Genomic DNA, 116,741 nt, shown 5'->3' on the forward strand with positions numbered 1-116,741 from the left:
GACGGCCCGCATCAGATCTAGCCCCGGGTCAATAGTGTTAGATACCGGTCAACCGAGGTGTTTTTGCAAAATAGCCCTTATGCTTTTCCAGATTCAACCCGCACTCCATCTCAGTTCAAAAATAATCGCGTTTAGGTCCTTTTTCTTTTGTTTAGACCCCTGTAGTTTTCCAAAATAGAACCCGCCGTCCTTTGTCCCTCGGTTTTGCGTTCTAACCCCTTTGTCTAGGGTTTAATTTTGATCTAGCCCCTGGATTCTTTGTTTTAGGTCCTTTTAGATCCAAATCCTTCGCAGATAAGCCCCTGGAACCCTGTTTTAGCCCTAATTTCTCCGTTTTAACTCCGATTCCATCGATTCTTGCGCTCACATGATCCTTATGACTAATACAAAGATTTTAAAACATTATTTTGTTCTGTTTATATTAATTGGTGTACTGTTTCTTATTATTTGCACTTGTTTGCTTGTATGTGCTTGTGTACGACGTTAGACGGTGCGCAGTTCGAGGATCCGCAGGGTCAAGACTTTGAAGAATTTACTGAGCAGCAGCAATTTGCTAACGAAGGCAAGTGGTCCTTGATCATGTTTCAGCCCTATATAATATCACAATTACATCTTTACTTTATATGCATGCATGTGTCTAGAATTTGATGGAACCCAAGTGAAGGATATGCCTAGTTTCAATTTATCTTCCTTGATTAAACCTGGGTGTTTACATTTATGTTGTAGCTACGCTTATTGCTTCTGCATAGATTTAGGCTGGATAGCTCGGATATCAATGATGATGTTTTACCTTTTTCCAGAATGCTGTTTGGTGATAATTAAGAATATTGAATCAATTGGAACATGGAGAACCACCTAGGAAAATAGTACAACCGCAATTACTATACGGCTCTGGTCTTGGCTAATTAATTAGAAACCTTAGCTTGTGATGATCTTACCGAAAGGGCAAGAGGGGTTGCATTGACGGGTATAGCTCGGTCCTTTTGAGGCACATGGCTATGTGGTCCTTGGCTAAGGTATTTCCTCATTAGGGAGGGTTATGACCGCTTTGACTTGAAACCTTAGCGGATTGTCATAAGTTAGGGAATCTTTGTAAAGGCCTCGTAGTGAATCCCTGCCACTCACCTCGGAAGTGTTCAAGGGCCTTGCAAACCCGGGCATCAAGGGAAACACGAGTTGTGGGTAAAGTGTACAACATCTGCAGAGTAAAAACTGATATATCAGTCGTGCTCACGGTTAAGAGCGGCTTGGACCCTCACATGATAAATGAACTTAAAGATGATTTAAGTTGTCGTTTTTTATGTGCTTCTGTTGTTGTTTATTTAATTCTGTCTTTTATATAAGGGTTGGTATAAACTTAAATCTAGTTAATGCTTGCTAAATAAAACTTGACTAACTAAAATGCTTATCGCAGTCAAACCATGTCAGCTTATCCTTGATTTTGGCCTTGCATGTCATATAATTTACCCCACTTGCTGAGTATCAACCATAAGTGTACTCACGCTTGCTTTATTTAAAACCAGTGCTGCTCAGAACAAGATATTTGTCCGGAGTTTCCTGAAGATATTGGAGAATTCTAGGCGTATGTCTCCCAGTCAACTGCCTGTGAAGTTGAAGTCCGTTGCTATTTATCGATGTTTATTTATTCGTTTAAGATTAAGACTGTCGGTCATGTATTAAAGTATTATTATACTCCTTTTCGTTAATGCATTGTTTCAGATATTCGCTCGTGACGTCTACTGTATGTGCGGAACTTGATCCTGACGCACATATGGGATGCATTCGGTTACCTTTCCTAAACCGGACGTGACAATGTACAATTCAGTCACTGTTCGGAGGTCGTTGTTGGGTAGAAAGGGTAACGGTTGGTGCCTGATTCGATGGACCGGAAGGGCTGGCTTTTTGGAGAAGAACAATCAGAAGATCCGTGGCCGTGGCGTGGTTGACCTAGATGATGCCTCGGCAGCGTCAAGTTCCGGTCAGGGGACTAGAAGGACAGAACACTACCGTTTGCACAATCAAACGTAAATAACTAAGACAATAAAAACGACAAACTATATGCATGGTATAAGATAAATTTAATAGAAACCATCATATCCGGTAGCAAGCATATCATCAACGTATTAACATAGGTCGTGGCAAGCACATTATCAATATATTAACTATATGCATTTATTTGATATTTTAATCTGAATATTGCTGAAAGAAACTCGTTCAACTCGTTCAAGTTGCAGGCAGAGGGAGCAAGCATCTTGCAATAGCTGCTTGTCCAGAACAGAGGCAGGTTCAGTTCGTAATGCTTGGCAAACCCACTGCCTGGTGCCCATCACTACAACGAACATAGGATATAGGACCAAACACATCACACTTGACGATGCCTTTCTGAGAGATCCGTACTCTGCCCAAGAATTCCAAGAACAAAATTGAATCAGGATTCATTGGCCAAGCTAATCGATGATATATCCATATCTAAGTATAACAAACTTCGAGCGCTACACCTTGCCGGCACCAATCGTTGGAGGAGATGCAAAACCGGCGAGAGAGACGACAGCATTCAACGACCACCTTGCAGGTGCAACGCGCGAGGGTGGCAAGGCTAGCCGGGGGCGGCAACCGGAGCCGAGAAAGCATAGCACTCCACGAGCGAGCAAGCTGCTTGCAGAGTCCGTAAGCGGGGCGCGAGGGAATCCGGAGGCGACGGCCCGGCGGGTCGATTTTGCGGAGGGTGGAAGCCGGACGCACGGCGGCGGCGCTAGCGGACGTCGCCGGCGGCAGCAAGAGCTTGCCGCGGTTGCCGTGGATCACTGACCGCTCGCTCCGCCTATGCCCCGCGGCCCGCCGGCTCGCTCTGCCTCCGTGCCCGCAGCTTGTACCCGCTCGTGCGCCCGTGCCGGTTGCTCTCCTCGCCTCCGCCTATGCCGGTTGCCGCTGCACGCTGCCGCCAGCGCCGCCTCGCACCACGCCGAGGCTTAGCTCCGCCCGCCGCCCGTCCACCCGCGCTGAAAGCCGCCCGCGACGCGGTCGACTGTGCCGAGCTCCGGTCCTGTCCCCGCGAAGACCTTGCCTGTGCTGAGCTCCACCCAGCACGAGAGCATCATGCACGTGCTCTGCTGCAGCACCGGGCAAACTTCTGTGCCGAGGCCGAGGCTGAGTTCCGTTCCACCCCGTGGCTCGCCGGTGGCGGCGGCCGAGGTCCGCCCCCAGCTGCTCAGCCACCCCGCGCCGCCCCTGACCCAAGCTCCGCGCGGGCGGAGGGAGCTCGCCGTGCCAGCCACGTCGCACTGCCCCTGCCAGGCCGCCGCGCACAGGCTCGGCGTCTCCCCTACCCCGGCCTCCGCGGAGGGTGGAGGGGAGCTCGCCATGCCAGGCCGTGTTCTGCCGCCCTTGCCCCGGCCTCTGCGCGGGCGGAGGGCGGAGGGAGCTCGCCATGCGTGGCCGCGCCGCTGCTCCTCCTTGGTCGTCACGCCCGGCCGCCCCGCGCCGCTCCTCCGCCAAGCTCGCGCCGCCCGCCCCGCCACGCGCCGCTGCTCCTCCAAAGTCGTCGCGCCCGGCCGCCCCGCGCCGCTCCTCCACCCAAGTTCGCGCCGTCGGCCCGTAAGGGCGGAGCTCGTTGCCGCCCGCCCCACGCTGCTCGGCCACCCCGCGCCTCCCTTGCCCCAGGCTCCGCGCGGAGGGAGCTCATCGCGCCAGCCGCGTGGCACCGCCCCTGCTCAGGCCACCGCGTAGGCTCGGCGTCACCCCTGGTGGAGGGGAGCTCGCCATGCCCGGCCGCGTCGCGCCGCCCCTGCCCTGACCTCCACGTGGGCTGAGGGCGGAGGGAGCTCATCGTGCCTGGCCACGCCGCTGCTCCTCCGAGCTCGTCGCGCCCAGCCGCCCCGCGCTGCTCCTTCGCCCAAGCTCGCCGCGCCCTAGCACCGGGGGCCCGCCGTCGCCTCGGGCCGCAACCGGATCTACGAGAGAGAGTGCCAGAGGGGCGGGTCAAGGGGAGGGGAGGTGGCAGCGGGGAGGGAGAGAGAGGGCGGCAGGGAGGAGGGTTAGGGTTCGGGGTGTGGGGGGTGGGGGGTGACCGGTTGGGTGGTGGGAGGATGTGTTTGGAAAATCACCTCGGGTTGGTTTATGTAAAAACGACGGCACAATCGTTTTCTCTTCTTCACGTCGAAATAACTTTTAGTACGAGGGTCTATTTATAAAATATGTACACATGATTACTGTACGATTTGGGTGTGTTGGGCTGGGATATGATTTTTATGAAATTGGGTGCAAAACATCCGGAGCCGACACCACGCGTCCACTTTTTTTACGTGGAACGCGGGCGTGCGAGCAAACGCCAGCAGCTTTTCTTCAAGCTGATGGTGGAGCATGCAGCGAGTACGAACTCGTCGGGAGAGGTTGAAATTCCGGTCCGGTCGATTGGCCCAATGCTTGCAGCTTGCGCCGAAGGGAGCCTGGCCCCGAATCCGGTTCGGATACCTGCCTGCTTTGTTCGATCTCTGTTGGGCCTGAAACATCACGCGGGCTCCTTTCATGTGAAAAGCAGTGGACCGGCGCAGTGCCGAGAATGAGCCCACCAGGCTCCCACACCGACAACTTTCAAACTCCGCCGCCAATCGGCCGGCCCTCTTCGACAAGGCCGCGTGAAAGCGGATGCATCCGTGCCAGGCCGAATCTCCAGCCCAACTAACGGCCCGCTAGCCAAACCGGCCACGCGACGCTCGGCCCAAGACGCCAGGCCAAATTTCTGGCCCAAGGCGGGCGCGCACTGCGTCGAAGCCGGACGCCGGCACGGCCCCGCTCGGCTCGGCCTGCGCGCACGAAGAGTCCGAGGAACTACTACGAACGCGCGCCGACGGCTCAGCCCGCCGGCGTGCATGCCGAGCTGGTGCTGGTGCGGCGCAGCACGTTCTGTTTGCGCCAGTCAGCACGGTCCCGCCTCGGCTTGTCGCATGCCCGCGTCCCGTGGTAGCGCAGGGGGCGTCAGAATAAAGTTGTGCTTGCTGCCTGCCTGCCTGCCTGCCTGCCTCCCCTCCGGCCGGCTGCTTCAGAGAGCGGTGTACGTGCACTCCTACCCTGCTGCTTCTGACAAGCGACAACCAAACACATCTCGCATACTAGTACTACTGTACCATGGCCACCAAAGACAGTTTCAGAACGGAAAAAAAAGGTGTATCCGTAAGCATTATTTGGTTGATTTTGATCCCCAACTTCCACGTCTCCAGTTCATCCCTCGTCAATTTCTTGCACTTCCACGACCAAAAGCCCTCGCAATTTCTGCCCCCCAAAGTTGCACCGATCACACAGGTGCAGGAAACTTGCATGATTGCAATAATTCCGGCCGCACGGCACGGCGGAGACCGGCCACGAACGCCGGCCGGGTTGCTTTACTGTGTCGGCACCTGCCCCTGCTCCGTGCCACCGCCGACATTCAAAGTCCCACCAAAAGAATTGCAGCGAGGATTTAATTTTCGCGTCGCCGACCAGCGAGATGCGCCACTAAAACGAAAGAATTCCGCGGCTCGAGCTCGATCCCTAGCAGGGCGGCAGGCTCGGCGGCGCCTCGGCCCTGGGCGGCGGCGCGGCGGTGATCGTGACCATGGAGGCCGCGCCCACCGCGGCGGGGACCGTCGTCCTGGCCCCGTGCTCGGTGCGCCCGAGCCGGCCCCGCGCCGCCGCGGCGGCGGCGGCCGCGGCCGCGCTCCGCATCCGGCCCTTGCCGAGGTGGTGCTCGCAGAGCGAGTACCCCACCAGCGTCGGCTGGCTGCACCGCCACCCGCGCCCGTTCACGCGGCTGCACCGCGAACCCTCCAGCAGCACCGCCGGGCCTCGCCGCTTCTTCGCCCCGCCGCCGCCGTTGCTGCCGGACACGGCCACCGCCGGCACCAGCGCTAGCTGCAGCGCGCCGTTGCTCGCCGCGCGCTCCTCCGCCTTCGCCTTCGCCTCCGGCTCGGCCTTACCACCGACGCCGCCGGCGCGCGCCACGCCGTCCTTCTGCTCCGTGCTGCGATGGCCATTACTCACCGCGCCGAATCTGCAAGTGCAAGACATACCAGTCGTACAAACATTCCAGCAAGACCGACTTTTTTTCAAAAAAGAAAATAACTGAAGCGATGCAATGTGCAATGTGCATCGGCTCTGGACGTGCACCGAGCCGCTAGGGGCCAAGCGTGACCACGCGCGGATACAACCAAGCCGCTAGGCTGGCTGGTGATCGACAAGTAGCACTCCAAAGTGGCAGCGCAAGGCAGGCAAGCAAGCGACCAAGACGTGCGCATGGGCGACGGAAACAGAATCGTGCGTGGAGCCATGGACGGATCGCGGATGGGAGGACGTGCCTACAGGGACAGGGGTGCCTTGGGGGGGTGGCGCGCTAAAATAATTGGATCCGTGTCTGGTGTCCCTCGTGGCCTCCCTCATGGCTCAAGCTGGCATTGCATATTTGCATCGCCCACTATGAACCAGTGGATAGAACACTAGAGCAGAGAAGATAAAAAAGGAAAAGAACCTAGAATGCTTTCCCTTTTCTTTTAGTTTTAGGTGGTAGTAGATAGTATATATGTATCTATTGTGCAGTCAAAATTGCAAAGGTGCTAGTGGCAGTATCTTTCTTTTGCAGTTGTTTAATCCGTACCTCCTGTGACCACCATCACCAGCTCCAACTCCATGCTGCTGTGCGCCACCCATGCTCCTGCCGCCGCGATCCGCCACCACATTGTCGTCGTCCTGCGCAGCCGAGAGCCACAAAGACGCAACGGATTCAGCTAGATCTGGCCACCTCCTCCGCGAGTGCAACTTGCGCAAGAACCGGAGCTGCAGAGACAACCAAGAGACGCGACGCACCTGCGGCAATGCCAGGCGCCTGGCGACCCCGGATTTGTGCCCGAGATCCGCGCCCGCATGCAGCAGCTTCGCCTCGCGATCCTCGCCGCCGCCGGCCGCCCCGAGCCACCCCCGGCTCCTCGCCGCGCTCCGCTGCGGCGTCTGCGGCGCGGTGGTGGACGTGGTCGGATCTGAGCCCAGCTGCAGGGCGGGCTGTGGGCGCCTCCTGATCCTCATGGATGAGAGAGAGATGGGAGCAGAGAGAGAGAGAGAGAGAGAGAGAGAGAGAGAAGGGAGGGTGGCAATGGTCGGAGACGGGAGATTTGGGGAGGGTGCAAATTAAAGAGGGAGGGCTTTTGGTTCCGGCTTGCCTTTTCATGCCTGCGTGTATTCGTGGGGATGCAGTAAGTGTAGAATAGTGGTAGATGGTGCAGTTTTTTCCAGCACAGCCCGCTGTCTTGGCTTGGCCGGGCATGCACATGCTCTCACCTGCGCCGGAGGGCGTCGCCTGGCCGTCGGATCCGGGATCCGGCGGCCACCGCTCGCCGCCGGCCGATCCGCGAGGCCGTCACTGGCGTAAGAAATCGCGCGACGCCATGTGCGCCTGGACCTCTGGCGGTGTAGTGTGGGGATGTGAAAAGCTATCGAAATGTTTTGGTTTTAGTATGGCAGAAAGTACAGGCGTGCTGGTAGAGGAGCACGTCCAGGCAGTGAGACAAAAAAGCGCGAAATCGAGATCCCACCCACACGATCAAACATTACTGGCCAAATCACGATTCCTTTTAAAACCGTTTCTTTGATCAAATCCTCCATCTCTCTCTGATCTTGCTTGGTCGATCTTGTTTTTGAGACTCGTTGTGGATCTCGAAAGAAAGGGTCGAACAGTCAGATCGAGGTGGGGGCGCGGCGAGCGATTAGTCAGACGGAGCAGTGGCGAGAACTGGGGAGCGAGCAGGGGGCGGAAAGCGAAGAGAGCTTGGTTGGGGGCGCTGCCTGTCAGGGGGAGCATGTGTGGCCGACGCATCCACGTCCAGCTTTTGGGCAGCATGGGGGGGCAGGAGGAAGAAGACAGTGAGAACGAATCATCTGCGGGCGGGCGCAGAACAGTTGGCAGCCCATATATAGACGGCGCCTCGTGGGCGTTTCCATGCCCGTGCAGATGATGCTCGGGATCGGGCCAGCGTAACTGGATGCGGTTTTGGTAAGCCATTGATGTGATTCTGGTCTCGCGGAACGGTGGCGAGACAGTCGAGAACAGGGAAGTGCTACGTTTACAGATCGAGGGAGGAGAACGATGCAGACACGGCAAAAAAAATTGCAGCTTTGGTGATTGGGGATCGCAGATTCGTGTCTCCAGCGTGAACGGATCTGCCAGGCGAGGAAGAACGGAAGAGGACGGATGGGCGAAAGGGAGGAACTGTACGAGAGGGCCTCTCATGGGCTGAAAGGATATGCTTGCGCCGATGATTGCGGGCTCTTTGGCCCATGGGCTATGAACTGTACACGGCGGCGGCTTCAATACTGTGGCGTTGCGAAAAGAATTCTACAGTACCTCCTCACAAGCAATGCCGTTGATTTTGTTTGCCGAGGGATGCTGGTGAAGTACCACTGCTCAGGTTAGGCATCAACAGAGCCGGTAAATGCGGCCACCTTGTTCGAATTTCGAATTTACCGACGCGCCGCAAAAGGATTCAGCAAAAACGGCGTGAAGATCACTCACAGTAGGGTTTAAATAGAGGCTGCTGAGCTATCAATTGGCACACGAGATGACGAGAATGAGGCTTATGAGTAGGAGTAAATTAGTTCCTTCGCCCCAACAAAAGTTCGGCTTAGTTTCTTAGCTTCTTTTCGATTAAACTTGCTTATTGGCCTAAAAACGAATTTTGTTTTGGTTCTTAGCCTTTCCGTTAGTTTGATAAGCTAACGGTGTTAAAAGCAATACAAAATAACTCTTTTACCCCTAGTGCCAAAGAAACACTACAACAGCGTACAGTAAAGTCATACAAGAATTTTAGCCTGCCTATTATCATTAATGAAAAAATTGGTTATAATTTTTCTACCAAAATAAGTTATAATTTTTTCTTAACGATAATAGGCAGCCTAAAAATGTTTGTATAACTTTATTGTTCGCTGCTGTAGTGTTTCATTTGGTGCTAAGGGTAAAAGAGTCATTTTATGTTGGTTTTAACATCAAACTAACGGAAGGGTTAAGAACCAAAATAAAATTCGTTTTAGGCCAAATAAGCAAGTTCAATTGAAAAGGGAGAAAAAAATTAAATTTATTTGTAGACCAAATAAGCAAGTTCAATCGAAAAGGGATAAAAAAAACTAAACCGAACTTTTGTTACAGCCAAGGAACTAATTTACTCTATGCGTAACGGCACCACGGAACTATCTCCTGCTTCAACACAGATGAGCACCATGATGTTATCTGCGGAAAGCAGAAAAAACACCTTGCAAAAGTTTTTTTTCCTGACTAATGCGAGCAGGCCATAAACGACTGAGAGTTGACACATCTCTGTAAACATGTTTCAACCCACAAAGGCCGTGATCATTTTTTTCCTTGACTTTGCAGACGAACTGCACTAGTGCAAAATGCCGACAGACTCGGCAGCAAGTGCAGACCAGAATTTCTCAGCGAAAGGGAAGAAATACAGACCACAAGCTAGCCTCGTAAGGTCAAGCAGTTAGGCACATTAACAGCTTCCCCTAAGTGCCTAACCATTTGCGTCGTGAATGGCACTCCTTCGACCTTTCAATATGCATCGTGAATGGCATGCAGGACATGTATAACTGCTCATGTAGGTACTTCCTAGTACATTGTTCACTAGGACAGAAATGCTGGCAATGGAGGGCGGTCTGTACATTTAAAGACCCCAGCACAAATATTTCATCATCCGTACATGGGGCATTAAAGCCTACCATTTTCCAACAGTTAGATCTTCATCTGAAATAGACAGGTAGGTACTACATCTTCCCAATCCCAGATTCATTCCTTGAAATGAATTTCAAATGGAAAAAAATATTTAAAGTCTATACTGTGAAGCAACCTTAGACACAAAAAGAACATGCAGGGAATCACAGAAGACACAGGAGCATCTATATCATCACATCTATACTATTTTCTTATTTCTGATTATAGCTAGATATGAACTTTACAATATCACGTCCCATAAGCCTCTACTGAAGAATCTGTGTTGTTATTGAGAGGTAACACTAACTGGACACAGTTTACTCTCTATATGGATTTAGAAAAAACCCAAGGTCTCGTGTTGACCTTAATTTGATGATTTGATCACCGTGTTGACTATTATCCTAGACAACAACAGATCATATACAAGCACCCAGCAAAAACCCTACTTGCCTTTATTGTTGGCGCATTTGATGCTGTCTGATCAAAAGTTGAGCATAAAGCAGCTCATTCCAGGAATCTGGTACTCCAGGTAGGCACCAGTGGCTGCAGTCCTGATATCTCTCGGGCGATCTCCTCTCCTCGTCGGTCAGGTTCTGCTTGCGGTAAATGGACGGGTGGGCATCCTTTCTGTAGTCAGTCATTCTAGTTATGTTCAAGTAGACAACTGGAGTTTTCATCTCGTGGATCACATCCTCCAAAATGCTCATCTTTGGTGGGTAAGTTGAAAGGTACTGCTCATTTGTTATCGGTTCACTCTCCTTGTCGCAGCTTCCACCTGAATTCCATTGGCCGCCACTGCATAGTGGAGATGCAAGGAAATAAATTTGTTCAGATGACACAAATCAAATATGGCATGTGGTAATTTGCAATAGAAAAGGCAATCCACACCTAAAATGAGATGCTGAGTAGCCTCTGAATAGCACAGTGGTTTTTTTGGGGTTAACATTGGCATCAATCCACTTGGACCAGGTGAGAAGAGCTTTATGAAAGGCATCCACGACATTAAGCTCACTATACACGTGGTTGCCTTCTTGATAGTAGTCCTTCCTGTGACACGTTCAATCTGTCATTAGTGTTTAAGCGAGAATGAAATGGGAATGTTTGTTCAACCAAAGAGCAGTTAAGGTGAGATACCCCAGAGCAGTTTTCTCATGTGTCCACCAATGGCCAGTATTGAAGATTAGAAAGTCCGCATCCTTGTACTTCGGAGACGATTGCTCAACCAGATCTAGCCTGAGAGTTTCCTTTTTCTTTCCATCGCTGACTTGCATCTCCCATTCCCGGACTAGGAATGGGGAGCGGAAGAACTCCACGCTGCAGTTGTAATCCTGAATGACATGAATGGAAAAGGCAATTAGGCAACGATACTAATTAGTTAAATGAACAGACACGTGTGCAGTATAGAATCTGAACTTCAAAGAATATATACCGTGAACAGGAAGGAGTATGAGCCTTCGGTCTTAAATTCACGCCTGCCAGATGCCTCAAAAACCTTCCTCTTGTCTTTGACAGAATTCCTCAAAATACACACAAGGGATTCCCACATGTTCCTATTGAGTGAGTCACCGACGAAAACAAGTCTTTTTCCTCTCAGCCTCTCCAACATGTCTGTCGGGTTCAATCTGATATAACAAGAACATAATTGGGCACATTACACACCAAGCTTGAAACCAAATCACTAAAATTATTGCATTGTTGTAATGACCTTATCCTCACCTTGGAATACTGCATCCACTGGGTTGCCAACGGAGCTTCTGGTAAGCTAGATCTCGCCGACCATTGAGATAGCAGTCAAAGGGCTCATCAATGTGAGGACATGATCCCTCAGGGTAGAGAGGGTAGGAGTCATCCCTAACCCAATGCCCATGGAACATATCACAACTGGCCACCTGCTTGAACCAATCAACTTTCTTGTTTCCACTAGAACCATCATCCTGAGTAGCATCTCCCTTCTGCTTATTTACTGTACCACTGCTTCCACCAGAAGCAACTCCACTGCTTGTCTGTTCCTGATTCCTAACAGCTGGAGATGCTACAACCGTGTTGTTCTTCCTGGGAGATCCAACTTCTTTCTCCCCTGCCAATGCCAGACTGCCCGTTTGATTACTAGTTGGAACAGCACTCACACTTGTACCATTACGCTCACCTCCGCCATTGCTCTTCGCCGAAGTAGAACTTCCAGCTGATTTATGGTTTGCATCACCACTTCCACTCCCTGGCTGAGCATCTGAACTATTATTTGAACTAGCCTTCATATCTGTGCTCATTGCCGGACTGGAGCTTCCGGTTGATTTACTGCTTGCATCTCCATTTCCACTCCCTTGCTGAGCATCGGAACTATTATTCGAACCAGCATTTCTATCTGTGCTCTTCGCCAGACTAGAATTTCCAGTTGATTTATGGCTTGAATCTTCATTTCCACTCCCTGGCTGAGCATCTGAACTTTTACTCAGATCAGCCTTCTTTTCTGTGCCACTTCCAGAAAAACCACTTTTCCCGGCTCCAGCAGCAACTTGTGCGTCGGCCTTCAACGAGCTGCTATTTCCAGAAGCAGAACCACTGGTTGGAACGCCACTTCCATTTCCAGCCTGATTATTAGAAGATCCAGTGCTCAAATCAATCTTCTGCGAGCTGCTACTCCCAGCAGAATTATTGCTGGGAACAGAATCTCCAACTTTGGCCTCGGCTCTCACAGTGCTGCCTTGTCCGGCAGCAGCGTTGCTCGGGGCTCCGCTTCCACTTCCCGACTGCTTGTCAGTCTCCGCCACGGCTCCGTCTCCGGCGGCACTACTGGCTGGGGATCCACTGCCGCCTCCCGCCCTACTACTGGAAACGCCTCCGCCGTTTCCATTATTCCGATCCACCGCGCCGTTCGGCGCACCGCCACTCGACGCAGAATTATTCGTCGGAGCTCCGCCTCCGCCCTTGCCGCTGATGGTGGTTCCGGCCAAATCGCTGGCCGGAGGCACACTCCCACGGCCGGCATTGCCGATCGGAGCACCAGCGCCACTTCCCAACTGCTTACCAGACCCAGGCGCGGCAGAGCTGTTGCTTCCCGCGGCACTCCCCACTGGTCCACCGCTCACCTTGCCCCCGCCGCCGCCCGATCCGCCTGCCGGGGCGCGCAGAGGGCCCGGCGAGTGGGCGGGCGCGTCGGCGGGCAGGATGGACGAGAAGAAGCTTGAAATCTGCGAGCGGTACGGCGCCGTGGACGCGTACACGCCGCCGAACCACGAGGCGCCTCCCGCCGCCTCGCCGGCGCCGGCGCCGCCCGCGGAGGAGGGCGCGGCGAGGGCGACGTAGGCGGTGAGCGCGGCGAAGGCGGCCGCGAACCCGTACAGGATGAGCCTGGCGCGGCGCCGCGAGCCGCGGCCGCCGAGCGGGCTGAGGGGCCCCGCGTCCGCGCACACCAGGCCGCCGCTCTGCTTCCACAGGCTCTTCATGCCGCCGGGCCGCGGCGGCGCCGGGCTACGGCGCGCCGCGCTCCGGGAGATGTGGAGCGCGGCAAGTGGACGGAGGGGGGCGGAGTCGACGGACTGGCGAGCGAGAGTGGCCGCGGCGCTGGTGGCGGTGGGGGAGGAGGGGGAGAGGGCGAGTGGTTTGGGAAGCTTTGGGGGGCGTTGGTGGGTGGTGGCTATAGTAATTTCGGGGAGCCAGAAAATAACAGACTCGTTAGAGATCTGTTTAGATTTTGTTTAGAGGGGTCATGGAAGGTCAAAAGAGAAACTGCAAGATTGCAGTGGTCAAAATAGGTAAGCAAGCGGTGCAACTTCACGAAGAAATATTTCCCGCATTACCTGCAACTTTTATGGGCGACTTTCCATATTGACTATTCTTTTTATCATGTGTGCTTACCGGTTTCTACAAAGCAAAGATGATGTTTAGTTAAAAAAACATAGATGATGAATTCCTGTAATTATTCATATATTTCACGTACTCTCCATTTACTCCTACTTCCCAAACCACTCTGGCCTAGCATGTGAATTTAGAGGGTGTTTGAATCCAAGGGTTAAGATTTAACCCTGTCACATTGTATGTTTCGGTGCTAATTAGAAAGGCTAAATATAATCTAATTATAAAAGTAATTGCGGAAGTCTAGGACTAATTCGCGAGTCGAATCTATTAAACCTAATCAATCTATAATTAGCATATGTTTACTGTAGCATTACATGGGCTAATCATAGGATTAGTCCCGCGAATTACTCTAACGATTATGCAATTAGTTTTGTTATTAGTCTACGTTTAATACTTCTAATTAGCAACTAAAACAGTTTAGCCCTGCCGAATCCAAACAATCTATGTATTTGTTTTGTATTTGTTGCGAGAGTTGCACTGTAAGACAATATGCCGACAAATTTAGAGATAAAGCTAGGCCTTGGGACTTACATAGGTGTCAACACGTTGCAGGGCCGGGTACAGTGGTATAGACAGCTGATGTCTGTTTTATGCGTCCGTGTTATGTGTAGTCAATGTAATAAGGTAAATAACAGAAGTCATTTCTACAAATGGGTAAAAAATATCGTCAGCAGAACTTCCTCTCACGCATGCTTCTAGACCGGATGTTGATTCAGATAAATCCTATGCCGCATGGGCGACAAGAACGGTCCCTAGCTGTGCGTGGCCATGCGGGCGTGGTCAAGGAGCCCAAGATAGTGCAAATTCAAAACCTTCCTATGCACACCCAAACTGGAGTCTCGTCGAGCATGCCGTGGATAGGCGTCGAGGCAGAAGCATGCAGCTAAAATTTCACCTATTGTGGTCGAAATAAAATGGTGCCTATCTTTATGATATACTAAGAGCTAAATCAAAATATATATATATAAACTCTCAAAATTCAAAAAGATAAAATCAGATGAAGAAGGGTCGGAGCAGGCGTTGCTGTACCGAGGGCGGGCACCCCCGGACGCAGCAACTATAAAAAGCCGCGCCTCAGAGAGCGGGCCCACGCCGCTGCTATCCTCGCCGGGCCTCGATGGCTTGATGATCTGGCTGCGCGGCTCGCGACGCGCGTGCCCGTGTTCGCGGCCGTGTGGATTTCCGGGAGGCGCCGACAGGTGGGCCCGCCAGACGGGACGAGCGGAGTGGGCGGCGCGGAATCCTTGCCACGTGATTTGCCATTGGTAGGAATAGGAATGTAGGATGACGGTGGCGAGGGACGCGTGGCGGCGCCCTAATTATGGCGATGGTGCCGCCCTAGCAGTAACTGAATTGAGAATAGGGACGGGGAAATTGAGGGCCTGTTTAGTTCAGCATCTGTAAAGAAAAAAAATTTTGTAAAGAAATTTTACTAATTTGAAGTACTAAATGAAGTCTATTTACAAAACTTTTTGCATGGATGGATTGTAAATCACGAGACGAATCTAATGATGCTAATTAATCCATGATTAAGCAATAATTAGCGGATGGTTACTGTAGCATCACTGTTGCAAATTATGGATTAAGTAGGCTCATTAGATTCGTCTCGCGATTTACAGCCCATCCATGCAAAAATTTTTGTAAATAGGCTTCATTTAGTACTTTAAATTAGCAAGATTCCTTTAAAAATTTTGCGTTTACGGTTTTTTTGCGTTTACGAGATGGGAACTAAACAGGGCCTGAATAAGATCGCTGGCGAGACATCATAATGTCACATTAGTGTGTCTCCCTTTTGGTTTGAGAGATTTTATTGTTTAATCCCCAGGTTAAACTATTGCCCCGGTAAAACATGTAGCATCGAAAGGGTTCGAATAGTATACAAATTACGAAAATGCAAGTTCACATTTTTCAAACCGTCTCGATTTTGTAGCTACGAACAATGATACTTTTTTTCTGCAAGCATGCAAACAAGACTACTACCTCCCTTACAAAACAATGCATATGAGGAGCTTGCACTTTTAGCTCTCCTACGTTTTTGCGAAAGAAATTAGCTCTCCTACGTTTTTTCGAAAGAAAAAGAGCTTACCCTCTCAGCTTCCAAGTCCTGCTTAACATAACTGCAAGTAGTTGTACAATACTCTGCAGATTTTTTTTTTTGTTTTACCTCCTCCTACACACTGCTACTATTAAACAAAAAGAATAAAAAAAGGAAAATCACGATGACTACTGTGGTACGGTGGAGGATGGATCTTGCATTGCCTCGTCTTGACATGAGTGTCAGTTGACAAACAATATGCACACCAGCTAGTGCGCCTCTGCTTGCCGTGTCCGTACATGTGGTTACGTTGGGGCACAGGGCCAGGGAAAATGGGCGTCGGTACACTGGCGTTTGGACTTTAGGCGACCCGGTCCAGAAGCGTACGGGCTGCTCTGCATCGGAAAGCGGGAAAAACTACGTTATCTGCTGTACGAGCAGTGCAGGCCCAGCTGGGCCAGAACGGAACGGGACGGGGTTGCGAGCTGAGACGCCGATGCAGGGTCAAACCGTCCACCTGGCCTGGTGTGGGCGGAGCATAGGGATTCGGATCTAATGGAACCCAATAGTAACAATCTAGCGGTGCATGCCACATAAAATACTATTACTAGAGCTAGCTAGCGTTCTTTTGCGGCTCCATCACATGCGCCCCGAACCCGGCCATGCATGGCCATCGATCGCCGTCCGGCCGGGGGACCGACCATGCATGTAGCATGCTGATGATGCTATCGCAAAAGGCTCCGATCTGTGTGGCCTGATGGTGTTTCCGGTGTGGGGTTGCTTTCAGGGATTCGATCGTAGCTTGCCGATACCTCCATTCTTAACTGCTGGCCAGATGCCCCGGTCCGTTGTCGTGCCGTCTCCCTTTGGTTAGCTTACATTTTTTTCCCCGATCCACTGGCGGGTCTCTTTTACCAGCTTCATGATCAAAGCACCAGTTTTCCTCATTTTGCTATTTGTTTACTGCTTACCGGATCGTTGGTCTTAATCAAGTGAGCATTCCGAGAAGAAAGCCTGGTCAGACAGTCATTAGTACGAGAAGTAGAGCACTAGGTGGAGATCCATGGAGTGCGGTCGAAGCAAGGCAAGGGCGTGGCGCTTTAATCCTGGCTTTGCGAGCATGGCCGTCCGGTGCTTGAATCGTGTAAAGGTAAAAAGGGAGGGGGGAAAGCATGCATGGTGTGGCTTGCTAGTGCTTGTTGCTAATGCCATCCAGGCGGCGCGTGACGTGGCTGGGGCGGCAAAAGCATAGTAATATGGGTACCGGTAGTAAAGTAAAGACACGAAGATGTATGGCCTACGGGCTCATGTGATCGTGTAGCCGAGTGGCATCAAGCTGGGAATGGGATCGGCGGATCGATGCATGCATGTGGCTTCAACGTACACGCACAATGGTCAATGTCCGGGTCCGTAATGTGAAAAGGAGGTCGTACGAATTTCACGGCCGCCGCATGGTGCATTGGTGCGGCAGGTCGCGGAGCATTTTCAGGATGGATTGCCATGTCCGGTACTGAAAACTATACACTGCCTTGATTCTGGGATCACGGTTCAATCCGGACGCAGATGACATCGGCAACATGGACACTGCTCGATATTGATATTTGTCCATGGATACTGCTCCATTCTATTTTTGTCAATAAACGCTATATATTTGCTATAAGATACTACATGTATTATAATATTTATTTTATTTAAAAAGAAGTAAGAGAATTAAAAGAAAGACCAAAATATCCTTGACATCTTATTCTATCCATCCGATCCCTCCCTCACCCTCTCCCGCCTATTCCCCGGCCACGTCTGTTCCCAGCTCCATCGTTCTCCACCAACGATAGACTGGAGGCGCTGCCGACCACCATCTGCAGCCCAGGTAGCGGCGCCGCCGGCCCCAAACCACACCAAAGTCGACCCTGCTCGTTTAGCCCCGCCTCATTTCCACACTAATCAGTGCCGCGCTCCACCCCCAGCCCACGAATCATGCACCGTCGACCCCCTGAACCGGCGTCCTTATTACTCCCCGACGTCGACGCCGCCGCGACATGTTATATTGTGCCTTGTGCTGGCTCTAAACATGTATGGTTCTGCTCCTGCTGGGTATCATTGGTCATTTTACATGTTGTCTCTCTCCTCTAAACCAGAAAATTATTATTTTAATGGATATGATTTCTTGTAGCGAATATCCAAACTTGAAGAGTGTCTAGTAGCAAATATAAGATTGAGCAGTGTCCAGCACTAAAAACCAACAATGAAGAGTGTCGAGCTGCAAAATTACCCATATAGCAAGCAAGCATCATAGTAGATCGTACAGCACACCACTGCTGGGGGACCGACAGCCTGACCCGGTGGCTGCTTCATCAGCAGAAGCAAAGCGAGCAGCCACCAAAGTGTGTGCGGGGGCCCAGGCCGTTAAGCGGCAGCCCGTCCCCGAGACGGGAAGCACGGGCCCGCGCCAGACGCGGCAATGAACAGGGCCCGGTGCGCGGCAGGCCGGCAGGGTGCCGGCCGGGGCCACGCCGCGCCGACCCAGGAGCGGCGCGGCACGTCGGCGTACTGGCCGGCTGCCGGCGACGTCCCGGCGGCAGTCGCCGGCGCGACCCGGCGTGCTGGGCTAAACTGCTCCGTCGGCACGCACGGCGGCAGGCCGCCGTCGGTGGACGTGCATTGCGCGTCGGTCGGACAGACAAGTAGCCGAGCTGGGCGGTCGGGTTTTCCATCGGTGATCGGGTGGGGGATGGGATCGAAAGCGACGGTTAAAGGCCCGGCTTGTCCTGTCGACACGAACGCTGGTGTGGTTTGGGTAGTGCGATGTTGACCTCTGGTATGGCGGCCATGTTCTCCCCTCTGGTGGTCACTACGGGGGACCATGGACGATTCCATCTCCTTTTGGCCATGGGAGCACAAGGGTATGCCGCCCATGTCCTCGATGGGTTGGGCCTGCGCCGTAGCAGCTCCAGGTGTGGTGCCAGTGCTCCATACGCCAACAACTAGCCAAATGTGGGGGCGGTGGGACGAATAGGCACACGACACCATAAGCTGTTTCGATGTAACTACAAGTTCGTAGTGGTACTTGTAGCAAACGTTTTCTCCTGTCTTGTTGTGCATGGCTGCCGGAAAGACGATTGCCTGAACTTTTCAGTTGGTTAGATTTCTTACAGTGGGACTGAGTCTTTGACTACCATGGATACTTGTATTTTTGATTAATTTGTTATTTTTAATGGAAGGTGCCATGTTGTACTACATACTGATGGGTCAGCCAGCCGTTGTATACGATGATGGAGTGGGCCGTAACCGGGCTTTCGAGGCTACTTCCAAACTGTCTGCGCAAATAGAAAGAGCCCACCCACTTGATCTCATTTGGGCAAGTAACCTCTTATTTGGAAACCGGCCCACTGCTACGCTTTGTCAAATGCAAACAAACAGCTAGCGATCGTGCACATCCGCTACCGAATTAGTATCTGGTGAAACAATCATCAATGGGGCCAGAGAAAAACAGAGAACCATTCAGAAAAGTGACCCAGACTCCGAAATTCCAAGTCAAGCTCAATGCGCAAACGAATAAGAACAGAGCTCAATACAGAAACTATCTGTACATACATAGAACCGTACACGAGTACACGTCACACCTCAAATACTACCATTTACATATAATAATAAATGAAAATTTTGGTGTGGGTAGTTCCTAGTACTAGTTAGGCTTAGGAATTAGGATCGGTCGATCACTATGTTTGTTTAATCCAGGTGCCGCCGAGAACCATGCATCGAGCCGAAGGATCACTTCAGCCAGCTGGCACGCTCGTCAGCCCCCGGATGATCCAGCGGCGAAGGCGACGGCGCGCCGGCGCTGCCGTCCTCCGGGACGCCGACGGGGACGTCGGAGAACGCGGCCAGCACGCGGCGGACGCTCATGCTCCGCATGGGCCGGAAGCTGAGCGACCTGCTCGGCGTCCTCCCCGGCGCGAAGACGTCCGACGACCTGCGCAGGATCACGTAGACCAGCGCGAACACGGCCACCTTGGCCAGCGCGTCGCCGAGCTCCGGCGAGACGGCGAACGGCGTCGCCTCCACGTTGCCCATTGCTGCTAACGGTCGATCACCCTGCTCGATCGCTGCGCTGTGATAGGTCACTCGCTATCGATCGACGGCTTCAAATGAGAAAGATGGATAATGATAAGCTCTCTGTGATCTGTGCAGCTAAGCTAGCTTGTGATCGAAGAGATAGACAACGGAGTATGTGTGCGAATTGGTTTGGCTTCTTCAGTTCTTGGATGGGTTGGTTTATATGGGCAACGCCAGCTCGATGAGGCCGCCTGTGCAAGGCTTGTACGCAAGCGATGGTGTGCGCTGGGGTCTCATCAGATCGATACGTGTTGTCCGGCTCGATTCGGTGTCTGTCTCTCGTGCTTGTGGGCGAAGGAAGGAGGCGCAAGCCTGCACGTTTTGTTTCCACTAACGAAACTTTTATTAGAATGCACCATCAGGGTACTCAACTTTGTCTGTCTCGGACCTTGGAACCTTTTCAGATCCAGCGTTGAACAGTGTCTTTGGAGGTTGGCACGTTTGGAAATTAAAGCAGGGTTCAGTTAGGTCACTGTTGTTAAGCTGAGTGCCTGCGTTGTTTGGAAGAATGGTGGACGATGACGACGACACCAGCTTAGGAGAGATGAATGAAGGATGCACGTTCAAGTTTCTGTAAGAAGAAGCACAAGATGATCGAAGCAATCCCTGACTCCATTTGAGCAAGCTCGATCAAGCTTATCCAGATCCGAGCTGATTAGAGTGTGAGGTCACGTAGCAGTTTGCTTGTGATTCAGAGTAGAGACACACACAGAGATGTGCAGTGCTGATCCAGTCCTGATCGATCTGGTTAGCCGCCAACCTAGCAGCAAGGATTATAGCGCGATCCATTCTCGTGGCGTGTTCTGCCGGGCCTAGGCGGCCCGAAACCAACAGGAGGACACAGCGTCAGGGCAACGTGAGCTCACGTGGCGGCCGGATTCTCCGGACGCGGTTCCAGGGAGCTAAGCTGGCTCTTGCAAGCCAAGCAAGTGCTCAGTGGTTTTTGCAGCGTCAGCGTCCGAGCCCATGCTTGCCTCGCAAGCCCCTTCGGCCATGCCTTGCTTGCTTGTTCACGCACGGGACTGGCGCCAGGGCCAGCACTGCGTTCCGCTCACTTGTCGTGGTGAGTAACCGCCGGGAGATACCAGAAATGTGAATGTGTGATGTCGTCGAGTCGTGTCACTTTATGCAATGCTAGTTTGCCGGTTTTCTGTCCACTCCTGGGAAAACAAAGGCATGTAGCTAGCTTTGTTTTCGCAAATGGAGCTGACATGTGGGCAAATCATACGGACTACCGTAGGTTGTTTTGGATTTTCTTAGTTGTTGCTATGCATCTAGACTGTCTAGGTGCATAGCATGTACTATTTCAAAATGATTAACATTTTAAAATGGAAGGAGCATATGGTTGGCATGAGCTTCTTAAGACGACATACAACACGCTGAGCTGCCGTACCAGCTCGTGGCATACGGGGAGTTGGGAAAGATGGCTGCCTACAGTGTTTCAACTTCTTAAATGTAACTGTATGAAGCCTTACAGCCGTCGCTTTGGCCGAGTGGTTAAGGCGTGTGCCTGCTAAGTACATGGGGTTTCCCCGCGAGAGTTCGAATCTCTCAGGCGACGTTACCTTTTGTTTCTTTTTTTTTCAATTTTTTATCCTATTTCAGCTCCTCTAATCGAGCTATCACATAAAAATATTTTCAGACTGAATTCGGAATGGTCTTTGACTATTGGAAGGGTAAATATACAGCAATACAACATACACCGTAGCAAATAATCAAGCTATCACATAAAAATATTTTGTCGGGCTGAATTCGGAATGGTCTTTGACTATACAGCAATACAACATACACCATAGCAACATGTTTGCTGATCGTCGAAAGAAGAGGAAGAACTAATATGGCTGGGAATTCCGTGATGCAGGGGCTAGAGGCTAGAGTAGCTCCTGCGTCACGTGAATTTAACCAGGCCGGACGCTAGGCTAGCTCCCACTCTAAAGAGCTAACCATCCAAGCTGGCCCCCGCTCCCTGGAATTCTGTGATGTAGAAAGACAATTTTCCCTTTTGTTTTTGAATCGGAAGCTCCCCAGTTTTCTGTACTCCGTTCGGATCTACTTGAAAGCTGTTCGATCGTCTGAAATCTCTGACCCGATGTGGAAGTCCGACGGATTTAATTGAAAGCAGGCGTGCTATTAGCTAAGAATGAGCAGGTGAGGCATCTGATAAATGCTGTCACTACTACTTTAGATGCACCCAATAGAAAACCAACCAATCTCAAATTGCCGGGCTTCAGTTTACTATGGGCACTCTTTTCTGCAATGACATGGTGACCGGGACAGGCGTTGTGTCTTTTTTTTCTCTTTCAAGGCCCTTGATAAAGAAACAAAAATAAATGAAGTTTCCAATCCCACCTGAAACTGATTGTTTTATTCCGAAGAAAATGGGAAAACAGATACTATTCTGACAAGACCGGATAATTACTAGTTTTGATAACTACTTATACAACATTTATACACACAGGAACAAGGCTATATGAAGGGAGCAAATACAGAGGCTCTTGTAAAGAATAAGAATAATTATACAACACAGGCTCACTAGATGAGCAATGCTAAGTGACATTTCTTTTTTGCCAGACTGTAGTCTTCCTATACGAGTTACAATTTTTAGCCATTTTCTAAACTGTTATAGGTTACAACAAACCGAGGCTGGCGTTTTATTTGTTCACAAGGTTGCACCTCGCAGCTTAGCTCTCAACTCTGCGTTCTCACTCTGTAATCGCTCAACCTCAGCCTTAAGCGCTGCGTTGCTATTCCGTAAGCTTTCAATTTCCCCTTCAAGTGTATTATTTTCTCCCTGAAAAAAGACAGCCCAGAAGAAAAATGCCATAGTAAGAGAACTTGTTAGGTTGGCATTGGCAAATTCTATTATAGTTTAGCCAGGTTGCTTCCTGCTGATGTATGGCTCTTACGTTCTCCTGTTGTTCAGTGACAGGTAAAGATGGGAATTGGCCAGTGTATGGTGCGCCAAGCAAGACCTCCCTAATGACTTCATGTGCCGCCAAGCTATCAATGCCCATGTTCTCGTAACTCCAAAATGCACCCAGTGTTCCCAAGAACCCTTCATGACATAGAAATGTCGTCTGGACTTCACCTTTGGACCTGGAAGCAAAGAGGTAAGGAACTAGACTAAGTGGACATGTAGCAAACACAGTCATGGTGCTGGATAGCAAATTTCAGTAAGTATAATAATATTCGTCACATCTCCCTAGAGATGAAAACGGTTGGAAATGATTGGAAGCAATATCGTTTATACGGAAATGATTCCTGGTTGATCGCAAATTTCCATATTTGTAAAGTAACTATTTAGTGGCGAGTTCAATACGATGCAGAAAAAATTTGGGAAAAGTCCACTTTACAACCTCCAATTATCACAAAAGTCTGATTTTCAACTCAACTACAAAATCGAACAGCAAGGGCCATCCAGTTTAAATTTAAAAATCATAATAGTTTATTTTAAATTAGAAAATATGAAACTAGTACCTTTTTTACTAAAAGATGGAACCTACCTACCTATTGGTACTCTACATGTCAGTTATTTGGAACTACTTTGTTCCTTCCTAGTGTTTTTTTTGCTTGTACTCACATCTATTATTTTTGAATAAATCAGATTCAAATAACTCAAAATAGAACACTTACAAATAGGTAATATCTTTAGAAAAAAATTGGTTCAAGTTTCATATTTTTATTATTTAATATGAATTAGTTTAGATTTTCTTTTTAGATTTGGACTAGAAACTTTTAGTTTTCAAAAAAATGAAAAAACACCTTTCATACCACTCAAAAGGACTATATCTGTCTGGTTTTGACAGTTGGATGGTCTTTGGTATCTGATTTTGTAGCTCGTGGTTCAAAACCAGACTATCGTGCTAGTTGGAAGGTGGAAATTGGAGTTTTCCAAAAAATATAGAAAATCCAAATTTTATAGGAAGACGCGTGTTCATACCTCAAGTATTGCAAAAGTGTGACATTCATCCCTTATGTTTCACTCGGTGCAAATTAATCCCTTAACTAAACAAGTGCACTAATCATCCCCACCTCAATCTAACAACGATTTAGGACATGTAATCATCTAACTAACTATTGCTTACCCATGTCATGTGCTAAGTGGAAAACATAAATGTCACTAAATTTTTTTAGGAAAATCTCTAAATTTGCTATCCTATAAAATTCAAGCTTCATGTCAAATCCTGTAGAATTGAAGGTGGGAGTGGTCTGCCATCTTGCACGACCCAAGAAGGCTACACCCTCTTATGGTGCAAATGGGAAAGATGAATGACATCAGCATGATGATGATGAATAGCACGACCTGAGTGACTCCCATCCTCTTCCTTCTGATGCCATCATGGCCGCCATCGACAAGCTGGCAAGGGTTAGGTACGGGTAACAAAGGGGAAGGGGAATTTTTCTATGAGAAAATAAACAAAACCGATTCACACCGAACTATTATAGCGATTGGTTCGACTCAACGTGGCAATGATCAATCATGTGATTCATGGCCTAAACCGCTCTTAATGGCACTAGACATTGTTAAGACGAGGTGGGGATAACTAGTGCATTGATTTCGTTAGTTAATGGATTGATTTGCACCAATTGAAATGTAAGGGATGAATGTCGCACTTTTGCAATACTTAAGGGATAAAAAGCAAATTGTTTCCAATTTTGCATACAATAAGCGGTTTCCTTTTAATGGCGGCTCACTACAACTGTTGTCACAGCGATTAGCCTCGCTTGGTGGTGGTCAGCTCTGTGCGGCAACGGTAGCCCGCGTGTGTTGCAGACGTGGGTTGTAGGGGCTCTCAAGTCAAGGCTGTGCTTGGCTTTATGCTACTGCTGACAATGGTGACACTTTCGGGAGCATGTACCTCCTTGGAGGTATCGTTGTGTGATCCCCCACCCAACGGTTTTCTTTGGTTAAAAAACCTTTCGTTGGCGGCGTCGACAGAGTTGTTCCCTCCTTGGAGGCTTTGCAGAGGAGACCCACACCTCTATTTCTTTTCTCTCTTTTTTTTACGACGGTACCAGAATCTGCGGTGGTGGTTTGGTTGGCGGCTACTGGTTTTGTTCTGGTTGTGGTGGTGATTGGTGGTGATCCACGGAGGTAGGCGACAACTTGGCAGGAGGCAGTCTATGTAGACCGGCACGGAGGCAAGTCAGGCAACTACTCATGTATGCCTCTGACTAGCTTTGCTTTGGATGAGATAGCCAGCTGAAGGCGTCTCCTTGCGGTCATTGTCATGGTGGCGCAACAATGGTAGCACCAGGTTCTTCGTCGGAGTTGTGGCATGTGTTTTGTTTGAGGTCTCCAACTAGCCTTGTTTGTTGTTGTGTGGTCGTTTTTGTTGTGTGGTGGTGGCATTGTTGTGTGTTGTAATTGTGGTCTTTTTTTTTTCTTTTCCACCTTCTCTATTAATACATAGACCGGCAGTTAACCTGCCAGATTCTCTTAAAAAGGATTGGAAATACTCGTAAAGTATCACTTCTATGGAAACGAGCCCCGGTAAACGGGATTTTTCTTTCCACTTTCATCCCTACTATATCACAATTAAAATTCTTACCAATATTTTAGGGATCGAGAGATCTTGTCCATAGTCTTTTCATGACCACAGACGTAAGCACCTCTGAAGAAAATTCTCTTTAGGCCTGAAAGATTAGCCACAAAGTAGGCTATCTAAAAGAGAGGGGAAAATAAGGTCAGAATAACTAATGGATGATAACTAGTAACCACATATCTGGAGAGAAGAATACCTGTCCAATATTATAAGTGAAAGAATTCAATAGAGCAGCAGCAAGATCCTCTATTTTGTAATCTGATAGTTTGCTTGAGTTCACTTTTCCAAAGCTAGCCGCAGTAGTGGATGCTGGAAGACCAATCTGACAAAGAGAAACAAGAACTAATGGACACACTGATAATTATTCATTACAATTTGTCACATTAGGCTAACAAATCAAAAGCATTGCAACACCAATTCTGCATACATATATTTTTGAACTTACAAGGTTAATTGAATATTACACATAATGGTTCAAGAATTCTAAGCTAATGTGCGCTAGTTTCATTGCTTCCATGATAAGTGCACCAAATACCTAAAACTGATCTTATATAAAGGAAGCATTTATTAAACATCCATCTTTTAAATAATGACAGTGGTATCTCCCTATACGTATATAAATGTGAATCGGAAGCCTTTGATATTTACTGTGGCCTGATGGATAGAAAGTGTTGTAGTTTAACTAAGATCATGATGGCTGTTTTGTGCACTTTCTGCAATGTGCAACTTCGTATGTATTTTTCTTATTTTCTTTTCCTGCTACAGAACAGAATAGACTACTTCCCAGGTCATTATTCAGCAGAGGCAGTGTGATATTCGTAAAAAAGAAGATCTTAGAACCAATAACCATAAGACAGCTGTCGCACATAAAAGGCCTCTTTTTCAGAGGATATCATAAGTACCTTTGGATAACCTTCTTCCCCATATATGTCTCCAACAGTCAAATCAACGGACAAATTATTGCCCCTCTGGCTCAACTCCAAGAATTCTTCATAACTAAAAGGAAAAGATTAATTATGTAACCAAAAGAAAATCTCATACCAGTATTTGGATAGTACCTTGAACAGCCAGTCAAAAGCCTGGCAAGACCAAGAATAGTACCGCCACCTAGATGGGATCCTATAATTCTTTCAAACTTCCCCTTACCAATTACCTGTTCATAAAATTATGTTGCTGTGAACAAGATATTTTAAAACATGTTGCTGATAACAGCTGACTGTTGAAGAATATGATTAATGGACAGAGAAGCAGTTTCGGTGTACCTCTATCATGCTGACACCTGATCCGATATTAACAAGAAGGTAAGGAAATATATTGCTATCGTTCTCTTCATCTGATAATATTCCATCAACAGGTGCTGCTGACTCGTGATGAGGCTCCTATGTCAATAAAAAGGCAGAGCAGCGAAAATACCACATTTAGCTTGGCAATTATAAATCCTTGTATGTAGAACCTACATTGAACATGCTTCTCTAATCACTAGCCACCTATGTTGCATACTGAAAAGGTTCATAAAAACATATAGATCAGACTGGTCAAGGTCAGCCTGGAATCATGGTTTACTTAAGCATGCATGCAACTTGTAATGCTGGTTACTGAATAAAAGCATTTACCTTATACATAAAGCAAGAGAGTAAAACTTCATGTGAATAGGGCAACAATGATAATATGAGCCGGGTATCCTTGTTGAAACTCACCTTCTCTTTTGATTCCTCGAGGGTAAGATTTTCACCACTGAGATCTCCATAACTCATCAGGGCACCAAGCGCTCCCAAATACCCCTCATGTCTCAAGAATACTGCTTGCATTTGACTCTGTGACCTGATCCATGCATATGTTTAGATTCTTGCCAGCCTAGACTAACAGAAATCCTACCCAAACTAGTTCTGAACGTAGAATCTTCATAATGATAAAGCTAGAGAATTCAGAGTCAGACACTGAAATATAGCATACAGTTCCCCCCTTTTTTCGAATAACAAATGTATGGACAGAGTAATTAATTGCATACGAAATGCTTACCAGAAATCAATTGCAAAAGAAATGTTTTCCATTGTGCTTTTATGCCCACGTATATATGATCCACCAAAGAAGACCCTTCGGAGGCCCAGGAGTGATGCAACTAGGAAAGCAATCTGAAGGACACGTACTGAGAGTTGAGAACAATAATAAATATAACAGAAATAGATGAAAACCAAGATTGAGCAGTCTCTGACAGTGCTCCTATCTTGTTGGAGCTCATTTCACAAAGTACTTCATATGTAAATCTTCCTATCGAGCCATTTCACCTAATAGAAATAAGTCAGCAAACTTCCATTCCCTCACACTAAACTTTAGAAAAAGGTGTTTTCATACCATAATTTTCTTAAAAACAAGTGAATATCTAGATTGTTTCCTTCAATAAAAGAAATCTTGGGTGTCACAGATGCAAATAGCTATGAAGTAGCTGGCAGAATTTATTCATTTTTTCTCAATATTTTCATTTAAGAGTAAGAATTTAATTTCATAAGAAGCAGACAGGAAAAGAAAAGGAACTTGCCTGTGCAATGTTGTAGGTAAAGGCGCTCAACAATGTGGATGCAAGGTCTTCAGGCTTATAATCTGTCAGCCTTTTTTTGGAAGTAATAACTTTCCCAAAGCTAGAAGCAAGAGTTGACGTTGAAAGTCCTTGCTGGCACATATAAGAAATAAATCAATCAACCATTCATGAGGACTGATGCACAACAATGATAAGAGAAAGGATAGATAAGTTCGAACACAACAAAAGATCTCTTAAGGAATAAAAGATGATGACAGGAATTTCACAGCAACTAAGAAAGAAATATGCTAGAAACAGGCTTCCCTCAAATTGAAGTTATTTTGATTATGATTAAAGAACCATTAGATATCATTAGGGGAACTTATGTAGACTTAAGAAAACTACTATAAAAAGATTCACATTAACTCCCACATCCAGGTTTACATAAACTCAAGATAAAATTCCTAATAAAGCTAGCAAAAGTCCTCTTAATACGTGAGATATCCCAAATATTAACACATGAACTGCAATATATTAGTTCTCGAAGATACACATGCCAACCAATCTAGTCATCAGAAACATAGATGTATGTATGTAACCAATCATATGCTAAGCAGTTATAGTGTCACGTGGATTCAGCAATGCTAGACAAATGAGTCTATCCAAGGAACATATATCTGTATTCTGTACTTCTGTAGGTTGTTATGGAAACCTATGTAAGATTTGTCAAAAAGAATCATAAGTAATGATGCTTTCAATATTCACCCAGCAAAAAAAGGAAAGAAAAATAAGTAGGAAGAACCTACACTCCTACATACTAGAGCAGTAGTGGCCCCACCAAAAGCTAAATCAGAAGAACAAAATGCATATCAGAAATTAAAAACAAATCGTGACAGCATCATAGAAGAGAAATGATATGCTCTTAATCAAAATACAGCAACAGAAGGGGTGAAGACAAACCTTCTGGCAGACAAGCTCTCCGCATATATCCTTGACAATTAGATCAAGAACAAAGTTGTCCCCTTTCTGGCTTAATTGCAAGAATTCGTCATAACTAAGAGAATTGTAACAGGTTAGTAGGAGGAAACAGTAAACAAGTCATTGCATGATGCAGAAAAAGGTTGATATTACCTCTTACAGCCTGTTAAAAGTTTCGCTAAACCAAACATGGTACCACCACCGATGTGTGTCCCAGTTACCCTTTCAAACTTTCTATTTCCAGTGACCTACATTATGCTTAATAACATATTGTCATATGAGTTACATTGCAATGCGCTTCCAAAAAAGTATCTCTGCGAAGAATTACAACCTTCAGTATGCTAACTCCTGAGCCAATGTTGACAAGTAGGTAAGGAAATAAGTTGTTTGGAGAAACATCTACTGGATTCCTCTGTCCATTCATGTGTGTGAAGGCTGCACCAGGGATATTCTGCAAGATGCATAAGTTAAAGGAAAAATGTGTTATGCATCAAAATAAATAATGTGTGGCTAATGAGCTGACTATGTAATTTTCTCAAGACTGTGATGGAGCCACATAAAATAGTGAGTAAAAGTTAAAAATAAAACTTAACTATAAGGAGACACGCAAGAATATTTGTCAGTGAAATAAGATATGACAAATGCAGCTAATGAGCTAAGGACTGACCTGCAACAAAAAGTTTGCTCCAGAAACAACGCTATCCATTTCATCAAGCTTGTCCAAACAAACACCAAGTTTCTCCCGAAAATCATCAGAAAATTTATATGCTCCACCGCCTGTAGCCTGTGCATGGTATCTATCATATACTTTTTCTCAATTCTTTGGAAAATAAAGCACAAAAGCATGTCATGCAACAATCTTCTGTTCTGAATGACCGATACTTGTAACACCAGACATCAGATTTTGACCAGGATAGTTCCAGTAACTACATGTACATATATGATATCATATTAGGGAGCCAGGTAAAAGCTCTGTTTTCAAAGTTCAAGGAAAAGTTGTACTCTGTTTCTCAGAGGACAATATGCCAAAATATTATTTCCATAACTCTATATGAATTACCAATAACAGTGACAGTGGAGAACAATTATTCAAGAATAACTTGAATAAAATATAAACAAGACTATAAATCTACTTAGACCATGTTGATAATTTTTACATGCCATCTCAAGAAGGAATAACGATTTCAGTGAATTTTGTCAGCAGCATCTCCACTGGCATAATGAACGCAACAGAAGCGAATGGAAACATTAAACACAGGGAATTTTGCTGATAGTTTGTTTTGTGTACGGATAGAGGTAACCATTTTCACTGAATGACCTTGCGAATAAATACAAGAATTGCCAACTGCCGAAACGGACTTCCTTTGCATTGATATCTCTATCATTTTGCTATATAAATACATTAGGACAAGAAAAAGTTACCTTCAGCGGCACGTTTTCTTTGCCTGACCTTGTCCCTGACATACAAAAAATACAATTTAATACACAATAAAACAGCACCTCACGACATAACCAAACGGGTAGGTTGAATTTAACATGCGAGTAAGAACAATATCGTGCTCCAGGTCAGCATAGGAAATTACTGGACCAACCTATCCAAAATCCAGAGTAGTTGTCAATTTAGATGCCACTCAAAAAGGGAAACAAAAGTAGGTACGCTGAGAGTTCGTCCTACACTACAATGGAAATTTCTAAATGCGGCAAGGAATATCCCAGCTCCTGACCAGCTCGTGGCCACCATCAAGCCTATAAGCTGTCCTACTAATTTCTCCCAACCAACAAGCCACCGAATCCTACAGTGGCTACATACTGAGACTCGCGCGATCTCAAAATCCAAGGATGAGCGCCTACCGTTGCAGCCGAGTAGCTCCTTTGCCCGGATGAAGTCGAAGCACTCCTGCAGCCGTCGCCTCTCGAACTTGGCGAACCGCAGCTCCGCGCCGGAGCCGCCTCCCTCGCAGCTGGCCGTGTACACCAGCTTGATCAGAGTCCCTGCGACCACAAGGAGCCCGCCGCACGCCGGCACCCATCAGCACCCAGCGAAATTCAGAAGGATACGAGAGCAAAATCGAGAGACAGTGGAGCCCGGAGGAACGTACCGCCGATGTCGAGGGCGACGAGCGGGGACGCGGCAGGCTGGCGCGGGAGAAAGATGGGCGGGTTGCGGCCCTCGAGGTCCCCGCGGATCTCGGCGCCCGAGAGGTCGACGCCGCGGCAATCCATCGCCTCGCCCATGCCCGCCGGGCCGCCGTCACAGATCGCCGCGCGGGTCCCGGGATCGCGGCGCCCGCATTCGCCTCGCTCGCCTCCGCCACCCTCGTCGCCGCCGCCTCGGTTGGACTGACTCCCGCGGCTGCTGTGCTGCCGGCGGTCGGGACTCTCCCTCGCTGCTGGCTGGCTGGCTGTCTCGGTCGCGTTGCGTGGTGGCGTGGCGCGGGCGGAGTCGTGCTCAGGCAGCGGGTACAAGTGTGCACGCGCGATCTCTTTCGCTCGCTCGCGCCGCGCGGCGGCAGTGGTGGACTGGTGGTGGCCTGGTGGGGGGAGTGGGGGCGGGTTGGAATTATTTGGGTGGGGTTTGGTGCGGGTGGTGGTGAACTGGTTCACCGGTTCGGAGGCCAGGAGTAGAACGGAAGCGGAATGATCCGGGTCGCGTGCGACTGGGATCCGGCGGCGGCCGCGCCAGGCTGGGCCTGCCTCGTTCCGGCTTCGGCCTCTCGCCGTCGCCGTGTCTGTGGTGGTCTGCTTGAAGAGCCGTTCCCTTCTTAACATGTCCACCGGCTAGTCGTGGTTCATAAATGGTGGGGTCAGGCACGCCGTACCCATGTTGAATTCTCTTCGGAGTTCAGTCAGCCGTCAACGAACCAAGCATGGCGGCCATGTTTGGATTAGGCCGGCGAGTCATTGCTTACGCAAACGAGCTGAGAGAGATCTGCTGAGATTTTTCTCTCCGTTTTCTTCTGCTGGCAGCGAGGTTGACAGCGATCTTGGCGCAGCTGATCCCCTTGGTCGGCTCAGCATACGGATCACGCCCGCCCGGGTAGCCGATCCGGTTACAAACTTGCAACTTCTGCCGCCCAACCTCCCCAGTCGCTTCTGCCGTTTCCGAGCACGACGAAAATTGGGTACCCGGTGCTCCGACTTCCGACCAACCAATAACAAGCAACAACCCGCGCATTAAGCAGGAAGAGTGAAGGGGGGCCGACCAGCCCAGAGCTGTCTCGCTGATGACTGCCCGAGCGGTCGCGGTCCAAGCACACATGGCGGGATCCGTCTCACGATATCGATGGCCAGACATTTCTCGTGCGACGTACGCGCAGGTGGGCGGAATCACGCGGCTGCCATGGTGGTCAAGCGTCGGCCGCTCCCGTCCCCGGAGTCGCTGGCTTGACTAGTCGTCGGGATCGCGCGCCTGGCTGCGGAGTGCGGGCTCGCACGTCGCACCTTGCGGAGCAGAGCTGTCTCCGTGTGCGCCCACGTCCCTCGCCGCCACACGGGTGCGATTAGGCCCTCCACAATGTGAGTGAAGCTTAAAACTGTTCAGGCCAGCCACCTCAGAGAAATTAGTATCGATCTTGTTTATCACAATTTGAGCAACAGTTTACAGGGATCCATATAGAAAATAAAATAAGAAAGCTGAAAGCGACTCATCTCATCTTCCTCTCTCAGGTGCACACCAGTTTCTCTTTTCTTCCATCCAATCTCTCCTTTCCTCTCAATATTTTATCAACAGACACCGGAGCCAGAACGTATTCACCGCTCATTTTTTTCAAGTTTAGGCATCTCTTAGGCATCACGAGCTGCAATGTTGGAAGTGGTGCCCAAACACTCTCTATCCTTTACTAGCTTCACCCAAGGTCAACATTGTGGAGGGCCTTAGGCATCACTTGAGGTGATTGTCGGCGCCAAGAGAATAGAGTCCCAGCACAAATGATTAGCGGAGACGCTCGCTCGCCACACAAGGGTTGGGCCACAGGGTAGGCCAGCCTGACTCTTAGGTCCCGGGAGCCCGAAGAAACCCGGAGATACTACTACAAAAGACCCCAGGATGCTGGGTCATAGGGTAGGCCCGCTTGACTCTCAGATTCCGGGAGCCCAAGAACCCTGGGATGCTACTACGAAAGAATCTCGGGGAATGGGAAGCTACCTTCGCTCCAAAGGAAGCGCTCTGACAGCCGGCAGGGCAGGCAACACTAAATAGCCCCTTGCATGCTTGTTGCAGGTGGATAGCCTGCATACATGCATGCACCAAGATAGGATAAGACAAGACTAAGGAGAACTCCTCGCTGGAGTACATGCATGCATAAACCGTATGAAAGTGTGTGTCCAGATACATGCATATGTACCCATTAAAAAGGAGACCTATGCATGAAGGGCGCATCAGCTATAGAGGCAACACATCATTGGTTCTAGTGTACAGCACGTTATACGGATCACTCTTGGATTATAAAAGAGTAGATGTGGCAGAACTGCTGAATTAACTCGATTTAAGTGCACTAACCATCATCCTTAAAGATGAACCTGCCACTATGCACTTCAAATGAATTAATCCGACAGTCTGTCGGGTAGATCCCGATGCAACCACTTAGTATTTCGATCGAAACAAAACATAAGCATAACTCGCACGAAGGCAAGTCCAGAGATTACAACATTCCACAGATTTTATATTCACAAGTCGGACATCAATTATTACAGGTTGAAATCACCACTCAAGTACTTTTAAGTTCAACATAAAACTTCATTCAGAGTTTAATAGCAGCAGAAAGAAAAATACGATTATCTAGTGTCGATTTGGATACCACGATGAAACCCATACGTGGCATCACTTGGTAGAGTCATTGCTAGCGGGGGATGGATCTCACTCCACTGTCCAACCAGTCAGCAAAGTATTCGGCCAAGCCAAACCAGCTACCATATCTCTAAAAGATATACCTAAAAATATTGCCACAAGTAAGGCTGAGTATATTAATACTCAGCAAGCCTTACCCGACAAGTGGTACGTAAATACCGACTACTAAGCATGCATGACTCTAAGGTTCTAGAGTTTTCTTTTTGCTGAAAAGCAACAAAGAGTAAGTCCGTAATTTCATATTTTAGCTTTCAATATTCTAGTTCATTTAACCAGTCTAGGTGATCATCTATCTCTAATCAAACATGGTGAAAAAATATTTAATTATCCAACAAGTTTCATCATAGCCATAGTTCCTCTTGTTACTCTATGTGGTACAAGTATTAAGCAGTCCTAATTATTGCGAGTAACGGACGATTCGAATCGAATTTCTTAACCTTGCAAGGGAAATCTAAACACACGTCACGTGGTTACTCACAGAGTCGCACGTGCAACTTTTTCCCTTTATTCCCGTTTCATGGATCAGGGCCACCGTCCTCGAGTACAAGCGATCCATGAACCACGGACGACGCCGGGCCGTGGCCGCTCTTGCACTCACCATTGGGCCCATGGGAACAGTGTCAAGATGGTGGAATCTGTCCACACACCGGTTCAATCAGGCACTTAAGCTTACCGATTACCATATCCTCGGCATGTGGTCAGTACTTTCAAATGCTTAACCACCGCTACCACAGGTTATGGCCTTAGCATTTTACACTACTCAGACGGGGCCTCAACCATGAGTACTTTACCACAGCCCCATCCGTCGATCTTATAGTTGCAGTATGCGGTAAAGTATTTAACTCCTATAATTCTCGCGAGTGGCAGGAAACCACTTAACTTTTACCGTACCTATTAGCAAAGCAACTACTCAATTTCCTATTCCAGTAGTCATTACATTGGTGCTTAGGATCATGCAGTTAGGGTTTCAATCAACTCCTATGAACTTAAATGCATATGTAAAAAGGAACAACAGTTGCATAAATTAAATACTGGGATCATGCATCAGTGCTTGCCTACTTGTGTAACACTAGTCGGGGCTTCCTCCGAACGTTGATCCGGGTCTTCAGCAACTGCTGTTAGATTAACTTGAGCTTCGTGCTGTCACTCTCGGACTCGGGCACCAGATTAGAGATCCCGTCGGTGAGAGTAGTCGAATCTATATGAATGCACATGTATGAGTGGTTTTACTGGTACAAGATTGCATTATAAAGTAGTCCAAACTTAAGTTAAGTAGTTGAGGACTTTATTTTCTTTTCCCTAGACAGTCGTTTGTCGAGTACTTATCTAGATTAACTGATTTCATTAAGTGAGTGAGTGGTTTTGCATGCCGTGAACACAGTAAGCATTAGTTAACCAAAACTATTCGTAGGGGTAGTTTCTGGGTTGCAGAACTACTCGTGGAGGTAATTTCTGGGTTAAGATTTTTTGTAAAACTACTCGTTACTTTAGAACAAAGTCACAGTAATAGTTTCAGCTATTTTTATACAGCAGGTTAACATGAAAAGTTCATTACACGGCTACTGCTAGGATCAAGATCTACTTGCATAGAACAACCATGCATGAACTAATGCTCAACTTTTTACTGAACAAACCTACTCGTACGAGTAGGTTACTGCATATTTTTGTAGATTTTCCTAAGCAAAAACCAGAGGTCAATATTTTAGTTTAAAAGGGATCTAGCCTATAACAAAAGTACTCGAAACATCTAGTTGTGCTTGGATTCAAAGCTTGAACTTTTATGAAAGACTTTACTCGTAGCGCTGAAGCTACCAACCAAAATTCATGAGCAGTTCTTTCTTGAAACTCTTGGAACAATTAGAAGATATTTAAACTTGATTTAAATCCATATCTAAAATTATGTGGAAACAGTCCAAGATGCTTTTACAAAGTTATAGATCTTAACTTAAAGATTTCAGAACATCTTAACTTGTATTTTTAGGATTTCTCTGTGAGTTGTTTTGCATTCTCAAAGTTAATAGATTGGTTTTTAAAGTTCTTATTCCTGGTTTACAGATGAGCCCCTGACATTTTTCAGAAACCTTCTCGGAAAGATTGAAATCGAAGCAAAAAGGTCCTTTGCACAGGAGAACGGCTACTGCAAGCCAAAATCCGGCGACTAGGGTTGCCGGTGGTGAGAGGTGAAGGCGGGAGAGGCAAGAGGGGAACAAACTGCACCTATTTGAGGCCTTAGGTGAGGAAGGGGTGGACCGAGGCGGCTTGCCGACGGTGGCATAGAGCCGACGGCGGGTACGGATGGTGGGGGCGACGGTCCGGTGAGGAAGATGGCATGGGGAACGGCTGTGTAGCCTCGGGTTGAGGCGGAGAAGGTGGTGGAAAGGTTGGTTTGGACAATGTTGGGGCGAAGTGGTGTGTCCACGTGCAGGTGGTGACTCGCCAGAGTTGGAGGTTGGGGGCGACGAGCTTACGGGCCTCTGGTGGGGCTTTTATAGATGCGAGGGGAGGGAATGGCGGCCTAGGCTTGAGCCGCAGGGGAAGGCGAGACCAGGGGCAAAATCAGAAGCGCAGCCGCCTTGCTGGAGCCGGCGGGGGCTCGCCGTAGCGCCAGTAGCACCTGCGGCAAGAGAAAAATCACAACGTGGAGGCTTCCTGAGGGGGTAGCGCGAGATTTTGTGGGTCCATGGAAGATTTCCGATGCGCTGACAGGCCCACTTGGCCGGGCGGCCTCAGCTGCGCTGTGGAGCGCTAGCCAGCTGGCCTGCCGGCAACGGGACAGGGCAGGGGAGGAGAGAGAGAAGGGAGAAGATGATGGGACTGATGTGCAGAAAATAAAAATAGCGGGGGCTTGGGTGAAAAAGGGCTAAAATTCAATCTTTCCAAGATCAAATCAAAAATATTTGAATATCATTTTTTTCAACTTTTCAAGGAAAATATTTTCTCTTTTATGACTTTGTCCATTTGAGCAATGCATAAAAAGTTATTTCAAACTTCCAAAAACAAGTATTTAAATGGCACCATGTGAATTTTTGCACTGTTAGCCTTTGAGTTCAACTAGACTTTTGTTGTTCTTGTTAAGACAGATTTGCCATTAAATTTTCTAGATTAGTTGTGATCAACTTTGAAAGTTACAGGAATTTGTTTGCAAGAGTTCAAAGATTTATGCATAAAATACACAAACACAAATTCATTTGCTTGAAAGGTAGATTTGATAGGTTGTTTCGTACTTCTCTTGCTCTTCTCTTGCTCTTTTGTGACTGATTTCATGGTTTGGATCTTTGCTTAGTCTTCTGGACACATAGGGTGTCACGGTGGACCCGGGGCGGTGAAGGGGGCTTCTGGCTCCAAAAAGATTCCAGAGCCTGTGAACTCTCTAGTTCATGCACACCCATAAAATATACAGAAATGCAGAACGTAGGACTTTTATCCTCCGGGAGGCCCGAACCTGGGTAAAAATTCCTCTGTGCTCACCATACATGCTGCCCAAGAGAATTAGCACGTTCATGGCTGAATCTCTAAACGGGGGTTCCACGAATCCCCGCTCGCGGTTCTCACTCACCGTCGGTGCTGGTTTGGCCAACCATCACCTGAAGCGCGATTAATTTTTCCCTCGAATGGGATAGCGTTTTGAGTCATATTTCAAGCCCATTAGTACTTAAATAACAAATGCATGCATGTAGGTGGAGATAAATTGATGACATCACCCACGTACAAGGGGAGTTCATAAAAAAATCAATAAATCTTAAATCGTGCATTCAAATTAATTCTGATTGCACCATTATCTTTTTTTATGACAAGAGCTTCAAAACAAGACCACATTTGCCTATGTTTGCATGATATTTTCTAGAAATATTTTTTAATACTAAATAATTACTTTCGGCTACCGGTAACAAACATTTTAACAACACATTTTAACAACACGAATAAATAATTACTTTTTACGAAAAAATTTAAATATGATGAACAAATAATAATGTTATGAACAAAATATTAAATATCGTAAACATTTGATTGTACAGGGCAAATAATGGAAAATGAATATCGCAAACAAATAAGTCAGCATCATCGAATAATTTAGTCTACAACGGGAAAATAATTTGGCATTATAAACAAATTAGTTGCAAGAAGATACATAATTTTACATGAAGAACTATAGGCATATACCGTACCAACTGACTTAGTATGGAAAACAAATCAGTGTGCTCTTTTCACCACGGCACACACATGTAGAGCATACATACGATATATAATTATTCTATAAGAGTGATCAAACGTATTCACACATTAATAAATTAAATCAAAATAAGATATTTTGAGACAAGTATTCCAAATAAAAAAATTCAGATAAAATTAAAATTATATTTTGGAATAATAATTATACTTTATTTATGTATGGATATGGAAAATTATAAGGGAAAAAGGTATAAAACTAGAAGGAAACAAAATATAATATAAAAATTAAAATATCTACATCGTCATGAAAATGACAAAAGAAAGAATACAAAATGAATATTGAAAAAAAGAACAACAAAATTACGAGGGCTCAAAAAGAAAGGAAAATGAAAGAAGAATGAAGTCTATCAACAGACTGAGTCAACAAAACTAAATAAAAAAGATAAAAAACTTTAACTAATTAAAAAATAGTGAAATAAAAAATAAAATAATAAAATATTTCACGGTAATTCATCTAAAGAAAATATTTCATGACAAACAAGGTAATATACAATGATAAAATAAAAGAAAGGAAAAGAAAAAAACAAAAGGAAGAGAAAAGGTAACATAAAGAAAAAGAAAGGAAAAGAGAAAGAAAAGAAAACACCCGTGAACAAGTTAGTATAATTTATAAAAATAAATATATTACTTCACATACTAACTGATCAGCCTAGAATGCGAACGGATTAGTATAAATTATAAAAAAAGATTATTTTAAGAATGAATATCTACATGAGATTTAGAATGAGAAAGGGAAGAAATAGAAATAGAAATAAATAATATACATCAAAGGATTATAAGAAAAAGTTGGGAGAAAAATAGAAAAAGGGAAAAAGGTTGAAGACAGAATAGAAAAAATAAGAATATTAAATAAAAAGTTAAATATAAAGAAGAACAAAATTCTTTCCTATTTACCTTCTGCCATGCATGCAGGGTCCATCATGTGTTGTGTTTGCACGTGCATCTTAAAAAATAAACCGCAGATCATGCATGCATGGAGGGACCCATCATGTGTTACGCATGTGTGCTCACCTCTTTTCTCACATCTGCATGTAAGTTGGTGGATTATCTATATCCTCTCTCGTGGACAAGAATGCTATTGAACCAATTTATTACGGTGGTCTAGCAGGAATCCTCTTCAGATGATGGCAATCGAACTTGTAGCACACGCGATGTACAGCCTGCGCGCGCAGACGGCAGGAGAATATATCTTCTTCCCTCTTTCGTCTTTTTTTTTTCTTTTGTGTTAGTTGGTTTGGGCTTCCGTATGCGTATTTGCTGTGTGGGCTTCTTTCCCTCCCGTCATGTTGGCTGATGTGGGTTAATCTATGCGGCCTATTTAGCGGGCCTTTTTCCTCCTCTTTGTCGCAGAGGAGGAGGATCGCCTAGCTTCTCCGGTCCCGGGCCCAGCCCAAATTCCCCTCGCGCACTGGCCCGCTAGCTAGCCCATCACGACCCGCTAGCGCTCTCGTGGAATCTGGCATGCATGATGCCATGATTTTGCGAAGCACATGCACGTACACGTACGTGCACCGAATATTCGGGATTCATGCGGAGGCATCATGTGAATCTTTGGTGAGGGAGCCGAGGCCCACACAGATGATTAGCGCGGAAAGCCACTTTAATTCCCACCTTGGCTATCTATACGCGCCCATCAACAAGTAGAGCCGAAAGAGAGGAGGGAGGCAGCAAGTGCGGCACAATGTCCAATTTCAAGAAAAGCCAATGAGATTCTTCTTCCTCTCTTTCTCGGTATCCTTTGGCAATGCAGGTACGCCTCTCCGATGTTTGGTTTGTCAAATACCAAGTGGCCCTTTCTTGAAAAAAAGGTGAGATTGGTACTAATTTATTTTTTTCAAGTAATGCTAGGCAGAGGCGTTCAACATTTCGGACGCACGCCAACGTGTCTATCCTCTGCTCCACCTCCACATCTCTCTCCCCTCACCTATGAGCTTTACCACCACCCATACCCACCTCCCTAAGTTCCTGCCCGCCTGCCTGTACTCCCGCGCGTTCCCGGCGCTCGAGCGGCTTCAACCTCTCCGCCTGCGCCTCGCTCGCCGTGGCAGTCACCGTCGCAGGAGGGGCCTCGCGGGGCGCCGCCAAATCTGCCGCCTCCGGTGAGCTACTCTTCAATTCTTGACGGCTACATCTTTCCCTCATCCTTCTTGACCGATTTGAGCCCTTACCCCTCCGTTTCGCCACCTTGCATGCCCTCCCCAGCGATGAGCTCCGCCTGCCACCGTCACCATCCGTGGAATGTCCTCATCGCCGAGTCTCCCCACACCTGCGACCCCCTGTGAGCCTCACCGCGTCCCCGTGCAGGGCGCAGCCCGCACCCCTGCCGTTCCGCCACCCCTCGCCGCCGGCGAGGCCACGGCCGCCCCTGCGCGCCACACTGTGTGCGGGCTGGCCACACCCCGCATTGCAGCCGTAGGGCGCCGAGCTGAGATGTTGCAAAGATTCTTTTTGGGATGTTGCAAGAAATGATTTATGCCGTCGCAACGGATGATCGGTTTTTATTCGATGTTTTCAATTTGTAATTTCTGATGTTGCAACATATAATTTTAGATGTCCCAAAAGGTAAGCGTGAATGTTGCAAATATTGTTTCTACATGTTACCATTTTAAGCGGATGTTGCACAAGATATGATGTACATGTTGCAGTGGAAATTTTATATCTTGAAATTAGATGTCATAGTCAATTTTACGTATGATTTCGTATGTTGCAAGAAGTGATGTCCGATGTTACCTTAGGGAATACTTAATGTTGCAACATAGCGTCCAAATTTCCCATCGGATGTCCGGGCGCTACCAACGCTGAACTTTTTTTGAAAAGTTAGTATTTTTTGGAAAAGTTAGTAATAAAAAAGTTGACTGCTCTTAAGATGACTGAATATAATCCTGGTTGTTTTTAGAGATTTGAGAATGAAACTTCTTCATTGATATCATTTCTGCTATCTAGCTTGTATTCAAAACAAAGTTCTAGCTAGGCTAACTGCAACTGCAACCGGTATAGCCAAAGGCTCTAGCTAGCTATACCTGTAGATTTTAGCAGTAGGAAAAGGATAACGTGCGTAGAAGCTTCCGATCCAATATGAGGCGATACAACGAAGATTCTACATACTCCTATGTCTCTTACGATGCGGAGATTCTAGATAGTGCCTGCAAAGCAAGGGATTTTGATCTACAACATTCTCAGTCCTAGACCTGTCGCTTTATTTTTTTTTCTCCTACTGATGATGATCACGTCTGGCTCATATATTAAGGTTGGCAACATCTGCCATACTTCTTTGTTTTATTCTTTCACCAAACTTACTAAGAATCTGTCTGAAGGAGTTAGAGTTGAGTGTTAAATTTTAGCACATATTAACACTCATACACATGTTAAAATTTTAAAATTTTGGTTAAAATTTAGCTCACCTCATTAGCACTCCAGTTTGGATACTGTTAAAATTTAGCACTTTCATCCATTAACATTTGGATCGAAACAGGATCTAAGCAGTGTGATAAAGTGCAGCATCATGTAGCCACAAACCTAACACGCCCACAACTAATCATTCTATGAACGTGGAGTATATGCGTTTCACTATTCACATAGGGACAGGGTGAGCCGGCGAGGCACAAATCACCATGATCACAACAAATATTAATGCTAGGCATGGGAGCCACAATATACGTATCTCATTGGGTATGTAACATGTTCATGTTTATGCTTACAATCGATTCTGCATGGACAAGTTTATCATAACTAAACTTTAATAACATCACAACAACTTAGAGATCAGCATCATACTTAATGGGAAATGGTAGTACAAAAGGACGACTATAAATAATGAAACTGACGGACCATTATTATAATAAAATATAAAATGGAAGGCATTGCCATGTGGACCGAGGCTGCTGCTACCTGTTCCTGTTCCAAGGCATGTTTTAAAGTTTGGCCCTCACGTTTCCGAGCATGGCTCAAGATCAAAATTCATGTTTTAAGAATCAAGATAATTTCATTTTATAATTGCTGCGTTACACGTTGATCATAATGTTGCAATACAAGTCTCAACTTACAACTAAGTAATAAATTTATTGAAGAAAAGAAGAAAAAAAGGTTGAATACTCCATTAAGTTGCAGGATTTACATGGCGTATAAAGTCTCCTACTTTTGTGACTCGTCTAGCCCCTTTTGTGAATAATAAAAGTTCATTGGATCATGTCTTTGGATAATATTTTTTTAGTCTGCTACTTATTTTTAAACAACCTCTGCATGAAAACTATGTATATACGTATTTTGGGAGAGGCCAGAAGGCAGATTAGCCATCTACCACCTTAGAAAAGTGGTGTAAGGATGAGAGGTTTGAACCTCTGCCCGGTCCACCCACACTCTACTAGGCGATCAACTAGACCACCGTCCAATTCTCAATAAGTATATATTATAACATGTACTTCAATATTGTAGTTTATTATATTTCTCATGGTGGAAATTTAAATTCCTTATTAGAATGCCGCATCTCGATGTTGTCCTAAATCATCCACATACGTCTAATGTTTATACACAGTACATGGTGGCTTGATCTTACCATTCTAAAAATAAACATGCACAGTAATCTCGTGCTACCATAATAACAGCGTAGAGATAAAATGTAAACTCATCTTGTACTACCAGCCGGATCCCCTTCACAACCCGTAGCAAGCTTTCACTGGCCAAACAGAGGAAACCACCTCTCCTGGAACGACGAATGGTGCGAGACCAAGAAGAGCACGAGCACCAGCGCCACCGCCACGCCCCACGGCGACGAACCCGCGCCGCCGCCGCCGTACCCGTACTGCGGCCTGGGGTCCCCCGCCGCCACCATCTCCGCGAGGACGCACATGATGCCGCCCCCTCCTCCGCCGCCGCCAACCCCGCGTTCGCCGCCGGCCGCCACCCAGAGCTGCACGGCGACGATGAGCAGCAGCGGGGAGAGGATGAGGAGGCGCCGGAGCCGGTCGAGCAGGCTCCCCACTGCCGACTCGCACCATCCGTACAGCGTGGTGGCCGCGATGAGGGAGACCGTCGCGAGGAGGATGAAGGCGTACACCGACGGCTGCGCGCCGCCGCCTCGCAGTCGCTGCTGCTGCAGGTAGTTGAAGTAGTACGGCGCCGGCTGGTAGTACGGTGAGTAGTAGCCGCCGCCGCTCGCCATGTTCACGCAAGAACTGGCTGATTATTGTTGATCCCAGCAAGAAAAGAAAAAAAAAACTCGCTTCTTTTCTGAATCCAAACTAGCCTTGCTTTTGCGTTCATGGAAACGAAAGGTCTCATGTCCATCTATATATAGGCGCTCGGCGGAATGAGTCTCGAGATGGGCCACGGGCTTTGCTTGTGAGTTGGGAGGAGGGTGATTCCCTTCACAGCGACCTGAGACGTGCCACCAATGGTGGCCAGACACGTGGCGCCGACCAAGCGGCCGGCGATGAGGGGAGGATCGGTAGAGAGAGCGGCGAGGAGCATGGCTCGCAACGCTGGCATCTTGGAGGCTTGTGTCACCTGTCAAGTGCCATGGGCCCATGGACATGCAAGCTTTAGGCGATGGCAAAGCCGGGTGGATCTTCGTCACCCCATCCAACTTTCTTCCGATATGATTGATTGATTGATCCATGATCCGAGCACTTTTGGCGCATCACTGTAGCTCGCTAATTGCCATCCATGATACCATTGCACATGCCTGCACCCCTTTTCGTAGCGTACGGGTCAATGAATACCGGGTCCTTCCCGCCGCCGATCGTTAGGCTCCTACAGTGCGGCGCGTACCTGAAACAAGCAGCAGCGGACATGTAACGTGGCTAGCTTAATCGTCAGGAGCTAGCTGGTATCCCTACTAGCTGGTGTGGTTTTCTTTCTGCCCTTGTCCTCTCGCCTTGCTTTTCACTGGGCCGCCGATTAATTGAGCACCAGTGCGGCAGTGTGCCAGTGTGCCGGTGTCAAGTGTCATCGTGTTTGGAAAACGGAGCCAGCCGGCCGACTTGCGATCCCCAGGCAGGAGGCCACTGGGCCACAGAACTCTTCCTCTTCCCCAGTCACGCCTCGTCCAGGTCAACCACAGGGCATTGCGAATCAAAGCCAAGCGAAAGCTTTTCGCGGCGCCGCGCAGATCCCTATTTGTCCAGGCGCGCTTGTATACGTGCTGGGTGCTGACGCCCGGCTCTGTACTTCCACGAGTTCGTCCGTGGACGGTGCCATGCGGTCCCTGCACGTATGGAGAAATCTGGGTCATGTAACCGGAGGAGCGTCGTAGGCCATTGATCGTACCCTCCCTTTTTTTAAGCTTGGGCACACCCACACCACCACAGAAAATTCCGTATCGGCCTAACCTACAGAAACGGAGAAGAGATTGCGTCCTGACCATTGAAATATTCAGAAATCAGATCGTGTACGCATCGTTGCCATTGAAGCGGAGCTGAATGTGACATCACAATATCACAAAAAGGTCAAAGGCACTGAAGCCTGGTCATTGTGTACAGCACAGTGCAAAAGAAGCCAAGAGGAAAGAGGCGAATAGAAAGAAGGGCGAGATGAGCACGCAGGCAACTGATTGTTTCTGTCACTGTACTCATACATTCAAATGTCTTAGTCTCAAAAATACAGAGTGATTTCACCAAGACATTTGCTTTGTAGGCAAGCAGATCAAGGGCAGCATTACCAGGCTTTCATTTGTTTAAACGGGACAAACTACAAGTTGAGCTGCTGAAACCTGAAAGCCCTGAACAAACCAGACATGCATCATGGCAGTTCTGAGAACATAGGCAAAAACCTGATCGCTACATACTTGTATATAACACATACTGACCCCAACGGTCCAACCTAGCTAATTACACGTTTACAACCAATACACACGGATTCACACTGGGGCAAACCCCCACACAAGGAAAGTGCAATGCCGAAGCTCAGCCGATTTCCAGGGTCATGATCATGATCCGTTGAGTTTGGCATCCATATCATCTTGGTCAACTCCCCGACCCTTCTTCAGTTCCGCGACTAGAACCCACATGTTTGCAAGCTCTCCTTCCAGAATGGCTTCCTTCTGCTTGGACTCCTCAATTTTCTTCTGGAGTTCTGCCTCTCTTTGGTCCTTCTCCATAAGAATGACCTCCAGAGCTTGCTCCCTTTCATAGCTGGCATGAACATCTCTTCTGCTAGCTGGCTCATGCCGTTTAGTATAGGTATCCCTTCTACCAACCTTTTGACCATTGCTCACTCGCCGTTGCGTTGAATTTCTTGCTGATGCCAACTCACTTGCAAGCCTTTCATTGTGGTTCATGAGTTTGGTGACCTCTCCTGAAAGTGCTTTCAGTTCGATGCCTGCAGCTGAGGCCAGGCCTTTTGCATACATGCTTTCCTCTAGAAGCTTCTGATTGCGGGCCTCTAGTTGAGCTTTGGCTTCAGTGAGCCCTCGCAATCTTCGCTTCAGTTCATCAATCTCCAACTGAAGAGAGAATAAATAAATTAGAGCACTTTTTTTGTTACCCAATCAGTTGAAAGACCAAAATAAGTGATATAATTTAATAAAGCAGTCATTGGGTGTGTATCATAAATGAATAGTTGGAACATCAAAATCTGCTTGGCAAATTTGTCATTTGGCAAGACTAACCAGTAGTTATGTTTCTTCAAAACTGCACGAAGGTACCACTATTATTCTTATTGGCAGACACAATAGACAAACTTGAACAAAAGCATATTACAGTATATAAGTCTCACGACACTGCATTATTATTCAATTTAGAATGTAATGCAGAGTTCCAACATTCACACCTCTGTAAATGCAGAATGCCACTTTTGATGCCCCTATTTTCTTTTTGTCTCGAATACGCAAAAGAGCTGCGCACCATTTAATTAAAGAAAGAAGAAAATAGTTACAAACTAGTTCACACACACATTCCTGTTGGAGTATTATTGAGCCCATGTGTATAGGGCCCATAGAGACCCATGTACATATATAACCTCTCTACCCTGTTTAGGGTTTGGTACGGGAAAATAATCTTCTTCATGGTATCAGCCTAGGCCTCTCTCTCCTGCCCGCCGCCGGCGCAGGGGCCGCGGCAGCAGCCTCCTGCAGCCCTGGGCCCCCTGCAGCCCGACGCCGCCGCGGCCGGGGCTGCTGCTGGCGCGGGCGCCGGGGCTGCGGGACCCCAGCCGCGCGCCGCCATCGATCCGGCCGTCCTGCGGGCCGCTGCGCAGCTGCTGCAGGCCGCGGGCGCCGATCCGGCCACCCTGCAGGCCGTAGTGCAGCTGCTGCCGGCCGCAGGCGCCGATCCCGCCGCCGCCGCTGTGGCCGGTGTCGCACGGTCTGGCCTCGGGATGGCGCCCGAGGATGCGCCGCTCTCCGCCGCCGCCTTCCGTGGACAGCAGGCCGACGCCGCTCTCGCTGCGGCCCTCCTCGCCGCCAAGTCGGAGGCTTCGGTGACCCAGGAGCGGGTCCGTGTGGCTGCCCTCGCCTGGGAACGCGAGCGCGCCACGGCCGACGCCCTCGCTCTCCGGGTCGCCGAGGCGGAGCGCTTCCTCCGCATCTCCTCCGGCCAGCCCGTCGACCCTGAGCCCGGCACCTCCTCCTCCTTCCAGGCCCCGCCCGCTGGATCTGGAGCCCGGTACAACCCGACCGACCCCATGGTCGCCCAGCTCCACCTCCAGGCCGCCGGCGTCCAGAACATCAGGGCCCTGGTCTCTGTCCTCCTTGACCCCGCGTCCTCCTCCTACAGCCGCTGGCGGGACCAGGTCCTCCTCACCCTCCGCCGCTACGCCCTCGACGACCACGTCCTCGTCGACTCGCCGATCGAGGCGCGGGACGTGGCGTGGCTGCGTCTCGACAGCGTCGCCATGTCCTGGATCTTCGGGACCATCTCCCTAGATCTTCAGGACCTCGTCAGGACCCACGGCAGCACTGCGCGGCAGGCTTGGGTGGCGCTCGAGGGGCAGTTCCTCGGCAACGCCGAGTACCGCGCCCTCCAGCTCGACGCCACTTTCTGCACCTTCGTCCAGGGGGACCTCTCCGTCAGTGAGTACTGCCGGCGGATGAAGAGCATGGCTGATGCTCTTCACGACCTCGGGGATCCGGTGTCCGATCGGGTCTTGGTGCTCAATGTCCTACGGGGCCTGAGCAGCACCTACGACCACCTGAAGTGCTGGATCGCCCGCCAGAGGCCCTTTCCCACCTTCCTGCAGGTCCGGGACGACCTCGCCCTTGAGGAGATCACCAGGGATCTCGCGCCCGGATCCTCCTCGCCCAACCCCGCCGCGCTCGTTGCTACTCCACCGGCCTCCTCCGCTGCTCCTTCCACCTCCCTCCTTGGTGCTGCTCCCGCCGGGTAGACCGGAGGGCGGGGGGGGGGGGGGGGGGCGGCTGTGGACGTCGCCGGCGCCGGGGTGGTGGTGGTGGCACTGGTGGCCCTATTCCTGGGGGTACCGGTACCCGTGGCCCTGCTCCTGGGGGTACCAGTACCGGTGGGGGCCGTCGGGGCACGCCGACCCCGGCTCCCGCTTCTGCCCCTGCCCCTGGAGGTACGCCCTGGCCATCCTTCAGCAACCCATGGTCAGGGCGCATCTCGATGTGGCCGTTCCAGGGTCCGGCAGGGGGGCTTCGTCCTCAGCTCCAGCCGGCGGCCATGTTCACGGGTGCTGCTCCCCTCTTCGCACCGTCCTGGACCCCGCCCGCTCAGCCTAGCCAGCAGCGGACCTGGCCTGGGGGGTGGGACCAGGCCGCTCTAGCGCAGTCCTTTAGCACCATGGGACTGACACCGCCGGCCAGCACCGAGTGGGTCGCCGACTCGGGTGCCTCGTTCCAAACCAATCCTGATGCCGGTATCCTCTCTTCTGTCCGACCCCCACACCCCTCTTGTCCTTCTTCTATCATGGTTGGTGATGGGTCTTGCCTTCCTGTCACCACCGTGGGTTCTGCCCCTCGTCTTCCTAATGTTCTTGTTGCTCCTCGAATGGTTCACAACCTTCTTTCCATTTGCCAGTTTACTGCTGACAACTCCTGTTCTATCGAATTTGACTCCTCTGGTCTTACTGTGAAGGATTCGGCTTCCCGGCGTCCACTTCTTCGATGTGACAGTCCGGGGCCCCTTTACACCCTTCGGCTTCCTGCTTCTGCTGCCTCGCCTTTGGCTTCTTTGTCTGCTGCTTTTGCCGTGACACCTTCTTCCACCACCTGGCACCGCCGGCTTGGTCACCCCGGCCGCGACGTTTTGGCTCAGCTCAGCCGTAGTACCGATGCTCCTTGTACTAAGGCTCCTGCTGAGCACCTCTGTCATGCGTGCCAGTTAGGTCGTCATGTTAGACTTACATTTTCTTCTTCTTCTTCGCATGCTGCGCATGCTTTTGATCTGATTCACTGTGACCTGTGGACATCTCCTGTACTTAGCATGTCTGGTTATAAATATTATCTTATCATTGTTGATGATTTTTCTCATTACTCTTGGACTTTTCCTCTGCGCGCCAAGTCTGAGACCTTCCCCACCCTCATCCACTTCTTTGCCTGGGTGTCCACTCAGTTCGGCCTCACTGTTAAGGCCGTCCGGGCGGGAGTTCGATAACTCCACCTCCCGGTCCTTCTTCCTGTCTCGGGGTGTACAGCTGCGTATGTCTTGTCCGTACACCTCTCCTCAGAACAGCAAGGCTGAGCGGATGATTCGCACTACGAACGACGTCGTGCGCACCCTTCTGATCCAGGCCTCTCTACCCCCGCGCTTCTGGGCTGAGAGCCTCCACACCGCCACCTACCTGCTCAACCGTCTCCCGTCCACTGCTTCACCTGCTCCCACTCCACACCACGCTCTCTTCGGTACCCCTCCTCGCTACGACCACCTTCGGGTCTTCAGGTGCGCGTGTTACCCTAACACTTCCGCCACCGCTTCTCACAAGCTGGCGCCCCGCTCGACTCGTTGTGTGTTCCTCGGGTACTCCCCTGACCACAAGGGGTACCGATGCCTTGACCTCACCTCTCGCCGTGTTCTGATCTCCCGACACGTCGTCTTTGACGAGTCGGATTTCCCCTACTCTATCTCCTCTACACCTTCTCCCGACCCCGAGCTGGAGACTCTGTTTCCGACTGACCTGGTGGTTCAGCCACCGTTACCTGTCTGTCCTTTTCCTGCAGGTTTCCCCGGCACGCCGGCACCGTTTCCGGTGATCCCTGCGGCGCCGAGCGCGGCCCCGGTGCCCGCGGTCGCGCCACGCGCGGTCCCCGGACCTCCGGTCGTGCCGCGCGCAGACCCGGTGTCTCCCGTTGCGCCACGCGCGGCCCCGGTGCCTTCACATGCACCTGCGCGGTACGCCCAGCCGGTGCAAGTGTACCGGCGTCGCTCGGCGCCGACCCCGACACCACAATGGTACGCTGAGCCGGTGCAGGTGTACCGGCGTCGTTCAGCGCCGACACTGGCGCCGCCTCCTGCTCCGGAGGCTCCTGCGACGCCGCCGCCAGAGCCGCCGCCGCCGCCGCCGCCACCTCCTCCGGCCCCCTCTCGAGCCGAGCCGGAGGTATACCACCCACCTGTCATCCATCGGGATCCTCGGCATATCCATCCCATGGTGACTCGGCGGATGGCGTCTCAGGCCGCGACTCTCTCCGCCACCGAGGGAGAGCCGCGGGTCTCTCCAGTACCCTCCTCTGTCCGCGACGCCTTGGCGGATCCTCATTGGCGTCGCGCGATGGAAGAGGAGTACGCGGCTCTTCTTGCCAACCAGACGTGGGACCTCGTGCCGCGTCCGTCTGGTTGCAATGTGGTGACTGGCAAGTGGATCTGGACGCATAAGCGTCGGGCTGATGGCACACTGGAGCTCTACAAGGCTCGCTGGGTTCTCCGGGGGTTCACTCAGCGGCCTGGTGTGGACTATGAAGAGACCTTCAGCCCAGTCGTGAAGCCTGCTACGGTGCGCACAGTCCACTCGCTTGCGCTCTCGCGCTCTTGGCCTGTGCACCAACTGGACGTGAAGAATGCGTTTCTTCACGGCACTCTGTTAGAGACTGTCTAGTGCTCTCAGCCAGCAGGATTTGTGGATTCGAGTCGTCCGGATATGGTTTGCCGGCTCAACAAGTCTCTCTATGGGCTGAAGCAGGCTCCTCGGGCTTGGTACTCTCGGTTCGCCACGTTCTTACTGACATTGGGGTTCACCGAGGCCAAGTCTGACACGTCTCTCTTCGTCTACCGCCGTGGGGATGAGACTTCCTATCTGCTGCTCTACGTTGGTGACATTGTGCTCACAGCCTCTAGTCAGCAGTTGCTTCAAAGCGTCATCTCCTCTCTGCAGCAGGAATTTGCTATGAAGGATCTCGGTCAGCTCCACCACTTCTTGGGCGTCACTGTTGAGCCTCGCCCGTCTGGTCTTCTCATGCACCAGCGGCAGTACGCACTCGATATCCTGGAGCGGGCTGGGATGACTGATTGCAAGCCCTGCTCCACTCCTGTCGACACTCAGGCGAAGCTATCCGCTGATCTGGGTGATCCGATGGCTGATCCTACTACCTACCGGAGTCTGGCTGGTGCTTTGCAGTACCTCACCTTCACCAGGCCGGACCTCACCTACGCTGTCCAGCAGGTCTGTCTCCATATGCATGATCCCCGGGAGTCACACCTTGCTACGCTGAAGCGTCTCCTCCGCTACATCCGTGGCACTATGGACCTCGGCCTGGTACTTCACCGCTCGTCCTCTGTTGAGCTGGTGGTCTACACCGACGCTGATTGGGCTGGCTGCCCGGACACTCGTCGCTCCACTTCCGGCTACGCCGTCTTCCTGGGCGGCAACCTGGTCTCCTGGTCGTCCAAGCGGCAGCCGGTTGTCTCTCGCTCCAGTGCCGAGGCGGAGTACCGGGCTGTCGCTAACGGCGTAGTGGAGGCGTCCTGGCTACGACAGCTCTTGGCGGAGCTCCACAGCCCGCTCGCCAAGAGCACGCTCGACTACTGCGACAACGTCAGCGCCATGTATCTCTCCACCAACCCCGTCCAGCATCAGCGGACAAAGCACGTGGAGATCGACCTACACTTCGTGCGCGACAGAGTCGCAATCGGCGATGTTCGGGTCCTCCATGTCCCGACTACCTCCCAGTTTGCTGACATCTTCACCAAGGGACTGCCCTCCTCGACCTTCTCGGAGTTTCGATCCAACCTCAACGTAGCCGGTGGCTAGTTGTGGCTGCGGGGGGTTATTTGCCCTTTGTACTCTCTTCTTGTCCAGTCTTGAACACCGCTGCGCCGGTTGTTCAGACTGCGGGGGGGTGTTGGAGTATATTGAGCCCATGTGTATAGGGCCCATAGAGGCCCATGTACATATATAACCTCTCTACCCTATTTAGGGTTTGGTATGGGAAAATAATCTTCTTCAATTCCTCACAACAGATACACCACAAACAAATTAAACATGCGACCAAGGAGAGACTACTGAATTAACCCAAGACAAACAGCTTGAGCTATTTGCCCCAGCTGTAAACCACAGAGCAGACTCATCTGCTATTGGAAGCACCGTTTCTCACTATTAGCCAAGAGAAATATTGATTACAGTACTGCTAATTGGCACTTTAACAGCACTGAATTATGAGGCAGGGTAAGATTATATGAGCAGCATCTTAGATAATACTGATCATAAGATGCAGTACAATTCCCATTATGTGCCAAATACCTGGCTACAGCCTTCTAATAGCAACACATACAAATTGTGCAAGTTACATGTCAAAACTCAAAAGATTAGTCCTCCCATTTCTGACCAATATAGATTCTTCAAATCTAGCACAACAAAACACAATAATTTTGAATTACAATGCAGAGAAAAGGCAAACCTGTGCTTTTTGACACAATTCATCAGAGACATCTAAAGATGCTGGATCCAGTTTGTGAACTTGAGATCCAATTTGAACGATGATGTCTGTGTTCGGCTGAAATATGATGCTTTCTGACAATAGATCATTAGCCTCAAGAGCTTGGGAAAGCTGTTCTTGTAAGTGAGCAACTGTTTCTTGTAATTTCTGGCATTCGCTTCCCTGATAACAAGACAATTTGGAACTGGCATAAGATTGTGCTCTTTGTTTGACTTACGATCAAATCGTTACCTTTTGCTGTAGCTGGTCTTGCAGTATTCTGTTATCTGCTGTCTTCACCTGTAACAAATAAAAAAAAGGAGCATTTGCAAATATGTGCATATGAAAAATGATACACGAACAATGCAAAAGCAATATATTTGCAGGGTATCTATCCTCAGTTCGCCACTTGAGGATCAAGGATCCTAGGGACCCTAGGGAACTTATTAACCATGATGCTACACTTAAAGGAGAAATTAATACCCCTCTGGTAGTTGTGTGAGGATGAGAATGTCCCTCTCCTCTCCACTATAATAGTGCTTCAAAGGAAAGATTCAGGGGCACTGGTTCTATACTTATACTATGCACTCTGATTGCTTTGCATCCACTTCCAGATTCACCCCGAAAAATGGTGTACCACTATCTATTATTGTAGGGAAAATCCATTATATTAACTTCTCTATGTGTTATTACACTCTGGTCCCCGACTCATGCAAATGGAAAAGTTTATCCTTGAAAATACAGTATTTTGTCCCTGTTCCACTTTCCTAATTAATACAAGTGCAAACATATATGAGAAAATGCATACTCTTTGGAGAATTTATGTACCTCAAGTTCAAATGCTTTCTCATTGAGCTGCTCCAGTAGCTCAGCGTGAGACTGCAAAATTGTTGCAGCAGTTTAATAATATGTATCAATTCAGACAACTGAGTAGTTTAAAACTAATTGACTGCTGATAGTATACCAGTGGATGTTCTAACTGGTCAAGCTTCCCCTTAATCTGCCTTTCTACATTTTCTATCTGCTGCTGCTTGCCCTTAATCTCTTCATTGACTTTCTTCATTTCCATCTTCAAATATATATACAGTTTAGTTTTTCGACAACAATAAAACGTACAACAACATACTGAAAGTGAAGAAAGGGAAATTACCTCGATATGTTCATTCATTGTGCTTCTTCCAGCTTCCTCCATGAGGTGCTTTAAAAAACTTTTATGGAGTGCAACCTCCCCTGACAAGATCTTCAACTGCTCTCTCAATAGATTAACATGATCTGTTCTTTTTCTGCTGACCTATCACCATGACAAGTATCAGATGCTGTGATCACAATTTGTTTAGTGTATCTAATCAACAAACTAACAAGACACCGAGCTGTATCCACTAATTGACCAAGATCTAGCATACTCTATAGGATTGTTTATAGGCTTTCAAGAATATTTTTTTTAGTTGTTGACACATGGTATGGTTTTCATTAGATGAACAAATATCGCATGAGGAAATTTTCAGCAGCTATCTACTCACGCGCATACTTTTATATTGACACATATCTACTGAAAATACATTCTAAAAGCAACTCAAATTTTCATTTGGGTTACTTAACGTGTTACATTAACCACTTTAGTAGATTCAGTGCATCGAATGTAGTAAATTTTTTAGCACCATTGACTTACTCACATTGTTAACTTTCCTGAATATTTATGTATCTTGCATTAGTTTTGATCAAATGTGTAGTCGAATAAACATAGAAAAGATGTGCTCATATCTTGTTGTACCAAAGAAGCTTCTTCTCCGCAAAGGCCATCAGAATGAAACTCTTCATGGTCAACACTCAGTAGGACAGCTGACACATTCTCAGGAAGCAGAGAATTAGACTTCCCTTGTTCCGTTTGAAAATTAAGTCCGTTCCCTAAGGGTGTCGAAGGGGCAGTGAGTGCTTTCCTCAGGCTTGATTGGTCACCATCTGAGCTTGTCAGAGCAGCAGAACCACCGTCATGTTTCTAGTCACAGTTCAGCATGTAAAGGTCAGTAAGAAGCTGAGTTTTATGCACAACAAAAGAATGAAACCTGCTCACTTTTTCTATTCTGCTCTATATCTAACACACTTCAGAAATTTGTGTTCTTTAAAATGATCTTTGTTAGCAACAGATGGTGTCATATATACAGCCATGACAATATGGCACATTGGCTACTAGATGAAAGACTACATTTCGTATTTAAACATCATCGCTATACTGAAAATTGCCAATGCAGTAGATTACACAGTGTCTGATTTGTATACCCGAAGTTTGAACCAATTAAGAAACCCTTTGCGATTCTTCTTCTCCCATTTGGAAGAAACTTCAAGTGTTTCATCAAATCCTTCCATAGAAACAAATAAATCATTGCTTTCACAATTCAATACAATATCTTGGCTTCTATGTGGGAGACATGCCAGCTGCAGTTTTAGCAGATAAAATTAGTGCACTGAAACTGATGAAAATACAATATTGTTGTAATAAAATGCAATTTGACACAGATATAAAAGTTCATAGAGTTATCTCAACAGTCAGACCTCCTGTTCACCAAAAGAATGTCTTCTCCTTGGGATAGGATGTTGGAACAATCTAGGATTCTGAGTTGCTTTTGTGGAAACCAGGATTAGCTTCGTTAGACGTTGTATCCTCGCAAGCAAAGCAGCTTTAGCAGCTTCTTCTTGTTCCAGTCTAGACTGGAGTTTGACATTGCCATCTTCTAGCTTTTCAAGTGATGAAGAATGCTCATTAGGAACTTAGGATCCGGGCGATGGAGTGAACATGCAGCCAACATGCAGCATCAGGTAATAATACCAAAGGAAAAAAATGAACCTAGATATTGCTAACAGATATGGCCATACCACGTCCAGGAACTATAGATAAATTGAAATCCAACAGAATGTGAAAATGCAATGCATTCAAAACCTACCACCTTCTGTTTCCAGAGAATGTCACTATCTTCACTGGCATCTTTCAAAGGAGTGCCAGAAAGTATGCCCCTCTTCAGTTGGTCAAGCTCTTCCTTCAATTGGCGAATTTCATTTTGGTACTTTTTTATTAAAGATTTCTCATCCATAATCTACAAACCACAATTGCAATTTGCAAGTCTCGAAGAATTAGTCAAAGGCACAAAATAATATTTATATTATAGGGTAATAAGTCGCAAAAAGAGTATGCTAAACAAATATGCAGATACACCTTGTTTTGCGATGCCTGAATCTCAATGTGTTTTGCACGGTGGGCAAATTTTAATGTGTTATGAGTCTCTTCTGAATTGCTTGATGTTGGAGTAACAGTGCATATTAGCTGCACAAAAAGATGTCAATTTGAAAAGGTTTTAGATAACTTATTCTAAGTAATAGCCTGAGAAACAACATACAGAAACACGTCCTTGGCCACTTAAGGATGACTGTAGCAACCGTGTCAATTTGGAATCTCGAAATGGAACGTGAGTAGCTTTTCCATCAGTCAGTTTTGATATAACCTGAAATATGCTAGTAACTTATTTTATCCATATGTCTGACTAACTTCTTGGAAATAGACAAAAACAAAAAGGCCTGAGCCAGCTCAGTGGCCTACCGTTCCAAGAGTTAGCAAACTTTTATTGATATAAGATCCTTCCTTCCGGCGTACTCCCGTAGTTTCAGCCCTTGAACTCTCAGAACCTGCCAGATCGATGAGGTTCTGCAAATGAGAAAGAAAACTAAGAAACCGATGTATTTTGGCTATGTGAACACACTGAAAGTGCAGATGAAACAATATATGATGCCAAGTGTAAATGGAATGCAAAAGTGTCATATATCTAGAGTAAACATAGTGGTAAGGGACAGGAACAGATTGAGATAAAAATGCATAGCGTAAAAAGAAATGAATATGTGTGATATATGATATATCTGGATCATTTATAGTGGCAAGACAGAGGAATGGACGAGAAGAAACTTTTTTAAAAAAGAAAGGAAATAAGAAGATGATCCCACCAGCTGTGAGAACGTGACTGCCTCCCCTTCACTAAATTCGCCACAGGGGCTGCTCTCTATCGTCTGCGTGAAACAGTAAACTGAACAATGATGGAGATGCATTTACAATGTGAAATGCAGCCATGCAAATACTTTGTTCCAAAAGATTCAACAAGACGCTGAATTCTATGCACGAATTGTGATGTAACATGACACTTCATTACCAGTGTGAAAATTGTATGGCTTCTGCTGCTTAGCAGATTGAAATTAGTGGACCCAACATGTCTGTGCTCTGAAAATTGAACAAACACAATAAACTCGAAGTACATATAGCAAGTGGTCTTAACATAATGTTAAAAGGTGTAGCAACCAGCTATGAAGTATCACGTACTAAAAAGTAGACATAAACCAAACTATATTCTTAGAAATGCAAATCAATCTGTCATGTATCATTTTGACATTCTCTTTTTTCTTCCAGGTGAAGGGTGCTGTTAGCAACAATAGTCATCCTTATGGCTCAGCAAGATAGCAACCAAGAAAGAGGTCATGGAATCCAATCATGGACAATCCACAAATGAATCTGATAGTCAGGATATTAAAATAAACAAACAACTAAAACATTTAGAAAAATAACCTTCGCCAGCTGCAATAAGGGACAAGGCATGTGCAGGAGACAACACCACTTCTTCTTTTATGCCCTCAACAAATGTCCCCTGAGATAATATATGTAAGTTACAAACAATGCATCGTATCATCAAAACCATTATATGTCATAGTCATGTTATGCAATTGGCACTTTGGCAGTGTTATGCATTAGCTGCCATGTAATCAATTTGAGATTCTTTTCAAATTCATCACCCGTGGCTATCTTCTGATTCGAAAAACCCTCGCTTGATAAGACTATTACATGTATGGACTTGAGTTACTTATGGAAATATTTCGAACCTGAAGATCCTCCCTAATCCGCAAGTTCTGCCGTGAAGGATTTAGAAGATCATTGACAACCTATGATAAATGTGCTTCTCAATCAATACAATATAAAGAAAGCAAAAGAATAATATGTAATTTAGTTGATAAGTTAATGAACCATTGATACAGTAGTCAGAGTTCAATTAAATTGAATCACATTCATAGATAAATTCCACCTGCCTATCATAAATATGCAACTCCTAACATTTGTGCAAAAACATCAGCAAACAAGGTAGGCACAAACTGACAGGTCGATGATTGAAAATAGAAGGGCAAAATTGTAAATTTTCCATAACCACATTCAGACATTCTGCTACTACGTTATGTTACTAACTGTCAAAAAATGTTACTACAAATTACTTGAAGTAGTTATGCTTCTATTCCATGCTAGTACAACTGAGACACCTATATCGTTTTGATTAACAAAGAAATATTTCTACCAACCATTTTTCACTTGGTAATGGTAATTCGTTTTTAAGGTTACAAAAGCGAGCAAGTAGACAAACAAAAACAGCATTAACTCTGCTGTTTTACTAATAAATTATTTTGGAAAGTAAACTTTGATTGGGCTTGGTACCATAAAAACAATCAAAGGGTAGGGACATGAAAGCCCCACTACAATTTCACTAAGATGATCAAAGTAATAAGCATATTGGGGATGGCAAACCTCATTATAGATTTCCAAGTATGATACACGGAGTAGAAACTCTCGGTTTGGAGTCTGCAAGGAAAATAATTGGGTAGAGATGCAAGTGAATAACCCATCAATCATGCAAAACCAAAAACTTGATTGAAGTTGTTGATGCCAAACAATACCTCTTGTATTATATTAAATGCATCTTTAACAGCCAAAGGTATGATCCCGGGTGATCTTTGATCTCCCTGCTCATAAAATAAGTGTGTATTAAGAAAATATTTTCAACCATATACACACTATAGTTAATTCAAAGTTCGCTAAGAGAAATGCTATCGATACAAATGATATGCTTCAAAGAAAAGATGATAGCTATCTTGTTTCAGGAAAGGGTCATCAAGCAGAAGCAGAAAACTATACAGGAGCAGTGAGCTATGATGTTCCAAACAAAAGAAAAGGCCAAAAAAGGTACCAGATCTATATGTGAAATCGAGGCAGAACATTAGATTGCGCCCATGTAAAGTCCACAAAAACAGCGACTTAAAAAAAGTTTGAAATCGTATATATGTTACTCCACTGTTTTTGCATGGTATCGGGAGGTATACATACATTCTTCAAAGCACAGCACTACAACCATTAACTCTACAGAAGTAAAACCATGTAACAATACAAAATTATTGCAATAAGTTTTCCCACATGCATTGTATGTGTCTTCCCACTGCTTGTAACTCCATATGTGAATATTGTACCTGTGACAGTGAAATGAAGTAAAAATTATCAAAAAAAATCATGAACAATAATGAAACAAGGATGTCATGACATCATAAATTCACAATCACAAGCTTATTTCAATCAATGGGCTTTCACATAGGTTGGCAAATTCTGCACAGATTCTGCAAGATATTCAAAAAAATTTAAAAGCAATCGAACAAATAATAAACTGCAATTTACTCGAAAGTTTCCCAGAAAACATCAATGATCCTCATAAGCATAATAGACTGTAAAAGGGAAAAATATAAGAATAAGAGAACAGAACCTCAATTACCATTTATTCCATCCATGGCACCACGAACAACATGCAGAGCTGCGGCATCATATACATGACGTGTTGTTGTAGTTGGTCTGAAAACTCGATCTGATAAGAATTTCATGTTAGTCTCTGATGAAGAAACTTTAACTGAAGAAAGTAGCATGCCTTCTTATTGCATCTGCGTGTGATATCTACTGTCTTCGAAGCTGAAACTATCAATTTTAGTATCATAGCCATCCAACTTAATACACTCCTGAACCATTTATGCTGAAAACCACAGCTAGTTGCCTGCTTGACTAGTAGTTACCATTCTCTCCCTCAAGCAATTCATTCACATATCACATCTCCCACTGGTGAAATTCACAAATCGCTCAAGTCATTCTACTAGCAGTGTAGCATCTTGCCACACAAACGCGCGGATGCGCGCGCGCGGGCGCGGGGGGGGGGGGGGGGAGTGGGGGGGGGGGCAAAAACAAAAAAACTACTATTCCACTTCAAAATATTTTTTTTTGGAAGATCCGGCTAACCAACATATATATTAATAAGAAGGAAGCAAGTACATCAAACCAGTCTCATGCTTTAGCAAGGATTGCCAAGCCAGACAACAATAAGCTATTACTCGCAATAGGGTGAGCAACCAAGCAAAACTTCAAAAAATATGGATAATTAGTTAATTACTCAGCAGGGGGGAGATCAACTAGAAAACTAAGACTGCCAGACTGGTGTCTCCTGCCGCGGTAGACTAACAATAATGCTGCAATAATCAAATGTGATGGACCCACCCCCTCCAAAAACCCCGAACAGGATCAGCCACATACCGTACGCGTACGCGATGCCGTGATTCTGCTCACTCCGCACAATGGTGTCGCCATCCGCGTACCAAGCGATCTCTTCCCCCAGCCGAACCTCCCGCGGGCTTCAACGCACACACAAGGGGAAAAAAACACCACCAAAATCAGTCCGCATTGCCCAAGGCCAAAACCCAGACGATTAACGGAAAAGTTGCAGCCACATGGGGCGCAGCAGGGGACCCAACCTGAGCGGCCGGAAGCGGACGGTGACGGTGACGCTCTCCTTGGCCTCGGTGGCGTCGAGCATCGAGGCCGCGGGCGCGCCGAGCGGGGCCTCCCCCGCACGCCGCGGCGAGGACGATGTCATTGTCGGCGAGTCCTTCCCCACCGGCTCCGCCGCTGGAGAAGCATTCCAGTGCTGCGACGCCATAACGAGCCGCCAGCGAGCGGAGACCTAGCGGCGCGTGGGGGAGCTCGCCGTTGGCGCGGGCACGGGCCGCATTTGGGTGCGTGGGAACCGCAGGCGCCGCGCGCGTGCGGGTCGGTTCGGTTGGGCTCTCTCCTTTCACTTGGCTTTGAAGCGATCCGGGGGAAGCAGGGGTCCTCCGGGAGCGGGTGAAAAGCGCCTTTGTTTCGAGAAGGGCATCCCCTTTCCGTTAAAAAAAAATTCAGGCTTGCTAGAGCCTCGGACGTCCCAGACATCAGACGCTTCCTTCCAACATCGAAATAAAATATCTGAAATATTTTAATAAAAAAATAGTTCAATATAAACATCGTATTCCGAGGAAAAAAATTCTCGCCGCTACATTGAACGCATGCTCATGCAACCTTCCCTAAACATCCAAAAATATCTACTACAACACCATTAGATACCCATTGCAATATCATGATATACCTATTACAATATGGTTACCCGCTGCTCCCCTGCCACAGCCTTTACTCTTCCCCTGCAATCTCCCGGAGCTGCCCGCTATGACCGCCGCCCAAAGCTCCTCCGACAGCCTGCACGACTCGCCCCTAGAGGGGGAGTGGCAACTGGGCCCGGAGAAGGCGCGGGGGAGCGAAGGCCCGGCCCCCACCGCATGCGCCTCCGCCTGCTGCCCACCGCTCGGAGCTGCCCACCATGTTGCTGCCTGGAGCTCCTCCGGCGGCCAGCGCGGAGGAAGGCGTGGAGAGCGGCAGCCGACGCGGCTCACCCTCGCTGCAGGGGGAGTGTGGTCGGCACGAGGCCGCGCCCGGCGGCCAGAGCAGCTCCTCTCGGCGCTTCAACCTGCACGGGAGAGAGATATAGAGAGATTGCTCATCGGGGGCCGGTTTGGACGGTGGTTAAGATGTCCGACGGATCGGACACCCTATCCCTGGTATTATTGAAAAAAAATTAACCAACTTTCCGGGCATGTTTTTTTCCGGCGGTGCCATGGTGTTAAGACCGGTAGCAGCGGGATGTATATGAACGTGCAACTAGTGGTCGTATCATCGCACGCATCCGCCGGAGATAATATTATTTCAGAATAAAATAAAATATTTTAGAATAAAATAAAAGGCAGAAATTGTAGGCAAAATAAATTGTTCCAAAATACTTTTATCTTGTTTTGGAACATTTTTTTATCCTGGAACATTGTTATCTCTAGCGGATATGTGCGATGATACAACGGTTAGTCGCACGTGCTATGAATAGACGCTTCCGGAGCAGCGGGTGGATCGTCTGCGAAAATATTAGGAGTCACATGTGTGACTGGAAATCAAACCATCGCACAAGGCGGAATATTTTTTTTATATTGTTGGAATAATTGTTCCAACATCAACAAAATTATTCCGTGTTAAAAAATATTCAAATATAATCTTGTTTTGAAGAATTCATCGAAAAAATATAGTGATACAGTCGGATTTTAATTTAAACATGTAATTTTGAGAAATATAACTATACGATATCTTAACTGTGACTTCTGATAACCTCCATCGGATATCGTCGGCGGGGACGAAACTACCGTCGATGCAGAACAACCGATTGCGATCCTGCACCGGGCCGACAAGTATTCTGGGCTGATTGGGGGCAGGCATCGGGGTCATCATCAGTGTTGTAGACTCTGTATATTTTCTTATTATCAAACTTGCTTCCTATGTTTGAATCCGTACTATGGTAATCGATGGTTAAGATAAGCTGGAAACCTAAGAGAAATAAATTATACCTCAACCCTCAATCTAACTATAAATATATTTTATTTTTTTATAAAAGCTGAATTCTTCTATTCGAAATGTTAAATCAGACTTCGCTGCTTATCAAATCATGTATCAAGTGTGGAGAACCTTGGTGAGGTGGGGAAGCAAGCTATAAATAAATAATCTAGCCCCCGTACAATGTTGAATTAGCCTATTAGAAGTATCGACACAGGACTCACAAAATTGTTGAATCAAGTGCAAAAGAATATTGAATGGCGTCTTGCAGGGAGCCAGGGAGATCGATGGGCTGCAATGGTTGTGGTAGATAGGTCTAGCGGGATTTTAAGTTCTAACGCTTAGCCAGCCTATGGAAACTACATAGGAGCCCCTTATTTTGCTTGCAACACGAGGTTGCTACCACTGTGTTTCCCCGCACAGTCGTTTAGTCTGTTTACTAGAAAAATCCCTCTTGGATGAGGATGCCACTTGGATTGGAAGGCCCATCATGCGGCCCTAATTCCATCCAAACACCTGACGATAGCAACCTCATCCAACAACTTACCAACCTCGGGTGCAAATCTACACCATCCAAGAGCCGAGGCGATAGACTACTCGTGTTTGAGTCCTAAATTCAACAAGGGTGCTTGATTTTTCTGGATTTATTTTGTTAATCGATAGGAGCAACACGCCCTGCCCCATTTCTTTCATTGAAAAAAATAGAGCCAAAGGTTTAAGCAGTTTTATAGCTCAGAATGGTAAACAAGCAGCTTAACACTGATGGACTGAGCAGCGCCTACAGAAGCTGAAACAGCACCAGCTAGCTCAGGCAGATTGAGCATAGAACGATGAAGGGTAATCAAGTTTAGAAACTTAAAAAGAAACCGATTCAACAACTTTTTCTGAGCAGACATCCCCGATGGATCATAGCTTCTCCGATACCTTGAACTTCTTCGGTCGCCGAGCGCCAAGGGGTCTTGAGGCGACCCTCCCAAAACTGCACCATGGGGCGATGTCCTCCACCAAAGATGTTGGGAGCATTGGCATCCACTCCTTCATAATGATCCACACCCTTCCAAGAACGAGCTTGATATTTAACCATCTCTATCCATGGAAAACAAAATCAAACCAGCTGATTTTTCTGGATTTATTTTAAAAATTAATATGATTATTCTTTCAATAGCGTGCATGTGGTGATTTTATTAATGTTAAGATTGACATGCCAGCAATATTTTCTACTCCGTCATTCCAACCACTAATCGCAAACATTTGAGTGCATGCTACTCTTCCTCCGTCTTGAAACAATAATAACTATGACCGGCCGGGTTCAATGGAAACGTTTCGTCGGATGGAATGGCATGATCATCCACCATACATGGGCCCGCCCGTGAGCGTGGTAATTATTGGACCTCTTTCCGTGAGCACGAGGCGTAGGTGCCGCCGACAGGAATTAGGAAATTAGTTTTAGTCGTAATCAAAGGACCAGATGGGTGACCTCACAAAAGTTCAGATCATATAGGGTTGTTTGGATCTTAGTCCCGTCATATCGGATATTTGATACTAATTAGAATTATTAAATATAGATTAATTATAAAATCAATTGCATAAATAGAGACTAATTCGCGCGACGAATCCATTACGCCTAATTAGTCCATAATTTGGCAATATTATGCTAAGTAAACATGTGTTAATGATGGATTAATTAGGCTTAAGATTTATCTCGTGAACTAGTCTTTATTTATGCGATTAGTTTTATAGTAGCTCATGTTTAGTCCGCCTAATTGGCATTCAAACATGCGATGTGATCCAGATTAAAAATTAAAAATTAATCTCGGATCCAAACAGCCCCAATATCAATGCAATGCAAGTAGAGGAGAGGAATGCAGGAATAATAATATAATGTTACTACTGTACTGTGTAGAGGTCAGAGTGGCCTAATAATACAGGTGAGAAAGAATAAGCAGTGTCTTTGGGCCAGGCTTTTCTCTCATTGGGTAATATATAACCGATGGAAAGGAAGTGTGGGCTCATGTAGAGCCCAAGGCTCCATTTTGCTACACAGGCCTCGATGGGCTCTGGCTCTGAGCTGCTGAATCAGTGACATGTGGCAACAAGGCCGCACAACGAGCATCTCAGTCTACCAGAGAAAGAAGCAGTGAGAGCGCGCGCGCTGTGCTGCTGTCGTCGTCATCAGCCCACGCGCGCTCGTACCGCCGGCCGGCCGACCGGCAGCGCCCACCGCGGCCGTGCGTCGCTGCAGCCTGCAGCTAGCTATAGCTAGCTCCGCCACGCCGCACCTCCCGTCCCACATGGAGCTATCCGATCCACGAAGAGCGGCGGCGGAGCCACACAAACATATACGCATCCACGGCGCTGCGTCCGCCCGGCCCGTGTGGCCCGCCGGCGACCATGCACACGCACGCGTAGCATCCACGGCAATGCGGCATGTGCTGCCAGCCGTGCACCGCGCCTCGTACATACGTGCACGCACGCACGGGCAGGAAGGACCTGACTGCTGCGTGTCGTGTACCGCAGTCCGCAGGCCTATGGGGCGAGGGACGTGTGTCCGTATGGTACCTAGCGCATAGCTAGAGACGGTACACGCTGCGACCATGCCCAGCGCATCGCAGGCATGCACGTACGCATGCGTGCCATCGGTGTCGATCGTGCGCGTGCATGCACGTACGGCAGCGCTGTCGTCGTTGCCCCGGCCCCAGCAAAGCTTGGATGGGAATGGAGTATGGACGGACCTCAAAGCAGGGCCTTGGGAGTGTCCGGCAGTTTCGAAGCTGGCTAGCTGCATCTATCTCAAAACTGTGAAAAATGGTGAAGTCGCGACTCGTAAGCAGGAGGTGGATACACAAGGGTCGATGGAGACCGGGCCCACATAGCAGTGGCTCGAGTCCCTCCGCACTAACCACAAGTAAAAGAATATTCATCCTACATGATTGCACATCTCTATGTGTGTATGTACGTGGTACGGCATGCCTAGCTAGCTGTAGCTGGGCAGCGAGCGCACACGCTCACGTGCTGCACGACGATGTACTGAATCATGTACGCGCGCGCGAGGAGGCAGGCAGACAGACTGCGCGTCTTCGTCGTCCGATGCCGCCGTGTCGGCACTGTTGCCTGTTGGGCTCCGACTAGCTCACGTGTCCTACGACGGCAGATTGGCACATTGCCACTAATTTCCTGGTTTCACCTCCAGCAAATCAAACGGTCCATAGTGCTGACAAAATCGGTTCACAGTCGGGGTTCGGACAGAGTTATGCAAGTAGTCATAATTTCGCCCAATTATTTGAATCGGACAACATCAAAGTCTGCAAAGCCGATCAACTATCGTACTATGTTAACATTGGGTCTGCCGGGGTTTTCTTCTTTTTTTTTTTTTAGCTTCGACTGGTGTAACCGATCTTGGCGTGAGCCTAGCGGTTCCGCGTTGTACTAACTCTATTTCTTTCGTCTTACTCCAATGATAGGTAACTCTCCTGCGTATTAGAGAAAAAAACATTGGTATCAGCATTTTTTAAGACCTGGCAAATCTAGCCCAAACAAGTGTTCACCTACACGGGCTACATGCCGTGTACACGGCGTGTAAACGTTACTCGATGGGTAGACGTGCAGTTTAGGCTATAAAACAGTATATTACTCGATGGGTAGACGTGCAGTTTAGGCTATATTACACGTTACATGGAATTACACGGGTTACACGGTGTGTACACGGGCTAAACGGGCTACATGGCACGGAAAAAAACGTTCTAAACGGGTGAGTAGCGTACTGTTTAGGACAGAGAAGGCATTGCCTAAAGGTCTTGTTTAAAAGTTCAATTTTAATTCACGCTAAAGTGAATGCAAAACACTCCAATAGTCATTCTCACTTCAAATTATTTTTTAACTTGTCATTATTATTGTTAGTTTTAAGCATGTATACATGTTACTATACTTATATTTGTCAATATAGTACAAAACGTGTAATCCATGTAATACCGTGTACACGGTGTGTACACGATCTACACGCTACATAGATCTGCACCGACCGTTTAGCGTTTACCGTCTACACTACCGGAAACCAGCACTTTGCCGAGTGCCAAACTCTTTGCCGAGTGTAAAATATCGGGCACTCGGCAAAGAGACTGTTTGCCGAGTGCCGCACTCGGCAAATACAAACACACGGTGAATTCATCCTTTACCGAGTGTCGGACACTCGGCAAAGGAAAACACTCGGCAAAGAACATTTTGCCGAGTGCCGTGCACTCGGCAAAGGATGACACTCGGCAAACAGGCGCCAGGAAGTAACGGTAGGTCACGCCGTGATTGTTTGCCGAGTGTCTGGTCCAAGACACTCGGCAAAGAGATCCTGTGCCGAGTGCCCCTGCTAGACACTCGGCAAAATATACAAATTTTTTTTCTTTAATTTCTCTAAAATTTTTTCTATTGTCTTCCTATAGTCTCCTGAGCAAGATATGTAATTTAGGTTCTTTTATCCAAGTGTTTGCTATATTTCGATAATTTATTTCATTGTAGTGAATTTTTCGAATAATTCAAATTTGAACTGCGTGGTCATTTTAATAGTGGGAAAAATGTATGAAAAATTATTATTCATGTTAATGAGCATGCTTTGAGACCTTAATGAAGAAAGGACCATAAATGTCAAACCTACTATTCATAAAACATGGCGACTAAATAATGTTCAAGTCGTGTTTAAATTGTATAAAAGATAAATTTGGTCGGAAAATTATGAAACTTGTCGAGATGTCATCTTATCATGTGAGGACATTGTGATAAAATTTGTATAAGATTTCGTGAAAGTTTGACATCTACGATGCTTAAAACTTAATCGGATATCACATGAAATCATATATCTCTTTGAAGAACTTTCAATTTATAAGCATTGTATATTTTAACTTCCACGAAACCTCGTCATATTTTTATCATAGCTTTCCCATATGATTTCATTACATCTCGACAAATTTCATAATTTTCCAACCATAATTGCTTTTTATACATTTTTAAAATAACTGGATATGAAGTTCGTCGTCATGTTTTATGGACAACAAGTTTGGAATTTCTGATTTTTTTCTCGATAAGATCTCAACGCATCCTTCAATAACGTGAATATAATTTTTTCATTCATTATTTTCCTTTTTTCGAGTGACTTGTAGCTCAATTTTCAATAAATACAAAAATTAAATGAATTCGGAAAAGGGAAATGAAAAAAGTGACCTCTTTGCCGAGTGCAAGAAGGGCGGCACTCGGCAAAGAGGTGACTTTGCCGAGTGCCGCCGATCTGGCACTCGGCAAAGTTATTCAATATATATATTTAATAGCTTTGCCGAGTGCCGCCGATCTGGCACTCGGCAAAGCTTTTCAGTATAGCCCCCCCCGCCCGCTCCCTCGCTCGCTCCCACCCTAGCTAGCAGCACTTAGGCAAATTCGCTCACAGTACCCCTGCTCCGCGCGCCCGCCGCCCCCGGCCCCGCCCGCCGCCGCCCCCGGCCCCGCGCGCCGCCGCCCCGCGCCCGCGCCCGCCCCGGCCCCGCCGCCGCCCCCGCCCCGCGCCCGCCCCCGGCCCCGCGCGCCCCCGCCCCGCGCCCGCCCCCGGCCCCGCGCGCCCCGCCGCCGTCTGCGCGCCCGCCCCCGGCCGCGCCGCCGCCCCCGGCCCCGCCGCCGGCCGCGCCGCCGGCCGCCCCCGGCCCCGCGCGCCCCCGCCCCGCCGCCGCCCCCGGCCCGCCCCGCGCCCCCGCGCGCCCCCTCCGCCGACCCCGCCGCCGGCCGTTCCCCCGGCCCGCCCCCGCCCCCGCCCCCGGCCCCGCCCCACGCCCCCGCCGCCGCCCCCGGCCCCGCCCCGCGCCCCCGCCGCCGACCACGCCGCGGCCGTGCCCCGCGCGCCCCTGCGCGCCCCTGGCCCCGCCCCCGCCGCGGGCCGTTCCCCCGGCCCGCCCCCGCCCCCGCCACCGGCCCCGCCCCTGCGCGCCCCTGGCCCCGCGGCCGCCCCCGGCCCCGCGCGCCCCCGGTTCTATCCAGTTCTTGGGATTTTGTTAATTGGTTCAGCACCATTTCTGCAGTACTTATTACCCCAGCATCAGTTGATATTAGAGAAGGTTGACCAAAGTTTGCTAGTGTATAGTTTTTTTTACAGCTGTTGCATGACCACTGGTCAAAAGATAGCTAGAATTGGAGAAGAGAATTCATCCATCACCACAACTAGAGCTAGTATGTCGGTCAATCACACAACTTTCATCAGCTATACTTGAACTTCTAAGTTCTGGATAATTAAATCGCTGTTGGTATTAATTATTTCTTTAATTAGAACATTGTTATAATATTGTTTCCCCTTTTTTTACGTTCGAATGCTTATTTGAACATGCATGTCTACTGATTTTTAGGTGTATCGGCCCGCGCGCCCTCGGCCCCGCCCCGCTCCCCCGCGCCCCGCGCGCCCTCGGCCCCGCCCCGCTCCCCCGGCCGCCGCAGGTACTTGCGAAATGTTTGCTATGGTTTGTTTGTATTGAAGTAGAGACAGGTACCATTTTGGACCATTAAATATATTAACATAGCGTAGAAACCTAGGAGATCGCAATGTTTGTAACTTTAGTTCCTTAGTCATCTTTTAGGCTAAAGAGTGTGAATGCATTGTCATGTGAAATTGATATTACTTTCCAATGCATATGTTAGACGATGGAGGACCGTGACTGGATGTACACTGGCCACTTAAGTCGGGGTCAAGTCACCGATGAGTGGATCAACAAGACCGAGTCCTTCTTGGAACGGGTGTTTGGCGAAGCTGCTAAAGGAGCGAGTAGAATGTTCTGTCCATGCAGCAAATGTGCAAATAGGAAACGACAAACGAAGAAGGTCATGGGGGAACATCTTTGTTTGAATGGATTTACGGCAGGCTATACCCAGTGGGTCTTCCACGGTGAAGCCGATCGTATGAGAGAGGAGGTGGTGAGGCAACGTGTCGAGGAATATGATGCCGATGCCGGGGTAGCGGAAATGTTACATGACTACCACGAGGCACAATTTGTTGAAGGACATACAGAGGAGGAGCCAGAGGCAACTGCAAAGGTCTTCTACGACATGTTTGCCGCGGCACAGAAACCCCTTCATGGACAGACGAAGGTTTCTCAATTGGATGCCATTGGACGCATAATGGCGTTAAAGTCGCAGTATAGCCTGAGCCGAGACGCCTTCGATGGTATGTTGACAGTTATTGGCAGCCTACTTCCGGAGGGTCACATTCTTCCAAAGAGCATGTACGAGGCACAGAAAATTCTTCGTGCACTCAAGATGCCGTATGAGCAGATACATGCTTGTCCGAAGGGGTGTGTCTTGTTTAGGAAAGAACACGCAGAATCAAAGTATTGTCCAAGGTGTGGATCCTCTAGGTTCATGGAGGTAGACTCTGGTGATGGGCAGAAGAGGCAGCTTGACATCCCCGTGACAATCCTACGTCATCTTCCGTTCATACCGAGGATCCAGCGGTTATACATGACAGAGGAATATGCAAAACAGATGACATGGCACAAAAATGGAAAACGATACAATCGTGATAAGATGGTACATGCGTCCGATGGTGAAGCATGGACCCACTTTGATAGCATTCATCATGAGAAAGCCAGAGAGTCTCGTAATGTACGTGTTGCGCTGGCAACAGATGGGTTCAATCCTTATGGAATGATGGCTGCAACATACACATGTTGGCCAGTATTCGTTATCCCCCTCAATCTCCCTCCAGGCATATGCTTTCAACGACAGAACATATTATTGTCGTTGATTATTCCTGGACACCCGGGGAATAACATGGGTGTGTTCATGGAGCCTCTAATTGATGAATTGCTCCGTGCTTGGGAGGAAGGAGTATGGACATATGACCGGGCTACAAAGACAAACTTCAAAATGCATGTCTGGTACCAATACTCCCTTCATGACCTTTTGGCGTATGGGATATTCAGCGCTTGGTGTGTTCACGGGAAGTATCCATGCCCAGTATGCAAGGAAGGTCTTAGGTTCATTTGGTTGCAGAAGGGTGGCAAGTATTCGGCGTTTGATAAACATCGGCAATTCCTCCCTCTTGATCATGCATTCAGACGAGACATCAAAAACTTTATGAAAGGTGTCGTAGTGACAGACCTTGCACCTCCTATGAAGACTAGTGCCGCAGTTCGTCAGCAGATAGATGGCCTCGTGCTGAATCCAGAAGGTGGCTTTGTGGGATATAGCCAGCAACATATGTGGACTCATAAGTCAGGCTTGACTCGGCTCCCCTATTATGATGATCTTCTCCTTCCACACAATATTGATGTGATGCACACTGAAAAGAATGTCGCTGAGGCACTTTGGGCAACAATCATGGACATTCCCGGTAAGACAAAGGACAATGTTAAGGCTAGAGTGGATTTAGCAATGTTATGCGATAGACCGAACCTAGAGATGAAGCCTCCTGGTCGCGGAAAGACATGGAGAAGGCCTAAGGCCGATTTCGTATTGAGCAAGCCCCAAAGGAGGGAAGTACTAGAATGGATAAAGAGGTTGATGTTCCCTGATAGGTATGCAGCTAATCTGAGTAGGGGGGTCAACTTATCTACTATGCGAGTCTTAGGGATGAAGAGTCATGACTACCACATATGGATTGAGCGGCTTCTTCCGGCGATGGTTCGAGGATATGTCCCGGAGCGTGTCTGGCTAGTGCTTGCAGAGTTGAGCTATTTCTTCCGCCAGCTTTGTGCCAAGGAGTTATCTCGGACCGTGGTGGCAGACTTGGAGAAAGTTGCACCGGTGTTGCTCTGTAAGTTGGAGAAGATCTTTCCACCCGGCTTCTTCAATCCGATGGAGCATATGATATTGCACCTCCCGTATGAGGCACGAATGGGGGGGCCTGTTCAGGGTCGTTGGTGCTATCCAATCGAGAGGTCTCTAAAGGTTCTTCGGAAGAAATGTGGAAATAAATGTAAAATCGAGGCCTCCATTGCAGAGGCATACATTCTGGAGGAGGTGTCGAACTTCACAACAACATACTATGGTGACAACCTCCCTAGTGTGCACAATCCACCCCCTCGTTACAATGCTAGTGAAAATGACTCGAACCTCAGCCTTTTCCTAGGGCAACTCGGAAGTGCAAGTGGTTCGACCACCAAGACATTGACACATCAAGAGTGGCGCCAGATAATGCTATATGTGTTGACCAACCTTGACGAGGTGGTGCCGTACATGAAGCAATTTATTCATGAATTCTGGCATCGATCAAGGGAACCTACCCAACAGGAATGTGATACCCTTTTTAGCCAGGGTGCTGGAAATGGAGCGCCCGATTTCATTCATTGGTTCAAACAGCAGGTAACCGTGCAATCTAGCTTGTACTTAGTTTGTCATTTGAAGTTGGTCCCATATACGAGGCATACAATGATCAAATGTGCTTGAACATGCAGGGCCATACGATGAATGCTGAGTTGAGACAGGTAGCCGATGGCTTTGCCCTTAGAGTCAGGTCATATTCTGTTTATGACGTGAATGGATATCGTTTTTGTACAGCAAGCTACGAGGCAAGTCGACCTAATCGAAAGACCACAAATACTGGAGTTTTTACTCCTGGCCTTGATGGGATCGAGTATTATGGAAGAATTGAAGAAATATACGAACTCAGTTTTTATGGTTGCAAACCTCTTAATCCTGTCATATTCAAATGTCATTGGTTTGATCCTGAAGTAACGAGACGGACATATTCTAATCTTGGACTAGTGGAAATTCGACAGGATTCCGTCTTCCCTGGAGACGATGTGTATATTGTGGCCCAACAGGCTAGACAAGTTTATTATCTCCCATATGCGTGCCAAACCAAAGAGCATCTTAAGGGTTGGTATATTGTGCACAAGGTATCACCGCACGGTAAAGTACCTGTTCCAAACGATGAAGACTACAATTTAGACCCAAACACATATGACGGAGAATTCTTTCAAGAAGAGGGGCTAGAAGGGCGATTTGAGATAGACTTAACCGAAGCGGACAGAATGGATGTTGAAACGGTTGTTGATGAGGAGGAGGATGAGGTCCAAAATGTGAAAGAACTACAAATGCTAGAACGATTATATTTAGGCAATGCCAATGATGACGTTGATCCTTCGGACACTGTTGATTATGATTTGATTGATAGTGATGATGAGACTTATGATCCAGCTAATCCCGATTATGAAGATTATTTTTAATCAATGTAATACTATATTATTATGCATTTATGTTTAATTTATTTTGCATCTCTTTCTAAGTACTTCTTGTTTATATGTACTAATTACTTTACTCTTCTTAATTGCAGGTGACTGAACAAAGATGGTAGGCAGTGGGTTGAGGACCGTTAGGTCGCTTTACCAGAGGGCTAGGTCAGCTACATCTGGGCCGTCTGAGAGGAGGAGGGGGAGGAGGGGGACGCCGCAGGTGCCCCCACAGGAGGCGGAGGAGGAGGAGGCGCAGGTGGGGCAGCAAGACGCTACGGAGGAGGAGGGGCATGTGCAGGAGGAGGAGGAGGAGGAGGTGCAGGAGGAGGACGAGGCGCAGCAGACCGCCTCTGTTTCTGGTGCCTCTGGTTCGTCGAGCGTCTACTTGCGAGGTAAGAATCTTTATATGTTTTCATTGCTTCTTTATGTTATACGTTCATAATCAAAGTTGAAACTAACAATTTTTCTTAGTCACATGTACAGGTCCCGCCAGTCTCCCTAGACGACCGATACCTCGTGAGAGGCGCCCGTTGATTCGACCCGAAGGGGAAAAGTAAGTAACTTTTCATATTTTCATTTCTTCTTCTTGTTATATGTTCAAATTCAAATTTGAAACTATTAAGAGGTCTTAATCATTTGTGCAGGTCCTGGACGATTGTGCAGAGTGCAGGTGCTGCTCACAAACGTTCCGTCAATGGCATCCTCGGTCTTCTGTGCAGGGAATACTTCCCTGGCCTGGTTGAGTACGGTGGAGTGATGGAGCCGGCCTATACGTTCGACCACTACGCCGCCGCCCCTGATGCTGAAGATCGGGATGGCAGGGTATTCAACAACAAGGCGGAGCGGGTGAAACAAGAGCTGTGGGTAAGTGCTAAATACATTGCATTCATTTCACATTCTTAAAAAAATGAATGGTATACATCGTGTTTCCATGTTTCCATGCAGGATTTCTTCAGATGTGAGCATGGATTTGAGGACAAAGCTGATGTGGTGGCCACCAAAGTATGTAAGAAGCGAGTCGTGGATATGCACTATGAGGCGCGTATCCAGGCCATTATTAGTTTTCACGGCAACGTTCTTGGGCAGAGGGTCACCAAAACGGAAGCAAGAACCATGTCTTTGACTGAGGAGCAGTATTTGCAGGTAAATAAAGAAAATTAATATGCATTCTGGTTTACATTAAGCAGGCTTAATTTCATCTTCGAATATTTCAAATACTTGATGCCCTGTAGACGACTCCTTATTGGTGCCTCGGGCATCAAGAGTGCTGGCGACAGATGGTGCAGAAGTGGTGCTCCGACGAGTGGGAGGAGTCACACAACGCTTGTCGGGAGCGACGTTTGTTGATGCCAGGTGCAACACACCATCAAGGCAGTCGCAGCCTCAGCGGATACGCAGAAGCATGGGTACGCGAATGAATTTGTTTAATGTAAACACTCAATTATGCATGATTTTTAATCGTCTTGCTTGTTTTGTTGCAGTCGTCGTCACATGGTGGTCAGCCTTGCGGCCTCTTGAAGGCATATGCTATGTCCCATAAGGGCAAGGCGACGTCTGACGTCGACTACAATCCGGAGGACGGGCCCGAGGCATACAGCAACCCCATGGTCCATACCCGCCTCAATGCGTACACAACAATGGCAAGGGAGGTCCATGGTCCAGAGTTTGATCCGGCCACCGAGGACCTTGACGGAGAAGTCGTCATGAGGGTTGGAGGAGGTAAGAATCATGGGCGGTATTGGATTGCCGACGGCGCAATCGACTCGTCCTCTACTCCTACTCTATCTCAGATTAGAGCAAGGAGCACGAGTGCGAGCCCAGGCATACGACCTCGGCAAGACACTTCACAGTACCGCATACAGGCACTCCAGGTCATTTCTTATTCGTCGCTCACTGATTATTGTATACTATTTTTTTGTATTATCATAACATTGGAGTGAAAATTTTGTAGGCCGAATTAGAAGAAGAGAGGAGGCTACGTCTGGAGAACGAGCATAGGATGAGGGATATGTTTGCCTACATGCAGACTCTTGGTGCCGCAGCGGGTGTAGCTCCACCACCTTCGTTGTTCGCTACACCACCTCGACCTCCTGCGGAGTTTTCTACTCCTGTGAGTATGGATAAGTTTTAGCCATGTCTGACCTTTACTTATTTTGTCTCATACATGTGATCGCTTCTTCTCTTTGCAGAATCAATCGGCGGCCTCAAATGACCCTCATGTTTCTCCAACTACGCCGGTATGGAGGTCGCCGGATTGGAGGTCTTGATCATGATTCTTACCACTTATCCTGTTTCGATAGACTTTTTATGTTTTTGGACATCTGTGGACTATATCGTGAGACATGCATATTTATGATCTGTAATAATAGTACGTGTGTTAACTTTGGGATATGTATGTGAATCAATTGTGTTTGTAGTATATATGTGATATTTGTGATATAGATGTGATATTGGTGTTCTTTGTGATGATATAATGTTTTCTGATATATATGTATATGTGTGGATGAAATCGAAAAAACAGATTAAAATGGGAAATCTGAAGAATCTTTGCCGAGTGCAAACACTCGGCAAAGAGTGAAGAATCTTTGCCGCGTGTAAACACTCGGCAAAGAGTGAAGATTCTTTGCCGAGAGCTTAAATCAGACACTCGGCAAAGGAGGTCGCTTTGCCGAGTGCCTTGAATCAAACACACGGCAAAGCGAGGTCTCTTTGCCGAGTGCCGTGAATCTGACACTCGGCAAAGGTGGTCTCTTTGCCGAGTGCCGTGAGTCTGACACTCGGCAAAGCGACCTCCTTTGCCGAGTGTCAGGTACGCGACACTCGGCAAATCGACCTCCTTTGCCGAGTGTCAAAAGCTCGGCACTCGGCAAACCAGCCGTTATATGCCTGTTCCGTCACGGCGCTTAAACTTTGCCGAGCGCGGCGCTTTGCACTCGGCAAAGACTTTGCCGAGTGCCCGACGAAATGCACTCGGCAAAGAACCCTTTGCCGACATTCTCTCTTCCGTGTGCCCTTTGCCGAGTGCAACACTCGGCAAAGTCTTTGCCGAGTGTTTTTTGAGTTTTGCCGAGTGTTTTTTGCACTCGGCAAAGTCACCGTTTCCCGTAGTGCTAGGTGAACATTGGCCCAAACATGCCGGAGTTTAACCCACCCATATCTGCTATAGAGCCAGACTTTGTCAAAGGCTCAAAAAATTTCGGACCAGCTCTGAGTTATTTATTTTATTATTTAATAGATAAATATTCGGAAGCCCTAACTCAGTCTGAAAAATTGGCTTAAGGTTGTCTATGGAACGGGACTGGGCACGAATTTTAGGCCCGAATTCAGCCGGGTCTTTTTTCAGCCCTACACAAAAAAATGTTCAAGTCTCATGTGCATAGTGCATTCTTGGCGTGGATCTCCATTACTAAAAAAAAGGATGTTATAGCGTGTTTAGGAATTTTGCCGCCTTTCGCTATGCATGTCTAGACCGGCATTCCGTTGATAATCTTTACATATATACCGGCCGGGGGAAAACATGGATATACTCACATGGATTTTCTTTAGGTTCTGTCCGGCTTCTGATTCAACTTTTCATAGAAAAGAACTGCAAATGATGCCAAATTAATTACATGATCTGCGGTGGATTTGTAAATATACGGAAGCTGATATTGGGAACTAATTAATTAATTAATAAGAAACTACTGCTTCCTGCAGGCTAAGGATCAATGTTAAACTTTTCATCAGCAAATTTTTAACGCTGCTCGTGCGGGTATGAAATATATTTTGGGAAAAAAACTTGATTTTTATGAACTTTGACTAGAATAAAATGAACTAAATTTGTTCAAAAAATGTTCAGGATGCAAAAAACGTATACATAGTTTGTTTGAGGCAGCCGCTATGACCGAACAGTAACAGTGTTCCCAGGATACAGCTTTATTCTATCTCTGAAAAATCAAAAGAACCAAAGGAAAAAAGAAGAAGATAATGCATAGTTAATGATAGTTCAAACGTAATTATCACAATTCAACGACATGCATGCTTACCTTAAACTAAAGAGAAGTACAGATCATCCGACAGTGCTAATGAAAGTCTCTCTCGCAATTTAGCAGAAGAAACATACGTAAAACCTCTCTCAAAACAAACAAAAAGAAGAAGAGAAGAAAGAGAAGAAATTGGAAGCAACCTAAACAAAAGCAGCAGCTTAGGACGATTACAAACAGAGGTCCAAGCTTAAGATGCCATCCTTGTGTCCCAACTCAGGTCTCCCTATCATCTCCGGCGACTGGCCGGACAAACACGTCGGCGGCAACGCTGGCAGTGACGTCACCACGCTCATCGCCACCTTGTCGCCCTTGCCAGCCATCTCCGCGTACGTCGCGAGCTCCCCCTCGGGCCGGCCGGCCGCGCAAAAAGGGCCACTCCCAGCCGGCGACGGCCTCCACATCCCCGGCGCCACGGGCATGCCGCCGTACACGGGAGGCCGCGGCACGGGTGGTGCCACGCCGCCGCCATACAAACCTGGCACGGCGCCAGCCCACACGGCGGCCGGGTAGTGCGCCGCCGGCAGCGCGGTGTGGCCAGCGCCGTAGCCGAAGAGGCCGTAGAGGTGCGCCCCCGGCAGGTAGGCGCCGCAGTGCGCGGCGAGGGAGGCCTCGAGGTGCGCCCTCCGCGCGTGCTGCCGCTCCCGCTTGTGCGCGTTCTGGTGCCCGCCCAGCGCCTGCGACGTCGGGAAGTTGCGGCAGCAGTAGTGGCACTCGAACTTCCTCTCCCCGGCCGCCGCCGCCGCCTCGCCGCCCTCGCCCGCGACGACCCCGTCGTCTTCCTTGCGCAGCAGCAGCTGGCCCGCCTGCTGGTCGTTGGAGAAGTCCCGGCCGAAGAGGCGGATGGTGGCGTCCCTTCCGGCCATCGTCGGTGCTGCATGCCCGGCGCCGCGGAGGAGCGGCAGCTGCGCGAATGAGTCGACGCTGTGCACGTCATGCGGCGCGGCCATGACGACGACGCCGGTGGCAGTACAGTGGGCCCCTGTCGCCTGTGCGCGGTGAGCAAGTGAGCAGCAGAGTGTGGAGGAAGATGGGGTGAGTGCCGGTGTGGTTTTAAGGCGAGGGATGAGACGGCCGGCCGGCCGGCATTCGCATTGCAATGAGAGGAGGGGGACCGAAGTACAGTACGTGACAGCAGCCGAGTCGTTGATTAAAAGCTAACCATCCCGTCAGCGAAGGCAGCCGCGTGTACCGCACTGCCGACCTGTGCAAATGCCCGTGCCGAGGTCACTGTCAGGCCTACGGGCGATCACTGCTACTTGGGGTCGCTAACGACTACATAAAAATGCTGATGTCTTATCTAAACGTTGCTTTAAAATGTCTAAGTTTCCGTATCGAGAATTCCATCACAAAAGAAAAGGATATTTGAGAATTCCCTCACAAAAGAAAAGGGTATTTGAGAATTCATTAAACATTCGCATAAAACGGACAATGGAAAAACATTATGTGAAACTGTACTCTCTCTATTTTTAAATATATGACATTTAGGAAAAGCTAATTAGTTCACTTTTTAATTAGTTAGCTTGTCTTAAAATTATATATTTAAAAACGGATGCTGTTTTAAATTTGAATGATATTTTGGTGCCCAAACATTTGTTAGAGGCTTCAGAAAACAAACGTTAAAAACGAAAATGAAGCTACTGCGAGGTAGATGAGGCTGGCCATTTTAGAACCTCAACCTCTGGGATGACCCTTTATGTCACAGATTTAACTGTTGATTAATTAACTAGGGCAAACATGCATGCATGTCTTGAACTGTTGGTTCAAGTATACAGAGCTAAGCCTATTTAGATATGTAGGCTTGACACTGTGGTATTAAGAAACTATAGTTTTAGAAATTGGTGATGATGCTCAAAACTAGGGTTTAGAGGGTGTTTGAAAGCAATTGTCCAAAAGTACTAAAGTTTAGCACTAGTCCATCCAAATAGAAGTGCTAATGGAGTAGGCTAAACTTTAGCCAGACTCAAAAACTTTAGTAAGAATATGAGTATTAATAGGTATTAAAATTTAGTATTTAATTTTAACTCATTCAAACCAACCCTCAGACAAAAAGGATTGGCCTGTTGAGAGTTTCTAAAGGACTACAATTTTTGCAATTCTACGCATGATTTTCAAAACTATAGGGTTTGTACCATCCAAATAGCACCATAGCTTTTCAGAACCAAAGTATATCTCACGATACTATGGTATTTTTCAAAAACTCGAAACATGTTTTGCATCCAAACAAGACATAAGACATAAAGCTGCATTTGTGTTGCTTTTTTGCTGGCTCTGTATGTTGATAGAGGAGCAGGTATCAATAGCGGCGACATGAAGCCATGAAGTAGTTGATGTGAAAGTGGCATGCATGCATGCTGCGGCTCATGGATATCTCGTCTCGCTGCCTGTTTGTCCCTCTGCGCGCTGCCATGCTGGGTTCTTGACAGGAACCAGACTGGGCTTGCATTGTTTTCAGGGCATGGCGTGAGACTGACTGACTACACGGCAGGTGGTCCTCCGACTCCGATCATGTCCTGGGGATGGCTGGGGCGACGTGCCTGGGGATTGAGATGGTTTCATTGCTTGTTTGCTTGCTGCTATACGTGTTAGCATTACAGTAGCTTGCCCCATGATGCCATGATTTCTAGCTGAGCAGCCACTTTCGTACGTGCTCGTAGACCGAAGGATGCATGGCTGTCAAAGGTCTCGCCTTTACGACACTGCTCTGACGATCTCTGAACTCTGCTTGTTCCCTTTTGTCGCCCCTGTCTTTGATCAGTGTTCATCATTCTTGGTGCTGCGTCCGATGGATAAATAAGCTAGCTTTCTGTGGGATCTACTACGTGAATGCATGCTCGCTTGAATCGTCTCTCTCGCTTTTGCTGCATGCTCCAAGGCCCTCAATGATTTTTCCCAAACTTTCATGCAGTGGTACTGACATCCGCTGCATCCTGCAAAGCTCCCAGAGGAATACATTTGGTCTGCAGCGGCAACCAGCATCAGACCGGCCGGAAGGACGGACACGACGGTTTCATTTGGTCTGCAGCGGCTGGCTGGCCTGCATTGTCGTCAAAGCTAGCTAGCTAAGCATCGCTTAGGCCAGTACGAGCTCGCCCATTACTCGCAACCGCGTGACCTAGCTAGAGTTTTACTCATCGTACGTGTACTACTACTCTTCGATCGCTGGAATAGAATTGAAGACCATTATCCTGAGAGAAATGATCACACGACGCCAGTACGCCATGGTAAGGGCTGGAGGTGATTCAGGTACTCCAGACTCGCAGCCAGCCCTAGCTAGCTACTCCCTGTTCCCATCTTTCTGCGACAGTCATCCTGACTCCCGATCGAGTGAGCTAGAAGCTCGTGCGTGCCTGCTAGGTGCTAGCTGGAACGCCGGACGGTACTCGGAGTACGCGTGCGAGTAGCGGCGACGTGATCATTTGCGCCGCCGTGCGACTTGCATTGTGATCGTCTGATCGATCGCAGCCGTCGCGGCCGGTACATCGCCGCCGTTCTCGGGCGGAATAAGCTGGCCTGTTACAGGAGAGATCCAGAGACACAGGAGCACCGGCCGGCCGGCACGTTCTTCTTCCCGGGATACGGCGGGAGAACGGCCGGCATCGCGCGGCCGCCGCTCGACGAACGCACCCGTCGCGTCATGGAAACGAACTGCCTGGGAGTGGGATCGATCGGTGGCGTGCGCGCTCTTCTCCCCTTCCTTCTCCCCGATCCATCTCGGGCCTCGGTCTCGGCGAAGGCAGGGTATGGGCGTACATGCGCTCGAAGTTCGGTGGCTGATGATGATGATGATGGGTGGGTCACGCGCGTGTTGATACTGCCTACGGGCCAACCGGGTTCACTTTCGGGTTTAATTTTCATCCAATAACCCAGATTCAGAAACTGTTTGCATATATGGAACCAATTTGTAACAGCACAAAATTATTAAAACACAACATGAAGCATGCGTGTGCATCATCTTTGATGGTTGCCTAAAATTTTTGGCATTCCTGCACTTCCAAATATATGTCCAAATTTAGACATGAAGATGAGACGAACATGATGATCTCTAGACGATGCAACGAAGACTTGACTCTCTGGTCCAACGGATGCCCCTCCCTCTCTGATAGGATGAAGTTAGTAGCTTGGAGTAGTTTCTTCCCAGTTTAGTACAGTATAGGATAGGCAGATCGTCCTGTTTCTTCAAAAAAATCTTTGATTGATATGGTTGCATTTAGCATAATTTTGAGGTACCTCAGAAATAGTAAAAGGCGCCTAACTCCCTTTAGAACAATTATATCAACTACTCCATGCCGATGCGTCCGCCAATGTTCGGAATTCCGCGTGTGACTGCCCGTCAAGGCATCACAGAAGGCCCACCGGCGATCTGGAGCAACTCTGCCGCCGCCGCCATGCCGCGGGGTTAGGGTTCTGGGGTTAGGGTACCAAGGTTGCCGGGGCCCTGGTCACCTGGACCTATAGAGGTCCGCCAGGGGCTGTCGGACCGACGGTGGGTCGGTCGAGACGGCAGCGAGAAGGGGCAGCGAGGGTGCCGCCTACCGGGGCGGTGGAAGATGGCGGCCGAGAAGGGCTGGTGGCAGGGGAGGTTGCCCGGAGTTGGAGAAGAAGGAGCTTGCGCGGTGGCGGCGGAGGGTGGTGGTGGAGGCGCCGGCACGGTGCCGGAGCCGGCGGTGGGGGAGCTCGGCCGGTGTTGAGGATAAGGATCGGGGTTAGCGTCGGCGGCGATAGAGGGCAGCGGCAGAGGCTCTAGGATGGCGCTGGAGCTGGCCGGCGGTGGTGGAGGCGGGGAGCGACGCCAGCCCATATACGGCTCACGGTGGTGGAGATGGGGGAGTCTTCTGCGAGGCTTCCCCTCCCCATCGCACATGCGACTGGGAATAGCCCCTGATGCGTCCCCTTCAATGTTAGACCTTTGGAGTCAGTCTTTTAGACGCCGTTAGCGTTTGCTGTCGCTTGGGACCATGACAGAATGGACTCTGCTGCAGTTCAGGGTATCGTGTTCATGACTTCCTTCTTTCCTTTAGCGTGTACGTGTGCTTCGTTGCCCAACAGATGATGGGCGCCGCCGTGGTAATCAGCAGCCATACAGAATCCTAGGCTTCCCCGCACCAGCTAATCTAGTTTAATTACCGACGATGGACCGGGCTTGGTACTAGAAGAAGCATCTAACGGCCGCTGACTAACATCTCTCGTCTATAAACTTCATCGGTACCTAAGCACACGTTCATGAGAAAGGTACACAAATAAATAAAACAAGCATCCATGTGCATGCCTACAGGATTATTGGTGTGGTTTTATCGATGCAGCAACTACTACGTACGTTTGGTGACTTATTTATCAGTGATAATTTTATTGATTCAAACTTATCACGGTACACTATGTAAGGATTATACATTATCTTTATTGTTTTTGAAGCCTTGTCACGTTTCTTTGTCACGTTACACCATGTTAGGCCTGTTTTAGATCTAATAGTCATATTTTTTTAATGAACTGAGCGTAACTTAGTTGGTAAAATCTCTTGTGGTGCTATCTGCCCACCCGGGTTCGTGTCCCCGACTCGGCACAGATGCTCGCATTTTTCTGAATTTATTTCAGAATTTAACCAGAGCTATTCTTTCAGTGGTTGACGACATGCCCGACGACATCGAGGCTCATGTGGTGATTTCGTCAATCTCGAGGATCTGCCGCTCAGTCTTTCGAAAATGCTCATAGAGGTACGGTTACGTGCATGTATTCATAGTATGAGTGTGCATGCGTGTTTGCGAGCGTCTGCGTTTGTATTGTGTTTTTTAAAAAAATCATATTTTTAAAAATAGAAACATAATAAATATAAAAATTATATTCACCTATTACTTCCTAGGAGGTAATATGTTACTAAATAAATGTTCACAATTATTCTAGCAAATTTCAAATTTATTTCCTATGCTATATGTGGTACTCAGACGGTTATCACTCGCCTCTAAATAAGACCGCTCAAAGCAGCGAAAGGGCATGTAGTCTGGTGGTTACAGGAGCCTCGGTATTATCTTAGGTCCTAGGTTCGACTAACCGTGGGAGCGAATTTTCTAGAATTTAACGGCGTTATGCTTTCAGTGGTAGGCGATATTCTCGTCGACAGCGAGACACCAGTGGTTGCATAGGTGTATTCAGGGGGTGAATGTATACGTTGTGAGTGCCTCGCATTATATAATCTAGATTATACAAACCAGTTCAGATTATAATCTAAGATTATATAATCGAAGTCGTCTCACCTTTCGTATTATATTCTCGCGCAGTGGAGTTCGAGACGCGCGTACACATTACGTATACCGCCTGGCGTGTCGTGCGGGGTGATGGCACGGCACACGTACTGTACGTACGTGTACCTCGCCATTGGATCAATACCGCGACACGGAAGATTGGTGGTATATGGGCATGGCACACGCACTCTCCGACCGAACCCAGTGCGGTACCAGCTGGCTCAGTAGTGCGTGTCGATCGTGGGTCGCAACTTGCAAAGAGGGCCCTCGAAGAGATCCTTGGCACACAGGATCCATGCGTACGTGTACGGCGTACCTCACCCTGCACGCCCTCGCGTAGCGCGTGCACCCACGTTCTGCCCGCGCGTACACGTACGCCCTGCACGCGGGGCTTAGGTCCATGCATGTTGTTGTCGTCGTCGTCGATCCATGTTGATCCAGAGATGAGCATTACTGGAGCCAGAAATTAGACCATCGTTGCTGGTTTACGTGGCGCCTTTTACGCGTACACGCACAGGTCGCACGTGCGTGTATACGTGCTTATTGTAGTACTCCAAGGCAGGGATGTTTGGAAGGCGCACGCAGAGGGCGAGCATAAGTTGTTGGTGCAAAACAAAATCCTCACAGCTGATAAATTAGTAAAAAGGAATTGACCGTGTGATCCGGTCTGCAGACTTTGTGATCAAGAACAAGAAACAGCTGTGCACCTCTGCCTGGAGTGCGTCTCTGCGCGCGAAGTTTGGACGCTGATGAAAGATTGGTCTGCAGGTTTAATACAGGTGCCAGAACCAGGTTTGGAGATTGAAGAATGGTGAAGAGCTTCCCTTTCGCATTTGCCTAAAGCTGAACGCAGGAATGCAGCTGCATGGCTCGTGTACACGGCTTGGAACATTTAGAAGGGAAGGAATCGAAGGATTTTTGAAGGGAGCTCATTGCCGACCACACAAGTCTTCGTGTTCATCAAGGTAGAGATTGGCCTGAGGCAAGCAGCCTTGAGAGTACCGAGTGTACTGTAGTTTCTTATGTTAAGCTGTGATCTCTACTGTTTCTTGTGTGTGAGCCCTTTTGTTTTATGCAATGTCTAGTTTGCTTGTACGAACATTTGCTTCTCCTCCTTATATGATGTGGCAGTGCTTCTGCCGTGCTCTTCAAATTTCTTTGTTTTTGACTATTGAAGGATCGGATCGGAGGTGAGGATGTGTACCCTCTCGCACGTGCGCTCGATCCGTCTTCACCGCCGGCATCTTGATGGTGGGCCATAACCTACGCCGCCGAATACGCATATATACGGAGAACAAGACGCGGTTACGTAGTACGCACGCACGTCGAGCGGTTGGTTGATCGAGGAATTCAGTGCAAAGAGGAATTCATACTGTCGAGTAGTACTCCAAAACGGAACGGCCGAGGAAGCCGCCGGCGGGCGGCGCCGGTTCCGCTCTGGAAAATCGAACCCAACCGTCAGTCAACCGCGCCGATCGGGGGAACCCACCGCCTCGCGCAGTCGCGCGCGCACGGGGCCCATAAAACGCGACACGCGTCGGGCGAGCCAGTATTCTGTTAGACCCTGTAGGCCCCACAGCCGCCGGAGCAAATGGACGGCGGCGACGCGGCCTCGGACGACGGCGGCGACGATCTCGCGATCGGAGAAGAAGCTGGAGGGGCGACCACGCCGCCGCCGATGCCGCCTCCTCCGGTGATGGCGGTGGTCCTCGCGATCAGAACCAGGAGGCGGCGGCCGGGGCCCCCGCGCGCGCCGCGACCGAGGCGGCGGCGCGCGGTGGTGACGGGCGCCACCGGGTCGGGCCACGGCGCGCGGCGGACCAAGGAGTTCATGCAGTGGCGGGAGTGGTACCTGCGCGAGAAGAGGCGGGAGAGGGAGGAGGCGGCGCGGTGGTTCCACGTCGGGATCCCGCCGGCGTAGCTTCAGCCATTCGCCCGGGGAGTCGACCTTGCTTTGGAGACCTTGTTTGATCAAGAAATTAGGGTTTGGTCTGATTTTGTTATACCCAAATTGAAATGGAAAGTCTAAATTCGTCTGTAGCCAAAGTCTGGATAAACTCTAATATAATTTGTCCTTTTCATTTCTCCACCTATGCGTGGAGTTTTAAGTTGAAATTTTATAACATCATAACACATGTTAGAAAAATACATCATAATTTTTTATCATTACTTTGAGAGGTTAGACTATTTAATAATAAATTAATCATTGGAGTTCAAAATTATATGAAAAATAAAGATGAAAAAATTATAACAAATTTTTTTCATATGCATTGTGATGTCCCTGCAAATTTGAAATTAAAATTCAACTTGTGTATGAAAAAATAAAAAATCAAATTGTGTTACGGGTAAAATGAACTAAATGGCATAGCTTAGAGAGTAAATTGAATCAAATTATAGTTTAGAAGGTTATTCAAACTTTAGCTATACTTAAAGGGAGTAAATTGAACTTTTTTCCAATTGAAATAGTCGATCAGCCACCGTTTAACTAGCCATTTGCAATTATGTGCACTGTACTCATTAGCGGTATCCATAGATGGTTCATTCATGAATGCTTCATGGTTTCATAGTAACTCACAGGTCATGTTCTTCAGTGCAAATAATGTACCCCTTACAATTCACCGCGTGTTCTTACTAGTTCACCTCACTTCTCTGCATATAATGTTAAATTCAAATCACAATGTTACCCAAGACAAAGCTGTATGCAATTTGACCAACATAATTTAGTTTTAACGTGGGTGGGATGATAAGCAAAGCTATATCACTCTCTCCTTACGATTCTCTGAAACACTGAACACAGAAAAACTAGTACTGTACTTAACACGGCAACAGCTGCAGTAATCGTTCTTAACTACTTATATACCATGTACATGGCACCAATAGAGCAAACAGACTGCCAAGAATTCATCTAGATTTCTCGTCAGATTCTGAAAAATGGGCGCTTTCGATTTGGCGGGTGATCTGTGAAACTGCATAGTGAGAGCCGCTTGATGCCGCGTAGTAAGACGTCACAGTGAGCTGAGCAAACCTTGGAAGTGCATATGCTGCAACAAGTAACAGATCATTAGATACTAGGTACTAGGCACTATCAACATTTCCAAGTTAAAAATGTGAATGCGGGGGTTAAAAAGAGAGGTCTACTCAGTGAATAATTTTGTCAAACCACACGTAAGCAATGTGTTAGTTTTAACTAAAGAAAAGAAGATATGAAGCCAGGATTTGCTAGTTGGATTTGGCATGTCTGATGTGTTTGCCATAGGAGTACAAGACATTGAAGGGAACGCAGCCTGGGACAGTTAGGTTCCAGTTCCATCCCTTGAGGTCATCAGACTGGCTAACATGATACATATCCATACTTTGATTAGCTCTATGAAATCTAAATCAACAAAAAAAATTTGTAATTTTCATTGCTCCCATTTGTTCAAGGTAGCTAATCTAGTTGTGTTTGACATGCTAGCAAACGTTGGCATCGCACCTGACAATGTGGCTATAATTTCAGAATAGCAAATCTTGTTCTATTGGACAACCAGTTGAGGGATCTAGAAAGAACTACTAACTTTGCATTATTTATTATAAAGCATATAGAAAAAAGGAAGATGAAGAGGCTCAAGTCATGTTTTGACAGGAACAAATTGACCTCGTCTAATCCAACCGTTGAGACATAATTCCTTTCTATCGCATATATAATTTCTGTTTCTATACCCCTGTAGCCAATACACATTCACTTTTTTCATATTTTCGTGCATAGCGCTCCAGTCTATACATATGAAGCATTTGTTAATAATCAGATTAGAAAAGGTCAAGTGACTTGTGTGAACAATTCCCTAGTGCTTAAAATATTTTCCAGAAACAAATATAAATTGGAGACTTACCACCAAATACAGCACTGGCACCTGAGAACAGCAGCAGTGGTGGTATCTGCAGAAAAGTAGCAACTTCCAAAGTGAACAAATCGTAACATTTTCCCCCACTTCTATAGCCAAGCAAATCACAAAATCTATTTGCGATTGCCACTGAAATATAGGACAACAAATGCCCAAAACAAGTTGCAAGTATATGATCACATGCCACAATATCACTAATCCTATAGCCAAACTGGAATTTATGTTAAGAAGGTTGGCTACCTAAAGCGGACCGTGTAGTCATGCAGTAATGCCTGGTTCAAGGGCCCCAATCCAAAGTTTCAATCGACAAAACTATGTAGGTAATCAAAGATCTGACTTGGACTATTTCTTTTCCTTTCGGCAATACTGTTTTTCAATAATCCACAAAGCCATATTCATATCTTTAAATGCAGTAGCATACAAGTTTGGACTTTGGAGTTCAGTTGAGCTTGATGTCTATGTGTGTCTAGCAACATAATATTAGTTTTCTACTTTCCTTTGGATCATGTCACACCCGGTTTTAAGGATCCTAGCATGCATATAGTTATGCATTTGGTTTTGTCCTTAAAACTGGGTAGAGCCATAGAACATGTAAAGTGTACTCGATTACTCATACATGTACATCAGTAAATAAATATAAAGACTTACCCCAACAAGCAACTGCAGCCACTTCGGCCCCTTCACATGCTTCTGGACAAAAGGGATCCCTGTTCCAAAGGAAGCAACAAAAATATCTCAATTTTTGAGCACCGGGCTGCCTACTGATTCAACCCCAGAATCAAACAAGGGACTGGGCGATACCTGTGTTAAACCCGTGCACAGCGCTGAGCAATGCGCCGGCACCAGAACCAGCCTACAATAACAGCACAAACAGGACAACCAAAATCGCACAAGTTAGCAACGGTTCCCCCAAGCAATAACACCTAAAGGCCACACGGATCTAATCAGCAGCATCGAAAGAGCGAGGAAGGATCCCGTGGTTACCACGGCGGTGGCGTCGTGCAGGACGGAGGTGATGGCCCAGTCCCCCTCTCCCTGCGCCGCGGAACAGAAGAACGGGATCAGATGGAACACCACGAAGGAAGAGCGGGGAGGAATCGGGGAGGCGGAGAGACGCACGGCGGTGGGGTTGAGGAGGGAGAGGCATCGCGGGCAGCGGGGCGAGCCGAGGCCGGGGTTGATGGTGGGGTCGCGGTGGAGGTGCGCGCCGCTGCGGAGCTTCTCCTCGTACACCTCCCGCGTTCCCATGGCGGGGGAGGGGGTTGCGCCGCCGCCGAAGCCGCCGCTGCTCGGGGAGTCAGGGCCTGGGGGGCGTGAGGCGCCCGTCGATGACTCGCGCTGGGGTGACCCGGTGGTGGTCTTGGACCCCGAGACGGTCCACGGGCTGGGCCGATGTGCTTATGGCGGTTGTCGGGTTACATACTAGGCAAATCCTTAAAAAAAGAAAATATGTTCCCAGTTATATTTTTTATAATAGTTGCTGTAGCAAACCATCAAAATCCAATCACCAACAAAATTCAATCACCAAATATAGGGTAGAGGGATAAATCCTCTTTATTTAAGATGGAGGGAGGTGTGTTTTGATAATTAACAAAAAAATTTAGGTACTGGGGATTGGATTGGTAATCTGCTGAAACACCTCTAATCATCAAAACATCAATTTTTGGTACTGGAAAGAGGGATGAGTAATCTGTTGAAGATGCTCTACTATAATAATAAATCATACTCCCTCGGTTCCAATCGATTCCAAAATATATCTAGGTACACAGCAAACACTATAATCTAAAAAAAACAAGCTATTTTAGCTTCTATAGACATTAATTATATTTAAATACATAGCAAACACTGTAAACGAGCTGCATTTTGAAATGGAGGGAGTAATACAAAACTATGAGAAATTTCTTATAAGTATAACTATCTTTAATTTCAAGATAATTTAAATAAAAAAACCAGAACTTGACTTTTTTTCACACAGCATAACTAAAGGTTAAAGCTGGAACATACACTGGACATGACGAGATAAACCAGCTGTAGAAACTATTATGCCCGTATTGCGCAGCCTTGTTTGGTCAATATCGATCGCCTTCTAACTCTTGTTTCTTCAACTAACAGTGCACATGATTCAGGTATCTGAAAGAAGACCAATATTGTTCGATTTGACACAGATTCGCATCATTAGGTTGTTTGTAAAATCTTTAATGTAAGTCATTCCAGATGCTTCTCCAAAAAAGCGTAGAACAGTGTACAACCTAAGGTATATCAACATCACACATTGTAGACCACTTCCTAGCACATCCTAACACCACGCAACTCCAGAGAGGGGTTTGAACTTCGAAGGGCCATCAGAAACCCACGCAGAACAGCAAACAAGTGATGACTACAGTGCTCAGTTGACAAACAAGAACTTGACAAATTGAGGAATGTGATTTCCTCGCTCCCCTCGTATACTGAATGAATGTCCCCCTAAATAGGATGCATGCGACATGCATCAAACAACAAACAAATGAACAGTGTTGAATAATATTAGTACATCAAAGTCGACCTCCACATCCACAATCCACACCGCCCAGGGAAACTGACTCGGTGTAGTTACAGTCAACTATACAGACTAAAAAGCCGCACAAGTAACAATATTCAATTGTCAGCAGTTTCAAGAATAAATAAATATATCACCACAAGCAATTAAATGGTAGATCGTAGTTTCAAAAGAAGCCAACCGAGTTATCACATTGCCTGATGATTCATGACGTGGAAGGCCTCAACTACAAAGAACCCCATCAGGTTATCACATTGCACTTAGTAGCACTTCCCACCCAATGTGTAAATAATTTAGATTAGGACACGACAGAACAAAATGGAAAGCACTCAACCTTGGTGCTCGTGCGAGAACTTGCCCAATGTTTAACTCAAATCTACATCATACCAGTTCAGATGGGATACTGAATTCACCTGGGGGAAGGAAAAGCTAACAAAAACCTTGTTATAGCTTAAATAGATCAGAAAGAGCTGCACTAAAAACAAAGGTGCTTCCTGTTAAAAGGAGCCTACTCTTGTTACATAAAGGCTCTTGTGACCCCCCTAATTACAGATAATTAAGAAACCTTCAAAAGCTGGGTCTCCAATTCATATGACCGATCTGTGGTTGCTGGTAAGCCCCTACTTGGGGGCCAGGAGCCGCTACCCCAACACCAACATTGGGGCCAATTGCTGATGGCACCTGTTGATGCACCATGGGGTGCGGACTTACAATAGAGGGAGGTTGCTGGGGATGGTACATGCCTGGGAACTGAGCATGAGAAGATTGGGCCGTAGCATTGAAAGATGCATTCGCTGGATTTGGCACAAAAGCACCAGGTGTTGCTTGTCCTGATATGTTGTAGTATGGAGGAACCTGCATAGTTGGAATCTCTCTAGCAGTCTGAATCCAGATGTCAGATGTCTCAACCTGTGGAAGATACACAAATTAGTAAAAAGGAAGTTGCTGACAAGAAACACAGAAAGCCCCACCTTAAATATACCAAAATAAAAAGTGAGCCTAAAGCTATTATCATTATCATAGTTTCTTGTTAGGGATTGAATGCTACCTCTCCATCTGATTTACATTTACAAGGAAACAGATGGGATCCTAGCTAAAGTACACAACCCAATAATAAACAAAGGCAACAGTCCTCTTAATGCGCTACAATACTATAGCAAAATCAAAAAAGATATCGAAAAATTGTGAATTGTACCTGGGGAGTTGAGGCATAAATGTTGTTGTCTTTGTACTTCATCCTATTGACATCATCAACACCAACTGCAGCACCAATAACACCAGGAGAACCAATTGTAAAACCAGCTGGATGAGTGTAGTTTCCATATCCAGAAGGGTTACCAGCTGGGACAGGTTTATACTGTGAAACCCCATACTTCATGCCTCCTGCAGTTAAATGTGAACCTCCACCCGGCATCTGAAGATAATTATTCCCATTTGATGGGTAAGGGACATTTGGAGAGTAGTTTGGCATAGGCACAGGATAAACTGGAGAATATAGTTGTCGGTATGGCATAAAATTTGGAAAATGTTGCACATGCATTTGAGGGTACATCTGTGCTGCAGCTTGTTGCTGAGACATATGTTGCTGCTGTGAAGAGATTGTAAAAGGGCTGTTGCTCACAATCTGAGGATTTAGTGCCTGCAAATGTCATAATTTAATCATGAGATCTACTAGACCTAATATTTCACAGAAGATGTTGCAAAATTATCTTTTTCCTTGAACTGCGATATTATGTTTTTATTCAGATCAACAATGAACACAAGATCACTTTATGATAACAAAAAAGGACAAAATGTGGCACCAGTCCAAACGTCATTGTCATCTTTCAGCCTGAGATAGAAGTATAGAACAGTAGAACACTAAAACCAAGACTACGAGGTGAAAAATAATCCGCCAATAGAATGTCAAAAAGAAAACAAGTAATACAAAAAGGGACTATAGGAGAGAAATGGTGAAAAACAGTGCTACCTCAGAAGTGGAAGGAAGTACTTGTGAGTGAACATTAGAATCTGGCATCCTGAACACTTGCACAGCATTATCTGCTTCCGGATTTTCTGAAGGGTACCCCTGATGAGAGTGAAATTGTAAGCACTGCAGTAACACATTTCATCCAAATCACTCTAGTAAAAAACGATTGTTGATTTGGGATAAGCAGTCAATCTCTGTAATATTTCTCCACCAATATATATTTCGAATTATTCAAATTGAATTTAATGTCGGTTTCAGAAAGTACTTCACAATATTATAACATCAATATTTATACACATTAAAATAGGAATTAGTATTTTAAGTTGCATAAAAAATGCAAACTACATCCAGAAAAAATAACATTTTTAATGTGCAAAGAGTATGAATTTTCAAGGAGAACAATGAGCAATTGAATTTCAATAGCACATATACCTGAGAAGAGGAAGCTAATACTTGCTGATGTACATTAGGTTCCACCAGTCCATATAACTGTGCCTCATTATTTGAATGCATATTAGGATCTTCATGACTATATGTCTGCATGACCAGTTCTACATGTCATTCAAGAAACCAAGAAACTCTCTGAAAAAAAAATTAGCTTTTCTATCTAATAAATAACCTAATAACAAATAAAATGCCAAACGGAAAAAAAGGCTTCAACCATGTCAAGCATTGACAAAATATGCATTGTCAAGGTATTATGCAAATTCCTCGTTAACTTACAGAAAAAGCAGTCAAAGTTGTGGTGATTTGGGTACTTTCTCCATCTGCTGCACCAATTGGAGTGTCGCTCTGAACTAAGCCCAGACCATCATCATTCTCTACTTGTCCACTTATTCTGTCACTATCCTCGGATGGTGGTAAGGAAATCTCAGCCGTTGATGTGGAGAGGTGCTGTGAAGATCTAGCTTGCCCATCCACATCATCATGTCCAGCATGCAAACTATCATCTTCGCTAACCTGTTGAACTGGTTCTTGTACACTACATATAAGAAAAGGATTATCAGAGAATGCCATATTGTCTAAATTACCCACAGCCCACATCAAAGTGGGTGTGCAAACCGTTCAGAAATGGCATGCTTGAATTATTAAAGGAAAAAACAAGTGAAAATATCATTAGGATCTGTTAAATATTATCACCCAAAAAGTCATAAATGTAATCTAAAAACCAAAATGGCTATGTCAATAAAACTGCAGGACCGAACCATTCACCGTGTAAAAGAATAGATGATGTTAGCAAATTGTATATTAACTACAGATGTGACGTTAAACTACAGAATCTTATTGAATATAAATAAAGTACTTTAAAATGTAGAAAAACTATCATGAACTGCATAATCTAATTTAGTATTTTCAATAACTAAGAACTTCCAAGAGATCAGCTTCATACAGCAATATTGATTAGTTCTGGCATAATAACTGATAAAAAAATTGGAAAAGGTTCACCTAACTGTTCTGATGGTTCAGAGTCTGGAGAGGTTGAGGTCGGTACTTGTTCCGAATCAAAACCAGATGTGAAACTGCCAAACCTTAACTTTGTCTGCTCATATTCCGGCACACGAAGATGTTCCGGGATGATAACATGCTCTACCTCGTGCAAGTTAGATTGTGAAAGTTTATCAGACAAGCCGTTTACAACTGATGCATTAGCATTTTCAGTAATGCTAGCTGAAGGAGAAACAGCATCAGCTACACTGGTATCTGCATCAGTAGTGGGTGACTTCTTTGTCGATTTTGGCTTCCACTCCTTAATAGGCTGAACAGCTGCAGAGACAGAATTTATAATTTCATCAGATTATTTGACATACAGCATGGCTAGAGAAAACTTAAGAAATTAAACAACAAGTGGCAAGGTCCAACTGTTCAATTTGGCAATTTTCTGGCAACATGGAACATTTTCAGAAAGAGTACCTTAAATTAAAAACCAATTCAAGTAGATCTACACACAAAAGCGAAAGTAACTAGTACAGTAATAATGAATTTTTACGTGACAGCCAAATATTTACATGAAACATACAAAAAACTGCAGTATATGAAGTTCACAGTAGCACAAAGTACCCAGTAATAAACTGAACTAAACCAGTTAAAGAAATTATTGTATGTAAAAAATATGTAGTACGTTTGTTTTTAAACATATAAGACAAAGCTCATCACTAATCCAAGTACTCCCTCCATTCCAAAATGTAGGTCGTTTTGACTTTACCAGGTTCATGACTTTTGCTATGTACCTAGATGTACGTTATATCTAGGTGCATAGCAAATACAATGAATCTAGAAAAGCCAAAACAACCTACATCCTACATTTTGGAACGGAAGGAGTATTTTTTTCACAAAATCCTTACAGTTGCTGACCAAATTACAGCATAACCATCTATGAAGAATTTTACCTTTTTGGTTACTAGTAGGACCCTGGTGATACCTGTTAATGTTTTGGGCAACAAAAGATCTACCAGTAGGCCTTCCACGAAACATGGTGTCAGGTCTCTGGTTTTGATGAATGTTTCTAGACATAAACGCTGAGTGTCGCCCAGATGTCCCAACTGAAGAAAAATTCCCCCTCTGATTATTAGCATAAGAACTGCCCAGTGCATGCATCTGAGAGCCCAAATGGCCAGCAGGTTGCCTAGTGGAATTGATAACACCAACTTGGCGTCGAGCAGATCCAACAGGTCCACCAGCATTCCTGACATTGGATGGCACATGGGCTGGGTCAGAACCTGGAAAGTGCTGCTCGTTCTGAGAGTTCTTCAAATATGGCTTTGCATGCTTCTGCGTAGCACCCTGAGCATCCCTCTTCCCATGAAGTGTGTCAGAGTGGAAGTTGTGCTTAACATTTTGATGTGTAATCTGGCCATCTGAGGTTGTAGCAGGTGAACGGTTTCGACCAGACTGAACAACACTGAACATAGACATCCACAAGGAAAGTATTAATTTGATTACAAAATGTGCATATGCAAAATAGCTGACATAAAAATCTGAAGGAAGAGGGCAGTTTTTATTTTTCTATTTTGGTCGGCTCTGGAATCTAGTAACATAAATCGCAAAAATAACTGTAGACAAGATGTAAAACTAATGGATATGCAAAATACACCTTCAGACGAAGCAGCTACCTGTCAGCTTGTTCCATTTACCTCAAGATATGTATCCCCACCTTTTCACAAGATGTGTTCAAGTACCATAGGGCACAGAACAAAGAATCATCAAACCTAAATCACTATTTCATTTTCACAGCATTAAATTACGGTTGATAGTGGAGGTGATGCGATATCTACAATTGATTTTCTTTAATAGCTGACAATCGATTAGAAACAACCTTTAGCTATAGGGAAATATAGTGAAATGGAGAAGTTGACGACTCATCATACAACTTAGCCTGAACTACACGAAATGGTGACAAGATTGTTTGGCAAACAGATGAGCACGACAAAAATTAACAGCAGCAACAGAAATTTTCCAAACAATAATACCTCCTATCAGACATTTGTACATTTGGTGAACCTTTGTTTCCTAGTTCTGGTCTGTTTTCCACTGCACCATGTTGAACTCTGTTGTCCCTCACAACCCGAAATTCCCTACTAGGGCCTGCATCAAGCAATGAGTTACAATTCAGGTGTGAGGCCGCAATCATGCAAGGTAAAAGTGAAAAACGCTTCCAATATGAGGGCAACAGACGACAGAGCATATTGCAATCTGAAAAATCGGAACATAATACTTCACAATAAACCTGCACACTTTACACGCAGAACCAAATGGAAAATTAACCCATTTCAAGAACTAAATAATATTCAAGTTGTTCTAATGAAATTATTCTAGAGGTCTATTTTATCTACGATAAACACCAGTCAGAAAGAGAGCTCGCAAGATTATATTTTTAAAAAAATGGTCATTTTGCTAATTCTAGCTCACAACAGCCAACAAAATTTGTTATTTGTCCACTTAAAAGGCTGAAATCCAATATCACTAAATCTAAAGTGTTATTTGAGAGAGACATTACGAAATCCAGTTCTATGGAGAGGGACTGAGAAAATAAGCGCACATCATATAAGGCATAATGAAAATAATCAAATAGTTTTACAAGATCGTACAATGGAATAACACAAAAAGGTGTTACAGCAAGCCAAAGATTGAGAGGAGAACAACCTTAAACATTTTAAAAGCCAACGACAACTACATAAGGCTTAAGTTGTGTAGAAGTTCACTTATGCTACCTGACATCTGACCCTGATTAGGAGCTCTTCTTTCATTCTCAATCCTTTGTGCATGCGGCTTCATCCATTGTGGGTTCTGCTCAACCTGTGCAGTACTATCAGCAAAGCTCTTCTGACCAGAACTCTAACAAAGCGAGAGAGAAAATTCAGCATAAGAGAATGTAAAAGTAACTATTTATTATTTACGCAGTGGATTTAAACAGATGCTTTGATAAGAATTGATGACCACCCAGGTAATGCCTCATATAACACACTTCAACGGCAATATAAAGAAGCAACAAAGGGCATCTTCATTCAATTCATAGAGAACTAATTAATAATTGTGTATCTGTGAAAATAATTCATAGCCAGTGTTGAAAGCTTGCACATAAGGTGGGATCTGGGAAGTGAATTTCTAGGCCATTCAGGACCTGGATAATAGCTCTACCACTGCACCAGGCCCACCTTCACAGTTCTAATACAGTACTCGTACCAAATACTAAAAAATTTAGATCACTATATGAATATTGCACGATGTACATGATTAACAAGCGGCTAGCACCTCTTTGTCGAATGACTAATTTGGCCGCACGACCACAAACACTTTAGGAGCGCCTCAGGTTAACTTCCCTAGCGATCATAACCATAATTTTGGTGCGCCTAACTTCCCTAGGGAGCTAGTATTTATACCTAAGTTGTTGAAGGTCAGTTCCACTATAGTCAAGAGTACAATAACTCTCTAGGTTTAGTATTCATCATCTGTAAGCTACAAACCAGTTAACAAGGAAAAACGAAAAAGTGCACAAAAGAACAAATGGGCTGTTGTTGTATGCATATCTTGCAGAGAAACAACGTATATATATCATATTGCATCTAGTGTTTCCTAGGGCAGGTTTTCTTTTGTTGGCACTATTGAGTGCCGGCGTGTACACAATTTAAGGGCATAGAACCCCCCCCCCCCCCAAGTGTGCCCTTTTGCTTTAGACTGTTTGAAAATTTGTTTACCAAAACATGATGACAAACCTAACGTTATGACAAAAACACATATCTTTTACGCTACAAACAAAAAAAGTGTAATCCAAAAGGTAAACAACTTTATTATTTAAACCTTTGGTTTGCCATTGCATTGAAAAATTACCAAAACTGCTAAAGTGTACCTCTTTCTTCTTGTCCCTTTTTCTTTTCACTTCGTGGAATGGATCTGCAAGTGCAAACAGAAGAAGACTTACTTCCACAAAGACAGTATGAGAAGAATTACTATCACAGAGGCAATTGATTACATATAATGGTATCTATCATCCATCAACTAAATTGATAAATATGGAGGATGCCACATGTTTGTAATATGTGCCAACAATAGACACTCCACAAATCAGCATCACACAAAAACATCAAAGCTACCTCTTAAAAACAATTAATGGAGAACATCAATATCTAATTCTTCTTAAGTGGGTACACAAACACCAAAAACAATAGTACCCACTGCCTGACAAATTTACCTTAGTAACATAAAAGCCAAAAATACAAGTAGTGAACAACTAAAACTAACTATTTGACGCTGCATAAAGGCCATTGGCACATCGACATCCTTGACTAATCAAGATCACAGGCTACAACAAGACCCTCGCGGTTACTAATATTAATATTCAATAAAACGCTGACCAACCCTGCGAATGTCACATTAATCACCTCAGATCGAGTGTGAATCACCTGCAGAGCCTCCCCAAATCGCTACAGCTCGAAAACCCTAGGCCGTACAACGCAACCCCACGCACCCCGAAGACCACGCGTGCAGCGGCAGAGCCGACCCAATGCGGTTCGGCGCACGCCCCCAAAACCCTAGCTCCCGGTGCGACACGAGATCGACCGAGGCGACCCAGATCGGGGGGTAACAGGGCAGAGAGAGAGAGAGAGGGGAAGACCTTGGTTGAGCAGCTTCTGCGCCGTCTCGTTGGGGTCCATATTGGACTCGCGGAGGGTGTCCAAGATGTCGGCGTCGGAGTGGCCTCCGACGACCTCCTTGATCGACTGGATGGTGGACTGGATCGCCGTCGTGGTGGTGGGCGAGCGCGCCGCCCCCGCCCTGTCGGAGGCCCCGCGCGCCCCGCCGCCGCCGCCAGCCATGCCCGCCGCGAGAGGGGAGATCGCCCGAACGCACGCTAGGACGGGGGAGCGGGTGGTGGTGGAGGCGCTCGCGATCGCCGCCGGAATCGCATCAAACGACGCGAGGCCCTGGGTTTTGGTTGGAGTGGTTAGGGCCGGCTGGGCTCGGTGGGTGCTTTGGTTTTCCAAGGGAGGGGAAGGAGGAAAAAAAATAGATGGAAATTGAAAAGGTTGCGCGACTTGCGAGGGCCGAGGAGGGTGGTGGCCGCTGTGCACGAGTTTTACGGCCGGCGCGGCGAGTGAATGCGGTAGAGGTGTTCAAATGACGGGTATGCCCCTGCATGGGAGAGCGGCGAGCGTGGGGTTTCCGCCTTTGGATTGGGGAGAGGGGTGGGGGCGTCATTTTGAGCGGCGGCAGGGTAGGAGAGCGCACGGATTTACAGTCTTGTTTGCACTTCATCCCGGTTGAATCCGTGGGCCGGGCCTGCATTCGTTCCAATTGTGACTTGGGCTTTCCGTCGGCATCGCGCCTTGCTGGACCGAAAGGAACAAAAGATTTTTTTTCTTTAGCTTTTCGGCTTTGCTTGTTCCTTTTGTTTTCAGAAATATTCTATCCGTTTAAATTTGAAGAGTTTGGACACCCCTTGTTGTTGCAATTCAAACATGCAAAGGTACGGCACGTTTCGGATTTAGCGGATTATGTATTGACTGCAATATTATTTATTGTTCCTGTCTTTATGCTGGGCCAACAAATAATCATGCTGGTCTGCTGGAGCATGGCACGTCTGTCAATTACTCCCCAAGAAGGGGAGTTGGACACTTCGAGTGCGATAGAAAACAACCACATCAAAATTCAGATATGTTTTAGGCATCGGAGATTTTTTTTCTTTTTTGTCCAACATGTGAAAGTTGTCAACGGTCGTACATGTCAGTGTTACACCAGTGACTAGGCAGGCATCTTGCAGCACAGCTCAGAACACGGTGTCACTGATCAGAGCGTCTTCGCCGTCCACTCCCCGGGCGCCGTCGCTTGCAGACTCTCCCCGCCCCTGCACATCCACCAATCGGTGCAGGTCTCCTCTGCTCTGCATCCCCAACGGGAGCTTCGCCCTGCACATGTTCTTCCTTGATCAGACCGCAAACGCACGGGCACAGTAGGAACCAAATTTGAAGTGTGAAAGGGTGAACTTTTTTAGTCCGGATCTTATCAGATGTTGGATACCAAATAGATGAATTAAACATAAGCTAACTATAAACCTAATTATATAAGTTGGTGCTAATTCATGAGATGAATCTATTAAGTCTAATTAATCAATCATTAGTACATGTTTACAATAGACATGGTCAAATTATGGACTAATTAGATTTAATGGATTCGTCTCGCGAATTAGCCTCTATTTATCCAATTGGTTTTATAATTAAACTATATTTAATATTTCTAATTGGTGTCAAACATCCGATGTCCCGTGGAACCAAAGAGGCTCTAAATCTTAGATAAGTAAAGTGTCAGAAGAGAGTTTATGCGCTATGATTATTTTACCAGTAGTAGTACCTGATTGTCAACAGCCCTGATGGAGTGAAAGGATACCGGCGAAAACAAGGTCAGTCAGATAAATACATGGAGAGATGGATGTTCTAATCCCAACTTAAACAAAAGTACAGTTGAAACTGCGTATTACTATTTCTGAATTCTGATGGCATCTTGGCACAGAGAGCAGAACTGAAGAGCGAAGGCTGGAAAGGGGGCTGTGCAACCTGGATTTCTGCATGAGGTCCCACACGAGCTCCCCAGTGCTGATGTTGAATGCAGAAGGATAGCATATCAGGTGCGCACCTGGTTTGGCAAGTCACAGGAAGAGAGGCAGACACCTGTTGAGCCGTTCATGGAAATTTGGGAGGATCTAGCGCTGCATGAAACCGATGTAGCAGATCCTGCTGAAACGGCGAGGCGTACCTCTTGATCTGTACAGCATTGCTAGTTCTGAGGACATGATATCATGACATATCCCTATGCCAATCCGTCCAACATCTGTAACGCATTGTCACGAGTTTTCACAAAAGTTGAAGCAGAAAGAAGTTTGTGCACTGTTCTTTTCTTTGAGGGAGGAAGGGAGGGAGAGAGGTGCACTGTACATGTACTTCTCCACAGAATCTTAAAGAACATCGCAGTAGGAGGCTATTTTCAGACATGATGTTGGCCCGTTCGATTACCGAGAGCTAAAGATTAGCCATATCATATAAAAAAAATCTTGTCATTTAGAAATATTAAATAAAATCTGTTTACAAATTTTTTTCATAGATGGAAAACTTTTTCATAGATAGATGCTAATTTGCGAGATAAATTTAATGAGGCTAATTAATCCATGATTTGCTACAGTGATGTTACAGTAACCGTCTACTAAACATAGATTAACATACCTCATTAGATTTGTCCACTAGTTAGATTAATATACCTCATTAGACTCTACAATTAGTTTTGTAATTAGACTTTATTTAATGCTCTAAATGATAAAATTATTTTTTATGTAACATGGCTAAACTTAACACCAACAAAGATGATACTTTTTCTAATAACATAGCTTATAAGCAATTAGCAGTTAACACACACCTGTGTCAACTTCTGTAGGTTCCTGTCCACCTGTGAATGTATCAGACTCCTTCCGCTTGGATGTCTCTTGGGATGTCAATCTCAAACAGATGCAGCTGACATCCAACTTTTCCAGCATTGGTCACACGGATCAATCCAATTACTACGCAAATTCCACATCAAATATGTGGATGCAAAGAACAGACTGTCCGGCCACTCACTTTTCGATGCTTGGACAATATCTGTCCATCTGGTCCGATGACACAGCAGGTGTTGAACACGTTCCCAGACGCCTTCTCGATCCGCCTACAATGGTGATGTTTCTGGCAGCAGCCATCTCCGACAGCAGCGCAGCTGAGCAGGATCTTGTTTAGTTTTGGAGGGTTAAATTTTAGTCATGTTATATTAAAAATATTTTATCATTTGTAAATATTAACCAAAATCTAATTATAAAACTAATTGCATAACCTCTGAGCTAATTCACGAGATGAATCTAATGAGGTATATTATTATAGCACCACTGTTACAAATTATAGATTAATTAGACTCATTAAATACGTCTCGCGAATTAGCACACATATATGGGAAAAAAATTAATATATTTTATTTAATACTCTAAATGATAAAATTCTGTGTGATATGTCGGGCTAAAGTTTAGCCAACCGAACCAAACGGAGCCTGAGTAGGGGCACCTCCGTATTTCCTCAAACAAAGGCACAAAGCAGAGCAACAATGTCAAAAGAAGCAATGCGTATAACTTTCTATGTTCAGTCAGTAGTTAACAGTTTACTTATTTTTGAGGCGGTAAACACAGTCAGTAATGACGAGTGCGTTCAAAAAAAAAGAAAACAAAGAAAGTGAGGGCACGACTTGCCGGCATGACGATGAGCATGGCGCCGCGGCGTCCGCGGCGGCCTCGATGCGGGAGCGCGCACGGGCGATGTTCTCTTCCTTGTCCGGTGAGACCAACAGCTGGCACAGCGCGACCTTGTACTGGAGATGCGAGGCAACAGATCGTGATTTTTGAACAAAAAGAAACCTGAACAACTAAAATAAGTGAACCTGAATTTGCAGCTACTAAAATAAGTGAAGCTGAATTTGCAGCTACCATGATTCCATGAAATGTCATGCGCGAATTGGGGTTTAAGAACTGAGATCCATATGCTATATACCTTGTGCGCGTTGGCTTTGGGAGGACGGGCGGCCGCGGCGAGACCGAGGTTTGAGACATGGTGAGTTATAATGTATGCATATTTATCCCTATAACATCAATTCTATAAAAACATGTACATAAATTCTATCCCTGTGAGCTTCTTCGAAGATTGAGACGGCAAACCGTCGAGATTGATGAAGTCACCATAGGTACCTTGCTGTCGATAGGAATATCATCTTCCACTGACAGCACAACACTATTAAGTCCTAGAAAATTCGTTCTCACTAGGAGATGAACCCAAGATCTAAGGTGCTTCGGAGATTCTTATAACCACTGGACTATAGACCCTTTCGTGGATCATGGTGAGTTGGTGGCTTCAGTTGGGAGGCAGGGGAATTAGGGATCAGAAGAGGGATGAAAGGAAGGCTGGGGCTGTTAGACCAGCTGTGCAACACCTGCTGATGGGCGATATCATGTTACTTCTTGATTGCATTTTGTTATTTGTACCTGGTAGCATCTGATCTGAATATACATCTAATAAACAGTTACAAAAAAGAACTTGACACACATCTATTATATTAATAAGGGAGTGTTATAACAAGTCACCAAGTCCGCCGAGAGGGTTTAGAAATTTCCACCGTCGGATTTTATAAAGATCTAACTGTCTATAGGCATTTTATCAGCGTCTTTCTATATTTCTTATCCTCTCTCTACTTACCACCACGTTCGTCGAGAGAGTCTAGAAATTTTCACGTTAATCTAAAAAAGAGAAAAATTTGCACCGTCGAATTTTATGAAGATCTAACTGTCTATATTAATCTGAAGAGTCCACGCCAAATACGAATTATAAATATAGCTAGATTAGGAATCAAAAGTAGCTAATTCATCAGCGTGACATAGACTGTCTTTCAATATTTCTTCTCTCTCTATCCCTCCAACGAAGATGTGTATGCTACGGAGTAGATATATGAGATGAGAACTGAGTTTGCTTATTTTTAGGCCTGAACGGAATCCAACTGCTGCTAGATATATAAGATGATCTCCATGCAGGCCTACGAAACACAAAAGATATCCGGCATATTAAAAAAGTTTTGATCAGCTTGCACACTGCTAGGCCATCTTTTGTGCGCTCAAAGCTCCATGCAGGATACAGTGGCGGCTCCATTTGCAAAGGCAAGACTGGCAGGCTGGATGGATTCTGGAATAAACTCTAGCTACTACGGTGATAAGCATGGAGCACGAGCTAAACTGTGACTTATATTATTATTATACATAAATATACTCCGTACTACAATATTTAATTAGCCAATTAAGAAATATTAGGCTTTAGGTTAACTATTAGATGTCCATTATTGAAGTTCATTGATTGTGTTCTGTCCAATAAATTAATAAGTGATTGTTGAAAAAAATCACCACATTCTCTAAGAGAGTTTAGAAATTTCCATAGTAATCTAAAAGAAAGAAGAATTTATACATCAGATTTTATAAAGATCTAACGGCCTACGTTAACCTGAAAAGTTCACACTAAATACGAATTATAAATATAGCTAAATTAGGAATCTAAAAGGAAAAATAGATGCAAAAGGCTTATGTTGTCCCTATGTTGTCATTATACATAAATATACTTCATACTACAATATCTAATTAGCCAATTAGAAAATATTAGGATTTAGACTAACTATTGGTGGTCCATTGAAATTCTTTTATTATGTTCCATCCAACAAAATTTATACCTGGATACGACAGAAGAGAAGAACAAACGTCACCTACACCTGATGGCCTGGACATGAGAGGAGATTGCTGTCGTGGGAGCCTCCCGATATTGATACTGAATGGATCAAAATCAATTCTGATCATGAAGAATAAGCACAAAATATGGTGAAAAATATAGTGATTTTTCGTTCTAGATCATCATGAGTAGACGAAACAATTTCTAATAGAATAAATGTACGCACATTTCTTCAAGTAATTAAATCTAAATGTTAACGCAAAAAATGCTAGCTACCCGCGCAATTTGCGCGGGCCGCCTTTCTAGTTTTATACGAGTCTCAAAAAGCGAGAACTAAAGATACTACCAAGATTTGCTGTAACAAACTCACATTACTCGATAGACACTTGCCTTTAAATATACCTCTATATGACATCAACGGTTATCATTGTTCGTGTAAACCTTTTTTAAAAAAACTATTGTTCGTGTAAATTTATACGCTTCCATTGTAATAGTAGTATAACTGTGGGCAACAAAATACGCTGTTTGACCCGAGAGAGTCGGAGGATCATCGGCTCTTAAATTGTCGCGCCAAGATCTACTGCTGGGGAAAAAAAGTTCGAGGAAACACAGTAGTGACGCTGACGGGGATCCTCTACTGTGAAACAACGGAGCCACGAACAACACCTCGAATGGCTAAGGTCCAGGTGCGGCGTGCCGCTCTGCCGGCCGCTGCTCGGCGCCTCGGCTCCGTTCACCCACCGCTGTCGCTCCGCTGACACGCACCGTCGTCCAACGGAGCAGCGGTCGGCCACCTCCCACGAATGCGCGTGGCCCATCATCACAATTCACATCGCCCACCACCGTCAGGCAGCGCGCGCCCCGGGGGAGCTCCGGCGCCCTCGAGGAAGGAAGCGGCGGACACGGCGTGGTGTCCTGCCACCCTGCACCGGCCGTCCGCTAGCTCGGAGTCGGAGGCGGCGAGGCCGCGAGGGCATCGTGCGCGTGCCGCAGGCGGCCTGCGATCCGCGCGTGCTGCCACTGTCCCACGCACGCGCCCCAGGGTTTTTTAGCTGGGAGGGACGGGAGCCATCGTCCAGTCAGGTAGCATGACGGCCGTCGTTTAGCCCGCGGAGGATTACGGGGGGACAGCCGCCAGTGATAGCGCTAGTATTCTAGCGTAATCACTTCCCACTTGGATTTTACTCTATACCGTTGTAGTACACCTGCGGCTGTTGCTCGATCTCATCGGTCCGAAAGTGTGATCGGAGGCTTCAGAGTATCATTCCCTATCTACGCTCTGTTCTTCGAGGTGGCTCTGGTGCCCTTTCAGCCTCTCAGCCACATGTACCTGGACGTGTCATACGATACAATACGTGCTCCATTCTAATATCCAAATCTATCTATGCACGCCCGCCCCCGTGCTAGTCGAATCATTGGTGCGAATTTGCTCAGTAAAGGCAGCATGATGGCCATCATTTACAGCCTTACAGGTCTCGCTTGCATATGTAATCGCTTCCACTGTACTAATCATAGTTAGCTCGTATTGTCCTCTTTTCTATAAATTTACTTAGATTTCAAATACTTAGATATTTCAGGATGGAAGTAGCATCATGTTGCCGATCACAAGAGGTGCAAATTGGAGTCCATAGAGTTATTAGCAGTTTACCACCATCCTATTTAGTCCGTTTTCGATTTTCTTTTTTTTTCAAAAAGCTTCGAATGTTAAAAAAATTCCAGCGCCCCTCGTCTCTAGGTTCTGTACAACTCAAAGAGAAGCCGTTTCTCGTAGATTACGCGCAGAGCAGTGTGTGTCTTCATCCGAACATTCAGATTTCAGAACTACAGCAGTAAAATGCGTGGCACGCCATTCCGTTTCCATTTTTCTTGCAATCGCACCACATCACTAGTGTCTAATGAGGAACGTGACATTGTACTTCAAGTGCTTGGACCGTGACATTCCATTTGCCTAGGCATTTCCAGCCATGGATGTGACACCGTTTTTTCACCGTCTATGTTCCTGTTTACTTAGATATTTTCGATTCAATTTTTCTGCGGCTACTTTTAAAAAGCTGCTTTTCTATGGTACAAATTTGAAAGCAAATTATACCCTGCTTTTACAGCTTTTCCAAATTTATAAAAACTGCACAACTACTATTGGTCACATATATACCCTTTCAATTTTTTTATATATAAGAAAATAAAGATTTTCATATATAGAAAAATAAAAATAAAAAAGAATAAAAAAATTAACTTCAAATATTTTCATATATATATAAATAAAGATTTAAAAGAAAAGGAATTTGGTCATCACAAAGAAATATTGCATACTGTCAATTTGCATAAAGACAATATATAACTTTTTAACAGTCGACAACTCACAGCAGTTTGAACCAAACAACTTTCAGCTTTTTCACAGCAGCCATCTCACAGCAGATTTTTCACAACAGACGTCTGACAGCAGCTTTTTTACAGCTCATAGCTAAACCAAACGCACCCTTAGATTATAAGCTAAGCGAAGATTTTTTCGCTTCCTATAGTTCAAATATCTAAAGCGAACTACCACACAAGTGAAAATAAACAAAAACATGCAAAACGTTTGATAGAATTAGTGTTTATTTTCACAGATAAGTTGATTATAATCGGAAACAAACGGGGCCAACCATAGATAGAGTCCATCGGTTTGTCATTGCGGTGCTTGCTTCACACGGCCTTTGACTCTTACGAACCGAGCTGTTGTGATCCTGAGATATTTTGGACGCTGAACTTGCATCAATCATGCCCTGAAAAAGTGAAAAGGGCCAGCATCTGGTGGCGGGTGGACGCCCCTATAGCGAAAGCTGATTTACCGTTTGCGCTTAGTGCTACGGTCAAAGGTGAAAGGGGTGTTTCGACGGGGACGGTTTCTGATGCGTGACTAAAGTTTAGATCCCAACGTGCAGGGCCTGAACTCGCGCAGTTTTCCTTTGATCAGCTGGCAACAAAAGTATGACGACTGCGTGGGACCATGAGATTAGCATCAAGGTGGGAAAAATGCCTTTGATATATAGATGATTTGCCGACGGGCTAAAAGTTTCTTTGTTTGAGAATTATGGGCTAGAAACTACAAAGTGACTAAAACTTGGCACATGATGCCTAGGTAATCCTCGTTACACTACAGTTTTCCGGTACTTGATCTGACATCCTAGCCATTCCTTTCTCCTTATCATAGAGACCGGCTTCCCTTATCCTAATCTACTTGCCAGTTTGCTTAGACCTTGTTTATTTAGACTTCCGTTGGCTTTAGCTTCTCAGAAGCCACCACCGAATGACGGTTTCTTCTTGCCTTCCTCTAATCTCTTGTAGCTCCAGCAGCCGGAAACGGAGCTTAGGCTAAAAAATTTCTTGGAGCTCACCAAGTAAAACTCTAGTGTACGCGTTCATAATATTAACATGCCACATCGTCAGTAATAGGGGCAAGTTGAGAACTTTAAACCTGTACATACGAAACATTTACAAGTTTAGAGATCCTGACGTGTAAATTCAAAGTTTACGGGCCTCGCTGCCCCTCCCGAATAAGCTTAGATTTGCACAGTAAATAAATTTAAGACTTTGGATGAAAATTACAGTTTTTTTAGGGATGAAAATTACAATTGACAAAAGCAAGCGAAGAGATGAGTTCGGTGAGGAGTCGGGAGACACGTGATCTGGCCGGCAATAACTAGGGCCACTGACTCCACTGACCACAGTGCCGCGCAGTGTCAGCGGTCCTTGGATTTCATGTTTATTACTCCCTTTTGAAATGGAGGGTCGGAAAGAAAAAGAAGCAATCACCACCACGCTGGTTTGATTTTGACTCCCACAATCCCACCCCACGGGGAAGAAAAAGGAACACGGAGTAACGAAGCGTGAAACCCGGCGCTGGCCGCGGCGCGACGCCGTGACCGTGAACGGCGAGAGCGAGGCGAGCGAACCCAGGCCTGACCCGGCCGCCAAAAGGGCACGACACGACCCGGCCGCGTGCGCACCAGGCCGCCGCCACCAGCCAGCCGGGGGTCTCTCGTTCGCTCAGAGCTTCGAAAAACAGGCCACCGCCCCCGTCCGTTCCCACCACGGCACCGAGGCACCTGCACGCCTGCTGCGCTGCCCCCATCATTCACTCACTCCCGCTGCCCCGCTCGCCCCGCGCCGCCACCGCCGCACTTCCGAGGTTGCCGCCACCCCCGCCGTAACCCGCGGAGGCGCCCAAGTTTTCACAGCCCGCACGCCGCGTCCGCCGTCCTTGGCGCGCGCGCATGGACCCGTCCGCGGCGAAGGCGGCCGCGCCGCCGCCCGGTAATGCGGCGGACCACGTCCTCCTCATCCCGCCTGACCAGCCCCCGACGCCGCCGCACGCGGCGAGCGGCAACCAGCAGCCGAACCCCGCGGCCGCGGAGGGCCCCAAGCCCTCGCAGAACCCCGAGAAGCCGCCGCCACCGGTCTCGAGCCCCGCGCGCCCGCCGCTGCCGCCCGCGCTCCTCCGCCGCCGCTCCTCCATCGGCATGCCCAAGTCCCGCTTCGCCGAGCCGCCCACGCCGCCGCACCCGGACTCCGCGCACCCATCCCCCGTCCACCCCGCCGCCGCCGCCTCGCTGGCCGCCACCCCGAGCCACCGCGCCGCGGCGGGCGTCTCCACCCCGCGCACCCCCGCGGAGGCCGACGACGAGGAGGACCTGTTCCGCAACCGGGACGGCTCCCGGACGTGGGCCTCCGCGGCGCGGTGCCGCCGCCGGGCGCGCATCGGGCTCGAGCTCTCCGTGCTCATCCTCTTCCTCGCGCTGCTCGCCGTCAGCGTCGTCGTGCGACCCCTGCGGGGGCGTGTCCTCTGGGGGCTGGAGATCTGGAAGTGGTGCGTCATGGTCACCGCCGTCTTCTCCGGCCACCTCCTCAGCCGGTGGCTCGTCACGCTCATCGTCTTCGTCGTCGAGCGCAACTTCCTGCTGCGCACCAAGGTGCTCTACTTCGTCTTCGGGCTCAAGAAGAGCTTCCAGGTCAGCCTCTGGCTCGGCCTCGTGCTCATCGCGTGGTCGCAGCTCTTCGATCAAGGGGCCGGCCGCTCGCTCAAGACCGCCAGGATCCTCAACTACGTCTCCAAGTTCCTCGCCTCCGTCCTCATCGGCTCCGACATCTGGCTCGTCAAGACCTTCCTCATGAAGTTGATCGCCGCCACGTTCCACCGGAAGACCTTCTTCGATCGGATCCAGGAGAGCGTGTTCCACCAGTACGTGCTGCAGACGCTGTCGGGGCCACCGCTGATGCAGCTGGCGGAGAATGTGGGCCGGGAGGGAAGTGGGCTTGGGCGGGTCAGCTTCAGTACGGCCAAGGAGGAGAAAGATAAAGGTGTGCCGGAGGTGATTGATGTCGTCAAGCTCAGGAGGATGAGCCAGGAGAAGGTGTCAGCATGGACGATGAGAGGGCTCATCACAGCAATCCGAAGTTCTAGGCTGTCAACCATATCTAATACTATCGAGAGCTTTGATGATGCTGATGGCATGTCGAAGGATAAAGAGATAAATAGCGAGTGGGAGGCGAAGGCTGCGGCATGTGCCATATTCAAGAACGTTGCAAGGCCCGGCTATAAGTGAGGATGGCTTCAATTATTTTTCAGTAGCCATTTCTTATGTATATGAGTACCTCAACATGCGCATTCTTTTCAATTGTTTGCATAGGCACATTGAGGAGGTGGATCTGCTGAGATTTCTCACCAAGGAGGAGGTGGACCTGGTGATTCCACTGTTTGAGGGAGCACCTGAGACGGGAAAGATTAAAAAATCTGCTCTGAAGAATTGGGTGGTAATGGAAAAATTGAATGCATTTACCATCTCTGTTTCCTTCTTATTTCAGAATTTATATGGACATGTTATAGGTTGGTTCGAATGTCTCATGTCTCGAATTTTTAGTTTTGCGCACAAATGCAGTCGTAATTGTGGGTCTTGACTTGAGTCCTGTGTAGTAGCTGAAATTTGTGATTTGAGTATGCAAACACAGCCTAAGTTGCATAATTTGAGGACTATGATCATCATCTGCCTTAGTTTTGTATTTACAAGTTCTATTCTATTTTTTGGCACTTGCAAAATATTTGATTCCTTGAATCAGAAATCAGTACCAGCTGATGAAAAATAGCAAAACATGATTTTCTTTTTTGTAAACATCATCATGGATTCATACTGGACGGATGTCTGTTTGCATTCCTGATCTTTTTTTACTACCAGGTCAAAGCATACCTCGATCGCAAATCACTAGCACTTTCTCTGAATGACACGAAGACTGCAGTTATGCAACTTCACAACCTCATCAGTGTTATAGTCGTCATTATAATCATCATCGTCACACTATTGTTGATGGGCATTGCGACAACCAAAATCATTGTTGTCATCTCGTCCCAGCTTCTGGTTGTGGTATTCATATTTGGGAATGCCTGCAAGACTGTATTTGAGGCCCTTATATTTGTATTCATCATGCATCCATTTGATGTTGGTGACCGCTGTGTTATCGATGGAACGCAGGTAACTTCTAGGCCACCCTTTCTGGTACCTGTTTCCGTTTATTTCCCATGTTATGTTATGTTATGTTATGTTATGTTATGTTATGTTATGTTATGTTATGTTATGTTATGTTTCTGACATGAATCTACTATCTGATGATAGATGACTGTCGAAGAAATGAATATATTGACTACTGTTTTCTTGAAGAATGACAATGAGAAAGTATATTATCCAAACTCTGTACTGTCCACAAAGGCAATCAGCAACTTTTACCGAAGCCCTAACATGTATGAGACAATTGATTTTGCTATTGATGTTTCAACTTCAATTGAGAGCATTGGAGCTTTGAAGTCCAAAATCAAAGGGTAAGTTCTGTCACTTAATCTGAACTGTCATAGTCCATATTTCAACTTCCGAGGTTGTAGTTCATCATAATAGATATTCAAATCTGCATATGATGTGTACAAAGAATCTGAATGTAATCGCATGTTCATGTGAATAGGTTTTGTATCCATGCTATCAATTGTGACTGGTTCCTTCTACTTTCAGGTACTTGGAGAGCAAACCAACACATTGGCACCCTGTCCACACGGTAAACCTGAAGGACATCCTGGATGTGAACAAGATCAACATGTCTCTGTCTGTCCAGCACACAATGAACTTCCAAAACATCAGGGAGAAGAACATCAGGAGGTCTGAGCTTGTCATGGAGCTAAAGAGAATATTCGAGGAGATGTCCATCCGGTACCACCTTCTTCCTCAGAAAGTTGAGCTCACCTATGTCGGCCCAAACCCGTTGCCCATGGCTGTTGCTCATACAAGATAGAAGATCGGGAGCTGTTATACTGACAACTGATGACCGATTTCATGGTGTGAAGGGGTCTGACAATGGTCACCAAGTTCACGGTCTGGTGCGGTCAGAACCGAGGAGCCCGATACGCTACTTGCGTAAGTTCTGACAAGGCAGGGATGACTATTTGTGTAGTCTGTACTCAAGTTCTTCAAACTATGTGCTTGCTGGACAGATCAAGCTATAATTTGTGCTAGATAACGAATCTGTAAGCTGTGAATGTGTGGTACTGGTGATCGATGTTTTGGGTGGGGCTGGCTGTAGATTTGGCCCACAGTTTTTCTGGGCTACAGAGCAGAGAATATGAACAATCGCCACGGACAGTGCAATTGTCTTCGTGTCTGGGCTGCATGCATGCTTTGTATGGGGACAGTGACGCGCGACAACAGCTGGCCTTTTCTCCAAGACTTGGAGTGCTTGCTGTCCTGGACCATGGTTCTTGCTTTTTGCTGCGTTCGGGTGGAGGTAGATGGAATGGTTAGATAATGGAAAATGTCACTTTGCTGAGCAGTCTCCAAGATGGAATGGTTACCGAAATTTTGTCGCTCTGGTAAGATTGGCATGGATTTTGCTGGTATTATCAAGGTTGCCGTAAATTTTGGTTTTACATTTATCAAGCCCAAAATCGTCAATAAATTGTTTACGCCGGTTTCTCGGCTCATGCCTCGTATCCTTTTTCTTATATCATTTCTATTTATGAAAAAAATTTAGAAAGCTAGGCCTGAATAATTCCCGGAGAAAATTACGTAGTGCGGACGTCACGTTCGATGTTGACACTTGGGGCCTGTGGGACGTGGACATCGCCTGATCGGACCAATGCTGCGCGGCTAAGCTGCTTGCACATAAGCACGTTGCCTCGCAGCTTTCTGATGGAACAGAAGAGGTAGATTACTGATGGAAAGCTGGACCTTGCAACTGACAAGGCGTCCAATGGGAGTTGCCGAGGCATCCACGTACGCAAATAAAAGGAGAAAAGGGAAGGAGACGTAAGCGGTGGATCCTCACTGTTTCCACGGGCAGATGCATCCACATGCTAATATGGGTGTTCTTTCGAGCAAATTGCGTGAGCGCTCCTTGAATTTGCATTATTTGCTCAGCACCCGGTAGGAGAGCCAATGCTCCAACTTCTCGTCACACCGCATCCTTTTTTTTTAAGGAGTAACACTCTGCTTTATATTGAAAGCGAATAAAAGGGTACAGAACTTGGGCTACCAGTTTTTCAAGTTTAGCATAAGAAAAAGAGCAAACAACTATCCAATTACATCCAGGCAGCTAAAGCTCCATGATATCTGTAACGGCAGCGTCGCTCGGATTGAAGGCGTGCGCCCAGCCCCTTATCCTTGATTCCATCTCCTGCATCTCATCTTGATCAGCAACCTTCAGTGGCTGGCGCCATTAGATGCCAGAGTACAGAACTTGTAAGGGTGATCTCGGTAGAATGTGCTCAATGGCCATCTTATTACGCGTGTTCCACAGAGCCCAAGCTACCCCGACAAACAAGAACATGCTGAACCTGATTGGCCTGTTACGCTCTCTATGGATCAAACGGCCTCGCCAGTCCTCCCAAGAGAGCGGAATACCCGTCCCAAGGCATCACGAATCCCACACCAGAGAAAACGCGTCACAACGCATCCAAGAAGTGGAATTTATGGGTGTGTTAGTTTCATCAATTTGGGTTGATGAATGTCCTTCTCATCTGATTTTTTTTTTTGGTGTGAAAGAGTGGCGTTGGCTGACTGAGTGGGCGGCCTTGGTGTGGTTTCGGATTGAAAATATCGGGTATACATCATGTAATTGCCTTTTTTGAGTTATGGCTTATACGTACACCTCACCTACTTACCTTTTCCATTGACAAAAAATTGGTTCTAGAATTTTAATTGTGGTGGTTCAGTTGTGAATGGTTTTTGCAGCCTTGGCAGGAATTGCCAGCAACTAAAAAGGAGCCTCCTAGCAACAAAGGAAGCGCCAAGTCCTTTCCAAATGCATCATCTTCTAGGTATATACCGTGGTGAAAAAGAACAATACAAACATTGCTTTAAGATTTTTTTTTATTTTGAAATATAGGATCCATTTCGGTTTTGGAGAGCACATTCACCGCATTCTCCCGTTGCTTACTTCTTAACAGTTTCTGTTAGGGAGTCACGAGGGTATAACCAACCAATGGGGACAAACTATATCAAACGCAAAAACTCCTTCCCTTTCCACATGCATGTGGATTTACATAATTAACAAAATGTAATTCAGAGCGAGGAAATTGGGTAAGCAAGTACAAGGCTACTAGCCTAGTTTTTGACGTATTTTACAACGCTTTAATTAGGTACTCCCTTCGTCGCACAAAAACGGTTCGTTTAGCCTTAAAATTTTATCCTACAAAGAATGTTTCTTTTAGATTGCACTAAAGTTCATATAATTAAAGTAATAGTATCAAATACCAAGAGATAATTGCATAGAGAAGAGTATGAAGCCAATCAAATGCTTAAGTTGATGTTACTTTTCAGGTTTCGATGTATTTGCATTTATTGAGGATTTAGGAAACTAAATAAACAGCTCGGTCTTCAATCACAACTGCTATAATTAATTAGAGATAACATGATCATTTTCTACTTACTAGTAATATGTTTGAAAATTTTTAAACAAACAATATTTATGGAACGGAAGTACACAACAAGCTAGTGACGATAGCTCTAATCTTGAATGCAGGAGTAGTACCAGTACACTACATCGAGAGTGATACTCAACAAATATCTTACATCCACCTCACATGCATATTATCTTCCCTAAGCGCTCATAGTCGTAGTATGTTTGTGCATGCATCCTGCGTACGTACTTGGATGTACGTGTCTGAACTATATTTCCAAAAAAAACCAAAGGGATTAGCAATCATCTATGAACATGTACGGATGCAAAGGTACGCAGTACGCTGCATGCTTACCAAATACTTCCTCTGTCCTTAAAATAATACAACTCTCGCTCCTTCAGCAGTCAAACAATTATAAATTTGATCAAATTTATAAAAATAGTATTAATATCTATATTATAAAATAAGAAGGATCATAGAATATTCATGTAATATATTTTCATATAAATCTATTTGGAGACATAAATATTAGTAATTTTTTTATAAATTTGGTCAAACTTTAAAATTATTTGACTTCTTGGGAAGCGAGAGTTGCATTCTCTCGTGGACCGGGGGAGTAAAACTAATAAAATCAGCCAGCATTGAGCTGCCTCAACAGATCTTGCATCGAAGCATCACAGCGGAATGGCCACACCTACGATCGACCTACCAGTCTACCACGATCACACCACACACACCCACACCGACAAGTACATCATGCGTGCGCTGATGCGCATACGTATACGGTGTACAGTACGTAGCTACGCGTACACGTATACTTGTTGTCTACGCCAGCTGCTCGGCCACCTGGCTCCGGACCCACTCCTCGTCGTTCTCGAGGAACGACGCCAGGGCCCTCACATCGTCCATCCAGTCGCCGCCGTCGCCGGGGAAGCACGGCTCCTCGTCGGCGCCCGCGAAGGTCGACGCCGCCGAGCTGCAGTCTTCCGACGATCCTTCCCCTGACCCTCCTGCTCCTCCCCCGGCCGTTGGCGGCGTCTCGTCCGCGGGCGGCGTGTCCCGGTCCGGGTGGATGAAGAGGCCGCCCGTGCACCGCACGGCCTTGGGCGCCCATACGGCCGCCGAGGCGGCCGTCTCGGCGGCGGCGGTGGCGGATCCAGCCGAGTCGGGGTCCGCGTGAGGAGCGGCGGCGCCCTTCTGGCCGGTCTCGCAGCTGCCCGACGCCGCCGGGGTGTCGGGCGTGCCGGCGACCGCCCTGCTGCCGCCGGCGCCGGCCCTCCGGCCGAGCGTGCTGTTCCAGTAGTTCTTGATTTCATTGTCTGTTCGGCCCGGCAGCCTGGCTGCGATCAGAGACCACCTGCCAGCACGCAAGAAGCGGAGACATGAGATTAATTCCGAGAACTGATCGCAGAGCTTGCAGGTATCTCATGCTCATCAGCTCTTCGGTTATGCATGTGAGCCACCTAAGCTACCTGTTGCCGAGGAGCTTGTGGAGGCGGACGATGAGGTCCTCCTCGTCATCGGAGATGTTGCCGCGCTTGATGTTCGGCCGGAGGTAGTTGAGCCACCGCAGCCGGCAGCTCTTGCCGCACCGACGCAGACCTGCACACACGCATATACAAACACTAGCTCCATCAGCCGAGATCGGCATACTCGATTCAGTATACAAGTTTGTACAAGAGAATTCAAGCTATCTCTATCCCCATATACTCCTAGATAGTTAGACTTTACCGGCTTTCTGGGGGACTTCCCTCCATTTGCCTTCGCCGTGGGCCTTGACGTAGGCGGCCAAGATGCCATCTTCCTTGCTCGTCCACGCCCCTCTCTTCATCCCTTCCTTGGCACAGCACGCCCTCCTCCCCATCTCTCTGATCTCTTCCCCTCTCCGCCCTCTCCCTCTCCCTGATCCGTGGATCAGTGTGCTGCAGCAGGCCGGCAGCAGGGGGCAACGGCGTACTCTCGTCTAGCTCTGTCGTCGTCGGCGTATTTAAGCACGCGACGTGGCCGGCCGACCGCTCTGTGGCACTGGCACCACGTGGCCGAGCTGAGGCCGCACTGCGCGTGCAGGCTCCGTGTCTGTTGGCTAGTGAGTAGTGACCCGTTCTCCGGTGCGAATTGAACCTTCAGGTTAGATGCAGCGAACGGCTGTTACCTCCTACGGTACGCGACTTTTGAAGCAACTCTCGATTCGAATGGCTCACGGTGAATTTAGGTGGCACAGGTTGCTAAGTCGTCCGCCTCCAAAATAGAGCAGGTTGCAGAGAAGCCGGGCGATTTGCAAATGGGCGTCGCGGTCGTCATTTGGTGGCAACCGTTGTTTGCATGCGAGTTGAGAGCTGGACCTGTGTCTTATGCGTGGTGGGCCCAGGGTGTCAGTTCATTTTTAAACAAACCATGCAGTTTTTTGTCATAATACGGGTAAAGTTTATTTAGTTTGATTTTGTGCAATTAGTTTAAAAAATGTGTGAATTTACGATGATTTAGATCATACGCTTGTATATTCCAAACTCTAGGTGTAGTAACCTAACCTTTTGTTCTTCACTTTAGTAATTTTTACCACCTTATTTATGCACTAGTGCGTTGTCAACTCTGATAGATTCATAATGTGAAAAGTATATAATGAACTCTTATGTTGTCTATCCGTCTATGACGGTGCAATATGATGCTAGAGCTACCTAGCACGTGAAACAGTACTATATATCTTCGTTTTTTAATACATACATAAAACATACGAATGACATATCACTACTAGCTAGATTCAGAACAATCACCGATGATGGAACTTGCTAAGTGGCCGAGGGGGATTTAAGGTAGTGACTACATGGCAGCTGGCCGTATTGAGTAGCTTCAAGACTTTTTAAGTGTTTCAAAGGATCTACACATGTAGAATGGGGAAGAGTAGTGTCCCCTGCTAAGTTTTTTTTAAGGACATCAAAGACTGCTAAGTTTGATAGTGGCATCAGCACCGTACTGCATTCCAAAAGTGGTGTGCTGTGTGCATAGTATAGCATACATAGATGCACAAGGAAGCAGTGCTAGCGACTCCGAAATAACCGGACAAAGAAGCATCAACGTGGACGATGATTTTACCGCAACAATGGCAGCTTCTCCGATCAGGTAGGATTGCAGGAACCCACGTCACGCAGCACGCGTAGATCACCAAGATGACGATGAGAAGCTGCAAGTTATTGCGCCGACACCGGCTCGGAGCAATAAGCACGGAAATGGTATGGAGAACAGCATCCCACCCCTACTGGAATCAAGCAAACATCTTGCAGCAGGCAGACAGAGCATTCATATAGCGATAGTAGACGCAAAGCTACCTGCACTGTGAAGGACGCCTTCCAGGCCCTGCAAAACACTGAAACAATGAGCGCGCTGAACTAGCAGGATGAGATGTTTCCATGTTTATACTGCACATGAAAGCAGGGGAAAGAAATAGATATTGCTATCGCCATTATATAGGTTTTGTTCGGATCCGGCTGTGCTAAAGTTTCTTTACCCCTATCACATTGAATGTTTAGTTACTGATTAGAAATATTAAATGTAGATTAATGATAAAACTAATTGCATAATCCCTAGGCTATTTCGCGAGACAAATCTATTAAGTCTAATAAATTCATGATTAGTCCATGTGATGCTAAAGTAAATATGTGCTAATCATGGATTAATGAGGCATAATAGATTCATCTCGCGAATTAGCTCTAGACTTCTACAATTAGTTTTATAATTAGCTCATGTTTAATACTTCTAATTGACATCGAAACATAAGATATGATAGGATTAAATTATCCAAATACCCGTATACGTCTGACAGTATCGCGTAGGCATGCTTCAACTGTCCCTTCGCATCAGGCGCCACAACTGGACAGTGTGTGCCAGCACATTTTTTTCCTGTCGTTTGAAGTTCCAACCAGCAGGTGTGCCTTCTAACCATTAAAGTTCCAAATTACACCTCTATTCCATGTCCATGTGAATGTACTCTCTCCGTCCTTTTTTAAGTGTCGGTCGGCACACGTTTTCTGAGCAACACTTAAAAGGATGGAGGGAGTACATATTGAATTTACTGCTTTATCCTGATAAATTTGGCAGCGAAAAAAATTCAATTATCTTTAGAAATTTCTTACTTTCACCAACCTGACAACACAAAAGCGGGTTAGAGATTCATCAAGTGAAGATAGTCACCAACTGCATTTTTCTTCTCTGGAACACGCAAGCGCCAACTGCATGATCAATATAATGACACTGCAATGGAGCCGAACAGCAATTTTTCTGTCCACTAAATCAGGACCTTCTAAAAACACTGTTTGTAGAACTGGCAGTATAAATACTAAAACATCTCTCTTTTTTTCTTTAACAATCCCAGACGAGAATTTGCCGGTTCATTTGCATATGGAAGGAGATTTTGCAGCAGATACTCCTGGGAGTTAAAAAAAACAAAAGCGCTCAAACTAATGCATCTGAACTCCGAGACAAAGGTTGGATTAGAAACTTATTACAGTCACAACTGGAATACACGTGTTTCTCTAGGGTTATCTAAAGTTTCCTAGGGAAAAACTGTTTCTAAGCTCCTTCGGAAAGTGTTGGGAACTATTGATTTCCCTAGGAATATAAGTTTCTTCGGAAAGTATAGGGAACTATTCGATTTCCCTAAAAATATAACTCATTTTCTAAGAAAATATTGGATCTTTACCTAGGAATCTAACCATATTAGGGTGTATTCGTTTCCTGAGGTCTAAAGTTTAGAGAGGTCACATCAAAAATAATTTTGTCATTTAGAAGTATTAAATAAAGTCTAATTACAAAACTAATTGCAGAACCCCAGTGCTAATTCGCGAGACGAATCTAATGAGGTATATTAGTCCATGATTAGCGGATGATTACTGTAGCATCACTGTGGCAAATTATGGATTAATTAGGCTCATTAAATTTGTCTCGCGAATTAGCACCCAACTGTGCAAAAAGTTTTATAAACAGATTTTATTTAATACTTCTAAATACCAAGATTCTTTTTAATGTGATGGGTCTAA

The 116,741-nt window shown here is 46.7% G+C and overlaps 12 protein-coding genes, 1 non-coding gene and 1 pseudogene across 15 annotated transcripts; 4 read left to right on the forward strand and 10 right to left on the reverse strand.

Moving 5' to 3' along the window:
• Window positions 1–5,526: 5,526 nt before the first annotated feature.
• LOC112890580 lies at window positions 5,527–7,131 on the reverse strand. Its single transcript, XM_025957447.1, has 3 exons — window positions 6,835–7,131; window positions 6,626–6,717; window positions 5,527–6,025 (listed from the first exon to the last, which is right to left on the reverse strand). Exons 1-3 carry the CDS (start codon window positions 7,048–7,050, stop codon window positions 5,527–5,529), a joined length of 807 nt encoding a protein of 268 aa, XP_025813232.1. The 5' UTR covers window positions 7,051–7,131.
• Window positions 7,132–9,913: 2,782 nt separating this feature from the next.
• LOC112888403 (protein trichome birefringence-like 1) lies at window positions 9,914–13,300 on the reverse strand. The gene is made up of 5 exons (XM_025954612.1): window positions 11,444–13,300; window positions 11,157–11,349; window positions 10,862–11,055; window positions 10,616–10,774; window positions 9,914–10,522 (listed from the first exon to the last, which is right to left on the reverse strand). Exons 1-5 carry the CDS (start codon window positions 13,168–13,170, stop codon window positions 10,180–10,182), a joined length of 2,616 nt encoding a protein of 871 aa, XP_025810397.1. The 5' UTR covers window positions 13,171–13,300; the 3' UTR covers window positions 9,914–10,179.
• A 5,885-nt stretch (window positions 13,301–19,185) lies between these two features.
• On the reverse strand, window positions 19,186–19,852 carry LOC112890719. Its single transcript, XM_025957570.1, has one exon. It carries the CDS (start codon window positions 19,686–19,688, stop codon window positions 19,386–19,388), a length of 303 nt encoding a protein of 100 aa, XP_025813355.1. The 5' UTR covers window positions 19,689–19,852; the 3' UTR covers window positions 19,186–19,385.
• A 1,357-nt stretch (window positions 19,853–21,209) lies between these two features.
• On the forward strand, window positions 21,210–21,291 carry TRNAS-GCU. The gene has a single exon. It is a non-coding gene; the product is annotated as a tRNA-Ser (tRNA).
• A 785-nt stretch (window positions 21,292–22,076) lies between these two features.
• Window positions 22,077–31,497, reverse strand: LOC112888814 (pantothenate kinase 1-like). 2 transcript variants are annotated; one of them, XM_025955153.1, is made up of 18 exons: window positions 30,869–31,497; window positions 30,621–30,761; window positions 30,192–30,226; window positions 29,437–29,553; window positions 29,101–29,220; window positions 28,923–29,017; window positions 28,752–28,845; window positions 27,813–27,944; window positions 27,296–27,408; window positions 26,974–27,097; window positions 26,539–26,655; window positions 26,335–26,429; window positions 26,179–26,272; window positions 25,473–25,598; window positions 25,283–25,395; window positions 24,034–24,087; window positions 22,637–22,826; window positions 22,077–22,521 (listed from the first exon to the last, which is right to left on the reverse strand). In XM_025955153.1, exons 1-18 carry the CDS (start codon window positions 31,002–31,004, stop codon window positions 22,390–22,392), a joined length of 2,028 nt encoding a protein of 675 aa, XP_025810938.1. In that variant the 5' UTR covers window positions 31,005–31,497; the 3' UTR covers window positions 22,077–22,389. The 2 variants fall into 2 exon arrangements, with proteins under 2 accessions (XP_025810938.1, XP_025810939.1); XM_025955154.1 differs by lacking the exon at window positions 24,034–24,087 and having other exon boundaries at window positions 30,869–31,494.
• A 10,800-nt stretch (window positions 31,498–42,297) lies between these two features.
• LOC112890354 lies at window positions 42,298–43,024 on the reverse strand (the record flags this gene model as incomplete). The annotated part of the gene is made up of 1 exon (XM_025957257.1): window positions 42,298–43,024. A coding segment is annotated over one exon (510 nt), but the record flags the coding sequence as incomplete, so codon positions are not given.
• A 1,448-nt stretch (window positions 43,025–44,472) lies between these two features.
• On the reverse strand, window positions 44,473–59,533 carry LOC112890148 (kinesin-like protein KIN-7D, chloroplastic). 2 transcript variants are annotated; one of them, XM_025957024.1, is made up of 23 exons: window positions 59,279–59,533; window positions 59,061–59,158; window positions 58,258–58,347; window positions 57,909–57,961; window positions 57,395–57,460; window positions 57,246–57,299; window positions 56,555–56,614; window positions 56,244–56,322; window positions 55,834–55,901; window positions 55,631–55,693; window positions 55,233–55,337; window positions 55,033–55,137; window positions 54,852–54,959; window positions 54,586–54,732; window positions 54,194–54,376; window positions 53,921–54,076; window positions 53,415–53,639; window positions 52,794–52,934; window positions 52,608–52,712; window positions 52,472–52,522; window positions 51,896–51,943; window positions 51,626–51,826; window positions 44,473–45,283 (listed from the first exon to the last, which is right to left on the reverse strand). In XM_025957024.1, the coding sequence occupies exons 1-23, from the start codon at window positions 59,461–59,463 to the stop codon at window positions 44,768–44,770; spliced, it is 2,907 nt and encodes a 968-aa protein (XP_025812809.1). In that variant the 5' UTR covers window positions 59,464–59,533; the 3' UTR covers window positions 44,473–44,767. The 2 variants fall into 2 exon arrangements, with proteins under 2 accessions (XP_025812809.1, XP_025812807.1); XM_025957022.1 differs by having other exon boundaries at window positions 54,583–54,732.
• Window positions 59,534–72,432: 12,899 nt separating this feature from the next.
• LOC112890581 lies at window positions 72,433–73,067 on the forward strand. Its single transcript, XM_025957448.1, has 4 exons — window positions 72,433–72,541; window positions 72,631–72,804; window positions 72,880–72,987; window positions 73,044–73,067. Exons 1-4 carry the CDS (start codon window positions 72,512–72,514, stop codon window positions 73,065–73,067), a joined length of 336 nt encoding a protein of 111 aa, XP_025813233.1. The 5' UTR covers window positions 72,433–72,511.
• On the forward strand, window positions 73,042–73,678 carry LOC112888453. The gene is made up of 3 exons (XM_025954671.1): window positions 73,042–73,269; window positions 73,350–73,508; window positions 73,588–73,678. The coding sequence occupies exons 1-3, from the start codon at window positions 73,102–73,104 to the stop codon at window positions 73,663–73,665; spliced, it is 405 nt and encodes a 134-aa protein (XP_025810456.1). The 5' UTR covers window positions 73,042–73,101; the 3' UTR covers window positions 73,666–73,678.
• Window positions 73,679–75,578: 1,900 nt separating this feature from the next.
• On the reverse strand, window positions 75,579–76,370 carry LOC112888417 (zinc finger protein 8-like). The gene has a single exon (XM_025954627.1). It carries the CDS (start codon window positions 76,368–76,370, stop codon window positions 75,591–75,593), a length of 780 nt encoding a protein of 259 aa, XP_025810412.1. The 3' UTR covers window positions 75,579–75,590.
• Window positions 76,371–84,284: 7,914 nt separating this feature from the next.
• On the reverse strand, window positions 84,285–96,557 carry LOC112890582. The gene is made up of 17 exons (XM_025957449.1): window positions 96,152–96,557; window positions 95,387–95,430; window positions 94,251–94,374; window positions 93,510–93,624; window positions 92,430–92,941; window positions 91,494–91,806; window positions 90,766–91,024; window positions 90,475–90,579; window positions 90,043–90,141; window positions 89,269–89,712; window positions 88,644–88,982; window positions 86,657–86,935; window positions 86,522–86,572; window positions 86,339–86,390; window positions 86,186–86,244; window positions 85,526–85,571; window positions 84,285–84,697 (listed from the first exon to the last, which is right to left on the reverse strand). The coding sequence occupies exons 1-17, from the start codon at window positions 96,351–96,353 to the stop codon at window positions 84,558–84,560; spliced, it is 3,183 nt and encodes a 1,060-aa protein (XP_025813234.1). The 5' UTR covers window positions 96,354–96,557; the 3' UTR covers window positions 84,285–84,557.
• A 746-nt stretch (window positions 96,558–97,303) lies between these two features.
• Window positions 97,304–100,048, reverse strand: LOC112890583 (annotated as a pseudogene).
• Window positions 100,049–105,779: 5,731 nt separating this feature from the next.
• Window positions 105,780–109,475, forward strand: LOC112888380 (mechanosensitive ion channel protein 10). Its single transcript, XM_025954586.1, has 5 exons — window positions 105,780–107,379; window positions 107,468–107,591; window positions 108,011–108,304; window positions 108,446–108,648; window positions 108,833–109,475. The coding sequence occupies exons 1-5, from the start codon at window positions 106,055–106,057 to the stop codon at window positions 109,107–109,109; spliced, it is 2,223 nt and encodes a 740-aa protein (XP_025810371.1). The 5' UTR covers window positions 105,780–106,054; the 3' UTR covers window positions 109,110–109,475.
• A 2,853-nt stretch (window positions 109,476–112,328) lies between these two features.
• On the reverse strand, window positions 112,329–113,796 carry LOC112889615 (anthocyanin regulatory C1 protein-like). The gene is made up of 3 exons (XM_025956340.1): window positions 113,443–113,796; window positions 113,184–113,313; window positions 112,329–113,068 (listed from the first exon to the last, which is right to left on the reverse strand). The coding sequence occupies exons 1-3, from the start codon at window positions 113,573–113,575 to the stop codon at window positions 112,537–112,539; spliced, it is 795 nt and encodes a 264-aa protein (XP_025812125.1). The 5' UTR covers window positions 113,576–113,796; the 3' UTR covers window positions 112,329–112,536.
• Between the last annotated feature and the right edge of the window lie 2,945 nt (window positions 113,797–116,741).

Source organism: Panicum hallii, chromosome 4, assembly GCF_002211085.1.
Source record: "Panicum hallii strain FIL2 chromosome 4, PHallii_v3.1, whole genome shotgun sequence".
Taxonomy (NCBI): Eukaryota; Viridiplantae; Streptophyta; class Magnoliopsida; order Poales; family Poaceae; genus Panicum; species Panicum hallii.

Coding starts and splice junctions, on each gene's coding strand:
- LOC112890580 (XM_025957447.1), bottom strand. CDS start 7,050: ATGAGGATCAGGAGGCGCCCACAGCCCGCCCTGCAGCTGGGCTCAGAT. Junction 6,718..6,834: donor GGCGCCTGGCATTGCCGCAG/GTGCGTCGCGTC, acceptor TCGGCTGCGCAG/GACGACGACAATGTGGTGGC. Junction 6,026..6,625: donor GGTGATGGTGGTCACAGGAG/GTACGGATTAAA, acceptor TTGCACTTGCAG/ATTCGGCGCGGTGAGTAATG.
- LOC112888403 (XM_025954612.1), bottom strand. CDS start 13,170: ATGAAGAGCCTGTGGAAGCAGAGCGGCGGCCTGGTGTGCGCGGACGCG. Junction 10,775..10,861: donor CATGAGAAAACTGCTCTGGG/GTATCTCACCTT, acceptor AACGTGTCACAG/GAAGGACTACTATCAAGAAG. Junction 10,523..10,615: donor TACTCAGCATCTCATTTTAG/GTGTGGATTGCC, acceptor TCCACTATGCAG/TGGCGGCCAATGGAATTCAG.
- LOC112890719 (XM_025957570.1), bottom strand. CDS start 19,688: ATGGGCAACGTGGAGGCGACGCCGTTCGCCGTCTCGCCGGAGCTCGGC.
- LOC112888814 (XM_025955153.1), bottom strand. CDS start 31,004: ATGGGCGAGGCGATGGATTGCCGCGGCGTCGACCTCTCGGGCGCCGAG. Junction 24,088..25,282: donor TCTCGATCCCTAAAATATTG/GTAAGAATTTTA, acceptor AACCCTTGCCAG/CTTGTCGATGGCGGCCATGA. Junction 22,522..22,636: donor TCACTGAACAACAGGAGAAC/GTAAGAGCCATA, acceptor GTCTTTTTTCAG/GGAGAAAATAATACACTTGA.
- LOC112890148 (XM_025957022.1), bottom strand. CDS start 59,463: ATGGCGTCGCAGCACTGGAATGCTTCTCCAGCGGCGGAGCCGGTGGGG. Junction 57,300..57,394: donor CATTTAATATAATACAAGAG/GTATTGTTTGGC, acceptor TTTTCCTTGCAG/ACTCCAAACCGAGAGTTTCT. Junction 55,138..55,232: donor GTTTGCTAACTCTTGGAACG/GTAGGCCACTGA, acceptor AGCATATTTCAG/GTTATATCAAAACTGACTGA.
- LOC112890581 (XM_025957448.1), top strand. CDS start 72,512: ATGTCTTTGACTGAGGAGCAGTATTTGCAG. Junction 72,542..72,630: donor CTGAGGAGCAGTATTTGCAG/GTAAATAAAGAA, acceptor GATGCCCTGTAG/ACGACTCCTTATTGGTGCCT. Junction 72,805..72,879: donor GCGGATACGCAGAAGCATGG/GTACGCGAATGA, acceptor GTTTTGTTGCAG/TCGTCGTCACATGGTGGTCA.
- LOC112888453 (XM_025954671.1), top strand. CDS start 73,102: ATGAGGGTTGGAGGAGGTAAGAATCATGGGCGGTATTGGATTGCCGAC. Junction 73,270..73,349: donor ACCGCATACAGGCACTCCAG/GTCATTTCTTAT, acceptor AAAATTTTGTAG/GCCGAATTAGAAGAAGAGAG. Junction 73,509..73,587: donor CTGCGGAGTTTTCTACTCCT/GTGAGTATGGAT, acceptor TTCTCTTTGCAG/AATCAATCGGCGGCCTCAAA.
- LOC112888417 (XM_025954627.1), bottom strand. CDS start 76,370: ATGGCCGCGCCGCATGACGTGCACAGCGTCGACTCATTCGCGCAGCTG.
- LOC112890582 (XM_025957449.1), bottom strand. CDS start 96,353: ATGGCTGGCGGCGGCGGCGGGGCGCGCGGGGCCTCCGACAGGGCGGGG. Junction 92,942..93,509: donor GTACAAATGTCTGATAGGAG/GTATTATTGTTT, acceptor GTCTATGTTCAG/TGTTGTTCAGTCTGGTCGAA. Junction 90,142..90,474: donor TATTAGCTTCCTCTTCTCAG/GTATATGTGCTA, acceptor CACTCTCATCAG/GGGTACCCTTCAGAAAATCC.
- LOC112888380 (XM_025954586.1), top strand. CDS start 106,055: ATGGACCCGTCCGCGGCGAAGGCGGCCGCGCCGCCGCCCGGTAATGCG. Junction 107,380..107,467: donor GTTGCAAGGCCCGGCTATAA/GTGAGGATGGCT, acceptor TTGTTTGCATAG/GCACATTGAGGAGGTGGATC. Junction 108,305..108,445: donor GTGTTATCGATGGAACGCAG/GTAACTTCTAGG, acceptor ATCTGATGATAG/ATGACTGTCGAAGAAATGAA.
- LOC112889615 (XM_025956340.1), bottom strand. CDS start 113,575: ATGGGGAGGAGGGCGTGCTGTGCCAAGGAAGGGATGAAGAGAGGGGCG. Junction 113,314..113,442: donor GGAAGTCCCCCAGAAAGCCG/GTAAAGTCTAAC, acceptor GCGTGTGTGCAG/GTCTGCGTCGGTGCGGCAAG. Junction 113,069..113,183: donor CACAAGCTCCTCGGCAACAG/GTAGCTTAGGTG, acceptor GCGTGCTGGCAG/GTGGTCTCTGATCGCAGCCA.